The sequence below is a fragment of the Glycine max genome, chromosome 3 (assembly GCF_000004515.6).
Source record: "Glycine max cultivar Williams 82 chromosome 3, Glycine_max_v4.0, whole genome shotgun sequence".
NCBI classification, from domain to species: domain Eukaryota; kingdom Viridiplantae; phylum Streptophyta; class Magnoliopsida; order Fabales; family Fabaceae; genus Glycine; species Glycine max.
The window spans coordinates 46303985-46445662 of NC_016090.4; the positions used below are offsets into that span (position 1 = coordinate 46303985).

The following is a 141678-nucleotide window of genomic DNA, read 5'->3' on the forward strand; positions in this document are numbered from 1 at the left end:
TTTGTTTGGGTTCACAATAAAAGATGGCGGGGAAAATAATTGGATTGTAAACTTTCCAAAGAAAACAAGTAATAATTATCATTTAGTGGATTTGAATTTGAAATCGGGTCGCTGTCAAATTATAAAATACCATCATAAATCGTGTTAAGTGTTGAAATGTATAAAATAAATGATGATGGATGCCACGGATGTCATGTATCACTAAAAAGAAAAAAAGTATACTTACAAATGATAAGGTTAGTCGTTAAATTTACTTTTGTTGTTATAATTTAAGAAGAACAAAAAAGTGTGTACATATTAGATTCATTTATATTTTTTAGATGCATAACTAGAGGTCAATATATTCTTTTTATTGGACTAGGTCAATATATTAAAAGAAAAATAAACAACCATCTATCGATTATGTTTTTTCTATAGAGTCTATCAATTATGTTGAAATTTACAAATAAAATTGACTACACCAGTATAATTTTTTTCAAACGTTATCTTGTTTAGAAAAGAAAAAGAAAATTCATTTTTTATGACCAAATTCAAATTTGTTAATAGATGTGCATAAATAATAATAATAATAATAATAATAATTATTATTATTATTATTATATAGAAAACTGTATGTTTGATTTATGGGAAAAAAGTGTAAGAAGAGAAAAAGAAAGAAGGAAAAGGAATAGAAAATATATAAATGATTTTTTTTTTCAAATATTATATGATAAGAAAAAAATAAAAGATAAGAAAATTAGTGCTGTTCTCTTCTTATTTAGTTGTATAGAAAAAAGAATAAAAAATGTGTTTAAAATTATAAAAACATTTAAAACAAAAAAGATTTAAAAAAATGAGAAAAAAATTGTTTAATTTGTGCATGAAAGAGTACATTTTTTCTGTTTTCCATCTTCTATGTTTGAACAGAATAATTTTTTAATTTGATTCCCACAAAAATATTTTCAGTCTTGTAAATAAAAAGCTAAATGATGAAAAAGATAACGAGCCTCACCTTTTTCGTCATTTGCCTTTTCCTGCTTCGACATTTTGGGAAAAGAAACACCTATAACAACTAATAAGGATCAGCTACTTACGGAACTCCTTCCTTCTTGTAGTTCCGGATTGGTAATAATTTCACTGAAACCACATTTTAATTATGTTGAAATGAGATTTGAGCAGTGTAACTTTTGGTGGTTGATTTTCCAATTTGCAACTGGAAACGTAATAGGAGAGAGAACTTTGCTATGCATAACTCTGCTGATTGCATATAGTTAATCATATGGACGTGCATGTGCAAAGGCAAAGGCAGGCAGCGAGTGAATATTTATTTTTAACCAAACAATTCACGAAAAACGTATATTTTCTTTTTTATTATTATTTTAAATGTCATCCCATACGTTTTTTTTCTTCCCATAAACAATTGGCCAGCCAGCCCTAATAATATCAATAATAATAAGTAATAGAAAGGCAAAACAAATTTTCCCAGCAAAAGAAGACAAGTCTTGGGTAGTTGGGGGTTTGAAAGACGACAATGGAGGGATAAGAATAATCGAAGAAACTAGCCAAAGCCAATGATGCATGTGGTGTTTTCTCGGTCTTCTTTCCTGCCGGTAAAATCAACCACAAATTTATGTTCACGTTTTATGTTTTTTTTTTTTTCGCTTTTACCTTGTATATTAGAATGAATAAATTTTCGTTTGATTTGAATCAAAATCAGTTTGGAATGATGGTCTAACCAATTTAACATGGGCATGGGTGACGGGCCAAATTCAAACTTGACGGCTATTACCAATTTAACTCATTCTAACCTAACCTAGCCCACCGGCCATACTCAAATTTGACGTCTTTTACGCACCCTCTCTTGTCTTGAGTAATTTTGAATGACCAGAAATAATACTAATATTAAATTTTATTGATTTTTATTTTTAAAAGTGTAATTTATATTGGTGGAGATTATCCATTAACAAAGTATTTTTTTTATCCCTTAAACGCTCTTATATATTTGTTAGCTTGGATAAATCAACCATATTTGTTCCTATATAGAGATAATTGTATATATTTACTGAGTTATATCAACATTTTTAAAGAAAATGTAAATTTGTGTGTGCATTAAAGCAAACTTTTATATTATATATTATATTCTGTCCGAGAACTCCACACAAGAGTAATGCCTTGAAAATACGTGAGCAGAAACGACATACCCCTTAGCATTTATGTCACTAGGCTTAATGCTTGGAGGATTGTACTCCATCCAAGAGTGATACATGAGATATATGTCTTAGAAATACCAACATGTGAGCAAGGACAACATATTCTTAAGCATTTGTGTCACTAGGCAACCCAATCGACCTCAAAGAAGGATGTCTCAAAGATATTGATACATGAATAGGACAACCACCTCTTGTTGAAACACACAATCGATATTACATCAAAAGATAGAAGTGACACATAAAACATTATAAAAACATGATGACAAGGTCAAGTACTCCCAAAATCTAACATGTCAGACGTAAGTATAACGGACACACCTTGTATTACGTACAAAGGAGACCAGACTAAGGACACACAAAAGCGTGCACAAAATGGCTAATAGAATCATGTCATGTAGACGACGATGTTGGAGGACATCATGTATAAATAGAAGACGAGGTGCATGATTCTCCTTAGATTTATGGTTAGGTGGAGTTAAAAAAATTCTTAAACGAAAACTCTAAGTTAGGATTCTCCCGTCTTCCTCTCTAGTGTTCTTTATCGTAAACATGTATTCGACAACTTATATGTCCCTTGAGTTTATTTAAAAGGTTAAATGTTGAAATGTTAATTTCACTATAACTAAAGATTTTGGTTAGCCTCGTCACGCATTGAAGAGTTAAAACTGAGAAATTATAAGTTAAAAATATTTAATACTTTTTTCTTTGAATAATTAGAACGATTGAACGAAAATATGTATCAGATTCGGTATGAACTCTAAAACTACTCCTTCAATTACAAAATCATAAAATTACCGGTGCGGGAAGTTATATGTAATTAGATGCAAAAAAAAAAAAAAAAAAACTTCATGATAAAGTTATCATAAATGCTTTGATAATTTCATTACAACTAACTAATGATGGAAATATAACTTCGGATTACGTGCTTATTGAGAATTTATAACTTAGTCAACATCAAATTTAAGTTAGGATGAACTAATTCAGTAAATAAGTTAAGTCAAGACTTTCTCAAATGTTTATTTAGATAAAAAAAAAAGATTTTAGACTAATATTAAAGTCTTTTAAACTGAAAGTCAACTTAAATAATAATAATTATATTATAAATGTTATGAAATTATGTACATATTTATTTTAAAACTTTTAATCTAAATATAACTTTACATCAGTTACTCGGTTTAGAATTTAGTTTTTTTTCTTTCACATATGTAAATTATATAATGAGAAGTGCTAACAATATATTTTTTACCTTGTCAATTTTCCTAACAAACACAATATATTTTGTGAAATTTATTAAAAATTATAAAATTATAGAAAAAAACATTGAATAAGATATGACACCCTTTTTATGATTTTCAAAAAACTTCAACTAGCAAATAAGAGAGAATGTCTTGCTGAATAAGTAATTTCCAAGTATTTTTTAAATATGTTTTTATTTATAAATATTGTTTTTAAAGACACTTATTAATTAGAAAGATTTTATTTATTTGTTGTTGATAAATAAGTCAGAATATAATTTTTCTATACAGTCAATAAGTATTTGAATATTGCTTTCGTTTTGATTAATTTAATTTCTTAATCATCAATTTTAAAACTATAAGACACCAAAAAACATTGCACACCTTAATATAAACTGACAACAAGTAAAATATGAATAGGTGAAGTATAGTCTTAATCACATGTTTAGAGATTTAGTTGAGTTGATTAATTAGTATGCGTATATTGTTATAAAATCTTGTGTACCAAAGTTCGATTTTTATAAATATAAAAAGTCATAATTAAACAAATTCTTAAAAAAAACATCTTAGGCACGATATTTTCATTTTGTTTTTATAAACACAATGCTTTCATATTGCTTTTTATAAATTACTATTTTTTTCTTGACAGATTCTATAAATTACTATACTTCATATCATAATATATAAATTAAACTTGAATTATATAATTCAAAATGTTGTCTTATAACAGATGTGAGGAATAATAATTAATCTAGGTCAACACGTAGACCTTATAAACAGGAACCAATTAATGCATGGTTAAATATATATATATATATATATATAATTTATTATTTATATTACTGTTTAAAAGATTTGATTTATAAAACATTTTAAAATATATAAATTCAGATATATTAATATAATATGAATAAATTGATAAATATATAAACATATATACTAATTTATATTTTGACTGCATTATATTCATTAAATATAATATATTTAATACATTTAATAAATGCAATATGTGTTTTAATACATTAATTTTGTTAATATTTTTATTATTGTTCAGTAGAATAAGTTAATAAAATATATTTTTAATAAATATATTAATATAATATTAATAAATATATAATAATTCTCTCAATAAGTTGACTACATATAAAAAGTCAATTATTTAAGAATCATTTTTTAAAATTAAAAAAAAACGGTCCTCTAATTTTATTCCAAACAAAGTTTCTATATATTTTGGTGTGGGAAAATCTCATGAGTCAGTGGCAACAGTCATACATCATAAGAATATTTATCTGAGTCAATGAAACGAAGAATACTGGTAATATCTTAAGCATGATGATGATAAAAAAAAAAAGGAGTTTTTATTTGTGTTTGAATTTAATTAATGAGGGGGCTTGAACCGGGCGAATCCTGCTTTAAGATGCATTCAGAAAGTTGAAGCTTGAATTAGGAAACAAGTCTTAACAAATGGTAACAATATCTCCTCGATTTCATAGCAGTTTTGTCTTGATGGCTATGAAGCGCACGTTGAAATAACAAGAAGAGAATAAAATTCATTCTGATTATATATTGATCACATAAGCCTTACGTTTGAATTGACATCATCCATCCCCATTTCCTTCTAGATAAGATATTTAGATACATGCTCTCCCCTCCATTAATACCAATTAAATCAAATATCAACTCTTCTTTCTACTTGCTCCCACCTCCGTTTCTCACCCAATCTTTAAACTTTATAAACAATACAAGCACAAAATAGTATATTGAATAAATAATTATTGTTTTATTAAATTATAAAGATACTAGTACCACTCTCTATTTGTATAAATGTTGACCGAAATTGAAGCTCAAGAGCAATTAATAGAGCCTCCTTTGTGCGTGTGTGTATATATATAAGCTCTCTCTTGTTCCTTCATCATCACAAGAAACAACAAGGGATTTCCATGGAAGTCTCAAAAGAAGAAGCTCGAGTGGCACCCGCACCGGCCCTAGTGGCGATGCTGCCATCCCCTGGCATGGGCCACCTAATCCCAATGATCGAGTTCGCAAAGCGAGTGGTGTGCTACCATAACCTGGCGGTGAGCTTCGTGATCCCCACTGACGGCCCACCTTCAAAAGCCCAAAAGGCAGTTCTGGAGGCCCTTCCGGACTCAATTTCCCACACCTTCCTCCCTCCGGTCAATCTCTCCGACTTCCCGCCGGACACCAAAATCGAAACCCTGATCTCCCACACCGTCCTCCGCTCCCTTCCTTCCCTCCGCCAAGCATTCCACTCCCTCTCCGCCACAAACACCCTCTCCGCCGTCGTCGTAGACCTCTTCTCCACCGACGCCTTCGACGTCGCCGCCGAATTCAATGCCTCCCCCTACGTCTTCTATCCCTCCACTGCCACCGTCCTCTCCTTGTTCTTCCACCTCCCCACCCTCGACCAGCAGGTCCAGTGCGAGTTCCGAGACCTCCCAGAACCGGTCAGCATCCCCGGTTGCATTCCTCTTCCCGGCAAGGACCTGTTGGACCCGGTTCAGGACCGCAAAAACGAGGCCTACAAGTGGATCCTACACCACTGCAAGCGATACAAAGAAGCCGAGGGGATAATCGGGAACAGCTTCGAGGAGCTCGAACCGGGAGCCTGGAACGAGCTGCAGAAGGAAGAACAAGGGAGGCCTCCGGTTTACGCGGTGGGACCGCTTGTAAGAATGGAAGCAGGTCAGGCCGACTCGGAGTGCTTGAGGTGGCTGGACGAGCAGCCACGTGGAAGTGTTTTGTTTGTTTCCTTCGGAAGCGGTGGGACACTCTCGAGTGCACAGATCAACGAGCTGGCTCTCGGGTTGGAAAAAAGTGAGCAACGGTTTCTGTGGGTGGTGAAGAGCCCAAACGAAGAAATAGCCAACGCGACGTACTTCAGCGCCGAGAGCCAAGCGGATCCCTTGCAGTTCTTACCGGAAGGGTTCGTGGAGAGAACAAAAGGAAGAGGGTTTTTGGTTCAGTCTTGGGCTCCGCAGCCTCAGGTATTGGGCCATCCATCCACGGGTGGGTTCTTGACCCACTGCGGCTGGAACTCTATTCTGGAGAGCGTGGTGAACGGTGTGCCTTTCATAGCCTGGCCTCTGTTCGCGGAGCAGAGGACCAACGCCTTTATGCTCACGCATGACGTCAAGGTGGCGCTGAGGCCCAACGTTGCAGAGAGTGGCTTGGTGGAGAGACAGGAGATAGCCAGCCTAGTCAAGTGCCTCATGGAAGGTGAACAAGGGAAGAAGCTTCGTTACCGAATCAAGGATATCAAGGAGGCTGCGGCTAAGGCTCTCGCTCAACATGGTTCCTCCACCACCAACATCTCCAATTTGGCTCTCAAGTGGACCCACAAATTCAACTAGTAGCTTCTTCCTTTCAATTATCTGCACTTAACTTATCAAATGTCACTTGGCATACATGACATTAATAAAATAATTGGGTAAGTGTACGTAAATTTCAAATCCACATCCCGACGATGTTCAATGGCTAGACCTCTAACTTGTAGTATATGTTTCAAAATGCCTTTCAACCTTAAATTACTAAGTTCTATGGCTGCCTGGCTAATTAATTAACGTCAATTTCTTCAGTTTGGTAAATGCCTTCAACCAGAAAAGGAGTACGGTATATCCTTTGATCAATCATCAAGGATTAAGCACTAGTTTTTAGAATCTGCTTTATATTTTTTTTTCGTGGTCTAAAATTTATGACATTCTTGTAGAGCTGCTAAATATATAATATGCTTGCTGTCAGTACTCATGTTCTTTTGTCTCTGGCCCCGTCCCATGCGGATGGCATTTTGCTTGGTGAGCCACCCCATATATGGTGCTCTCACCATCTTTATCTCATGTACCTCATATTCCACTATTTTTTGGATTGATACATCCTATTCCCACTTTAATTATACCTGTACGCCTCTTAAAAAAAAATCTTTATTTTCATTTTGGCATTTTTCCTTTTCTTGGGTGTTTGTATTATTCGTTATTAATAAGCAGTCCATTTTCCATTTTCGTTAGTTATATATATATATGCTTCATATTCCTTTAAAAAAGACCGTTTCTTAGCGTTCACCTGTTTTAAAGTTACATAAAATTAATTTTAAGCGTTTCTAATATAATTGAAAATGTATCCAAATTAATTCAACCACAAGTTTTACATTAAACCTTACGCGTGATATGGAAAATTAATTTTTTATATAAAAACAAATTGGTACTTAAATGTTTTTTTAAGAGGTACTTAAATGTTAGAGTAGCATTATCATCTTTATATTTTAGGATAAAAATAAGTTTGCATGTTGTTTGCACCAGCAGTACTATGAAACTTTACTCCTCTTCTTTTTTTGTACGGCCCTTCTTTCTTTTTTTTTTTGTAAAAAGAGAGGAAAAGTGAGAACAAAAGATCTGAGAATCTTAAATGCTAGTATATGCCATTTATATACTGGCCTGAATACTTTTTCTTCCTTAAAATGATTGATGTTTTAGTTTTTTTTTATATATTATATTTTACAATTTTAAGTTTCAGTATTTATTTTTCATCTATAGACTATAGTTCTATGCTCCTGTTTAAAATAATTAGGTTTCATTTTTACAATAAATATTACAATTACAATCTATTTAAAAAGTATTTCAACAATTTACGTTTATATACTATATATATTAAATAAGGATATTTAATTTTAAAGTAATTACATTAATATTAATCTATATACACTTAGCCTTACATATTAATATTCTTAGAACGGGGGAGTATTTGAAAGAATGTAACATAACTGGAATTTTAAATTATGTTACCACATTAATTTTTTTTAAAGGACTGCTATAATAGCTAGTTAAAGATTTATTTTTCTCTAATTACAAGATAACACAAATTGCAAACACTATAAAAATTTCAATCATGGCTCATCCAAACTAAATTATCAATAGTAAAAAAGGTGATACTCAATTATCAATTTATAATGCTCCATCAGTTCAGACCTTACCTACTCTGCCTCCAAGTGAAACTCATGGATTGCGTTCCTTACCTACTAAATGCAATAATTATTAACCCATTATACATATTTATAATAAGCTTTTTGTTGAATTTTAATCTTTAAAATTTAAAGTAAGTCCATTTATTACTCTATCATAGGCCTGTTGTCCTCTTCGATCTGTCCATCAAATCTTATGGAGCTTACTTCCATATGAAAATAATTGATGGACGTAAAAATGATAAATTTGTAACATTTAATATATATTTTTTAACGTAAGATTGTAAATTCGAACTTAACATGTTATTTTGGGTTTGGATAACAAAAATTATAAGCATTTATATGAAAAATAAAATAAAATAATTTACAAGCTAAAGTAAGTTTATGTATACGTTAAATAGTAATAGTTTTCCTCATATTAATTTATTTAAAAGCTTATTTTTAATTTATGTACAAGTCAACTTTAATTTAATTCTTCTTTTTATTTTATTATTCTATATTGGAGAAATTTAATCAAACACACTTAACGAAAGTTAATTTTATAAATCAACTGAGTGATTATTCATACATGATCATATATATATAGCTATAATTTTTTTCAGTCTCATATAAAAATCAAACTATGTTCATGTATTCCTGTCATCATTTATGTCAAATTTTATAAAAATTATAAAATAATAAAATAATAAAATAATAATTAAATTATTCATATTTTGTGTATATTTTAAAACTTTATATTAAGTCAATTTTATCGTGTATATATAAATGAGATATTAATTAATTTTAGATTAATATATAACTTTGTAGACATAATATTAATGAAATTTTAAATTTTCACAATATCAAAAAAATTAATAATGTGATAAGCAATATTACGATTAAAATAAATTTAAATATTATGAGTTTAATTTGGATGTAGTGTCAATGTAATTTTTTTTTAGAGCGTCAATCATGAAAAATCATCATAAATATAATTTTTCAAGTAATTATTGTTAAAATCAATAAATCTATCATAAATAATAATTTAAAATTAGATGATAATGTTAAAATTCTATATCAAATGCATATACTATTTACGCAATTATTTAGTGACCAGTGAAACATTATATATATAACAAGTTTCTGACATAAAGCACCAACATGAACCTAAAAAAATTGATCACGTTATTAAAAAACTTTAAATAAACCTAAAATTTAGTTACCTCTAAACCATGTTTAAGATTTCAATATATGTTGATAAATTGGATAAAATGGTTTTGGAGGGATGGGTTAATTAAGGTGGTTGTGTACGAAATTAAGTTCCCCTTGGTCTGGTAGGGTCGTTAGGGGTTCAGTTCCGTGGGGGTGGAGGAAACTGGACGATTGGCTATTCTGGGTTTATAAATCACAGTCACAGTCACACTCCAAATCTCGTGGCGGGGTCTAGTACAAGAAAAAACATGAGTAATATAAACCTAATTTTTTTTAAAAAAAATTAGAGATGTTTTAATTTTTTATTTTGAAAACATTTTTCAAAACCCACTATCAGGAAACATTTCTTTTGTTTCTCTGTTTTTAAAACAGTGAACAGTTTTTAAGACAAGAAAATAAACAGACTCTCTAAAGATTAAAAAGAAAAAAGCTAAAAAACAATCTAAATGATAGATATCTCGCTTAAATGAGAATTTTATATTGATATCCTACGATTCGATATATATATTTTTAAAATGTCTAGTTACTTTTCTTGTTAAAATTCGCTATATTTCAGTCTCCATTTTAAGTCATATCAAAAGAGGAAAAGTTTCTTAGTTATAATGTGTCATATCTGAGATGGTATAATAAACTCAATCAGTTATTCGTTTTCCAGCAATTATGACTATAATATCATGATTTTGAATTTTTAAGCAACTGCATCCTGACCACGTCAACCACATTTATACCAATTTTTCATGGCATCATATATAGTTTCGAATGTTTATGTAATTGTTACTGCAGCTGCAATCTAGAACCTTATATATGCTATTTTGTTCTAGCTGGAACTCATAGCATGATATGTTTAAAGTTTAGGGTGTGCGTGTTACACGTCTTGCGAAAAGTCAGTACGTACGTTCAAGACTATTCGGCGAAAACATGACTGTTGTTGGTATGAAAATTTGGCCTTGCTCCCCTCAAGAAAGTTGGAATATGCTTTTTTTTGTCTGATAATTTTATGCAACTATATATCTTTTCTTGAGGCTTTGGTTTTTCGTTTTTATGTACAAAAGAAAAAGAAAAGATACATATTCGAGATTCTTCGATGAAGTCAAGCTAGTTAGTAATTCAAAACTAAATAATGAAATAAAGTTAGCTAGTAACTACTAACTAGTAAGTGATAAAATGTCTCTATCTAAGGTAAAAAGAAGAAAGCAACATGGTCACGGTCCAATACTCCAATGCAAGAGATTCTTTCTGCAAATACATTATATTATTTCATTACAGAAACGTACGTACTTTCTCACCACATTTGGGAAAATCGGCCAGCATTCTTAAAAACTTAGGTTTTGAGCGTCCTTTTTCGAATAATATCCTGGTATATGGATGCCACGTATTTTTTTTTTTTCTCTTCAAGACTATGAGGCCATGTAAATTCGGTAACATGTAAATAAAGCTAGGCTTGATAAAGGCAATTCATAGAAATCGTACTAATCCATTCATGCAGAACTAATATTAATCAAATTGAAAGAAAAAAAAAACACAAACACAAGAACCTAAATTTTCACCGTATGTAAAATTATGTTGAACTAACAATAATTACACATTACAAGTGATATTAATTTTTTGATTAAATGAGTAAGAAAATATCTATGATTTTTGACATAGGATAATTTTTTTTTCATTCTTATAATCCCATTACCCTTTGGCACAATAGAATAATAGTTAGTTTTTTTATCTCAGGTTTTTAAGTTTTTTCTTTTTATATGAACCATGTGTTAAACTTATATTAGATTCAATTTCAAAAAACAAAATAAAAACTTAAATATTCAAAATATGTACTTCTCTTCTAATATGATTTATTTCATATTATTACTACTAGTTGTTTCCGCTGTTGTTGGTAGGATGTTATATATGGAAGTTAAATCTTAGTTTATGTAACTTTAATTTTTCTTTTCATTTACTAATGCTAAGGACAAAATTCAAATCACAACCATATCTTCTTTTTTCTTTATTTGTTTATTTATTATTAAGCAACCGTATCTTCTTCTTTATAGGAATCGTATCCAATTACTGTATAACTTTGAACAACTATATAATCTATCGTGGAAGTATCGTTTTCAGCATCAGTTTATGTTTAGCCTAGATTTTGTGCTTGTCGATCTTTGGATAAGGCATATATTATTGGGGGCTGTGGGGCTCCATTTGTGTGGTATACTATTCATCACTTAATTGCACTTTATTTTATGCACTGTTTGTAAGATAGAAGAGAAATAGGGTAAATAAAAATAAGTAAGAAATACTATAAAAATGAAAGATTTTTCGTATTTTTACTTGCTTTGACACAGCTGTCTTGCGCGGGTAATAACTTTTGTTATAGAGGTCGGATTGTATGATTCAGGTGTTGTTGGAAAGATAAGACAGAGCAATACATTTTAGTTTCTCACAAGCTCAGGCCTATTCTGATTATTTTGAGGTAATAAACGAGCTTCAACTTGCTGCTTTTGCACTTTGATTTTTCTAGCTTTTTATTATTTGGGCTTAGCTCTGTTGGGCCCAACTAGAGTTTCTAATAGCTTTTTAGAGAATTTATTTTTACAGCAACTTAAATCATGCACTCCTCATGTTGAATCTTGCACCCCCATTATTCAATGAAAATGCAATAATATTCTTAATGAAATTTTCACTTCTCACCTTCCAACCCTAACACATGTCTTCTCCCTTTCTCAACCCTAACACCCCCCTCAACGACATCTCCCTCGATGACACACCCACCATGACGACACCCCTTTCTCAACGGCACCTCCTCCCTTGACAACACCTCTCCCTCCCACAACAGCTCCTCCTCCCCTATGCCCCCTTATTCTTGCGTTCCATCATTCTCCTTTCTCCTCTTGTGAAGGTAATTGCCTCCTTCTCTTTTTTTTTTTTCTTTTCTATTTGTAAACGGGGATTAAGTTCTGGTGGAGGGATGGTCTTTTAGAATATCAATAAGGGCATGTTTAATTTCACTTCAGATTCTTCAAAATTACCCTAAAACACCGGTTAATTTGATTTTATTTAAAATTTTATATATATGTTTGATTTCAGGGTAAATTTTGATTTGATGAATATTTGGTAATTGATTTTAGGTATTTGGAAGGGTCCAAGAGGGATATCAAATGGACTTCAACGAAGCTGACAGACAAAGGGTTTGCCTACAAATATGCCTTAAAGATGATATTGGATGATTGTATAAGATGCGCAAGAAGGATATATAGGCGACCTCTAGTTTTCATTTTTTATTTTTAAATGGTAGTATTTTTTAATAAAAACTCTGAAAGCATGCATGCGGATCCTCTCAAGTTTGGAAACCAATAACAGTCTGCACACGGTGCAATCCTACAACAATTAAGACTTCAAAATGAATTCCCTAAAAAAAACTTCAAAAGGAAATTAATGTCTGTATGATCATGCCTCTGTTTTAATTATCAAATAATTTATTAAATTAGGTGCTCTCCATGCTTCAATGCTGTGATCTACACAATCTGGATCCTTTCTTTTGCAAATTCGATCACAACCATCCACTGTAGTATTATTTAATGAGATTTATTGTTATTAATAAATTTGTTCCTTCCATTATTTTGAATGTATCTATTATTGACTTTGATAGTGGAGAAATTTTTATTTTTATTTTTGTTTCATTCACTCCATAAACTATGATGTACCTCCACCCAAAACAAAGTACATTGCAAATACCACGCAAAAGAAAGCTTCAAATGCACAAGGAACAAATAGAAGATATGTGTATTGTTTTTTATGTCAAAGAGACTTATATCATTAACACGACTGTGGTATGATGCATCGAGATTCTAATTCACGTGAACCATGGACCCGTGATTGATTGCATATATAAACCTACCATGTCACCTAATACTTTGCACTGTTGTGTCTAATCAAATTGTGAGAGAAAACAGAGAGGGCTAGCAACGAGGTCAGAGCCTATTTGTGTGTACGTTTATATCAATGGTGAAATCATTCAAAGTTCAAGTACAAATGCAATTTTCAGAGGTGACAACACAAAGTCGTTACTCTTGAATCCAACAATGACGTTGCCAAATATAATCACTGCAATACAGCCATCAATTACAGATAATGGTGTTACGCCTATAATTAATACCCTTTGGTCTCGTTGTCCTGTATATCAATTAAATGGTGAAGTTCAATATAGGGCAATTCAAATTATTGACGAAGAAGGTGTCTCATGCATGTTTCATACATTTCTCAATATGAGAAGTGTAATATGTATGGAACTTAAAGTTGTTGTTCATAATTCATTATCACCTACTCAAGTTAATGACCTAAGTTAGGCCAACATGGAGCAGAAGCTGGAGAATACCATGAAATTAGAATGAATAATTTAACATATTTTGTTGTTGTATTGCATTGAAGTTTTTCTCCGTCTTTATTATCTAGTTGTAGTTGTTGCATGCTTTGAAGTTGTTATTTTTAATTTACTTCAGTAATAATAGTCTACATATGCATCATTTCAGAGATGCGGAGCAATGTCAGACCTAACCCTCACATGTACTGACACCCCATTAAAGTGTGGTGTTGCACACTGTTCACTCACATGCGTATGTTTATCCCATTAACATGTTTCTGAACAATCCATGTGACCTTGGCATCCGATACGGAACACTGCGGTCAACAATCATGATTAAACGAACAGTCTGTCATGTATATTAATGTGTGAGGTTGCATATTTGTTCACTCACATGTGTACATTAATTTACTCATATGCACTTAATGTCCTACCTAACTCTCCTACCTAACCGTCGTAACTAACTTTGCTGCCTAACCCTCCTACCTAACCTTCCGATCTAACTATCTTACCTAACCTTCCAATCTAACCCTCCCATCTAACCCTCATAACTAACTCTCTCACCTAACCTTCCAATTTAACTCTCCCATCTAACACTCCAACCTAACTCTCCCATCTAACCCTCGTAACTAACTCTCCCAACTTAACCTTTCAATCTAACTCTCCCACCTAACATTCCAATCGAACTCTGGTACTAAACTTTCTCAGCCTATATATAATATCACCATTTGACAACAACATATCACACACAACAATTTTCTCACAAAACAAAACTCGATTTGTAACTCTCACACCATTTCCACTCATATCTCATAAGCACCACCATGGCTCTACCTAAAGAAATTCCGACCCTAATTTACCACAGTGGTCACATTGTAGACGATCCAGTTCAAGGATTGACGTACCAATGTACAACCCCAATATTTTTTTACGCCAGTCGTTCTATTACGTTTACACAATTCATTCGAAAAATTAACAATCGTCTTTCTACTCGAGCAACTGAACAAGTTGCTCAATTGTTATTTCGTGTCCCTATTTCAATTCATCTCGGTCAGACACGTTTTATTTCAGCTCAACTATTCGACAATGATGATCTTAGAGGCGCGATGGAAACAATTATCCAGAATCCACAATTGAATTCTGCCGAATTCTATGCTGTTACTGAGCTTATTTCCTCAACCACAACCATTGTCTCCACAACCCTCATGTCCATAACTACAACTACCGCCTCCACAACAGTTACCGTACAACAACATAGATCTCAATAATCCAGTATCTTCATACAACAACCTTGAATCACAAGACCCCTTTGATATTTATACTTCATACACACAAATATTATCTGAGAATAATTCATTTTTTCATGGCCAACAAACCTCCTTTGACCAACAAAACCATTCTTCATCCCCCTTTATGCCACCTTCACAGCTACCACAAACGCAAACATTAAACCGAGATGAACATCTCATTGCTAACGAAGATCCCATTATACGATTTCATCATGAAAACATGGATGATTTTACTGAGGATGAGGATCAACAGTTCTTTGATCACATCAATCAACAAAACGATGACCAAAGTGATGACCAAACCGATGACGAGGGTGTTGGCAGACCAACGACACCTCCGTCACCTCTGTTGCAATATCAGCAACTTAGGTGTCCAGTAGACTTGAACTTTGACCACCTACCACACTATATTGATCGACACCATTTTGTTCATCAGCAACACAATGTACAACCACCAGTCGGTGTACTCGAGGTTGGCATGACTTTCGATGACAAAGCACAATGTATTCGAGCAATCAAAGAATACAATATCAGAAATCATTTTGATTGCAGAACAATTTACTCTGACCAAGGAAGGCTAAACTTCGTCTGCAAGTTACATGAAAATGGTTGTACATGGAGCTTGGGCGCATGCAATTCAAAGAGGCATAACAAATGGATTATCAAGAGTATCAGAGGTTATCACACTTGTCTCGTGCCGATGCTCAGACAAGATCATCGCCAACTCGACAAACACGTCATAGCACAGATCATCCAACCAATTGTCAAAACAAACCCAACTGTCTCCATCAAGACGTTGATTGCAGAGATCAAAACGTTCATGAATTATACCCCATCCTAAAAGAAGACATGATTAGCAAAGCAAAAAGCATTGGAGATGATTCATGGAAACTGGGAAGAATCATATGCCAAACTGCCAAAACTTTTTGGAGCTTTGCAATCTTGTGTTCCCGGGACTATGGTCGCTGCTCAAACAGAATCCTTGTATGAGGGGGGAGAAATAGTACCGGACAAAAGATTGTTTAAACGTGTCTTTTGGTCATTTGGTCCATGCATTAATGGTTTTGCATATTGCAAACCCATTGTACAAGTAGATGATATATGGCTTTATGGAAAGTATACTAGCACACTGTTGATAGCTACCGCACAAGATGGAGCTAACCATATCTTCCCGATTGCCTATGCCATTGTAGAAGGGGAGACAACTTCATCTTGGGGGTTTTTTCTAAAGAATTTGAGAAGACATGTTACTTCGCAAATTAACATTTCTCTTATTTCAGATCGGCACCCCTCAATTATAAGTGCCTACAACAACCCAAGTAACTTATGGGTCCAGGACACATCCCATTTCTTTTGCCTGCGCCACATTGCACAAAACTTTCTTCGTGGTAACTCAAACTGCAAACATTTAAAGAAACCACTTATGTTGGCTGGTGAGAATCTATTTTATTTATTCGTTATAATTTTCTTTCAATCAAATTTTATAACATAATACATTGATTAAATATTTACAGGGTACGCATACACGGAGAAGATGCACTGGCGACATCTTGGGGATATTCATGCGAATAAGCCAAGTGCAGCTGAATGGCTTGATCAATTACCCAAACAAAAATGGGTACAATGCTTTGATGTGGGGAAACGTTGGGGACATATGACTACCAATTTGTCGGAGTCTGTTAATTCCATGTTAAAAAACACAAGACATTTGTCGGTATCATCATTGGTTGAGGAGACCTATTTCAAGACCGCACAACTCTTTGCTAATAGAGGTCGACAAACTCAAGCAATGATCAACTCCGGCTCACAGTATTCTGAAGTCGTCTTCGATGCAATCAATAGTGGTCAACAAGAATCTAATACACACATTGTAAATGAATTCGACAGACACAATCAGACTTTTATTATAACAGAGACTCAATCTCCACTTGAAACACCCAGACCACCTGGAAGGTTTAGAGTAATGTTACAATCCCAAAAGTGTGATTGTGGTGAATTTCAGGCTAAACATTTACCGTGTTCTCATGTCATGACTGCCTATAAATCTGTCAATGTTGATCCCATGACCTATGTTCCGATGATATTCACTTTACAACACATTTTGCATATCTACGACAACTCCTTTGGTTTATTGCCACACGAATCAATGTGACAAGAATATGAAGGAGATCAGTGGGGTCCTGATCTAAGGAGAAAGAGAACTGCAAAGGGTCGTCCCGTTTCAACTCGCATTCCTACTGAGATGGACGAAGACGAAAATGAACGAGCAAGTAGAAAAAAATGTGGACTTTGCCGGCAACATGGTCATAGCAGAAATAATTGTCCTAATGTATCCTCATCTTAGTTTTTCCTTAGACAAATGTCATTGTTTAAATATTTTATTGATGACATAGTATAATGTTCTTATATAAATAAATTGTTAAAAGCTTTAGTTTTATCATTTTTAATTAAATCTAATAACATAAACAAACTAATTATATTTAGTAAAATAGTTAAATTAAAAATTTTAAAATTCATATTATTATACAAAATAAATATTTACTAAAATAAATATATTATTATACAAAATTCAGATTTTGAAACATATATTCACCCAAAAAATATCTTAAATAATTTAAATAATATAACAAAAATATTTAAATTAAATTATAAAATAATATTACATAAATTAATTTAATAAATAAATAATTTTAAAATTAATTTAAAATAATTTTATATAATATAATATTTAATTTTAATAATATATAAATTTTTTTATAAAAAAAAAAGAAAGAAGGGAAGTCGGGGGTGCCAGAATCTGACTTCCATGAACGCTACTGAAAGTGGTGTAGTTTGGGAATTAATTCCCAAAGTAGTGTATTTCAAGCAAAAATTGGAGAGAGAAGGTGCAGAATGGTAAAAAAATCTAATGCTTCCTGATTAGGACAAACAAAAAACACATAAATTGTCATCTAAGGTAGTGGTTCTTAGATTTTTTTAAGTGACAAAAATCATACATTTTGATATTTTTTTGACCAATTCATTAAGTAATTAATTTTCATTTTTAACCCATTTGAGTGAAAATGACCCAATGGAACGGTGAGCTCAAGCAATGCAAACAAGGAAACTTAATAGCATTTCATTTGAAGTCCGCAGGGATATAATATATAATAACGAGGGTATTAAAAAGTGTTTTGACACTATTTCTCGGGATAAGGACCTATATGTTAGGCCATAACTAGCCTGCACTTTGAAATCTATTTCAGTTTGAATTTTGAAAGTGAGTGTGGCGTACCGTGTACGTATCTGCAGAAAGTGAATGAATGGTAATGGGGGAAGAAGGGTGCAAGGTATGTGTTACAGGAGGCAGTGGTTACATTGGTTCCTGGCTCATCAAGAAGCTACTGGCCAAGGGCTACACAGTTCATGCAACTCTCAGAGACTTGAGTTACTACTCTATAATTTCTCTCTCTATACATATGCCTGTTAATTTTGTTGTCTTATGAATTTTGATTTTGAATTTGCAATAACAGAGAATGAGTCAAAGGTTGGCCTCTTAAAGAGCCTTCCACAATCAGAAGGAAAACTGGTGCTGTTTGAAGCTGATATTTACAACCCAAATGATTTTGACCTTGCAATTGAAGGCTGCAAGTTTGTGTTTCATGTTGCTACTCCCATGATCCATGAACCTGGCTCCCAGGTTCGCCTCTTAAGTCTTAATTATATCACTCTTTCTCTCTTTAAAACAACGTATAATAGATTTTAATTTTAACATGTGTACCTGAGTCATGTCATAAATATATATATGCATAGCAGTACAAGGATACTAGTGAAGCGGCAGTTGCTGGAACAAAAAGCATTTTCCTGTCTTGTGTGAGAGCAGGGACGGTGAAGCGTCTCATCTACACCGCGTCTGTTGTTTCTGCTTCTCCATTGAAAGAAGATGGGAGCGGTTTCAAAGATGCAATGGATGAAAATTGCTGGACCCCTCTCAATGATTCCTTGGCATATATATACCGTGATGATCCTTTTCTTAAGGTTAGTTCCCAAGTTTCAAAGAATTTGGATTCATAGTTCTCCTTGATCAGATATCAGGGCCGCGTAATTTTTTTTTTTTTTTTTGCGTACTTGAGGACACTACATTACACAGACAATAGTAGTTAGCATCAGAGATAAGCATGTAACATAAACCATGTGCCTGGGGTATAAGCTTTATTAAGGATATACTTCTTAGAGAGATTTTAAAGTAAATTTATCTTTAAAGGTAGGATAGAAGCCACCCCAATTTCCCAACACAGTCATTTCTTAATCTATATTCAAGGGATTCGGTTACTCTAACGTGAGTAATTTCAGTGGTTAATGAGAAAATCAATTATTGACATTATAGATATTAGGTGCACGTGAATAATAATAGATTAGGAATGTTTTAAAATACCATCGATTGATTGAAATTACTTATCTTAGCATTGCTCCTTTACAAGAGCCAAATCCAATTCAGAGATACAAATGTCCAAATGTTGACTTTATTATTGTATTGGTCTTAATCTTATATTTGAAGGGCTATACTTATTCAAAGACACTGTCGGAGAGACATGTGCTGAGCTACGGGAACGAAGAAAATGGTGGAGGAATGGAGGTGGTAACACTCACTTGTGGACTAGTGGGAGGTGACACCCTTCTATCTTCTACACCCGCTAGCGGAGTAGTTTGTATCGCTCAGATCATGCAGAATGAAAGGGCGTACATATCACTCAAGTTCCTAAAGGAATTGTTGGGGAAAATTCCTCTTGTACACGTTGATGATGTCTGTGAAGCTCATATTTTCTGCATGGAAAGCACCTCGATCAGTGGAAGATTCTTGTGTGCAAGTTCATATATTTCATTAGAAGAGATGGCTAATCATTACGCTCTTCATTATCCAGAATTCAATGTGAAACAAGAGTAAGTGGCTGATCTTGGTTATTACTATATTTATTATTACTCACTCTTTTTTCGTTTGTTTGTTTTTGAAAGAATTAACACAAAGGACTAAACGGTAGAATTTTAAATTTTTATGAAAACAAATGTTAAACAAGCACATTTTCCATGGAATAACTTTAAAATCAAAACTGATCATGATTATGTAGTCTTAGAATACACAAATTTAGCTTTCTTCCTTTTAGTTGTTAACGGTTTTCATATGAAAATTACATTTCAGATATGAAGATGGGCTGAAGAAGGATATCAAGTGGGCCTCAACAAAGCTGTGTGACAAAGGCTTTGTATACAAATATGACGCCAAGATGCTATTGGATGATTGTATCAAATGTGCAAGAAGGATGGGTGATATCTAGTCTCCATCTACACCCTTGATTGCTATATCTGCTTGTAATACAATATGCACCAGGCGTCTGCCTCATTTCTTCTTGCTCCCTATCTTACTGTTGTTACTATTGTTTTCGCAATTATGATTAAAAAATAAACTCGGCTTCAAATCAATTAGAAAAGTGAATTGACTGCGACTATGAGAGTTTCCAATAGAAAAAGAAAAAAAAAATAGGAAAATTGAGCAGGGTTGAAAACCTGGATCATAATGGGCTAAGACTCAGTTTGATGGAATTTGACTGTGCTGAACAGATGAATCACTTAAACAACTTGTTTTGACTCTTAATCAGGTGAGAGACATGACACACATTTTGCTAGCTGGTCTCAAGGAGTACCACATTCTTTTATGACAAGTACATAACCAGGGAAATGGATTCCATGCATTCATGCAGTCATGAATTCATACTGTTGATGAAGATCGAATGACTTGATTTTAAATGTAAACCGTTTTATCTTCATCAAACAGTTATGATTGACTCAATGCGTGAATTCTGTGATATTAAGGAAATCTGGATCCTACATACCATTAGGTGGAGAGGTAGAGAGAGGTCATTTTATTGGGTAGAAAATACAAAATCATGGAGATATAAGGTTGACTTGATAGATAAGGGAGAAGAGAGGGGAGAAAGGTTGTAGATTCGAATCCACCCACTAATACAAACTAACAATTAACATTAAGTGATGGGCTAAAAGAAGGCATATGACATGATGCATTGACCATTGATCACAATCAAAATTCTAGATAACAACTATGAGAGGAAAACTCATTCATTTCAGAAATTTCAACCCTGCTTGAACCAATTACAAGAGAAGTAAGAAAACGGTAGACTACAGCTACAAATTATATACGCATTACATCCTAGGTGAAGGTACATTACATACAGGAAAACTCTCCAAACTTGCATGACAGGGATGATTCATTGTCTTGATTTATCAACATGACTTATGATTACCCTTCCATAGTCAGGATCTACGGCTCACCAGTTAATCCAGAACAGACTATGGCTATGCTGTCCTTAGCTCTTACTCTCTCTAACTATCTACGTGGAACTGCAGGGAAGTTCTTATGAAGAGAAAAATTCAGGAATGTTGAAAGGGAAATCCGTGTCAAAATCCCCCTTATCAAGTAAGATATCCAAATCCAGGATTGGGGAGTTGGTGACTGAAGTTAGGGCTGAAACTATCTCAGTGATATCAGATTCTGAGGTTTGTATGTTTCGGCATAATAGTCCAGTGCTGTCCAAGTCGTATGCTGACAAACAGAAAGGGTTTGATTCTGAAGTCGCTGGTGATATGAATACAGGAGAAAAGCTTTCCATGAAATGGTTTTCAATCATGGTGTCGGGTAACATGTTATCCTCATTTTCTGATCCAATTGATGAAGAAGAAAAGGAAAACCATGGGAAGATATCCTCCTTGGTTTCCAATTCCTCTGTTTTGACTTTAAGCTCTGTTTCAAAGGTGAAAATCCCCTCAGGGTTCTGTTGTTGTGTTTTCTCTAGAAGTGGTTGATTCTTTTGGAATTGATTTTCCCCCAAACCTATCTTTATGTTTGATGAGAATGCCTTGTTTAAATGCTTAGCTTGCGTGCATGTATGTCTTCCTCTGTAGGTCACCTCAATTGTTGTTGGGTCTTCATCTGACCTTTGAACTTGTTTTGTTGCTAGACACCCTTGTACATTTCTCTGTGTGCATCTGTAATATCCTCTGCAATGCAAACCACTAGTTGTCAATTTTTCGGTAAAACTAGAAAATAACTTATTTTTATGTTATTAATATAAATATTAGATTGGCAAAGTTATTATGGTCCGAATCCGAATGCCAAATAAAAACCCCTTTTGTTTTATGGCTTGATTTGGAAGTGGGACAAGAAACCTGTATTTTTTTGGGCAAATAGGCACGGTTAAAGAATTAAAATTAAAAAACAATTATTAAAATACATAAAATTGTATTATTTATGTATTTTTTATATTCTTTTATAATTTTTATATTAAATAGTTTGTTAGTTGCAGTGAAGGTTATAGTACAGTTTACTTCCAGAAATAAAAAAAATCAGAAAAATGGATATTAATGATCTATTCTTATCTCATTATGAATTCGATTGCAATTTGCCAAATAGCATGTTACTGCATTTACTTCTGAATTGGAGCACATGAGCTGCCAAACCCACATCCAACATGACACTTTGCAACAAGTTGTTCCGCTTTATAAGAGTGTCAGGTTTCTCCAGTGTACGGATGCATGCATCCCTCTTGCACCACTCGCATAACCTCATTAATATAACACGACACATTTAACAAAAAGCACTAATTTGGATACATTTGAAACTAGCTGACGTGATCCTTTGGATAAGTTTACAGATTGCAAGTCATTTTAAAACACTGGAGGGACTATAACCATTAAAACAAGGAAAGAGAGCATCGTACATGCATATTTAGTTCCCTCATTAAACATCATTAGCTAATTGGCCAGTGGTTGTTCAGTTAGCAGGTACCTAAGGCCTCTGGCACTAACTAAACTATGTTCTCATGCTTCTATGTCATAAAGTTAGAGGGGTGAACCATTCTGTCACATTGAAATCAAATGGCAATTACTATATAAACTTATCCTACAAAAAAAAATGCTAATTAAACTTGTTTAATTTATGACAAGAAAAAGTTAAATGAGAAAAAGAGCTTCAATCTAACCTTGGAAACTTAGCTCCGAGAATATCCTTTTGGCCATATTTTCTCCAGCTATATCCATCATCCAAAGACCCTTCAAGTCCTGTTCTTGAGCAAATCTTCACTTGCTCGGTCCATCTGGGCATGGTCTTTCTGCACCTCACAAATTCAAAAGAGCCCCAGATATTTGAAACCAGAACACAACCTCAACAAGTCACAAAGAAACAAGAACTTGGTAACTTCTGACATTACCTTTTCTTGAAGACAGCTTTGTGCTCAAATTCACGGTCCACGACCTCACTTCTGGGGCTTTCACTATTTGTAAAAGAACAACGGGAATCCATGATGTTGAGACTGGTGGTTTTGGCTTCTCCCACAATAGACCCCCAGTTCAACATGGTGAGTGCTTTCTCATAGGACAAAAGTATTTTCTCAACCAACAATTCATTGGTTTCATGGGATGATGGAGAAGATGAAACCAGATGGTCACTGAGCTGCTTTGTTAGTTCCTTTCCTTGGATTAGTTCATGGATCAGATTAGTGTATTTCCTCTTGGTGCTCTCTTCCATTTTGTGAAAATGAACTAATAACAAGCAACGGCAATGGAATTGCTCTCCTACTTTTAGTTGCAGCTAAGGCCTGTGGTTGCTGAATTGCTCTCAACAAGCCAAAGTGAGCTACTGATATGCCAAATAAGAGGGTGCTTAAGTGAGGAGATATAAGCTACAAATGTGGAAGTGAAGGTGCGTGTGAAATAGACAGATCGAGAGGACTTGCTTGGGGAAGGTGAGAAGAAGAGTGATATATATGTAAGGGTGGGAATTTGAATGGAAAGAAGATAGTTTTGACTAGCCAAACTGAACGAGTTTTCCACAACGTGGGTCCAGAATAGTGGAGAGAATAGTACAGGTTTGACTCTATTTTTTTTTTCTTTTCTCTTTTTATCATATTATTGATAGAAAATATCTATCAGTTTTAATGATGATTTATTTCTATAAAAAAATTTGACTCATTATTAGTAAATTTTTTTTCATACAATCACATTTTTCATCCGTGAAACTTGATCATGAGATTTTATTTAATGAAATTAAATTCAGTATGACTTATACCAAAACTTTTTGTATAAGTTCGAGTCTTTGGAAGTGAGAGTGAGAGTGAGAGTGAAACTGATCTTTTCTTTTCATTTGATGTGCTGACCCTTTCAAACGACTAGTCCAACCCCTTGGGTGGGTCAAGAGAGCCTCACGCGTTGTTTCTTCCTTATGGAACGGACTCAGCAACAACATGGAAAGAAGACCGAAAATTCTTTTGTTGCACCTCATCATTCCCAATCCAATATCTTCTCTGTTGTATCTTCTTTCCTATTTTGAACAGAAATGTTACTTGCGCACAATCTAGTGACATGTTGAGAATGAAAATTATCACACAGACTTAAACCACAGACGAATTTACTCAGTTGTAATTATTCAACTAGCCATAAAGAGATTTCCATTTTTAAGTAATAACAACAACATACTACTTAATTAAGGATTATAGATGGTTAAGTAATTGAATTCACTTGGTGAACAGTTTATCTACGAGGGTTTAGGCTGAAAGCAAGTGACATGTCTGGAGTTGAATAGGACTAAACAACAGAAAGGGACGCAATGTAATGTGCATCACATTGCCTAGGTTGATGTTTATGTGCTACGTGAGTCTCATCCCATCCCTGCCCTCCCCATTAATTGGTCCTGCCTTGGGTAGGTGTCTGTCTTGTAATCTGTTAAATGTTAATTAGCAGCGAAGGAAAAAGGTGCTTTTATGAATTCTTGAATTTACTAAAATAGCTTACCGTGTCCCATTCTAATTTAAATTTTACTTAGACAATTTATATAGAGTTGTTGGATTGAAATTTTAATTTCATAATAATTTTTCATATATTTAAATTTTATTTGAACATTTTAGAATACATCAAAATTTTAACTTATCATTGGAGTTAACAGTTTATTAAATTATTTAGATATTATAATAATTTGAATTATTAAATTAGTGATTTTATAAATATGTGGATAAATTTTAAATAAATCATAATATATTATTTTAATTAATAACTAAGCATAAAAACTATGAAATAAATTATTAAATAATATTTTATGATAAAATATATCTTATCATATATATTTTGTTTTAAAATAACAAATAAGTAGATAAATAAGAAATAATGTATTATATTTATTAAAAAAGTTATTTAAATAATTATCTTTTGTATTTGCCATGAATGATATTTTGATTCCAGCGCTAAACTGTAGTTTATTACATTTTTATAATATGAATATTTTATAAGAAAGGAATTCTACTATACATTTTAAAAAAATAATCATAAGTTAATCATTATATATAAAAAAGTGAATAATTATTTTTAAAATATAATTTTTAACTTTTAAATTAACACTACATTTTCTCTTATTTTATTAATTTTCTCTATTTCTACATAAATCAGTGTATATTATTTTAAAAATAAAATTTTCAAATTTTAAATTAATACTGCATTAAGTTTTATTCTATTATTTTTCTCTATTTCTATTTAATAAGTATACAAAAGATAATATTATATTAATAAATAATTGTTTTAAAAAATAAAAATCTTATTGTTATTATTATTTAAATTTTAAAGTTGTTATTGTTATTATTTATATATATTATTATTACTAATTTATTATTAAAGTCTGAATTTATAAAAATAAAAAATTATATATTAATTAAAATTATATATTAATGTTACATCATATTAAATTATATATGGACGACTATTGTGAAATTAAAGTTTTGATTTAACCTTTCAAAAGTGTTGAAGAAAAAATTATATAATTAAATCAAATCAACGACTACTGTAAAATTAAAATTTTAGTCTAAAGGTTACAAAAAGTTCAAGTAAAATTTACATATTTATTAAGATATATAGATTAGCAGTTGACGTATATTTTTATTGTTGGTTTTTGTTATACAAATTATCAAATTCAAAATTCAATTATAATTGAGAAGTATCATTCAAAACACTTATAATATTATATATAAATTTTATCCTTAATTTATAAAACAGACTACTGACTTTCTTTAAAAAAACTATTTCAAAGTTCTCTGATAATAATTACTAATATATTTCTTATAATTAGGATAAAAAATATGCACTCATATATATAAAGAATGACCAGTTTAGAAATCAAAATGAGTTTTAAAATCAAGAAATAACAAAATGAAAATAAATTTTAAAATAAAAAAATAGACAATTTTATGGTATATCAAGGCCTGTATTCGTAATATAGGACTATTGGTGTTTTGTTATATGGCATTTTTATTACGTTCTCAAATATCCTCTATGCTGTCACGTAAGTGAACTAACTGCACATTTCCTCAAACTAGATTTCTGAAAAACAAAATCCCAATTTAACTGAAGTACGTTTCGATTATACTGAATACACAACATTACGACGTAGGAATAAACATTAACATGGGCCACAAAAGAAGTACACATAACAAGCTATCACAGAAGGTCAAAAAAATAATCCAGACCTTGGCCAATTTCCCAGATCGAGATGCCACATCCCCATGAACGAGCTTCCTCTAACCGCAAAGAAATTGACTTCAAAGATGGATAAAATACCACATGCCTGATATCCTTGTCGTCAGTGTAAAAGAAAAAATGCTCCCCACTATTCTTATCCCACTGCAGTTCAGGCCAGTGCTTCTCCAAAAGTGCCAGGTAATCTCTCCCAATAATAGCTCCACCCCCTGCATCTGCATCTGCATTCTTAACTTTCACTAATATGTAAAATAAATAAACTTTTACAACATAATACCTCATAAAAGCTAAAAAAAAGAAAAGGAATAGTAAGTCCTCTAAATGATCTCAAAGTATCAGAATGGCTCAAAAGGGTGTTCATGTTCCACTCAAGAAATAAAGAATTAATATAAATGATGCCCTAATGGAACATTCCTTTCCCATTCCCCTTCTCCTCCTTGGGCCCCCCTAGTGGAGATCCGTTAGGCACCACTTCAGCAGATCTAGCACCCTGTGCGTATGTGTGTGTGTGTGTGTGTGCCACTGTGAAAATTGAAATTAACTACAAGTTTAGTTCAAAGGATGAAGGAGGAGGGATTGTCCTGGTACCCAACCTCCTTCATTCCCCTCCAACCAAACATGTAAAGGATTACGAAGACAAGAAACAAAGGAATTACCCCTTGAAAGGGAGAAATCATTTCCATAGAAGTTGATACCAAGAAGTATCTTGGGGGCAAGGCTTTGGGCTCTATTGCCAGAGGTACCGAGAAGCAGCTGTAGAACAATTTGAATCCATTTCAAAGGTGCATTAGGACCAGGATTATGAGGATTAGAGAAATCATATGTCATTAACGAGAATCCATCCACAGCTTCACTTAAAGTCTCAAGATCTTTAGGACCAAAATCATGCTCTTGCAACTTCTCAGAAGGTGAACCTATAACATAGACCAACTGCAGCTGCTGCCCACTAATTTTCTCTGAGCTTATAGAATGCAGTGCATCTCCAAGCTGTTTTACAAACTGCAATGCCTGTGCTTGCAAAAGAAGAATGCACCATATCTATTACTAGAGTGGCCAAATACAAAATGAATACATTTGTCTCACAGAAACATGAAGGATGAATTTACAATGTTTTTCCCCATGGCAATGTATACATGCTAATAGAGTTGAGTTATCAAGAACAAAACTGTCACAGATGAAGGTGAAAAAATAGTAATGGTATGCTTCCAAATTGAAGAGAACTTAATTATGTGATCCATGTTTCAAGTGGGAAAGGAACCATCTCAGTCATTACTGAAACAATAACAATTGTGATGTAACCATATAATGACTAACCTTGTGGTTAGATTAATATGTGCTTTTTGTATATGTTTTATTATTTTTCTTATTTTGAACTCTTTCTCTGCTGTACAAGGGGCTGCAATCTGCACCCTATCCTGTCATATCTTGTCATGTACTTGCTTCTTCTTTAATATATATACAATAGTCTCACCTGAGAGAGATTAGTTGAGTTCTCCGAAATAGAGTTCATAGTTTTAACTGTCACCTTTAAACAATCAACAGATTGGAGAAGTCTTTATAGCTTAGTTCATGAATCAAAGGCAGAGTTCCATATTATAACTTCGCTGTATAATAAGTACTGTAAAAGATTCAATAGAACAAATGCTCACCAAATTCCGCATGCTTGGATCATGCAAGATACCATAAGCTGCCCACCTTGACCAAGATTCCAAAACAATACCATCATATCCCATTTCCCTACAGAAGAACATTCACATGAAAAGCAAATCAAAGCACAAAGGGAGTGCTTCATATATGGATCTGATTTATCTGAAGGCTTGCTTCCATGAACAACTTCTGATACTCATGCAGTATATGGGTAATGGGTTTGCTATAGGGAGAGAATCTCACTACCATAAAGCCTTTAGCTGGGTAAAGAAAGCAATAATACCCCCACAAAACCATGTTCTGGTAAAATAAAAAATGGGAAAATTACAAGAAAAAGGAATTATTGGCAAAGACATTCCTGGTTTACGAACAAATCACGCCAATATTCAAGTCAATTAGTGTTTGAACATCATTAACCAATTGAGTGGTCAGTTGACTTCATCCTAAACTAGAAATATCAATATCAAGAATTCCTTTTGCAGAAGGCACCAAGAGACAAATCCGAACATTCATTCTCACAGTCGATGATAATAAAAAACAGTATAGCTAAATTAGAGACCATGAGAAGCTTATAAAAGCAAAAACAAGACCTTTTTAGCATTCAGGAAATAACTCTGTTCTCATACTGCCATTAGCCTAAAACAGGTAATTTGAAAAATAATTAGAGGCTTACTTGCACTCTGTTACTATAAGGTTAATGGCTTTGTTCCTTTGTTTTTCCTTTCCCAACAGCACTGCTGGTGATGCTTCCAGAACAACTCTAGGCAAAATCTAAATGCCATGAAAAAAATGGATGGTTTGATGAGGTCAGTAGTTACACAAAGAAAAGCATAACAATAAACCTAAGACAATTAAACAAGTGTTAGGTTCGACAAGTTAATGATATCATAAAATAGGGTTAGTCACATTTGTAGCTAGTTCAAGGTCCAAATCAGACTACTTGGGAAGAGGGTTAAAGTAAGCGACAACCTTACCCTTTGTTTGCTTGAGAGGAAAGAAAATAAGGGGAGAAAAAAATTTGAAATTTGAATGGGAGTAAAGAAAATTTTGAATTTTTGGTTTTAAAAATAAAATTTTCTCTCTTCAAACAAATAAAAGAAAATGCACTGTTGTCCATATTTTCTCTCCTCTCTATTTTCTTTTCTCTCATCAGCCATTCCACATAACTCACCAGTCGGTAGGAAAGCTTAACATTAAAGGATCCATCTAACTTTTTATACATAGTTTTCACAAACAAATGCCAAAAAAATAGAAATAAATCCTATGTACGTACAAAAAAGTATATTTCTTTTGTATTATATTAATTACATAAAAATGAATTTAAATTATAATTGAATATCACACACACACACATTTCTTTTGTATTATATTAATTACACAAAAATGAATTTGAACTATAATTGAATATCACACCCACACCCACACACACACATATATAGCCCAGAGCTGCATAACATGGGTTCCATTCCATCATAAACTTACAAAGCATTAAGCATTCAACATGTTCCATATTATGTGTACAGGCGGTAGCAGTAGACAGATCGAAATTCAAAGGATTGATTTCTGAGATATCAAAATATAAATAAAGAAGCAAAGCTATAGGCCAAGTGATAATAATGTGCTTATAAAGAAGAAGCAAAGCTATAGGCCAAGTGATAATAATGTGCTTATAAAGAAGAAGCAAAGGAACAAAGCTAAAGGAAAATACACATATAACTAATATCTCATTGTCAGCTGTTGATGACTTGAGGTCACATTCTGTCTGAACTCTGAGCTAACCTTTAAAGGATTAGTTGTGGTCTAATAACTAATTTGGGAGTGATTGAGCACAAGGCACAGAGCAATCCTACTGACCGAGCATTACTCCCATTAGCTAACCCATACATAACTCCTCAATTTAGCTCTACTTTCTAGTTTACAAATCCAAAATTAAGATTGTCATCAAGTAAATAGCTTTCAAAATGAAAATAAGATATTTACAATAACTTTTTGGATAAAAAGGGGCAGTTAATTGGATATGATGAAATGAAAAAAAGTTTAAAAGTAGAGAACTTATTCATTTTACCAAAGCTTCTCCTGCCTTTTTAAGCTCTGAGATCCATCCTCTGTCAGCATTATGTCTCCCCTCTAGAACTAAGCTAGTCTGTTGGCTGCGAATAACAACTGATGAAGCAAACCCATAAAGCGATATAATAAAAACTCACTAAAAAAACAAAACCAAGGACTTATAATCAAGTATTCACTAGAATTTCATTGTAGTGCATAAATTGCAAACATATATGAGGATTAAAATATTCTGCTGACCCTCAAGGAGGCTGCGATGTCAGTTCAAATCAACCCTTAATATTTCATTTCCAAAAGGAAGGCATCTCAGGTCATAATTTGTAGTATAAAGAAGGGTAAATAAAATAACAAGACTTTGGAAACCAAAATTAAAGCTGCGAGAAATTTTTGGATGCTTGCAAATACATTTGAAAGCTCTGATGAACTGACCCAAGGATAGTTTGGACTGAGAGGTCTTAAATATGCCCCCACCCATCTATTTCTTCAAAAGTCATTTAGGACTGAAGTACATACCTCTTTAGATCATACCAAATGGGTGATAAATGTGTGAACTTAGAGTTGAACCTTTTTGCCAATTCATAACCTCGAGAATTCCTGTCATAGTTAACATTTTTTGAACATGCAAAAGGATTGCAGACACAATAGATCAGAAAATTGAATTTTCACTATGAATACAAAGCAATATAACTATGAAAATGATAGGGGTTAGGAAACAAATTGGATAGTACTTAGTAGAGGATATGAAGTGGTTTTTACCAGAAAGAAGACTCATAATACTGTAACAATCAAAACCATAACTTTCAAATTGTGAAATTTCAATAGATTTTAAATCGTTAAGGGTTGGATGAAGCAATTGCTTACTGTACTTCTTTGTTTCTACCAGCTAAAATTAAAGATAGAATAGCAACTTTAAGAATCCTGCAGACTAATGAACTATATCATAGGAATGTGTCTCTATCATCTATGCTAATGTATAAAACTAATACTCCTATATCAACAATCAACAATATTTTAAAAGTCTCAAGGGTTGAGTGAAAATCAATTACTTAACATAATTCTTTGTTTCAACCAGCTAAAATCATAAAGTTGAAATTTTAATAATCATGCCGATTAATGAACTGCATTATAGGAATTAGGAACACATGTCTGTTTCATCTATATGCTAATGTATAAAGCCAAATAGCTAATACACCTGATGATCTCTCAATGTTTTTTTCAAAAAAAAAAAAAACTTACCACCACCACAACTAAACCTATTCTCTCTCAAGTCTGAATTCCCTTTATTTATCCCACTCACCTCCTACTGTTAAAGACCTTTAAAAATGTTTTCTTTACAAATAGAGATATTTGAGCCAATTTATGCAAATTAGGAGTAAATTATTATACAATCAAGTGTTAATATAAAATTTAAATCTTCTGTTCACCTGCAATGCAGGTGCCAGTGCCACCAGTACAGAATTATTCATTTGACAATAATGTACAAAGTAATGCACTTTCATTCATATTACCACACAACCCTAAGCAAAGATCGGATATGGCCAGTTTAAAGTTATTAGCACTTGACACTCGGAATCAAGAGCTCAAAGACTTCTTTTATGTTATCATATTATAATCGAAAAAATAAAAGATCACATTACGTGAAACAAATTTAGCTCCTTATTTAGCATAGAATATTGCATGTCAAGTACCAAATTCATGATTCATCTAAGAAATTGCTAAAATTAATATACAAAAAACATAAATTACCAGGGAGTAATGTAGCCAAGCACAGGATAAGTATAATGGCGCTGAGACGAATTTCCTGATACTTTTGAATTTTCCTAATCCATTATAAATTTACAACATTAGATACTAAAATCAAAACTGGAGATTTGCTTCACCAACAATCACTAAATATTGATTAGAAAAAAAATGAAGAGAATTGGGCGGAACTTACGGCGAGTATATGTTGGCAATTAGCATGAGTTGTGACAAGGCCTTGCGAAGGAGAAGATTGTCTGAAGCGATAACGATAAGTGACGATAGCGATGATGGACGATACGATGAAGAACGCAACGAGTTTTCTGCGACCGGAAGCTGAGTTGAGCCGTCGGGAAGATGATTCGGCTCGGTTTTCCCGACGACCGCCACTCGGGGCTGATCGCTTCTTCGCCATCACGCCCGACTAGGTCTTCTAACACCGCAAACGACAGCGTAGTGCCTCCTATCGTGCGATTTGTGAAAAGAAAAAGAAAAAGATAAATATTCATTTTGGTGACTTTCAAATATGAAAAATTCAAATTTAGTTATAGAATATCATAAAAGAATGTGATAAATGAATCATGTCATTAAATTTATTAGATGATTTTATCATGATAATTTTTAAAATTCAATTTTAGAATAAATTATTTTTAAATTAAGTTACACATGATCAATTTATCATTAAATATTTATTTTAAGTAAAATACTGTCTTGTGCTATATAGTTTGAACTGCATAATCGATTTCAATGAATCCTAATAATGCCTTGTATTAGTAGTTTTTTTCTTTTTTTTTTTTCATTTGGGAGGATGCTAGTAGTTCATTGATGTATTTGGTCATATTCTGAAATCTTATCTTCATCTCGTTATTTTATGATGATGGGATTTTTTTTAGTGGGTGATGAATGATGATGCATGATGGAATAGTTGAAGATTTTAATTCTTATTTCTTGTCCTCCATCATTTAGAAAGAAAAAAGAAAAGAAATACAATGTCCAAATAATTTTAATATTGATGGTAGTGTAGAGAACAAATCATTAGATACAATAGAGTTATAAGATTATCAAATACATTTACAAGGTTAACTTGCACTAAAAGGTAAAGAGAAAAAAGAAAAAAGTTATGTATTTCTTTTTCATTAACAAAAAATTAATAGTTAATAATTAAAAATTAATATTTATTCTGATAAAAAAATCATTAAATAAAGTGAAATATTTAACTTGAAATACACAAGTTACCATGTGAGACAAAAATACAATTATTCTTTGTTTTTAAATAGGATTAAAATGATAATTTTGAAATAATAATATTTTTATTTTATTTTAGGACATAATTTTAACCTTTTTTTTTACTAATTCAAATCATGAAATTTATCTTATTTGAATCACTTACATGAATATGAGACCTAATTAACGTTCGGAAAAAAGATAAACATAAACACAATAAAAAATATATAAAAATGAATTTCACAAATAACCATAAAAGAATATGATATTAATCTCACAACATAAATGACTTCTGAAAATTTAAATCTAATAAAATATCAATCCATCCATTTTATTTAAATTAGGGAGAAGCACTCCGATTCCATGCCTCTTTATATTTTTAAAATGAAACTAAAATAAAAGTGAGAGGATGAGATTAAATAGCAAATAGGAGAACAAAATGAATTATGATATGAAAAAAGTGAGATGAATAGTTACATATAATTTGAAGCTTCATCATCATTATAGTCATCTACCACCCTCATCGAAGGCAAGTATCCAATCAGAATTTTTTTTTTCTATTTCACCACTCAGATTAGTTCCACATATTTTGCAATTGTATATTTGAGTTAATTTTAATACCTTGCAATATTTTCACAATCTAAAAAATTGAAAAAAATTAATAGTTGTTATTACAATTTCAACTTTATAACAAAATTTGTCTAATGTCACACACGTACATTAAGACTTATATATTTCATAAAATTTTAATATTTGTAGTTAAGTAATTTAAGTTATGTTTTAAAGTATTTTTTAATCGTCAAATGTGATGTATAATTTTTTTCCTAAAATTAAATTAAGTTAACTATCTGTAATCATTACACTACATTTTATGTTACATAAATTTCAAATAATACTTAATAAACATAAATTAAAATAACAAATTTAGAATTTTAAAACATAATAACTGGCTATTCCATAAAAAAAAATAATAACCGACTCATGCACACTAGTTTTTTCATAAAAAAATTAAAAAGAATATCAAGAATGCAATTTTAAGTCTTTCAATATATATATATATATATATATATATATATATATATATATATATATATATATATTTACTTTACTTTTAACTGTTTAACTAGTGCTCTTGGATATCTTTTAGCATTTGTCCGTTTAAAAATAGGAAAAGAGATTCCTTCGTTTGGAGATAAAAAAGAATGTAACATTTTTCCCCTTCTCTGTCCGAGATTGATAAATTTTCGAGTCCTATCCTGAAATCTGGATCTATTGTTGTGAGAGTGGAAGCAAAGCATGCATAATGAACCAAAAACTCTTAAGGGAAGACATTTTTTATAAAATTGTATAAAAGGGAGTAGCTGCATGGAAATTGTAATTGAGTTGCAGAAATGATGAAAATAGTGCATCTCATTTTGCATCTGAAAATGTGAGGTACGTCTCCGTTTTTTTTTTATTTTTAAAGGCGTACCTCTCCTTATTATTGACAATATATAATTAATTTGCTACAATTCATTAGTAACAAAAAAGAGAGACAAGACATTCTGAAATTTTAATTCTAAAAAATATCGATCCATCCATTTTATGGGAAGTGAGGCTCTCTCTCTCTCTCTCTCTCGCTAGAGACTATACGAAAATTTTGAAATAACTAGTAAAAAAATTTAAAGTAACATTGTTAATGAATTGAGGTGAAGGAATTGAAAAATATCATATATGTTTAAGTTGAATCGTCACTGTTGTAGAATTCCTGTTGCATGATGCAACAATGCAACACGTATGAAACCGAAAGACAATGGTGTTTGAATGACACGTGAAAAGAATTGGGGGCGAAAGAGGTGGTGAGGGGCGCCGCCACCGGTGTAAAGAAATGTGGCTGCCACTCGCAACCCCTGCTGCATGCAACCGCACATTTGGCCGTCGCACTAACAAATCATACCAGTTCTGTTACGTTTTTCATTTCTTTTTCTTTTTACACGTGCGACCAGGTGGTCATGAACAATAATAATGTGGACCCGATTCCAATTATATGACGAAAATGCCCCCGCCTAAGCTCCTAACAAATGTGGCATTTATGTTTTGAGTAGACTAATCTACTTGCAAATTTAATACATTTTATAATTTTACTTTGACATTTTACCCCTACTTTTTTGTGCTTTACGAGTCCCACCTGCTTTCTAAGTCCACTTCGTGTTATTTTGGATGTGTCATATGTTTAATTTTGGATAGATACTGATGGATGAATAATTTTCCTTTTTTTATTAATAAAAATACTAAATATTTATATTTTTAACATACTAGTATATTTATTTTTTACTTAATACTTATTTTATAAACTATAAATATTTAGAGAATTGATAAGATAATTTTATAAAAAGAAACAATATTGCTCCCGTTTGATTTCCCATCCCTAATGTATGTTTTAGTTCCATGTTAAATCAATCTAAATCTTAGTATTAACTTAATCATGTTTCCCATCCCTCACACGCAAATTACTCTTATTTTTTTTATCATACAAATTACTCGTATTTGATTTCTCATAAGTAACAACTAGAGTATGGAGAAAAAAGGAAAATCAAAAGGGTATTTTCGTCCATGAAAAAAGTTATTTTGTTTGAAGTTTAGGGACCCCACGTGAGCATATTCTCTCATGGTCCTTTCCCTCATTTATTAGCACTTCTCTTCCCCACTTTTCTAAACATATTTCTGTAAAAAACATGCACACAGAGTAGTTATCAGAGACAGAGAGAAAGAAAGGTCCCTGCATCTGATCTGAACACTTAAAAAAATTAGATTATTTTATTCACCGTGTTGGTTCTGAGTCTCTGGTAACCAATTGTTGCACTATAAATATTCTTGCCAATAGTGGTTCTGTTCTGTACATTCATTGCTTACTTGCCTCTCCGGGTAAATACATGCATTTTCATATTCTCTGTTTTTTTTTTTTGTTCTGCTTCTTCTCTGTGCTTGTGAATAATTTTTTGTTCAGCTCCTTGAATTTCCTAACCATGCAACAAGTGTCAAACACTGGAATCAGGTTGCTAAAATTTTCATTTCAGTTATTTACTTCCCACATTCCACGTACTTTTGCTCCTTTGATCTTAAGCTTTCTCATTTTATGGCTATAATTAACAAAGTTCTTCTCCCCCTCTCTTTATAGGTATTATTTTTTTTAGAATTTTGATGGGATTTTGGTTTGATGCATCTCATGCTTGCACACGTACACGAGCACTCTGGTTGTGATTCCTCAATTTCCTTGGCTTTTGGTCGGTGTTGTTTTTCTTTTTATTGTTAAAAAAAACTATTCATGAAACTACTTTTCATTCTTCAGTTTCTCTTTCTTCTTTAAACAAGTGATGGTTTGCAAGATATTTTTTTATTAAAATCATTTTTATATTTGTATACCTTAGTTTTATACACACACTACACTTTCTTTATACATTATTTGAATTGAAGCATTCACAATAAGTAGGTAAGAAGTAAGTCTGGCCTGCACTTTCAATTTTTTTATCTAGTTTAAGTCCGGCAAAAAAAAAGTACTAGCAACGCCACCCCCCCTCTTTTTTGAGGCCTCAGCCTATATATTTAACGAGAAGAATATGTTGGTAATATAATATTACATCGGTAATTCCGAGGTACTTTACCTTGTATGGTGCTTTTATTTTGTTTGGTACTTTGGGTGTGTGGATGGGGTTAATAGTGTTTGGTATACAACTATTTATTATTTAATAGTAGTGTATTTATGTTGGAGGAAGTCTGTGAGAAAAAATAGTAGTGTATTTATGTTGGAGGAAGTCTGTAAGAAAATTTTTTTTGGAAGAAGTCCTTTTCTTTTTCAATTTTCCTTCCTACAATATCGGTTGAAAGCTTGATCTCTTAAATATGCGACAATTCCAAGAAAATCATGTACAACTTTAGATGTAACCCTTACTAAGGAATTTAGTTGGGGTACTGTTTCATTTCATAAAAGAATACTATCACATTATTGTTTTGCAATTGCAAATTAAAGAATAATTTTACTTGTTGAGTAACATCGGTTTACAATTTGTTTTACTCAATTATATATATAACTTTTGACAAACCTAAATTTTCATAATACAGGATGTCTTTTGTTCTCATTTTCAAACTACAATATAACTTGTTTCTCCCTCTTTACGTATCCTTGTTCGCTAACTTTTCTACCCTTATAAACCGATACTGTCTCCATGTGCACATACGACAAATAGAGAGCTAGTAAATGCCTTTATTCAGAATCATAGAATTCAACGAACATTACATGTTTTTCCCTCATATTCATCTGGTCCAATGGTTTGAATCGTCACTATTTTTCCAATAAGCACGGTCTCGAGCTTAACTATGTTTTGGCTTTGGTCGTAGCACATACCACATAACGATGCTTTCGTCTATACCTTAACGTAGGAGTTGCGTTCATTGATAGGTAAACTAATTTCACTACGAGTGTATTGGAAGTTTCAACATCTTTAAGAATGTCCTCGTTGATAACAAGAAAAATGGTTGTTGTCCGTTTTCTTATAATATGTTATGTTAATACGTTGGACTTGTTTGAAAGACCACAACACAACATATCAAGCTTCGATATCTGATTATTCATAATCTACAGAGACCAAGTACAGTGAAGGATCTAGATATCTGACATAAAAATTTACAAGCATGGCTTACACTGCAGTTGCCATGCCTACCTCTCCAGCAGCTACCTCGGCAACTGTAGACATTGCAAAAGAGCATAACGGTCTTCGCCGCTCGCAATCCAGCAAAGAACTACACACACGTGCCGTTATGCGGAGGTCTTATTCTGACAACCACCTATGTTGCTCCATCAATCGCGTACAAGCCACATCAGTGCCACCAAAACTTAAGAGCAATCAACCAATGGGGATTTCACCATTTCAATTTTCAGGCTCCATTCTTCCAAATTCACTGCGCTCCTTCTTGTTTGACCCAGAAACAAGCAATGATCTAGTTGTGGAGGAGAAGGTGGTAAGCATTGAGGAAAACATGGTAGAAAGCAGCAAGGAAGAGATAGTGAATAGAGCCAACTGGGTAGAGAGGCTTATGGAAATCAAGAAACATTGGAGAAACAGACTGCCCAAAGAAAGCATGAATACAGATGCGATATGCAACGACAATACGTATGATGAATGTGAATGTGATGGGGATGGAGATGACAATGTTTGTGTGGTGGGTGAAGATGAAGATGAGCAGGAAGTGACATATGATCGTGACTCATTCTCAAGCTTTCTGGTTCAAGTGCCATGGTCTGATACCAAACTATACTCTCAACTTGCTTTCCTCTGCAACATGGCCTATGTAATACCCCAAATCAAGGTAAGCATTCACCCCCAATGGTAGGATAATTTATCAGATTTCTTGCATATTTAATTAGTAATATAAGAGTTCGAGTGTGTTTTTTTATTTTCCTCTTTCCATGTATGAATGAAAAAAGAATCACAAACAAACAACTTCTGCCAATCACTTTGCAGGCTAAGGACTTGCGAAGATACTACAGCCTTCAATTTATAACATCTTCTTTAGAGAAGAAAGCTGAAGTGGCCAAGTTAAAAGTGCAACTTAATCAGGACTCCACTTGCGTTCCTGTAGATGACTCGGTAGCCTCTCAAGATGTATCAAAGAAAGACAAAGATAATACAAAGAAGCCTCAAATCAAACTAGCTTATGATATTGCTGCCTCAGCAGCCTCTTATGTCCAATTACGAGCTAAGGATCTTTTGCACCGTGCTGCTAAGTCACAAGACACACAACAGACTGAAAATGAAGATTCTAATGAAAGAGAAGACTTGCCGGGGCGAGAAGAGCTAGAAGGCACTTCGCGAGGTTACAAATCAGAGGTTGCAGCTTATGTTGCAGCGTCCACAATGACAGCAGTGGTTGCAGCAGGGGAGAAGGAAAAACAAGAAACAGCAAATGACCTCCAGTCACTTCATTCCTCACCTTGTGAATGGTTTGTTTGTGATGATCCCGGCAATTACACTCGATGCTTTGTAATTCAGGTAATTCCTTAATCACTCCTTGCTATCCTGATTTCTACCACAAGGTTATATATTTTGTTCTATGTTGCAGGGCTCAGACTCCCTGGCATCTTGGCAAGCAAACCTCTTCTTTGAGCCCACTAAATTCGAGGTAAGAACAATTATTATTTCATGGAGACATTCATTGCATTCATTGTGCAGTTGCAATTTTCAAATGTTGATTTTGTAATAAAAACACCAAACCACTTGTGATCCATTATTCTCTTATAGGGCACAGACGTACTTGTTCACAGAGGAATTTATGAGGCCGCAAAAGGAATATACAAGCAATTCATGCCAGAAATAATGGAGCATTTGAAGAGACATGGGGATCGTGCAAAGCTTCAGTTCACTGGGCACTCCCTTGGGGGTAGTCTCTCTCTTCTGGTTCATTTGATGCTATTGACTAACAAGGTTGTGAGTCCCTCCACTCTTGGACCAATAGTGACTTTTGGCTCACCGTTTGTATTCTGTGGAGGGCAACAAATAATCGATGAGCTAGGCCTGGATGAGAGCCAAATCCACTGTGTGATGATGCATAGAGATATTGTTCCCAGGGCCTTCTCCTGCAATTACCCAAACCATGTAGCTCTAGTCCTTAAGCGCTTACACACCTCATTTCGGTCACATCCATGTCTGCTCAAAAATGTAAGTAAGCATCATCTTTCTGGCAAGGCCTCGTGGGACAAAGTCATAAACCCATAATGAGCATACCTAATTTAAATTATGAAATTTAACTTTACTCACCACTGATGAGAGTAAGATATTCATTCATTTTCTTTGGATTCTTTTTTTGTTTTTCAGAAGCTGTTGTACTCACCACTGGGTAAAATATTCATTCTCCAACCCGATGAGAAGACATCTCCTCCGCATCCTTTACTCCCTCGAGGAAGTGCCTTCTATGCCCTGGACAATACTAAATGTCCAAGTGTTCTTCGAACCTTCCTGAATCAACCACACCCTATTGATACACTAAGTGATCCAACGGCATATGGTTCAGAAGGCACAATCCTAAGAGACCACGACTCCAGCAACTACCTCAAAGCCATCAATGGAGTGTTGAGGAAACATTCAAAGATTATCGTCGGCAGAGTGAGGAAGCAAAGGATTAATCAGTTGTGGCCTCTGTTGACATCACCATCTCCACACTCTAGGAGCCATGAACAGAACTCGGAGAGATGCAGCTTGAGGACAAAGGAGATAGTTACAGGGGTTTAATTTAAAGAAAAAGCGTTTCTTTTGAGGTTCCCACAGATCATGATCAAATTAATTAAAATCATGGAATTAATTAGCAAACTACATCATTTTATTCTATGTACATCCCTAAATAACTAGTGTATGTATCCATTACTCCATATTTGAATACCTTGTGCATATACATGTCGATAATTCTTATAGAAAATAGAACAAAATTGTCTACTGATTTTTGCATGAAGCAATCTAGTACTATCTTGTTACTCCCATTGAGAATCGCAAATGTAGTATTTTAATGGAAGAATATATCAGTTTATTTTAAAAAATAATTGCTTTTTTCCTAGCTTATTGATGAAATAAATAATATAAAGAAATTATTATTAATTCTCAGGAAAAATGTTCTTATTGATGACATAAATAATGTAAACAAGTTATTATTAATTCTCATGAAAAATGTTTCAAAGATGCCATCTCCTCTCCGCCTGTTAGTTTGTTTTGGACTGAGATTCAACTGGAGACTAACAGGCGGTGGGTTTCTTATTATTTCTATTTTCAGCATAAATTAACATCATAATCATTTCGTATAAACATTTAAGAGAAGCTGCCAAAACTGTTTAACATCATAATCATTTCGTATAACATCATAATCTCACCAACTAGACGTATAACATTTTTCAAGAAATATCTAGCAGAGGCCCTACACTACAACAAATACTGTAAGAGAATGAGAAGCTGCCAAAATTTGTGGATTCTGAACCAAAGCGAGTATTGTGATTTTATTTGATTGGGTTACAATTGTGTCCAAAATTACCTTGAATGAAACTAATCACCGAGTACTGCATCCTCATCCTAAACACAAAGTTTAAGTCTTGGATGGAAAAATGTAAACAAAGTGGGTAGATCACCTTTGCTCCTCAAATGCTCCACCATTCAGATTAGCTAGCATGATCATAACTCATGGGAATTTGAATTTGTTTGCTACCCGCAATTCCTTGTTTATCCTTTATGGTTTCATCATTGGTCCTTTGAGTTTCATATGGTTGAAGTTCAAGTGTCCCCACTTGTTTTCCTTAAAATATTAAAATATTCGCGTGTCCTTTGGTTTACATTTACAACAGTCTTTTCTGTCTTGGTGAAGGTTGGTTGTCGCGGTCCATACTTGATTATGATTTTTGGAGATTTCTTGACTTAAATATCCAAGTCGTTGGTGGCTATACTCTTGTAACTTTGATTCATTTTTATTTTTATTTATATTATTGTTTAACAAATGATTGACCCTTGCCTTTTACTTGTTACATTCGCACTAATTTAACTTGGGGAGGACGAAAATAAGTTTCTAATTGATGCTGGATTTTGCAGGCCTTAATCTTCTGTTTCTGCAGACCTTACCTGTTCTCACTGAATGCTGAAGTAGCCTAATCATGAATGCAAAGGGACATAAATTTGTGAGGTTCGGTTGCTCAATCCTGGTGTTGCTGCATATTTCCATTGTTTTAATTTTACTACTCTTGTCTTGGTACACACATTGTGAACCGCTTCTGCTTCATCTATTTGAGATTTCATTTGTTCATGCTGCTTCAGTTTTTTTGTTTTTTGTTTTCCTTTCAAAATGGGATCATCCGCCTAAAAAAAGAATGAAATTTAAGTTAATAACTGCATTTTTATAAAACATGACAGATTGGCACCAAATTGTGCTTTTATACTGCAACTATAGTTTTCCAAGTTGGGTAATTACCAATTTTGAATCAATAACAAGATCAATGTCTGCTCTGTGTGGTTCGTGTTCTCTATTTTCTACATGTTCAAACCCTATTCTACCTCTAGCTGCTAGTAATGAGATTTGATCATGGTATCATTTTGATTTTGGAGTAAGTAGTAGCCAAAAAGCACCATTGAGGTGTCCCATTGGAGACTTGATCATAATTCATATGATAATTGTAATTGTTGGAAACTAACATATATCTGATGCATAATTGTTAAGTTTAAAAAATTTCTCTCCATCCAGGTTTGAGGACTGGAAATCAGAGTCATCTTTTAGTCCAGAGCAAGAAAATTCTATTAACAATGGGAATCACAAAAGAAGACCTAGTGTGGGTGCGGTTTTGAAGAGTATAGGAAGAAGGCTGGAGAGTGTGTCAGAGAAGATGAAGAACTTGACAAGAGCTTCAGCTGTCCATCCTGTAAGTGATGGAAAGAAAAAGCTTCCTCCTAGGAAGAAAATTCTTGATCCACAGGGTCCAATCCTTCAGAAATGGAACAAAATCTTTGTAATAACGTGTGTGATGGCAGTCTCTGTGGATCCTCTCTTCTTTTACATTCCGGTGATAAATAATGCTAGAAAACGTGTTGATTTGGATGGAGTATTGCAGATCACTGCCAGTGTTCTTCGCACCTTCTTTGATCTATTCTACATTCTTCGCATAATCTTCCAGTTTAAGACAGGATTCATTGCCCCTTCTTCTCGTGTTTTTGGAAGGGGTGAGCTCATTGATGATCCTATGGCTATAATGAAAAGATACTTAACTTCACACTTCATCATTGATGTTCTATCAATTATTCCACTTCCACAGGTATATCCCTCTTAAAGTCTTTCTTATATGTATTTATTTATTTATTTTCCGATGATAAGAAGCCAAAATGAAGGCATTTTGTATCAATAAACAGTTTTCAAATCTGTTTGATGTGAAAGACATAATAATTTGTTGTGTTTGACATTTAGGTGATTCTTTTAGCCATAAATCGAAACCTGAAAACATCAGATCCATTTGTAGCAAAGGATTTGTTGAAGTATTCAGTATTAATCCAGTATGTGCCAAGGCTTTTGCGGATCTATCCACTATTCAAAGAAGTAACTAGAACTTCTGGCATATTGACCGAGACAGCATGGGCTGGAGCTGCTTCTAATCTTTTTCTCTATATGCTGGCAAGTCATGTAAGTAACTTTATTGCTTATTCAAATCCAATTTATGCATGTTCCTAGGTAGTTATCGTGCTGAGTTTATGATCACCAAATACATGTGGCTTATAAGGTGGTTGGAGCTAACTGGTATATGCTTTCGGTAGAGTCAGAGGTGCGGTGCTGGCGAGAGTTAAAGAATGCTTCACTCTGTCATCGAGAATACATGAGTTGTGGAGACCGCAATCAAAAAAACTTTACACTTCTCAATCTTCTTAATCAGACACTATTGAATCAAACAGTTCTTAATCAAACTTGTTCTTTGGTTGACCCTGATACAATCAAAGACCCAAAAACCTTCAATTTTGGAATATTTTCTGATGCTCTAGATTCACATGTGGTAGAATCAACAACAGATTTTCCTCAGAAGTTCTTCTACTGCTTTTGGTGGGGTTTGCGCAATTTAAGGTTGGCCAATATAACCTTCTGTATCCTTGTTTTCATATATGCAAATGCAACATACTTATTTAATTTCATTTCCAATATTTAAAGTTGGCCAATAATATCTTCTGTATCCTTGCGCAATTTAAGGTTGGCCAATACTTCTATATCCTTATTTAATTTCATTTCCAATATTTCTATGGATTTATTATTAGTGTTTGTAAAGTTAGTGCAATTTATTAGATGGGTGCCCAAAGCATACCAATATTAAAAAATTTGTCATCTTTTGCAGTTCTCTTGGACAAAATCTCAAGACTAGTACTGATGTCTCAGAAATAGCCTTTGCAATCTTCATTGCCATCTTTGGATTGGTCTTATTCTCGTTACTTATTGGAAACATGCAGGTAGTTCATTGCCTGCCAAAAAGAAATAATATAGTTGTTTAGGGACCAAGTTGAAGAATGTTTTTTATTTCAAAAAGCAGTAGCTTTTCAGAAGTTGGGGCATGTCCCAATGAAGCAACATAGATAGAACTTCCTATCCCGAATGTTGATTTAAATGGTCATCCAAAGATTCTCCCATTTATAGATTACTAAATTACAGTTGACCCCTGCGCGATTACATGCCCACCTAAAATTTGAAAAGTTAATTTTATGCAACATTAGTTAGTTAACTATTGTTTTGAATATTGTTACAGAAATATCTGCAATCTACAACTGTTAGAGTGGAGGAGATGAGAGTGAAGAGACAGGACGCGGAACAGTGGATGTCCCACCGTATGCTACCTGAGAACTTGAAGGAAAGAATTAGAAAGTACGAACAGTACCAATGGCAAGAAAATAAGGGTGTTGAGGAGGAGGCATTAATTCGTAACCTTCCTAAAGATCTCCGAAGGGACATAAAGCGTCACCTTTGCTTAGCTTTAGTTAAAAAAGTGAGTGTCACTCATAATCATGTCTCCCCATCTATTGTTTTTTTTTTTTTTTTTTTAATCTAACTGTAGTGTAATTGTGTAATGAACATTTTTATTTTCTTATTTTATTGCTTTAGGTGCCAATGTTTGAGAAAATGGATGAGCAGTTGTTGGATGCAATGTGCGATAGACTGAAGCCAGTCCTTTACACTGAGAAGAGCTACATTGTTCGTGAAGAAGATCCAGTTGATGAGATGCTTTTCATTATGCGTGGAAAGGTTTCTACTATGACAACAAATGGTGGAAGAACTGGTTTCTTCAACTCCATGTTCCTCATGGCTGGTGACTTTTGTGGAGAGGAACTTCTGACATGGGCCTTGGATCCCAACTCCTCCTCAAATCTACCCATTTCAACTAGGACAGTAGAAACTATATCAGAAGTTGAAGCCTTTGCTCTCATGGCCGATGACTTGAAGTTTGTTGCTTCCCAATTTCGACGCCTTCACAGCAAACAGCTCCAACACGCTTTCAGGCAAGGCTTGATAATTTCTATCATGTTAATTTCTTCTTTTTCTTCATTGATTATGCATCATTACAATATTTGGAATCGTGCTAGACAATAGGAAACAAGGTGCAGATATAACTCAAAACCATAAATTTTGTTTAGGTTCTGACTTCTGAGAGTAGTTTGCTTATATAATCCCATCAAATTCATTTAAATATCAGATTATAAAAACTTTAGCAATAACAGCAGTCATAAAAACCATGTGATGACCAACCTTAAAGCACTGCTTATTTTTTTATGTGAGCACATGTGGGATTATGGTAATGATCTTAGAATACAATTCTCTCATTTTTATCTTATTTTTTTTACAAAAAACTTCATAACCTCATCAATCCTGCAATGTGATTTTTATTCCATGCAGGTTCTATTCCTCACAGTGGAAGACATGGGCTGCTACTTTCATACAAGCAGCTTGGCGTCGATACTGGAAAAAGAAGATTGAGAGGTCATTGTGCAAAGCAGAAGCAGACCTACAAGATGCTTTGGCAAATGAGGAAGGGTCTAGTCTAAGCCTTGGTGCAACCATATATGCATCAAGGTTTGCTGTCAATGCACTGCGAAACTTGAGAGAAAATAGCAGACACAATACAATGCAGCAGAGACTACTATCTCTGTTACCTCCAAAGCCAGCTGAGCCAGATTTCACTGCTCAGAAACACTAACTTGCAAATTGGAATAAGGATATGTTATCCATACTCCATAGCTAGTGTGTGCATATTTTGGGTGGGTTGCTTAAGAATTGCTTCAACAACTATTTTGGGAGATGTAATATTGCATTAAAATATAATGAATATTTATAAGGAATATATACAAGATGATTACCGTAAACAATTTAGATTGGAATCTATTAAATTATAATTTATAAACTTAAATTACAACCTTATAGTTAATACTCCAACACTGACAACAGTTTCCTTAAAAAATGTTCTAATCTTGAACTTGTAAATTATGATGGTTCTTTAAGACAAGTGTAGTCTATTTTGTATTCATGCTGATGGAAGAGTAGCTAAAGAACATAAAACCGAGGTTCATTTCCTGTAGAGTAGCCTTATCCTTAAACAAATGGGCGTATTGAGTTTAATTAGATCCACTTTAATTAACAGCTCCCTGTTGCTTTTGTTTAGATAATCAAGGTCACTAGTCAATTTTTATTTAAAACAACTTTATGGCACATTTGGTTCAGTTGCAATTTGCAAAGGAGATTACACATGCATATAAAAGATGTAGTATTTACCCATAAAAAAAAAGATGATGTATATTTATCATCATCTTCCATGTTGTAGCCAAAGTTGCAGTTAGAAGCATAATATAAACTGAATTTGAAAGAGAGCAAAGGACAATATTTAGGAACTTGAGGTATACGTATAGGATCATAATTTCAAATGGTGGGGTTGATGGCCAGTCCTTCCTTGAGGCACTCACATACAGTAGAGTGACAAATGGATGGATTACATCAATCATAATACGTATCCGCAATGGATCAAAATAATCCATTAATTTATTTTGATTCATTTAATAAAAAAGTTCATTCTACCTATCCATTAACACTATTTTTAAGAAAGAATATCTATCTATAAATAAAAAATTTCAAACTTAATTATTTTTAACTTTTTTTTGTGCTACGCCAGAGACAATAGGTTTCCCAATCCATAAGACAATTATTTTTGATTTAAAAATTTAAAACTTAATTGATTTCGGCTAACCTAGACCAAGACTAATTTTTTACTGATATTGGTCGAGATTATTTTTCAGTCAACGTTGACCACATAATCTTTCAATTTATTTTTCTACTTCCTTTGTAACATTTCCTGGTCATGTTTCCAGTGGCAGGAACCCACAACTGAACATTAACATCATAAAGCTTATACTGCATAATTAACCAAAAAAAAAAAAAATATTTATCATCATCTTCCAAGTTGTAGCCAAAGTTGCACTTAGAAGCATAATATAATATATAGGTTAAATTGTAATTTTGACCTCTTTAGTTTCTTAAATCTATAATTTTAATCTTTTAAATTGAATTTTAATTGTAATATTTAATCTTCTTAATCTTATAAATTGGTTGGTACTCTTGATACATTATAAAAAATGATTACGATTAATTAAGTTAATTATAAATTAATCAAAATTATTAATTATTAAAAATTGAATACAAAGAATTATTAATCTTAATTTTTCACAACATTGAATTCCTACCCCTACAAACATCTCTTCTAATTCCACTATCACACACGACCCCTCTAACAATAACACACATTAAGATTAATAGTCTTTTATTAAAGTTTTTTAATGATTTATAATTTTTATTTAATTTATGATTAATTTAATAATGAATTATTAGTTAATAATCTATTAAGCGAACCAAAATCATAAATTTATAAAATTAAAAGACCAAATATTACAATTAAGAATCAAGAAAACTAAAATCATGAATTTATAAAACTTGGGATCCAAAATTACAATTCAGCCTAATATAAACTGAATTTGAAAGATAGGAAAGACCGATCTTTAGGAACTGGAGGTATATGTTTAAGATCATAATTTCCAATGGTGGCCGGTCCTTCCTTGAGGCACTGGCATATACCTATTCGATCTTCGTGGTTCCCAGCCTCACCACTTCAGTTTCTTGATGCCATTGCAACACGCCTCAAAGGGCTGCTTTGAGCTTTCTTGCAGAAAGCTAAGTGCATGTTTGATTTTCCATTGAAAGGCCTCTAAACGGCCTTGAATCTAAAGTTCTAAATTTTTACTTCTCATAAAATATGCAATGAAATGTGTGTCTGTTCAATTAAGGTTAAACCAAACACACAATATCCAGTTATTTATAATTCTTTTATAAAACAAATTTATCCCCAGTTTTTGATAGTTTGGTAAAAAATAAGATAGATGAAAATAAATAAAAAGTGAAAGAAAACAAGTGAAAAATAAAATAAAAACTAAAGTTGTTTGGTTACAAAAAAGATAAAGAGAAATGAATAACAATACATAAGAAATAATACAGTAGATCGCATTATTTTTATCCTCTTTTTTACCTACCAAATAACCCAACTTATAGTATCGAAAAAAATAACCCAACTTAAATCCATCCCGTTTCCTTCTTATATCCCCGTGATTTGTCAAATCTTGTGCCAAATTTGGATATATAGTGATACAACTTTCATTTGCTAATAAACAAAATCCCATCCAGTTTCCCTTGCTTCTAATTTTTCTCTTAGTTGTTGATGTATTGAGGGTAAGATTCATGAGGATTTAAATCCAATTAATTCGACACTCAGTCCAAAATACAAGTTGTTAGACTAATACTTGGGGTGTTGTTGTATTGTGTTGTGTCGCCCTGTATAATTCAACATTTTCGTATTGCAATGTATTTTTGCATAAGTTGACTTGTCTTGACTCCTATCCTCTCTCTTATTTGTCCTTTCTCGTGACGTGAACTCACCATAATAATGCAGGGCCATTTCTCTTGCTAACTCACAAAATTAAGGAAAATGAATGTACATTTTTTTATTAAGTGATCATTTTTAAATGCAAATTTGTTATAATAGAAGTAATAATAACTGATTCTAATGTTCAACAGTGTAAGTGCTCGGCCCTTATTGGATACTGACACACACGACACAATCATTCATTTCATCAAATAGTATATGTGAAGTTGAAGTGTGAACTCCGAAGCCTGCAAATTGCAAAAACGCTCCCTCTCTTTCTTTCTTCTCTCTGAGACATTACTACAACAACTAAACGCCCATCATTCCATCAAATATCTATCTCTTAAAAAAACTCTCCCTCCTAGCCAGGCTACAATACAAGTTATTACATTGCTGCATGTAATGTAGCTTTGCATCTTTAAGATTGTTGTTTCCTTTTCCTTTTGTGAAAAAACTGACTAAACTTTTATTTAACTACCTTTCTACTTCTAGCAACTTGTTCTTTTCCTTGCTTTTTGATAAACTAATAAACACGGAGTCATGTTGATATTTACTTGACTCTGGAGTCTGGATATTGACTTGTGAATTTAAATATTCAAGTCATTGGTGGCTATAATTTTGTTACTTTAATTAATTTTTAGTATTGTTAAGCAAATAATTGATCCTTGCCTTTTCTAGTTACATTCGCGCTACATTAACTTTGGGAGGAGAAAACAAGTTTCTAATTTGATGTTGGATTTTGCAGGCCTGAATGTTCTGTTTCTGCAAAGCTACCTGTTCTCACTGGATGCTGAAGTAGCTTAATCATGAATTCAAACGGACAAAATTTTTTGAGGTCCTGTTGCTCAATCCTGTTGTTGCTGCATATTTCTACTGTTTTAATTTTAGTACTGTTTCTGTTGGTTGTAACACACATTGCTAACCACTTGCGCTTCGTCTATTTGTAATTTCATTCGCTCATTTATTTTCTTTCAAAATGGGCTCCCGGTCATCTGCCTAGAAAAATAATGAAGCTTAACTATTTTAATAGCTGCATGTTTATAAAGTATGACAGACTGACATACTGCAGCTTTATACTGTCTTGCTTAGTCTTCCAAGTTGGGTAATTACCACTACCAGTTTTAAATCAACAATAACATCAGTGTCTGCTCTATGTGGTTTGTGTTCTCTCTTTTGTTCAATTTAAAACACCATTCTACCTCTAGCTGCTAGGAATGATGAGATTTGATCATGTTAATGTGCTATCATTTTGATTTTGGACTATGTAGTAGTCAAAGTCAACAATTGAGATGCCCCTTTGAAGACTTGATCATAATTTATATGATTTTCGTAATCGTTAGAAAGTAACTTATATGATACATCATACATAATCGCAAGTTTAAATTTCTCTCCATCCAGGTTGGAGGACAGGAAGTCAGAGCCATCTTTTAGGATAGAGATAGAAGATTCTATTAACGATGTACATCACGAAAGAAAAGTTACACCAAGTCTGATTGCTGTTTTGAAGAGTATGGGAAGAAGGCTGGAGAAGATGAAGAACTGGAGGAGAGATTCAGATGTCCTTCCTGTAAGTGATGGACAGAGAACTAGGAAGAAAATTCTTGATCCACAGGGTCCATTCCTTTAGAAATGTTACAAAATCTTTGTAATATAGTGCGTGATGGCAGTCACTTTGGACCCGCTCTTCTTTTACATTCCAGTGATTAATGAAGATAAAAAAATGCCTTGATTGGGATGGAGCATTTATGATCACTGTCTGTGTTCTTTGGACTTTCTTTGATCTATTTCACATTCTTCGCATAATCTTTCAGTTTAAGACAGGTTTCGTTGCCCCTTCCTCTCGTGTTTTTGGAAGGGGTGAGCTCACTGATGATCCTGTGGCTATAATGAAAAGATACTTAACTTCACACTTCATCATTGATATTCTATCAATTATTCCACTTTCGCAGGTATATCCCTCTTAAGCTCTTTCTTATTTATTTATTTTGTGTAAGTACCAAGTAGCCAAAATGTATTTTCCAGTTCAATTTGATGTGAAAGACATGATAATTTGATGTTGTTTTTGACACTAGGTGATTGTTTTAGCCATTCCAAACCTAAAAATGTCGGATCCATTACTAGTAAAGGATTTGTTGAAGTATTCAGTATATGCCAAGGCTTTGGCGGATCTATCCACTATACCAAGAAGTAACGAAAACTTCTGGCATATTGACTGAGAAAGCATGGGCTGGAGCTACCTTTAATCTTTTTCTCTTTATGATAGCAAGTCATGTAAGATGATTTTAATTCCAATTTATGCATGTTCCTAGGTAGTTATCATGCTGAGTTTTATGATAAAAAAAATACAAGTGGCTTATCAGGTGATTGGAGCTATCTGGTGCATGCTTTCGATAGAGTCAGAGGTGTGGTGCTGGCGCAGAGAGTTGAAGAATGCTTCACTCTTTCACAGACAAAAACACCTTCAATTTTGGAATATTTTTTGATGCTCTAGATTCAGGTGTGGTCGAATCAACAACGGTTCTTTATCAGAAGTTCTTCTACTGCTTTTGGTGGGGTTTGGGCAGTTTAAGGTTGGCAATCAATCTATTGTTTTTATGTATAAATGCAAATCCAACTTGCTTATTTTATGAACTGAAAACTTCTATATCTTTATCTAATTTCGTTTCCTATACTTCTATCCAATTAAGTAAAAGTTAGTGCAACCAAAATTAAAATTTGTCATCTTTTGCAGTTCTCTTGGACAAAACCTCAACACAAGTACTAATATCATAAAGATGGCCTACCTAAATCGTAGAGGAAAGAGATGAGAGTGAAGAGACATGACATAGAACTTTGGATGTCCCACCGAATGCTACCTGAGTTCCTAAAGGAAAGAATTAGACGGAATGAACAATACAAATGGCAAGAAAATAGGGGTGTCGATGAGGAGACATTAATTCGTAATCTTCCTAGATATCTCAGGAGGGACCTAAAGCGTCATTTTTGCTTAGATTTAGTTAAAAGGGTGGGTAATCCATAATCATGATTTCTCCCCATCTAATTTTTTATTTTCCAACTATAGTGTGTGTAATAAACATTTTTATGTTGTTATTTTATTGCTTTAGGTGCCAATGTTTGAGGAAATGGATCAGCAGTTGTTGGATACAATGTGAGATAGTCTGAAAGACAGTCCTTTATGCTGAGAATAGCTTTATTGTTCGTGAAGGAGATCCAGTTGAGGAGATGCTTTTCATTATGAGTAGAAAAGTTTCTTCTGTGACAACAAATGGTGGAAGAACTGGTTTCTTCAACTCCTTGTTTCTCATGGCTGGTGACTTCTGTGGAGAGGAGATTCTGATTTGGGCCTCGGATCCCAGCTCCTCCTCAAAATTACCCATTTCAACCAGGACTGTACAAACTATATCAGAAGTTGAAGCCTTTGCTCTCATGTCTGAAGACTTGAAGCTTCTTGCTTCTGAATTTCGAAATCATGGCGGCAAACAGCTCCACCACGCTCTCAGGCAAGGTTTGATAGTTTTTATTATGTTAATTTCTTCTTTTTCCTCTTTGATGATGCATCAATCATCATTAGAATTTGTGGAACCGTGCTGGGAATTAGGAAACAAGGTGCAGATATAATTCAAAACCATAAATTTTATTTAGATTCGTACTTTTTCTGAGAGTAGTTTGTTTATGACATCAGATTATAAATTTTGTTTTTCCCTTGCAGGTTCTATTCCGGGCAGTAGAGGGCATGGGCTGCCTGTTTCATACAAGCAGCTTGGAGCCGATACTGGAAAAAGAAGATTGAGAGGTCATTGCATGAAGCCGAAGACAAGCTAAAAGATGCTTTGGTGCAACCATATATGCATCAAGTTTTGCTGACAATGCACTGCGAAACTTGATACAAAATAGCAGACACAACAAAATGCAACAGAGACTACTACTATCTCTGTTACCTCAAAAAGCAAGCTGAGCCAGATTTCACTGCTCAGAATCACTAACTTGCAAATAGGAATAAGGATATGTTATTCATAAATCATACTCCATAGCTGTTGTGTGTGCATATTTTGGGAGGGCCACTACCAAAAATACAAGAGTTTTCCTTAATCATGCGTTACAGGGAACAACTTAGGTCATACTTCTGGAAGACACAACCTAATTGATTATGATCTAATTGAAAAGGGGGGTTTGTATTGAAAAGCAAAACAGAGAATACTAAATGAAATTCAAATGAATAAAAACACCAACAAAGAACCACTGCTACAAGGTTTCAATTTTGGCAAAATCAATTCTTACATGTAGATGGGAGTGAGGGTAGAGAATATTTTACAAATAAAAATTATTTAATTTTAAGAAATTGTTAATAGATAGATTGGATTTGATTTTAGAGCATTTATAATGCATGGTTTTTTTTCCTGGTTTTTCTGCTATTTATTGGCTTGGATAATACTTTTTTATTGATAAAAAATAGTTAAGAACCATGTACTTGTATAAGAAACATCACATCAAATAGGACAATTGTTGTTAAGCTATACATCTTATTTTAAAGACATCTGGCATTAGCAACTGTGTTTTATTATTAGATGAATGAATCATGGACGGATTGGACTTTTTAAGTAAAACTTTAATGGATCGAAATACATTAATGATTTGTTTTTATTCAATTTATTTTAGTTCAACTAAGAATTTATTCGATATATATGTTAGCCAGTCCGACTGCTGCTTTTGTTTAGATGATCATCAAGCTTAGAACGTCAATTTTTTTTAGAACTACGTTACGACACATCACTAAATAAATAAGTAAACTTTAAGAATGAAGAAGCAACAGAATTTTGGAAAAATAAAATGAATAGAAATATAATTTGGTTCAGCTGGGAAGGGAGGTCTGATATTCATATAAAAGATATTTTTATTTATTCATGGCCGATAGTACAACCATGGTAGGCAATTTATTTTTATAATTCCTTTGTTACATTTCCTGGTAACGTTTCCAGTTGCAGTACCCCACCACTGAACATTCACATCATAAAGCTTATACTGCATAATTAACAAAAAAAAAAAAATGAAAAATAGTTACCATGATTTTCATAAGTTATATCCAAAGTTGAAGCATAATAAGAAATTGAATCTGAAAGAGAGGAAAGAAGAAGCTTACTTAGAGCAATCAGTATTCTTGTCAATAGGAGGAAGTGTAGCAGACAGTCCACAATCTTTGGGAACTTGAGGTACACGTTTAGGATCATAATTTCCAATGGTGGCCAGTCCTTCCTTGAGGCACTGGCATATAGCTGTTCGGTTTTGGTGGGTCCCAGCCTCACCACTTAGTTTCTTGATTCCATTGCAACACGCCACCGAGGGCTGCTTTGAGCCTCCTTGCAGGAAGCTAGTGCAAGGTGCTACCTCCTCAATAACTGTGGCGCATGATATTGAAGCCAGAGCTCCAGACCTTGTAATTAGGAGAATGGCAATGGATATGATTGCTGCTCTTGACATTTTCTTTGTTAATGTTTGAATTAACTAGACTGTTTGAATTAAGCTAGCTAGCACCAAATATAGTATATATAGAGATTTGTGCAACTGTTTGTTTGGTTGGTTCTGTCAACTTGCATTACATGCAAACTTGATGACTTTCAACAAAAATGAATTTTACTAGTATAGGCAACTACTCTCTGAGGCAAATGATCATAGGAAGCACTAATTAAGATGCCTTTATTATAAATGTCATTCCAAAGGCGTGATGGATTAACCACGTGTCATCTAAGGGTGACCCGCGACATATTTAATAAACACCAATTTGTCTTCTTACTGGCAAGTGAAAGTATTTGCTCATGAAGATTAAAGTAGTAGGTTTTGTCCACTCCGACAAAATCTTTTCAGTATGCATGACCAAAAAATTAAAAATATTTTTTCCTAAAAGTATAACTTGCTATCATAAAATTAAATAAATTAGAAATCCAGTTTAAGATCCAAAATGAACATATACTTTTCCTAAAAATATAACTTTATTTTGTTATTTTTGTAAGAAATCAAATTCTGCAAATCCATTTCTCTTAGTTAGAATCTCTCTCTTGTGACAACAGTAGTTAAAAATATAATTAAATTTAAAACTAATTCATGTAGTATATTTAAAATCATAATTAAGAATAGAAAATAAGGAATAAAGTAGTATACAATTATTAATCTATATATCATAAACTAATTTTCAAATAATAATAAAACTAATAAAAAAATCATATTATATATATATATATATATATATATATATATATATATATATATAAGCACTAACAATGTAATTTTTTATATTGTTATACCATCACAAACCAATTTATATAATAAAATCATTGGTTTTTATAGTAAATCTTAAAAAATGGCATTTTCACTAATTAGGGGTGATCTTTTTAAAAAAATTATTGAAATGGTTATTTTTTAAAAAATTTACAAGGTATGGATAAGTCGTGTTTTAAAACACAATTTTGGTTTTAATTTTTTTTTAATCGAAGCCTTGTTTTGTATCTCCCCTTTTTTTTTATAACATTTTTTAACTTAAAAGGTGCAGTTGTGCTTACAGTGACAACTTCTATGTTATTTTATTTTTCTCAAATTTTATTTTTACTTATTGTCAACTTTTTTTTAGACTTTGTTAGTTTTATAAATTTTCAAAGTCTTCATTTTCAAGGAAGTAGAGTTGATGGTGTTAGTTTAACGCAATGAATATTTCTTATACTTAAATGAAATTAATTCATCTATTTCATTATATATGTAATTAATATTAGATTTCTTGATTTATCTGATTACATCATGATCAAAAATTGAGTTCTTATATCAAGAGCAATAATGTTAATTTTCTAGTGGAACAAATATTGATAAGCCTTCTAAATGTTTTGGATTGTGAATTAGTGTTTTTGGTCGGCAAGTAATAGACAAAGAAAGACAATGAAAATCCGAGAATTTCTAAAACTAACAAAGTATAAGAAAATGTGATAAAAAGTTTTTTTTTTAAATAAAGGTAGCAAAAAGTAAACTAACATATTTATTTTTTGATTAGTTCATAACGTGGGAACTTTTATATTGACAATATATTACAATTAAACTTTATACTATATATTTATTTACGTATTTATTTTAGCCATAATTTTTTTTATTTAACTATAAATTTTAATATATATATATATATATATCACAACATTTTACTATGATGGAATTAATAAATTGATTGTAAATTAGTGAATTTATTTAGCTGAACGGCCAATTCAATTTTATGTACTACTACAATACGTTGAATTTTCCTCTATATATTGAGGGAATATATGTCTACCCCGCCCTGTTAATAATACGCGCAAAACAAATTGAGGAAATTTAAAATTATTTACATATTAGTTATTACGCACATCGATTCTAGCTCTCGTTCTCTCCAATTTCCTCAAACCCTAATTTCCTCAATCCTGGTTTTGGAATTCGACGATGGAGCAGAAGAGGAGCAGTAGCAAGATGTACAACCTGTTTGTGAAGCACTTGGACGGGAAAACCCTAACCCTCCTATTCCCCTCTCCGATCCTCTACGCGAGTTCCATCAGGGATCGCCTCTTCCAACTCACCGGAATCCCCGCCCACCACCAGCGCCTTGTTACCGGCTGCCGCCACCTCAACGACGACAAATCTGCCATCCAATGCCTCCCGGAGGACGGCAACATGTTCCCCTCCGTGCGCCTCCTCCTGCGCCTCAAGGGCGGCAAGGGAGGCTTCGGCTCGCTTCTCCGTGGCGCCGCCACCAAGGCCGGGCAGAAGAAGACCAACAATTTCGACGCGTGCCGCGACATGAGTGGCCGGAGGCTGAGGCACGTCAACGCGGAGAAGAGGTTGGAGGAGTGGAAGGCCGGAGAACAGGAGAGGAAGCTCGAGAAGGTGGCCGAGGAGTTTCTCAAGAAGCAGATGAAGAAGGGAAAGGGTAAGGGTGAAGGTGAGGGTGGGGCTCAAAAATATGTCGCCAAATATAGGGAGGAATCTGAACGTTGTGTTGCCGAGGTTGCCTTGTCCGTTAAGGAGGCTCTCACTGCCAAGCGCAAGAGCCCTTCACAACCTCACCATGATGCTAAGAAATTGAAGATATGGTAAGTGAACTCACTCACGTGTTGAGTGTTGTTTATTAATTGCTATTGTTATGTGGTTCCCTTTTGATGATTGTTTGTACTTTGTGGGTTAGTGATGTTGGTATTTGGGTATTTGTGTTTTGTAGGATGGGGAAGAGGAAATTGAATGAAAGTGATAGTGATGATTCTGATGAAGAGGTGGAGATCGAGAAATCAGATTTGTTGAATGGTCCGAATGAGTCGGGCTCTAATAAGGCTGAGGGCAGTTTGGGTTCGGTAAATGGGGGCGGAGGCTCTTCTGGTGCTGGCTCGTGTGAAAGTGGGTCTGAAGAAGAGAAGGAAGCTGCTGTAGAAGGAAATGTGGGATCTGTTGCGATGCTGGGTGGTGAAAGTATTCAGGCTGCAGCTGAACCTGTGATAAATGATGAGGCTACTGAAATGCCAAAGGAGTCGGTGGTTGCTGGAATTAATGCTGAAGATAATGGATATCAGGATTGCTATGTAGGCGTGCCTGACAAGTTCGATGGTGCTGTGAATCAGGCCTCAACTGTTATGGGCTCTGAAACTGTCGCCAGTGCTGGTGAATCTAATTATATGGAAATTGATGGATCTCTTGAGCATAAAGCAGCAGTCAATGAAGAAAGCTCACCAAGCACTAGTGTTCCTGTGTTGGAGGAGCCCCTGAATTTTGATGCCTTTAATTCAGCTGCTGAACTTGAGGTATGTTTTCAGTAGCATCCTCTACTTCTGTCTGTCTGTGCGGTACCCTTTGCTATTTTGTAGTTTGTTTCATATGTTGAATTGGATTTAAAAAAGGCAGTGGCTAGGGTGAAGCCCAAATAGTGTGACACACCGGTGACCACTACTTATAACCAGTAGCTGGTGATGACCAGTTACTTTAAAAAATTAGTTTTGCTAGTATAGGACTCTAGTTTAGAGGTAGGGGTTATGTGAAAATAGGGTTTCTCTTTATGTGAATAGGTCAAGTCTGTCCCCAGTGGTATTTTTTTAAAATGCCCATTTTATTTTGTTTCTCTCTTTGATGTGTTGAAACATATGATATGGACCCTGTTGATGAAGCAAGGGGAGACGTTGGGATGGGCGATTAGTATGGGCATATACATTTTGAGTTCATTCATTGAAATAAATCCATACTGGGAGTTTAGAGCTGCAAATTCTGACTTTTAAGGAATTAGTTCAGGGCTCATTGGCAAATTGCAGATTACATCTGTGGCATTTTATGGTTGCACCTTGAAAGGAGAAAGGAACTTATTAGAAATTTAGTTTCTAGTCTGAGAATCAAATTGGATAGCTGGGTTATGATGTGTGGGAATAAGCAAATTCTGGAAGTTTTATCAGGATGCTAAGTAGGAGTTGAAGAAGCTGGATTTATGGTGAATTAACGAGGATCCTTGATGAAACAGAAGAAAAGAAGCAGAAACAAAGGAACTGATAAACTGAATACAATGTTAATGTATTGGGGCTTAGCTAGAACTTTAGTCCTCTCAACAGTTCAAAGAAGGATAGAAAGCCTTTTAAAGAGAACTTTCAAATACTAGTCCATTTTATGTGTTGTAGTTAGTTTAATTGCAAAGCCAACAAAAATTCTATTAATACTGGGTAGGCTGGTTAGTTATAGCGTAGAGAACCCTCTCATACTCATAATCAAAACATTATATGTTGAATTTTCTACTGTCGGATGGTTCAGATTTTTGAATAGTTAAAAGAGCAGATGAAATTTTTCTCTCATTTTCATTTTATTACTATAATAATAATAGGGGGTTATATAGATAAAGCCACCGAGATTTTTTTAAAATAAGTTGATAGATAGATTTTCCGTATTTAAAAGTCAAGCAAAACTAAATGGTTGAATATGAGCAGAAATCACACTATTAGTAAATTACGTGTAATTAAGTCAGTTGTTACCATGGTTGAATTTTTTTGAAGAATTCTAACTAACCATTTAAGGTGGTTTAAGTAATATGATTTATAGTAGTTGCATTGCACGATGGTGATATGGCAATGGTTTTCATTTCTTGTGGATGACTAAATTTTTTGTTTGTGGAAAAATCAGAAAAATATATCAACAGAGTTGTAGTAATGGCCCCTAAAGCCCCCGATCCCCTCCATCTATTAGGCATTAGCATTGGTTATGGACTGTTTATTAGACTCTGAAGATTAATGCCTTTACCATTGCTATGGTCTTGACAGGTTCTTGGCTTGGAAAGGTTGAAGTCTGAACTGCAGTCACGTGGGTTAAAATGTGGAGGTACTTTGAAGGAGCGTGCTGCCAGGCTTTTTCTTTTAAAATCAACTCCCCTGGATGAACTTCCAAAGAAGCTGCTTGCGAAGAAGTAAGGAGAATTTTGAAATGGCAGTTCTTTCTCTGTACAGTATTTCATAACTGTTTGCACCTTTTACATGGGTGTCAGTTCTATCCTCTGATGACTTTGGGAACTGACTGATGCATGCCTTTTCTGTTCGTTTTAGTGTTCATATTGGGCTGTATTTTGATGTAATAAATACCGTTACCAGCCAGCCAAAGGAAGCTGAACACTGTATAACCCAAGAATTGTGCATTATGAACAATTCCAAATTTTCTTTTTGGTATTATATTATGAGATGACGAGTATCATCAATGGCTGGATATTGTTGTTCCTAATTTATCCAATTATTATTATTATTACAATCCATGCAATGTAATAAGTTGAAAAACCGTTTAACATTCAAGCCATCCAAATAGTACTAGCTAAACCTTGAAGTGTGACAAACGGACAATGACAGCAGCTGGATTTGTGTCCCAGATTTGTGGTTGAGTGCTTAATGGATAAACCCACAAGCAATCAAGGGTCACTGGCCATAACTTGAACAGTGGAAGAATGGGAGGGGGAGTTGCGGCAAAGGGGGCATGTGCTGTTCATGCTAAGCCATTCATCTATGCATTCGGCATGGAAGCAATGCGCACATTCAGGAATGCATCTGATTGTGTCTTTGGTTTTATACTCTTGAACAAACATATGTGCACATCGTCATGGGTCTGCACTCGGTCGGCTTTCCTAGTACAAAGTTTCTGATAAGACTCGATTGTAGACTCATCCAAGCCCACCATCGTAGCAATGGAAGGTTGGGGTGATATTGCACTTGGTTCCGACCTCTGCAGCAGCAATTCTGGTTGTATTGCCTCTTCTGTACTTGAGGGACGCGTAGCATGCCATTGCAGCGGCAAAGATGATAGCTGGTCCCACAATGGATAATGTGATGATTCCAAAAACTCGAAGACCATGTTGTGGAGGAGCTGAAACTTCAATAGTACTACTGATAGTGAGTAAATACTAGAGCGGGTTGGCCTTCTATATTTCAATTACATCCCACATTATATTAGTCTTTAAAAAATTTAATGATCAAATCAGTTACCGTTTGTTAAAGATTTTGTTGTAAAATTTAATTCCTTGAATAACACCAATTTAACTGTTCTGTGTGATGCTCTTATTTTGTTAATCAAATATAATATTTTTAAATATTTGAACCACTAATTTAGTAACATTTTTTTGAAGAATTAATGGAATCATAATTTGGGTCTTGAGGAATTTATTTGCTAACTGTTTTTTTAAAAAAAGAATTAATATAATCACCATGTAATTTTGAAGAATCAATGTAACTCGATTCAATGTAATTACGATAGAGAAAAAAAAAATCACGACAGAGAAAACCACTTAACCATTTGTCTTATATTAGACTTTCAATTTGCACGCAAGCAGCCACCGACTTCAGAATGTTTTTCATTAACTTTTGCCAGTGATTAAGTCCCAACAAGCAAACCAAGTTAAAGTCAACAGACGTTAAAATACAAAAAAATCGTTATGACAATGGCTACTGATATCAAAACGTTGACTTTAATTTTTCTAAACAAATTCTAGTCTAGAGCAGGCATACTGCTTACAGTCCAACTAACAATGGCAGCTCCGTTGAGAACACTAACAAGTCTTGTTTCTTTTAGTCCTTTAAAGAGTTTGGAGTATCAAGTTTCTGACTTAAAGTTATTGAGTTAACTTCATGAAGAAAAAAAAAGCAGATAGTATATATTTACCCGTTTGGAAATCAAAGAAACTGCGAACTTGATCACTGTTTATGCTCTCAAATCCGCACAAGGCCTCTTGTGATTCGCAATATCTACAGTTAGGTGCATACCATGTTAATCGAAGATCTCCACTAAGGTCATCTCTGAAAATTTCCTCGTACCGTCCCGGCCTTGCAACTGGAAATGAGAGCTTCCTAATAACATGGCAAGACTCGGGCAATGGATCGAGCAAGTCCACTGAAGGAATAGCTGACACGAAACATGTAGAATTGCTAAGACTTTAGCGTGGGCAAACATGAAGAGGTAGATAATAAAGCACATGCAATTGCTAACCCAACCCTGGAAGAGGTAAAAAATACATTAAAAGAGAAGGACAAAAATTCTTTGTCAGATTCTTTAGATGATTCACATCATGTTGGGAAAACTCGGACTTTCCCGCTTCCTGAAATTAAGATAGGCACTTAGTAATTAAAGGTAGTAATGGGAGCACACGATTATAATTCTCCAATATGGAGATTCTTCCACTATACAAAGTGATAGTAGGGTTACAAGGATGTGTTTACAAAATTGATTCACTCTATGGTGACTCACTCAAGCTTGAGGATAGAGACTTTCCAAGCTATTTATCTTCTCTCTCAAAGAGACTCTTTCTCACTCTAAGAAGTGGATTCACTCTTGTCTTGGGATTGACTTACTCTACGGTGGCTCACTCAAACTTGAGGATAAAGACTTCCCAAGCTATTTATCTTCTCTCTCGGAGAGGCTTACTCAAGCTTGAGGATAGAGACTTCCTAAGCTATTTATCTTCTCTCTCAGAGAGGCTCTCTCATTGGATTTTATTAGGAATGAAGCTCCTACCCTTATTTATACTACTCCACCTCCACAATGAATGGTGGAGATTACTTGTATCCTAAGGTGGAGACTAATTCTCTAGAATGCTCCACACATTCTAGGAGTCTCTACACTCTTCTACTCTCTTCCATACTTTTTCATAAGGTTCCAGAAGGTTTCACACATCTCTAAAATATTTCAGAGGTTTTCACATTCTTCCACAAGTTTCTAGAGAGTTCTACACTACTCTAGAGTTCTCCAGAACGTTCTAGAAAATTCTACACTTTTCCAGAAAGCTCCAGAATTTTCTAGAACCTCTCCAATTAAGGAGGGATCCCAACAAATCTCCCCCTCCCGACTTAATTGGGGGGTAGTAGAAAACCGGCTCCTTGGATACCTTATGTCAATGTGCTTTGGTCATCATGCAAGGATTGTTTCTCTTCTTGCATGGCTCTTCTCCACTCCACCAATTCATAGGTGTTATTCTCATGCAAGGATTTCATCTCTTCTTGCATGACTATTCTCCACTCCACCAATTCATAGGTGTTATTCTCATGCAAGGATTGCATATCTTCTTGCATGGCTCTTCTCCACCACCAATTCATAAGTGTTATTCTCATGCAAGGATTTCATCTCTTCTTGCATGACTATTCTCCACCCCACCAATTCATAGGTGTTATTCTCATGCAAGGATTGCATATCTTCTTGCATGGCTCTTCTCTACCACCAATTCATAAGTGTTATTCTCATGCAAGGATTTCATCTCTTCTTGCATGGCTATTCTCCACTCCACCAATTCATAGGTGTTATTCTCATGCAAGGATTGCATCTCTTCTTGCATGGCTCTTCTCCATTCTTCAATTTTGTAAACACATCCTTGTAACCCTACTATCACTTTGTATAGTGGAAGAATCTCCATATTGGAGAATTATAATCGTGTGCTCCCATTACTACCTTTAATTACTAAGTGCCTATCTTAACTTCACGAAGCGGGAAAGTCCGAGTTTTCCCAACACATCATACTAAAGTTTCGGAGAGGAATGAAACACAGTTTACTGATTCTGAGCAATACAATTTTGAGAGTGCTGAAGGGGTTGAATCTGTGGATGTTGAGGTTCATCAAGCAGTTGATAGTATCATAATGATTGATGCAGTGGAGGATCCTGTGGATTCTCACAAACTAAAGATTGACACTAGTAACTCTGACTGTTTTGAATCCCCAAATCATACTAACGCCATCATGCAAGAAGGTGAAGAGTTAAGGGTCAGTTTATCTCCATCAAGTCAAGGTGATTCCCAGGGCATCCCGTATAAGAAGTTATCTGCATCTGCAGCTCCATTCAATCCGTCGCCAGGCATTGCACGTGCTGCACCATTTGCCATGAATACAACACTTCCTTCGGCTGCTGGTGCTGTTTCACCAATTGGCCCATGGCCAGTAAATATGAATGTTCACCATGGACCTGCTACCATGTTACCTGCAGTTATCCCAATGTGTTCCTCTCCTCACCATACATACCCATCACCTCCACCAACACCAAACATGATGATACAACCGTTGCCATATATGTATCCTCCTTACACTCAGCCTCAATCAATACCAACCAACAATTTTCCAGTTACTAGCAGTGGATTTCATGTCAATCAGTTCTCATGGCAATGTAATATGAACCCAGCTGTATCTAGTTTTGGTCCCAATGCTGTCTGGCCTGGTTGTCATCCAGGGGAATTTCCTCTTCCAGCACCTAGCATCAAACCAATCCCTGATCCCATTTTGGAGCCACAAAAACAGTGTCATGTTTGAAAAAATTCAAGTTCAGCTTTTGTTCTGCCAGAGGACATTAATAATGTCAGTGAAAACAAGAAAGATGTGCAAGCTTTAGAATCAGAGACTAGTGATGATGAAGTGGGTAGAGTTAATGCAGAAAGTGTAAAGGAAAATGGAAATCCTAATTTTCATGGGTTTGAAAATGCTGCGAACAAACCAAATCGTAACATTGGCTTGAATAACATTAGCAGAAATGAAAAGAACATTGATGGTGAGAAAACCTTCAGCATTTTGATTAGGGGAAGAAGAAATCGGAAGCAGACGCTAAGAATGCCAATAAGTTTGCTAACTAGACCCAATAGCTCACAGTCATTTAAGGTTTTATATATAACCGTGTGGTCAGAGGAAGTGATGTACCCAAGTCCATCAGCTTGTCTTCTAGAAGGGATTGTACAGCTACTGCTTAACCCACATTTTTTTTGTTGTTACTAATTAATTGTAGCAGAATTATTTCCAATAAAGGAGAGATACCTCACAATTTCACATTCATAAGGAGATGCAGTATTTCAATGATTTCTAGAACTCAATTACAATTTTCCTGCATGTGGCTGCCTTGCCATTTGGGAAGGTTCTGGTAGATTTTCTACTTCCTATCCTTCTGCAGAAGTTTAACTTTGGAAAGTGAAGATAATGTTGTATACTTTATTTATGTGGCCCTTTACCCCAAACAAGACATGCTCTAAAAAGAGTGCATCATGGAAATCAGATTTGACCTCGACTGAATCATGGAGGTTCTAAAAACTTGCAGATTTTTCTTCTTGGAGATGAAGGTCTGAGGTTTTTCGTCAATTTGAGGTGATTCCACTTACAAAAACTGAAGCTATTTAGTGATTCCGCTGTTCCAGCTAGTCACAGTTTTGTATCATCTAGAATGACTAAGATGCATTATTTGATGATTAGTTGGGACGTGGAAATGTTCTTGTGAATTAAAATCATATTAGAAGTTGTTGCAAACAACAGCTAATAATTATCTTGCTCAGCAGGCAGGATCATTGCTATCAGTTTTGGGGTTTCAGAGGCACCTTGATGGTGAAAAACATTTGTTCGTTATGTAGTTAGGCAATTTTGACATACTGAATTACAGGATTAAAGATCGTTTCTGATTTTCCTTTTGTTACATCATTGTCAATGGTTTTGTTAATTAATTTGGTTCGTTTGTATATACTCTCAATTATTTGCCATGTATTAGTGGTTCTCTTATGTTGTTTGATTTGATATTTTTTTGTTACAAATGGAATAGAACATACTCTATCTTATGACACAGTTTGTGTAGTATTAATGAACATTATCATCGTTTGTATATATTGAGAAATATCCAAATTCCATATTGACTGTCTCACTTTTTGGAGTACAATCAATTGGTTTTAAGATGAAATCTAAGATGATATCAAAACCAGATTCTATTCCTGGGACCTTTCCATGTGTAGTATTAATGAAGATCATTGTATTTTTAATACAATGAGCAAAAGTTTGAACTCTATCTGACGACACAGTTTGTGTGCGCACATGAGCAGATTTCATCAATATACATACACTTATCGTGTACAATTAAAAATATTACTAGTACAGCAAGAAAACATGGTATAATAAAATTAGATTTAATGGAATAACCGAATAAGCTAGCTTCGGCAGCAACATTTTTATTTATTTTTACTTGAAAGGGGAAGAAAACATGCATGTTTTATTTGGGTCTTGCTAAGCGGTTCGTAAGAGTATTAGTTAGCGTTTTTCTTTTTTATTTTACAAATAATAAAGATGATGAATTGCACTTAGTTGGAATTGAGTTTTTTTTATCTGGAACAAGAGGTGTTATTGTTTGGATTATTTTTCTTACTGCATTGTTTAGGATAATATTTCTTCGATATTCCAATGAGTGTATATACATATAGAGAGAAAAAGAAATAGAATAGTTGTCATAGGTGGGTGATCATATGACATATTTTTATAGTGATTAAATTATATTAAAAAGCTAAAATGTTTTATTAGTGTTAGCAATTAATTAAAAATATATATAAATTTGAGATAAATTTAATATTACTAACTAAATTAATTAATTTTCTTAATATTAATGAATTAGTTAACGAAATCCTGTAAAAAGAACCAGAAAGAGTAATAAGATATAATTTTTTTTGACACGAATAAGAAAAGATAGTTAGAAATAAATGAGAAGGGTTAATCGAGTGTTTTACACTAATTTAATGTTTAAAAAATATTACTATATTTTGTTTATATTATAGTGCCATTTTATAGAGCTATTGATTGTCAATTTCTAGACATGCAGATTGTATGATTTTTTTAGATGTACAGCTGGGAATGCAGCAAACTCTGCGTATTGCTGCCAATGCAAACTCGTGTTCTTGGGAAATCGACGTCTTGAAGAAGGGTTTCCTAATTCTAACAAAAGCAATATACCCGTGCGACGGAACTATGTGCTCATTTGATCAAAATATGACCACTCACCAAAATCTGATCCTTAAATTTCATCACATTTCATAGAAGAATAACAAAGTATAGATGTAAATGTAGTAGGCATTACATTTCTGACCATGCAGCTGCAAAAAAACAACCAATGAAGAAAGCAAAAAGGTTCAATCTCAAGTTCAGGTGAGGAAGCCAAACGTTAGGATTGTCCATCTTGCCAAACTTGTAGGTGGCTACATAGCTATGTACATCAAGAAAGCTCCACAACTCAGTTCACATGCAGTAATGTAGGATGAATGAGGTTTAGTCTGAAGTGGCTGAATTGGACAATTAACACAGCTTGTACAAGTGCAAACAAAACTAGGAGCCAACACATTCACCCTGCTTCATCAAAGTGACATACATATACGTATAAGATACAACAACTAATAAGTTGGTTCTTCAGCATAAATCTCATTAAAGAGAAGAATGTATGTACGTACCTTTAGCTAGATTTGTTGGAAAGTTAGCCTCTCCAACTGGGTCCATTTGGAAAGTCTGAGGAAGAGAACGCTTTTCTGACCTTTTCAAATACGCCAACACTTCCAGAACGATAACTGCCACAAGTACAATGCTAAGAAGGAATCCATAGCCTGCCTTCCAATCATTCCCTGCCCCCGCAGCTCGCATCCCCAACACTATATTCAATGCTGCAAAGAAAAGTGCCATTCTTCCAAACCAACCGTGATACAAATTCCAAATGTTTCGATACTTGGAATCCTTGTCTGGCCTCAAGAAAAATGCCAATATCTGAACTCACATAGCTTTAAATGTCAGTTCAAATTGTACTTTAGATGGAAAGCATATATCTCAAAGTCATCAAGCCTAATTTTATCTCAGTTAAAATTTGTATTGCATCCATGGTTGTGTATAACACTTTTTTAACTAATTCGTAGGAATTTTAAAAATTAATTAATTTAACTCGGGTATTATATTTAGTAACAAAGGTAATACTTAACAAAGTGATAGGTAGAAGACTGAACATTTAATATGATACGTGACATGAGTCAGTGGCAGACCTGAAGAATACTTAGGACAAGGACAAAGATGCCTATGCCTCTGTGAGCTGGTATGTGGACATGCATGTTTCTATAGAGTTGTAATCCAAGAAGGACTGTGCCAAGCCCAAATGAAAATCCCACAAATTGAATGACTGAATGGAGATAGAACCATAGGGGATCCTTATACCTGAAGTATCTAGCAATAATTGCCCCCACTGGCAGGATTAGGCCCCACCCAATTATACCCACTATTCCATGGCTCTTTCTAATGTGAATCAACCCATTGGATACTGGGCCAGTAGAACCTGCCACAACAAGTATAATTGTTGAATTTCTTCTCTGGAAAATTTGTTATCATATAGTATATGCTACTCTAGTTACATCAAATCATCATATGGAAAAGGCATTTGAATAATTTTTTGTGAAAATAACGGCTAATTCAAGTTTAGGCACTTCAAATAAAATGTTCTTCACTTTGGTTCAAGTAGTAATTTTGCGATGAAAAAATAAAATGGACCTGTTCAAATGAACTTCAACTATTTTGGAGTAAAATGTGGTTTTGTTAAGGCATTGATTAGCATAGCATAATAATTAATAATAAAGTAAAGTGGCACATCTGGTTTTGCACACCTGAAGAAAAATCAAATATAATTGCCGTTTTGTCAACATGTTTTGATAGATGGTGGTTCAGTGGATGTTTAGTACTGAAAGCCAATAAAATCGGTTGCTTCCCAAATGGAATTGTGGTTTGCAGCTGAAAAGCTATGTAAATTTCAGCTCCATTTGTTGCCACTGCCGCAGGCACAGTATTTAGAGGCAGTTCACCTTTGTCTATAATTACTTCTGATTGCCTCCTACCCCTTAAATAAAACTGCTTGACTTTTGCATGGCCATGTTTGTTAATCCATCCCACCATTGCACTGGAACCAGCCATCATACCATCCCTAGAAAATCCAATTCCCACCCATCCAACAGTGTAGGGAGCAGATAATATGATAGTTGTGGTGTCACCCGTCTTGGTGTACTGCAACAAAAATTAGATGCAAATAAACTATCATGACATTAAAATAATAAGACATCAATAATTTATAGCTGGATAGATGTTACTTTTTAGAATTGGGCAGTTGTCCCACTTCTTATATAAACATCATAAAACAAAAAAATTCTAAAATCATTTTTAACAAATTTAATATATGAGTATGCCTTAAATTATTTAATTTTTTTAATAGGTTCTTAAATTAAAAAAAATGGAGTTGAATATTTAAGTACCTGTAATTAATAAAATCGTTAGAAATTGCTACTTTTTTGAAAGTTCCAAGCCGTCATAAACTAATCTCAGGAACCCAATTACAAAGATTGCTTAAGATTAAAAATTCAATTGCAATTTTTTTTAATTTAGGAACCTAATTATAAATTTCCAAAAAAAATTAAAGGCATTAATTATGTATTAAATCTTTTAAAAAATGAATAAAAATACATGCATTGAAAGTATAAAAGTTTTTTATACTTATACTATAAATTTATCTTAAATAATCAAAAACTATCATATGGTAAATTTGTTTATTGATATTTATAATAATTATATTAAAAGTTATTCTTTAGATGATTTCTGGTTGATTGATGTATTAGACTCTTAAAAAAAATGAGGCCACCTAGAACCAAAGAACAGATCATAGTAAACAAGTTTCAACTTTTAACATTAAGAGAAAAAGAATAAGTACATGAACGTACTTACCCTCAATTCGTATGAATGCCAAACAGGTTTGCATATGGTAGAGGATATATTCTGATAAGGTGGAGGGAGAAAAATCTGATAATTTGTGTTCTTGCAGTCACCTTCTGATACAATACTGTTGCTTCCAGTGTCATCTGCTACTGCCACGATCTTGAAGTTCAGAACAAAATTCAGAAGACACACTCCAACAATAGAAGGCCATATCTGAGTCCAAGATCTTGGCTTTGCCATTCATAGACTGGATCTAAGGCTAGCAACAATAGTATTAGTGGCTACAAAGGTCGAGAGCAAGAAAGGAAATGTGAATAAGAGGGCCTAACAAGACAGTTGAGAGGTGTTAGTCTCTTGGGTTTGAAGGTTGGAATTTGGTTGTTGGCTTGGTGGGTGGGGAATGGGGATAGTGGTTGGTACTGAGAGGTAATCATCACCCCCCGTTGTTCTGAGATTGTGAACACTACATCCAACTGCATCTCTTTCATTGGATTGAAGCTTTTCACTCACATTTCTATGAGCAGTAGTGTAGTAAACATATTCAATGTTCAAAATTTCAGTAACAAAAAAAAGTTTATGGAGCTTATATGCATCTTTGAGTCAGTAAAACATAACTTTTAATTTGTCTAGTAACTAGCTATCTTATCTGGGGAAGATGGGGGCAGGGTTTTGCTGCAGTTAAAAGATAAAACAGAAAAAGGTTAATATTGTTTAGCAAAATAGGATGTAAAGGGAACTAAAAAGGCTGAAAGAAGTTACCAAATAGATCAAAAAGATTTGTTGTGGTGGCCAATAGTGGAGCAACTTGGAACTGGCCAAATTTGATGTAGATAGATAAACCTGTTCTTGACTTTTTGAAAAATTGACTCATTGGTCTTTTCTACAATACTCTCTAATATTATCTCTCAACATTCTTCAATTCTTCTTTCTGGTTTTGGCCTTTATAACAGAAATATACCGTTTGTCAAATGGGTTGCTGAAGACAAAAAATATTGTGCAAGATACTAATTATGTTCCTTTTGTTAAGAGTTACGAGGCAAAGGTTTAAGGCAAACGATGAACAAACAAATATAAATGAAGTTAATTTCATGATGCATTTGCTGTTGATTTAATGAAAGATAAGGGATAAAAAAAAACAAAGAGGTGAAGTGGAGAATAAATCTAATGCATGGAGCCACTGTGCAGTTAAGATCCAAATTCGCATATGGATCTAAATGCTTGTAAATAAGTATCTCGGGAAAACAGTTGGGATATAAATGGATCGTACTAGCATGCAAAACACCTTGAAGGTACTAATTTTAATGTTTAAAAAGTCATGAATTGTTTATGCTAAGTTAAGTTAAAAGATAAGATGCATGTATATTGAAAATTGAATTTTTATCATTGAAGTTTAAACAGCTTAAATATAAAGTAAAAGATTACATTTTACTAAATGAAACTTATTTGAATGCATACATTCAAAGTTGATTATAAATAAAGAAGAAATAGAGAAGATAATTAGTTGACAAACAACATATGAAGAGAAAGTATATGAGAAGAGAGATTGTGAAATAAAATCACTTTGTTGAATGAAAAGTATCTTTACGCAAGAGTTATCATTTCTTATAACCATTGAGTGAGGTACTTGAGTTTGTAAAGTGATATACTATTTGGGAGTGAATTATAATCTTGTAGTCATTTTTGTGATAGGAAAATACTTTTGAGACATAGGTAAGAGATGTCGAATCACATTAAATTTTTGTGCTTATTATTATTTTTCTCATAGTATAATTTTTATTGTATTCTCACAATCCTTTATGAATGTGGATAATTTTTGTTTGTGAGAGGATTGCGTGATCCACCTTAGGAGAAGATTAACATGATACAAAGTGGGATAGTACTTACATTACGGTATATTTAAGAAAAACAATTGAGATCGAAGAGAAGCTAAAAAAACGCTCACACTTCCGACGCCACATTCAGCATTGAAGTTTACGGTGACCAATGGTGATTTATGTCTAAAAAAATAAGATTATTCAAAAACATAATAGACGTACTAAATGGCTTAGTTCCTGTTTCATACTGTAGTTGTGTTAATTTAACTCAATTTTTCCTTTGGTCGTCAACTTTCTGTAGCTTTATGTGCAGGAGCAGTTAATTAACACTATGCACTAACCCTGCACTTCTTAGGCTCAGTTTATTATGAACCATTACCATTTGACACATTTTTATTAAGTCAATTCTTACGTATGGTTAAATAAAGAGGCAAAAGATTGCACTAGGAAAAAAACAGGAGAAGCAATGGTGCAATATACAGACAATCTCATATACTATTCATGCTGAATCACACACCTTATCTGTGTATTTAGATCGGCTTAATTAGTATGCAGTATTTACTGAGAGAGCTTTTGATAAAAAAAAAAAAAAGCAATTTGTTTTCCTAAAAAGTAATCAACACCAAACATGCACATGAATATATGCCCCTCCCCACTCTCCTCATCAAACTTGGCAACCCACTTACTCTTGCTCGATCTTCTGCTACGATTTTCTCTGACCCCAACTCTCTTACCAGTTTCATCATTTGTGCAAAGCATAGTCACTTTCATACCTTTTCTGATGCAATCCTACCCCCCAAGGGCATTGGATAGAAGACTCCAAGAAGATTGGACTAAAGATGCAATAGAAGGCCTTAGGGTTGATGGATTTCTCTATGGTCTTACCCTTATCTTCCTTTGGTTTTGAAGGTGCAGCCCCCAAAATTCTTTGGGCTTGGTCCTTCCTTGGATAAGAGTGAAAGCCATAAGATTTTAAAGAAGACTTTCTTTTAAGTTGTTGTTTCACTCTTATACAAAGTTGGACTAGCTCATCTAGGTCCCTATATGGAAGGAGTTTAACCTTATCGCTCACTTTCATATTAAGCTCACTAAGGAACCTAGCTATACTTGTTCTTTTCTCCTCCCTAAGTCCAGCTCTTAAAAAAAGTAGTTCCATTTGTTGTCTATATTCTTCAACACTCATACTCCCTTGTTTAAGCCTTTGGAACTTGTCCATAAGCTCCCAGTGGCGTCTCCTCTCTCTCTTCCTTTTCCATTTCGCTGCCATTTATCTTCCAAGAAACAAAGGAATCTATTGATGAAGAAGATCCTGGGCCTACAAGCTCCAATGGAGACTACATCATTTTCCTACAGGATGCTTTAGAGATCTCACTACTACTTTCTCATTTTTTTCTTCTTACATAGTCTTCCAACCCTCCAACCCTTGCATGACTTTCATTTTTGCAATCAACTAAGGGGAAATGTATAACTTCTACAATAAGCTTTGCTTTCATCCCTGCTGCTACTTCTGACACAAATTCATTGCTTCCTTGTTGTTGCACTCTCCAAGAGCCAAGTTGTCTTTTATAATTGTTACACTGTGATAAAAGCAACAACTTAGATTAGTTAGTTATTTTCTGTTTATGTCAACATCCAATTCTTAATGAGGCATTTCAAATTGAAGTCCTCCTTGGGTATGTGTGAGTTTCATTTCAAAATTCAAATGCATCTTCATACTCTTTATATTTGATTCTTAAATTGAAAATCACAAAGAAGAAACAATAGCAGATTTGAAAGGAAAATTTGTGACTATTTCATATAAGCATCACACTGTTTATGCCAACACGGTTGATGTTTGACTTCTTATGGAACTTTAGATTCACCCATCTAGCCACCACAACGTTTTTTTAAACATTTATATTCATTCTTTCATTTAGTTTCTACTCATAGGAATTTTTAAATGCGTTTAAATAAAATTTAGACTTTTTAGTCATACTCAAATCGTAATTCTATGCTGGTTAGATAGGAGCACCATGTTGTTTTATTGTCATTACCGACAATAGATATCTCCTTAATAATGGTACAGATTTTAGAAAACAAATGCAAATGATATTAGTATTTGATAAATATGTTTTAAATTTATCAAAATTTGAAAAAAGAAAATTGAGAAAAACGTTATATAATAAGATTTTTTAATGAAGTATATTGGGGATGTAGCTCATATGGTAGAGCGCTCGCTTTGCATGCGAGAGGCACGGGGTTCGATTCCCCGCATCTCCACTTTTTTTCACGGCTTCTTTCCCGCATTTAATAATAAATAATTATAATCATAAAATTGAACATGTTCAATAGAAGGGATAAAATAGTAGTGTTAATGAAAAAGGCAAAAGACGTGAATGTTTTTGTTTTTGTACTACGCAGAGGGAAGCCTCTCCTTGTTGCAATAAAAGGAATATGCCTAACTTGTCCATTAAATCAGTACAGCGCGATGGTTCTTAGTATATCTCAGAAACCCCAAACTCATGGATTCTCTCTCCGACCATTCAATAGTTGCACACCCCTCCCTCGAGCAAGAGTAGTAGTTGTTCAAAAGGTGAGTGTTTTGCAGCCCCAACGAAACAACGGAGGTGTAAATAAATGTTAAGCTTTCTTATCATCATTCGATTTTCCCCAGCTGTGATGCAGCGAGGACAAAATACCCATCCCAACAGTTACCTAGTGGATGCAAATGTATATATGTTCACATCAGATACATTATCCCTGAATGTACCTTTATTTTCTGTGCATGCATGTGGAACCTTTAATTTTAAGTGCTGAAAGAAATTACTTGTTGAGTTGGAAATATATGGTTTTCTTTTGTCTTGGACTCTTGGTGGCTGTTAATTTCAAGTTTTTAGAGGATGTTGTTAGCCAAAAGCTAAGCTTAGATCTCCAGAAACTAGCTAGGTTTTGTTGTGCCACCAAAAATAGCTGTTTCTCCATTAATAAGTTGTTGCTCTTCCCAAGTTCTACTCAACTTATTTTTACTTTTGAAGTATGTTATTATAATGCTGCTTATTATTTTTACTTGAACTGGAAAGAAGCAGAAATTATGGTGTCATGTTGATGTTTATGTCCAAAGGTCCACTAGTGCTCCTAAGTCATCAGTTAGATATGAATATCATTTTGTTAGCTTGCAAGTAATCATATATGCATCTTTTACCATCATTTGCATTCCAAGTTTGTTCTATGACAATCAAATATTGATTTTTTTAAAGCACTCCTTGTTGAGGTTTACCAAAAATGTCAAAGATTATAGAAATTATCACTTGTACACTTTTGAGCCAGCACACTCCAATGGCTTTTTATTGCTATGGTTCCTTAGGTTATCAGGAGGTCTACCTTAAATGTAAAAAATCTCCAGTTTTTGTGTAGTAATTTGAATGTGTTTTCCTTATACTTTGAAGAAAATCTTTGACCTGAAAATTGTGTGGCTCGACACAGGTAATTTGATTGTGGCTGACCTGTTTCAAGGACATCCAATTAGTGAAAGGAAGCTGAAGGAACTTCTAGGTCACACTCCTTCTCAAGTCTTTGCTGGTGCTCTGCTGGGCTTTTTAGTAGCTTGTTTCAGTTGTCAAGCTTACATGGTGGGAGCTTAGGTGTTTGATTCCAATGCCAGTTTTGGTCAAACTGTATTGCTATCATTGTTTGCCCTGATGTTGCCTTCTGGTATATGACATGGCCTGCTTAATCAGTACGCTGTATCTAAGGACAAATAGTCAACCTTAGTAGAATGTAAATGAATTTGTTTCACTTCAGTGTCTTACACTAGAAATCTGACCATTTAAATTGCCAATGCAATAAAATCTCTTCAGACCTCGCCTGAAATACTCCCCTCCATCCTTGAATGTTTACCTTCCTACTTTACTACATATAACCGGGTTACAAGTCTTAGAAGTAAAAATTGGTCAAGTCAAAAGCAGGACGTTTATAACCTAGGCAACTACATGCATTCTGGAGCCATGCATATTTATTAAGTAAGTCATGGCAATAAATTTTTAAGAACTTATTTAGTTATTTAGGTCAGTTAAAAAATCTTTTTTAACTCTAATAGGTTTATTTAGTAAATAATAATAATATGTGAGCCTATAAATAATATTATTATATTAAATTTTTACACTAATATTATAAGATTATATATTTGTTGGTTTATTTTAAAAGCAAATATTTGCCTTATTAGAATTTTTTTTTTACATATTTAAAGTCTTGTCATAAAATATTTTTTTTTATCTTGTTACACTTTAAAATTAATTTCTTATATTTTAACTTTCACCTATAATATACTGTCGGCGATGATATACAGGAACTATGTTTATTCCCAATGTTCCTATACACAAGGCATCATCCCATCCATTGCCATTTGCCAGGTAATTGATGATGAAATAACACAACACAAGCATGAACACTAAAGTGACAGACAGAAAAATGCTTGTCTTCGTCAATTTTTTTAATACTGAAATCGAAATTAGGTACCGAATAATTTAATTCAAAATACGTACAAATACATAGTGAAGTAAGCTTCAAATAAAATACTACCTCCCTTTCCTATTTGTAAGTCCCAATTTTAAAATAAAATTTATTATTTTTATAAGATTCAATTTATAATATTTATTGTATTAATTATTTTTATATTATAAATAATTTTCTTTTTTAAAAAAATAAAATGTATCAACATAGAAAATAGAGAAGAATTGATGATAAGGAATTTTTTTATAAAATATAAATTTAAAATAAATTTATTATCATCAATTATTAGTATTATTGTTTTAAAATTATCATTGTTCTCTTTATTAACAGATTTATTTTTTATTAATGTTTGGAAAAAGAATAATAAAATAAGAATATATATGAAAAAAATATATATTTAAAAATTAGAAAAAAATCTTACAAAAACAAATAAGCAAATTTTGGAAAAGAACTTTATAATCTTAATGAGAAGAAGAGTAACAAGTTGTTTCTTTTAAAGTTTCAACCCTATCCTATGGTCAAGTGGCAAAAAAATGTGGCTGAGAATATGTGCGTAAGGTACGTTCTTCGAAGTCATATCCACGTCAGGTTACCCTATCAACGCGTCCATTGTTGATTGGTTATGCCATGTCACTATAAAGTTACGAAGAAACCTTTCTTCCATTTTCTTCTTCTCAACGTAAAAGGACAAAAATGACCTTAAATTAAGCCCACCACTACTTTGAGTATATACATACGTCTGTATTATACTATACACGCGCTTATACGATGTTTTATCTCTCTTTCTGTCAGAGTCCGAAGCAGCAACGCTTTTCTGAATAACAATTGAGTTGGTTTGGTACATTCATAATCGGCCCTTCAATTCAATAACCAGTTGCATCTGTACGTTTTTCGCTTCCTTTTGCTGCTTGTTGCTGAAAAATCTGCGATCTCCGGCGTCGTTTTGGTCAGCTTCCGGGGGGTAAGAATCTGCCCTCTTTGTATCTCTCTGTTTTGAGCTTTTCGCCGTTGGTTCAGATTGAGACCCATTTGTGATTTGATCCGTTTTTAGAAAACTCACGGTTCTGAGATGAGGAAATGGAATTAGTAGTGTCTTGGAGTTTTAATCTTTTTTCTTTAAAAGATCGTAGCTTCTTGTTCAGGTTTGTTGTTAGAGCCCGTTTGGTGACCTGGGCAAGAAGGTGTAATCTAATCATTACCCAGGTAGCCTAGTTGTACAAAAAATGGCAGTGTTTTTGTGACATTTTGTAGGTTTTTAGAGGTTTCATTCTTCGTTTCAAGTTTGATTTGTTTTGCATTCATTCTCTTTTCGATATCAATAGCGAAAATGTCATCAGCTGGTGTCTCTACACTTACTGTGGTTCCCACTGAGCCATTGTTGTCACCAAAGGCATTCCCTTTTCCAATTCCATCACACTTGTCTTTGGAAGATAAATCCATTTTCATATACCTCTCCTTTTCGGGCTCATTGACTCCCATCCGTGTTATGGAGTGGGATACCATTGAATCTGTCAAATTCAAAATCCAAAGGTGTGAAAGCCTTCCATTTTTAACAAACAAGCAGAAGTTGGTTTATGCTGGCCGAGAGCTTGCGCGAAGTGATACGCCGCTCAAGGACTATGGAGTAACGGATGGAAATGTTTTGCATTTGGTAATCAAACTGTCAGATCTTCAGGTCATCAATGTGAAAACTTCTTGTGGGAAGGAGTTCACGTTTCAGGTCGAACGAGGCAGGGATGTCGGGTACATAAAGCAGCGGATCGCCAGAAGGGAGAAACAGTTTGATGATCCTGAGGAGCAGGAGCTTGTGTGCAATGGGGAAAGGCTTGAGGACCAGAGGCTTATTGATGATATCTGTTGCAAACATAATGATGCAGCAGTCCATCTGTTTGTGAGAAAAAAGCATGTTAAAGTTCAGAGGAGACCCCTTGAGTTGTCCATTGTAGCAAAAGATTTGATTGATAAGAAAAAAAATGATGTCAATGGAAATACTAATCGGAGAAGTTATGATGTTGGTAAAGAAGATACTATTAGGAAGTCTGATGTCATTCAAAGAGCTGTGCCGAGAAAGCCTCCTGGTAGAGATTTTATTTTGGAGCCAGTTATTATTAACCATAAAATTGAATTAGCTCCAGCTATTCGGAATATGGTGAACTCTACATATGAGGGACTTGGCAGTGGAAAATGTCCAATCAGATCTGCAGAGGGTACAGGAGGAGCTTACTTTATGCTTGATTCAGCAGAGCAAAAGTATGTGTCTGTTTTTAAGCCTATTGATGAAGAACCAATGGCTGTGAATAACCCTCGAGGTCTTCCTTTGTCATTAGATGGTGAAGGCTTAAAAAAGGGTACAAGAGTTGGTCAAGGAGCATTCAGGGAAGTAGCAGCCTATGTTCTAGACCATCCATTGAGTGGGTGCCAGCGCCACTCATTATTTGGTGATGGGAAGGGCTTTGCTGGTGTTCCCCCAACATTGATGGTTAAGTGCTTGCATAAAGCATTCAACTATCCCCGAGAATTGACTCCTAAGATTGGCTCCTTGCAAATGTTCACAGAAAATAGTGGAAGTTGTGAAGATATGGGCCCGGGGGCTTTCCCAGTAAAGGAGGTACATAAAATTACTGTTTTGGACATAAGACTGGCAAATGCAGATAGGCATGCTGGGAATATTTTGATCAGCAAAGAGGAGGACAACAACCAGTCTGTTCTGATTCCAATTGATCATGGATACTGCTTGCCCACAAGTGTAAGCACCTTATTTATGCCCTCTTGGTTGTGTTATAATGCATGTGGTTATGCTTCTACATTCTATATTTTCCCTTTCTTTGTCACTCTACCTTCTATATTTCTATCATTATGACATATTTGTCATTCCAACAGTTTGAAGATTGCACCTTTGAATGGCTTTACTGGCCTCAAGCTCGCCAGCCATACTCCTCAGAAACTATTGACTACATAAAGTCACTGGATGCTGAAGAAGACATTGCCCTTTTGAAGTTTCATGGATGGGATCTGCCAGTTGAATGTGCCCGCACTCTTAGGATCTCAACCATGCTTTTGAAGAAAGGGGTAGAGAGAGGATTGACCCCTTTTGCCATTGGAAGCCTGATGTGCAGGGAATCCTTGAACAAGGAATCTGTGATAGAAGAAGTAGTACAAGCAGCACTGGATTCTGTTCTTCCTGGCACAAGTGAAGCTACATTGCTGGATTCTGTTTCCCAAATCCTGGACTTGCACCTCGATGAGATTGTCAGATCTCATTTATAATAGCATTGAATTCTGCAATGGTAGCTGGTATATACATGTCAGTGTGTACATATGTTCACGTACATATGTATAGCTCAAATAATTGGATTTTTAGTTCTTGACAAAGGAAGTCTATTTCTTTGGTTGGAATGTCAAACCATTCTTAACTCCCTAGGTTTTACTTTTTGGCAGTTTCCTTCCGTTAACAAATTCTTTCAAGTCTGCTGTTGATATCTTTATTAAATTTGAATTCTAGGGATAGTAGACATCTCTATTTGAATTGTAGTTTAACATTCTTGGCCTGTAGTGAGTGTTGTCTGTTTCAACTAAGGCTGTGCTTGTTTAGGAGTGTGAAAATGGAAATGTGAAAAATTAAGGAGGTGTTTGGTTTGGTTGTTTTCTGTTTTCATTTTCACTGAAAACAGAAAACGGTGATGAAAATGTGTTTGGTTGGATTTCTGAAAACATTTTCAGTGGAAATGAAAATAGGAAACAACCAGAAAATGAAAACAATAAATTTTCGTTTTCAGTGTTTTCAGTTGAGAACAGTAACCTCATTTCGGATAAAATGAAATTATGGTGACAATAAATGTAATTTTAAGCAAATCTAAAAATACAAAAAGACAAGAAGTCAATATATCATAAATTTTCAGTATTTTTATTTCATGAAAACAGAAAATAAGAAGTCAAACCAAACATATTTTCAGAATTCTAATCTTTTGAAAATGAAAACAGTTTTCAGAAAATGAAAACAGGAAATGAAAACAGAAAATGAAAATGCAAACCAAACACACCCTAAGTGATTTTCACAGCGTGTGGATAAAGTAAAAATTAAATGCGTTATTTCCTATCCTATCCATTCATATGTGTGTGCGGACATCGCTTATAAAAAGTCTTGATTAGTTAATAACTTTCACAAAAGGAAAAATTTATTAATCCAACCATGGGATTGAAAGTTTTCACGAAATATGTCAAATTTACCAAATTTTATATATTGTAAAAAATAAAAATATCTAGTTATATAAACTTGTAATTATATTCTTATAAATGTTTAAAGTTCTTAACATTTGATATGCATTATAATCATAGTATATCACAATTTAACAATTAAATTAGTTAATTCTACATTTTACAAAAGTTTAATAGGTAGTGAGTATCTAATACATAGTATCAACGAATCCTCTTTCATTTTTAACTCTTATTTTAATTTAGGCGTGGCTTTCGCCTTCTCTTCTATGCCATACTAATCGGCAATCGCACTCTCTAAATCCCAGAGGTTCTTTAGGCATTTATGAACGCAGCGCAGGAATTAGACTTGCACAAAAGTTTAAAGAGATTTCTTGAATTATGATTGCCAGTAGGTCATGCAATTGACGCTATCATATTGCTAATTGCTTTAGCTGGTAATACAATAATGCTGTTTTTCAATGTAATGGCGAAAGTCACCAAGGAGTCTAGAGATTTATACTCCAAATATGCCAATAAATATTATTTTTTGCAAATATTGTAGCCTTTTGTACCTAAAGATAATTTTAACCTTCGTAAAAAAAAATAGTTATGCAAGTTAAAACCCTTTTTTCGCACTATCTAAAATATTTTGACCTAAACTATTTTTTTAATTCAAAAGGTACAAACTTGCTATCTCCGAGTTGTTCACCATTGACTCTGATCCATTTGGGACTTGATCCGGTTCAGAAACTGTTCGGAATGAAAAGAGAAGTATAAGTCCAAAGCATGTTGAAAAGTAACAACCCCCTTAAATATTTTTGAGAATCTCAAGTGATTTAGCATATGATACACGTAGGAGACCAAATATCTGACAGTATCTTGGTTAGAACTCAGTTTTTTTATTTTGTTTGGAAGTTGAAATATCCCCATAACCATTCACCAGTCAAAGATTAACACTTCTCAAATTATCTACAGCAAGAAATAGCAATCAAGAGAATATGCAATCAACCTAGCTACACAGGTTGGGTATGCACACTCCACCTTCAGGGTTTTGCTGTTCTTTCCATATCCTTCCTGTTACTCGTAGCTTCAACTCTTTCCTGTCTCCACCCGAGAAGAAAAGCGCCATGTTGCGGTAAATGATGAGACCATCATGGCTGTCTCTTACCTTCTTATGGCTATCTCTAATGCTTCTTGGACTCCCCTCAAAAGTTAGTTTACGTCCATTTCCTCCCACCTCCAAGCTGTAGCTGTAGTTCCGCGCCTCTCTTTCATCACCCATGAATCGGAGGAATGCCATGTAAACTGGAGCCATGCCCAGCTGGAAGGCCTCAAAATGGAGGCAAAAATACTGACCAAAACAGTGGAAAACCTAACATAAACAAAAATGAGTTAACCATAACAATTTGGATGGGATTTGAAGTCCAAAATGTAGGTGTGTGCTTGTGCATGAAATGAAGGAATATCCTGCAAATGCATAGCAATGAATGTCATATCAACTATCAAGTGCATCCCATGCACAGCACTACACCCTAAAGAAGGACGTGTATAATTGTTATAGATACCGTTAGCATCCATGTAGCATTTTCTACTTCCATGGGATTGGACTTGACATAGCGATGGTTAAAAGTGCATCCAGAATGCATATCAACCCTGTGGTCGTCCCTTAAATGAGCGACAAGGCATGGAATATCCCCAACCACCGAGCAGTCTGACCCGGCATAAGGGCAGTTGTATGGTCTGAAGTTACAAATAGCCTCATGTTTAAGTTTGCTGTAATAGGGAAATATCTCTGGACACCCAAGAGAAATGTATCTGCAAGGCAGTTCAAGTGATTCTGCTATCTTCTCTAATGCCAAACACCTTATATCACCGAGTTCCTGCCGGCAAGTTGGGCATCGATTGTGTACCCTTGTCTTGCAAGTTGAGCAAAGTGTGTGACCGTTGTGGCACTGCATAAAAAAATTGGTTTTAAGAACAAGTCACTGTTTTGTTAGCATCATTATTCAACTATATCTAGTAACCTGTACAAGGACAAGGACAGAATGTTTCAATATAGTGATAATAATATAATCAAAATGCACAATAAGTTATGCACAATACACCAGTTATATTCCTCACATTATAATGACAAGATGAATAAATGCTCCACCACTTGGCTGAAATAAACTGAGCGCACAACAAAACTAAAGATAACACCAGATTTGATTGATCACATTTTTGCAAATATGTAAGCTACATGCAGGGACAGATCTAGAGGGGGAGGAGCAGGAGCTCGAGCCCCCCCTCTCTTGGAACTTTTCATCTATATACATATATATTTTTAAGTTAATTAGTATAAAATTATATAAAATCAATTTTGTAAGTTATTATTATAATAATGGATAATGGTTAATGTTAACTACTATAAAATTGTGTAAAATTAGTTGTGTTTGATGTTTTATTGCAATGATTAAAGTGATAATTAGTGTAAAATTGTGTAAAACTAATTGTGTATTTGTTGTTATTATAATAACAATTAAGGTTATCATCATTTAATATAAAAATTAGTTTCAATTTATATGTAAAAAATAGTCATTTTTAAAAATTATTATTTATTAAAAGTTAGACATTTAAACAATTATAAAGGAAGAAAAAAAAAATTTCAGCCCCCTCTTTATAAGGTTTCTGAATCCGTCCAGGCTACACGTCATAAGACTTGTGATGAATGAAGGGAATTCATAGTGTTAGTACTGAATTAACTAACACTTGATCTCACAGAAAAAACAGAAAGTAACACCTGATCCTTTTATTTTTCCATTCCAGTTACTTTTCATTATAAATTAATTAAATAATAACTGCATATTTGGATATGTGCTGTAATATCTCAAACAACATTGGGTGATACCTGTTCTGCGCATAAAATTAAGTCTAGATGTTATTTGCTAAAATTAGGATGCGTTTAGGTAAACAATTTAATTATGCACTTTTTAGATAGTGCTAATGTACAATTTGTTTCTATAATTGAGCAGAAAATAGGATTAAATGAATTACATATAACTTCTAAGCTGTTTTCATAAGCTATCCTGAAGAACTAGAGAAAATAGTCTGAAAACAGCTTATGGAGAATGGAGATATCATAAGTTATTTTCACAAGTTCTCCCAATTCCCAAAAACTTGTACAAGTATTTTTATCATAAAATATGTCCAAAAGACTGTAAATAAACTCTTCCAAATGCACCTTGAATCTAACCTCAATCCCAAAAGCTTGCTCAAGGTGAGAAGATTGCCCAAGTCTTGCCAAGGTTAGAAATGGAATAAGAATAACTCAATCTCAAAAGCTAACTCACTTTCCAAGGAGGATCACCCTAAGTCTTGCTAATGTGGGATCTTAACAAATTCCATACTAAATTTTACTACAAACTTTAAAGATAAAAATTTCCAAGCATAAAGTTGAAAACTTGAACTAATAACTGCATATTCAGATGTGTTGTAATATCTCAAACAAACATTTGAGGGATAGAAACTTGTGCTCATGCATAAAAATAATGTACAAGCATAATTCACTAAAATGAAGCTTTCCTCAACACCATATCAGAAATGGACAGTCTGACTCAATCTCAAAAGCTTGCTTGCTCAAGATGAGAGGATTGCCTAAGTCTTGCCCAAGTGGGATCATAATACACCCCTCTCTTCATACCCAAAACTGAACATTTGGAGCATGCAAGATTGGACATTTATCTATCCAATGTTCAACATCAAGGCTAGAGGTTCTAATATCGTATTAGAAACGAACTACACTTAACTCAATTTCAAAGGCTAATTCATTTTCAAGGGAGGATTGCCCTAAGTATTGGCAAGTAGGATCTTAACAAATTTCTTGCTAAATTTTAGTGCAAACTTACTTTTGGGATAAAAATTTCCAAGCATAAATCATTTCACTTCAAACTCACTTTTAACCAAAACAGTTTTACATAATTAAAGTAATCTAAAGTCAAGTTCATAAGCATACCCACTAGGGTCGGCCTAGTGGTGCGGCTTGGAGTAGAATGCATGAGGTCAAACCTCGGTGCGACCATTGTACACACAAAAAATTAAAAAATATATTTTAAAAAAAATGAAGTTTGTAAACATTCACCTAAACACACAATAAGTAAGAATGCAAGTCCTCACAGCATAGGAGTTACTTATCAATTCAAGCCACAGACTTCAAAGATATGCCAAAGAGTAAAAGAAAGATTTAATATTTTCCTAGCTTCTTGCATGAGATGCATCTAATTCTCCTTTAAGCTACCATGGTAAAACCCCAGAGGAAAAGCTTAAGTCTCACAAGGATTTAACTACTTATGACAACTTCTGTAATGAATGCAGTGTTGTCAATAGCGGATCACGGAAAATCACAAAAAGCTGAAAATCCGCTATAGAATATGGCAGATAGTGTCGCAGGCAAATAGCGGAAGCCGCAAAGCGGTTGAAATATATATATATATATATAACAATTAAATATGTATAAAAAAGCATGCTATAGGCAAATAAAAATAAGCATTCTCCTCTGCCCCTTCCCCAATATAATCAAAAAAAGCTAAAAACATTGGGCCTACTAGAATGGTCCGGAAATGCTAAGAGATTCTAGAATGGTCCGGAAAACTGAAAAGTAGCATGAAGTAGAAGTGAAAATGCTTAGAGGTTCTAGAATGATCCTGAAAACTGAAAAGTTGCATGAAGTAGAAGTCAAAATGCTACTGTTGGGCCTATTAGAAGAAAGCCCAAGTCCATAAGTAAAAAGTAAAATGAAGAGAGTAAAAACATAAAATTTGACTCTGTTTTAAAAACCAATAGAATAAAATTTTAAAAACCCACATGACTACTGCAAGTGAGTTTTAACAAAGCCAAAAACCTTCCGCAAGCCCAAAACTACTCTGAAGTGTCGTGAAGACATGACCTGAATCCACATTCCGCACCAGACCCAGTTTCATTTCTTTCAGAATGCTGAACCAAAGAACCCTAAACACCATCGACGCAATTTCTCTTCAGATTCAACCTTGACGGAAACCGACGACGCAATATGATTCCGCGACGCGTAAGGCGCCCACGATTGCGATTTTCGCAGAGTCCGCAACATGACATTGTCGTGATTGCGTTTTCGCTAAAACCTGCTACGCGATAGCCACTATTTGACAACACTAAATGAATGCTTAGAATTTGTAACTTCAACTATATGACTATACATCCTAATTAAGTCAGGTTTCAAGTCCTATTAGCAGCATCCAACAACTTTAATCATGGACATATCAATCATTCATAAACTCATCAGAATAATCTCTACTTATTTCAGGATTTGTAGCAAACCCAATTATGATCTACCATGTGCTTCATATCAATGGTAGAGAAAAGATGGATAGCCAATCTCCCAAATTCCAATTTTAATATACAAACAGGAAGGGGAAGACTGCATAGACATCTGACTAACAATACAATGAAATTTTTAAGACAATTACTGTGATGAGCAATGCTAACAACACACTATTTAACATATTAAAATTGGTTATCCCGTAAATAGGTCACTTTTAAAAGCAAGCATTGAATTTTTTTAAGAATAGACCTATATCCAATAATAAAAAATGTGTTGCTAGCATTTCCCTTATTACAATATGCATAGAAGAAACTATGACACATCCCAACTGAAAAAGATTCTCTGGTTCCTCAAAGTTGGAACAGACATAATAAACATGCCGTAAGTGAAAATTTCACATTCAAATTATTTAGAAACAATAACTCCTTATAGCAATCCCCAGTAAGCCACAAACCCTGTATGCCTTGCCTGTTTTTACTTTTCTTCAAGCCTTTCAAACATCCTTATCTGCTCAATTAACTAAGTTCTCTTGATTGATCCACAGACATTGACTTAAGTCCCCCTTACTCATAGGAAAAAGAAGTTATATAGCCTAAAACTGATGCATTTAAGTTTCTTTTCCTATTTTCAAATCCCAATCTATACAGTTACCCTAGTGAAATTTTCCACCAAAACATAACGATTATGCCCTTTTTATAGCCATATATATGTTCACGCTATACCTCCTGTAAGTCTAAAAAATCACAACAATGACTTGAGAGTGAAATTTAGTAGGGCTTGATGAAAATGAAGAAAAGAAGATTTTACTCAGATTTTGGCCCCCTCCATCCATCACCAATCCTAAAATCACCGTAAGCAACAAGACAATACAGATACAGAACCTCGGAAAAAGGATTTGTCAGAACCAATCCTTGATCAAAGTAACCAATTCCAGCAAAACATAAGATCTACACAGTTCTTTTTTATGGGGGGGGGGGGGGGGGGGGGGGGGGGAATTAAAACATAATTCTCAACAACAATTGCACATGCCCTTTGTCTAAGACTTGAATGTTATCACAAAAAAAAAAAAAAATCCAAACCCTCCATACCAGACATGCCCATTAAAAAAAAAAAAAAATCCTCTTTTTATAGGAGCAAATCAAAAAGAGGAAAGCAAACACGGGCACAAACAAATCGCATAGACACGAGTTAAAAGGAAAGAGACAAATCAAGCAATTTTTTGGAAGCAAACCCAAAAGGCAAAAAAATGGATCAGATAAGAGAAAGAGGTACCTGATGGATAGGAGGGTACATAGAGTTGGTGCAAACGGGGCATTCAAGAAGGTCATGGACACTGGTAGTGGTGGGGCCACTGTTATGAAGCTTGGAGATTGAAGAAAACTGATGATGGGGATGCTCATCCTCTTCCATCATAGTCATCGATGACACAGTGCTGCTCTCAATGCTACTCGATTCCATTCTCTCTCACTCTTAATTTGTGGCCACTCGAATCATATGTATGTGACTTGTGACGCTTCAGCTTCAGCCTCAGCAGATGGGTGGCTATGTTGTGTGTGTGTGTGTTTTAAGACAAGAGAAGAGAAGAAAAGGGGCAGAAGAAGAAGAAAGAAGATTGTTGCTTGCAAAAATTGATGTTTTTCTTCGTTTCCTTTGCTTGGTCTTCTTCCAAGACAACAGAGGAGTGATTCGAGATATTGGTGTCCGAATCCTGATGACCCTTTGATTAAAATCAAACGGCTTTCAGGATTCTCCAACGAAAACCAGGAAGAGAGAAGAAGAAGACAATAAAGAGATCGGGATGGAATTGGAGGAGATAACGTAGATGTTGGAGAATGAAGAGAGAGAAAATGTAGATCAAGTACTCATTTATTATTTAAGGGGCAGGTAAATGAGTAACTTTTTCTACCACAATGAAATGCCATTGTGAAGGTTAATTAATTTAATAAGGGATTTTCTTCTCTTTTCTTTTTTTTTAGGTAACTTTGACCGAAAATTAGAGATTTGTTTCTTCAAATGTAAAAAATTATTTAAAAGACAGATTTCTTAAATGAAGTATTTATTACTGTAATATTTCTCTTATTTAATTAGAAATATTTTAATTTAAAAATAATTAATATAATAAATTAAATCTTATAAAAATAATAAATTTGATTTTCAAGTCTTATAAATAAAAATAAAAATAATATAAAAAAATAAGGAAAATAAAATAAAATAATTTTTGCTAAATTTTAATTATTTTTAAGTCAATTCATAAAAGTTCTTTTATATTACTTCGTGTAAAAGTTTACTTAACTTATACTTAAGTTAATTTTAGTTTACTCATGAGATGTAGTGAATAGTCATTTTTACTCTTTTAAATATATGACTTAGTTTGATTTCTTTATAAATAAAATGATATGTAAGAGAAAAGAAATTATCTCTTAACTAATATTTTACAGAATTAATCTAATGTCTTTTGATCATAAAAATATCTTGTTTTCAGAAGAAGAAAAAATAAAATTTATAAAAAGTGAAATTTTGTATTTTACTTTCTTATCATTTAAGTGTTCTTTAAATAAATTTATCCAAAAATATCTTAAATTAAAACTCTTATTACATGCTTAAAAAATATAATTATTTATCAATTATATAACACTATACATTCAAAATAGCTGTTTTTTTTTTTTAAAGTTCTTTAGAATTGTGGCATGTGGAGGGAGGATGCGGTGGTCTCATGGGCTGCAGCATTGAAGGGAGCGCAAATTGATTTGAATGATTGCTTTGCTTTTAGGGGGTCTACACCTTCAGTTCAGCTTTGTGTAGAATGGATGGATATTCATATATCATATCATAGGTGATAGGTCCACTATGCCACTATCAATTATTTTCGCGTGGATGCCAGGCTTATCCGCAGTTTGAAAAACATTTTAGTTTCTTAGTTGGGTGTTCAAAGTGTTGCTTCTCTTTTTATATTATTGATTTGTGGACTTAATTGTCGTTAGTCATACGATTGCGTAATTTGAGGATACTCTTAAAACACGTATACCTTATAGATGTTCTACTAACTATTTAGAAGAAAATTTTTCCCACTTGCCGGAAAAATGTTTAGTTCTATAGTTCTATAATTCTATTTCGAGGCTTACACAGTTACACTTGTTGATAAGATGATAATTTAATTATTATTAGGTCCTTCTGATCGTGACTTTTTTTCCCTTTGTTTTTTGGTAACCGTCGTCATAATTGCTTCACTTATACTTTTATCGTGCATATCGTGTCTTATTTGTAAATCTTTTACTGTTAAGGCGTGCATCATAGGACAAGTGGAAAGTAGTTAAATAACGTATTTATAAATAATTTTAACATTTACAAACTTAGAGAAATAAATAAATAACGTACAAGAAAGTTCTAAGCGCATCGTAATCTTTCACGTGCCCTTGCACTCATCCTACCATGCATATAATTAAAATTAATGAGATGAGTAACAATGTGCTAGATTTTTTCCTTCAATTGTGGTTCTCAAATCTTGATTTTATCTACTGGCATGAAGAAAACAGAAGAAAGCCATAATAACAATTTGGCTTTAGGAAAGTGAAGCATAATTATGAAGTTTGCTGGGTTAAATATGATGGTAAAAAGAAAACAATTTCCAAGGAAAGATTAGAGCGAATAATGTGACTTGCAACAAAAAATCTAATGTACGCTCTCCTTTTGCTAACCCTAAACCACTGTGCAATACTAAGTTGAAATAGGAATCATGGTGTGTGAATCAGTGTACTAATAATCTATTATAAAATTAAAATAGTACGAAGATACTAATTAATTAGTACGTGTTGATTTCATGTTAAGTTAAAACTATGGATTATAAGTTTATAATTGATTTTAATTATATTTTAACATCTTTGGTTTTATCTTAGAAAAAATTTAAATTAATTATGAATTCAAAATTGCTTTTAAACTAAAAGAATTTTTTGTAATTTTTATGATTAAAAGTTTTGCATCTTATAATAAAAACATTTAAATATAAATTATACTATTTTAAAATTAATTTTAATTAAAATCAATTTTAGGAACGCTCTTTCAAACACACGCACGCACTTCCTTGCATATATGTATCGGTAATAGTTTCCTAAATTTTATGAGAGCTGATTCCCGTCGTGTGCTCATCATCCCAACCTAGGAAGGTTTGCAATAAAATATTGGCATCAGAAATGACTCCAATTCGTCGCTGCTTCAAGGTAAATTCACCATGCCTAAATATTATAGTAAAAGGTTTTTTTTTTTTGTCGAATTTTAGTCCAAGTGGTAATGTACTTACAAAAGTTTCCCTCGCGAACCACAAATGATTACCATACAACAGAAAATTAGGCAGAAAAAGTTCAAACGTTCAGTTTGGTGCCAAAAAAATGGGGCAAAAGGAATATTTCTTTTTCTAGTTCTTAGTGACTCTGCTCCACCTTCCTACGCCCTTTATTTTGAAATCATAAAAACTAAATACAAATCCACTTACTGATGAAAGCAACGTCTGAAGTTAAATCTAGGTGGTGATGGAGTAAGCTCATGATATTCTATATTAAGATTTAAGAGGGATTGTGCTTTTCTTAGTTATAGTATCTTCTTGTTGGGGGAAGAAATAATTCGCTTAGTCGTCATGAAGGTCCACCACCACCACCAGCAACAACTCAGGCCACTTAACTGACAAGTTAACTGCCCTTCTTTAATGGCAACGGAAACCATTTATGACACCTTCAGGCTGCTAAAACATCGCACGAGTTTCCAACCATTTCTGACAACTTCCTGGGTTCCATCCAGTGTGTATCACTACCACAACTTCATTTACTCAGCGATAGAAATCCAATGTCAATGTGTGCATTTAGGTGATTTTGACATTTAGTAACAAATATTAATGAATTGAAGACTTGTTACAAAGCACTTAAGGTTAACAAATCCAAGTGAAATTGTAATCTGGCATCATTGCCGAACTTGTAATCCTCTGGCACCTACAATATGCTAAATATTTTACAAAAAATGTTGGAAATAAATTTAAAAATAATAAACTGGCCAAACAGCTGCTTCCCTTCATCCTTTGCAGCCAAATTGGTCCTTATGAGTCTGCCTACAAAGAAAAAACTATGCAGAAAAATAAATGAATAGATGAGTAATTTGTTTTGTTTTACTCAATGCAACTAATCAACCTTATGAGTCTGACTCACAGGCAAGGTTTTACCCAAAATACAGTTGATTCTGAAGTATGGTTCAGAGTTCAGAGAAATCAAACAAGCTCAACAAAGATTATACCCAGTTCACCATTGATTTGGGAAGGCTTCTCTATATTTGGCATCTTCACATGACACATGCTGCCTATCTGCAGTAACCCTTGCCCGTGAACTTAAAAGTTTCTGAGCTATTCTATCTTTTGATGTTACTTTCTTTCGCAGCATGGAAGCGAGACTTTGCTTCTTGTCTCTGGCAGACAGTTTATCTTCATTAGTTGCCTCCCCATCTTCTCCAAGCATGGCTGATCTTGATGTAGAAGCCAAAGCAGCATCCCGTAAAACAGCTTCATTGTGTTCCCGAACTTTAGCTAGTTTTGCACGTTTCAGTGACTGTTCATCAATTTCCCTCTTCCTTGCCACCTCTTGATCTCTTTCACGAACATTTTTCACCGCTTGTTTTGCTAACTGCTCTACTAAATCAGTCCTTAAATCAATATTCATGCCATCTGAAGAATTCTCATTGAGTGGCCTCCCTTCATCATCTCGAGGAATGATAGATCCATGAAATGGACAAACTTTCAGATCTCTTCTCTGACATAATCCTCCTTTCCTCAAAGGAGCCAAGCATGGTTGGATCTCAATTTCCTTTTCTTCATAAGGCATTGCATGAACATTCAATTCGGCAATTTTATCTGCTGGAATAACTGCATCGTTGTCCACCCTACCCCAGTGACTTTCAAGCTCCAAACCCCGCTGATTAGCCATAAAAACCGTGTTTGAACCCCAGTTATCCAAGTAAGAACTCCATCGTACCACAGGAGCTTCGGCTTTAAGTTTACTCCTTGGAGTGTTTGACTCAACTTCACGTCCTCGATGAAGCAGGCTGTCTGTACCAGAGTCATCAGACTCTTTATTGTGCAAACCAAGACTATAATTATTCATTTTATGGGAAGTTGATGCCACGCCAAGATGTTTTTTTTTATTGTTGGATGCACTAGATGAGATTTCCATAGATACAACATTACCCTCCTCCCAAAAATCTTCCTCGTCATGTTTTGATGAGTTTAAAAGAGAACAACCAGCCTTTTCACATGTATTTTTAACTGATTTCAGACGATTTCGGATATCAATGAACTCTTTCAAAAAGGAATCTCTGAATCTATTGTCGGCTACTTCAACTCTTACTAGAACAGAAATCCACTCTTGGATGGAAACCAAATGCTTTGTGACCAGAAGTTTGTACAGCTCCCTCAATGTTTCAAAAACTACCTTGTTATCATTGTCCTCATAAACTTTCTCCCCTTCTTTCAATGCTTCAAGACGAAGTTGCTGCAGTTCCAAAGAACGGAAGTCACCAAGTTCTTCATCATCTAAGATATCATCCGACACAGACTCCTGTTTTGCATGCAAAATCTCCAAACACTCATCAATCTCGTCCATCGTAGAAAGAATCCCTCCCTTTATTGAAGATGAATTCTCCTTCAAAGATTCATACTTGTTCAATAAAATCTCTTTTGACCTCCTCTCCCTTTCCCTTCTCTCTTGCTGAACCCTCTCCACATTAGCTTGTATGTTAGGAAATTGGAGCCTGAGAGTATTCTTCAGGTAATCATAACCCAATCTGAGCTGTCTATAATGTACCCCAAACGTCACATTCCACTTCTCCAAAAATTCAATGGCCTTCGATCGCAAAACAGAAGCAACAGCTGGTGGAGCAGGAAGCGGCAAATTTCGCCTGAACCCAACACTCAAACTCAGTAACTGATCCAAGTTCTCAACAACAAGGGTCCTAAAAAGCTTTGAACGCATGAAGAGCTCGTCAATTATTAGAAGCGCAAGGTACCTAACCTGCAACACATATCTGTCAAGGTCAACCTGAGGACTTTGAGCTGGAGATGTCAGTTGTAATCTGAAAGTTAAAATAGGGGTAGAGCTAATGGGCGAGGCTTTTCATTTTTCAACATACCAAAAAAATGAATGGGATTTCATCATCTTATCACGATTATAGCATCAACCATAATAGGAAGAATAAAACTAAGTATTCAATTTTCGCTTTTTCCTTTGTCATTTGAATCAAGCTATTGATTCAAAATGAAATTTATTGATGGCAGAATTCAATTGACCCTAATTGGAAACCAGCAGAGAAGAAAGTGAAACCCTAATAACGATAATTGGAAAGGGAAGAGTACCTGAGAGTGGTCACGCTTCATGAGATCCATAAGGGTTTGGGTGGCGAGGCGGAGCTCCGAATCGGAATAGCGAACCACCGTCTTGATAGCCTTGAGGAGGCGGGGATCGACCTCCGGCGCGGTGGAGTTGGTGGCCTTCTCGATCAAAGATACCACCTTTGTTACCTTTCCATGCGCTCCTTCTTCCGTACCCATCAAGTCCCAAATCTTAAATTCACTGTTCCGTTCCGTCTATATCTGATTTTGAAAAACCCTAATTTATATACGTCGCGATTTTCCCCCTTTTCAGGGATTTGCTTGCGCTCTACGTCGTCAAGGTCTCCACGGTTCTATTTGATGAAACGGGCTGTCGTTTTCGAAGTGTTCACTATTTTTTTCTTTACCAATTGGATAGCGTAAAGTTTAGGTGAGTTGTGTTATTGGGCTCACAGGTAACATGACAGATCTCAAAAAGATTAAAGAGTATCTGAGAATAGTATTTTTTTTTAATATGAATTTATTTATTGAAATCTTGGTAAATATTACTTAAAATTTTTTATACTTTTAATTAATTAGAAATTATTTGAAATATTATTTTTAAAATAATTATTATAAAAATTATTAAATTTATTATATATAATATATGTAATTAGGTAATCTTGTAAATTTGTCTACATTGTCAATATAATATAATATACATAATTTTAATATTATGTATAGTAAATGAATATAATTCATTTGATATGTATGTTAACTTAAATTTTAAATACAGAAAATAAAATAAAAATCTAATATTAATAATTTAAAATAGTATGTATTTTATAAATAATAATGAGTTTATTTTTATAAATGAAAAAAATTATGCTATTATAAAAGTGAATAATTTTATCAACCATAATAATCTATAAATGAAGAAGAGTAAAAAAAAAAAATTATACCGTGAATGCATACTAATCAAGTTAATAGAATAAGACTTGATCATGTTTTTTGTTTTTTTACTATAATTTATTTAAAATTTTGGTTTCTTAATGATTTTTATATTCAAATTTATTCTTTTAATTATATAATTATTATAATCAGATTTCTTAATCTTTTAATTTATTTAATCAAGTCTCTTTATCAATTTTGTTCAATTTAAAACTCTTAAGTTCTAAAAAAAAAAATCAAATTCTCATAAACAAAAGTCATTAAACACTTTAATCCATCTTCTGGTAGTATTGATCCTACCAGCTCACACACGACACATAATAAAAGACATCCTCAATTAGCCACCCATCGACCCCATTTAACTAATAAGTGATATATACTTAAGTCAAACTTGATGACGGCTAAAAAAAAGTCAAACTTGGTGAATTAGGCTATAAACCCTCATTGGACCTCCTTAGCTTATTTTCACCCGTCAGTGTCTCATTTAACCCAATATCTAAATCAATCAATATTTTGAAGGTGACAGATGTAGGTGGAGGATTAAATTCGCTCCAAAGATATAATGATGATAAATAAAGTTAATGTAATAAAAAAAATATGATATATATATATATATATGTGAATAAATATTTTTTTATCCTTCTAAAGAATGTAAACATTATAATTTTTTTATTCAGCCTCTCATTTAAAAAAAAAAATACAATCAAATTCTCATAAAATATTGTATCCATTTGCAATAAAAAAATCTCATCAAATTATCTTTTAGAGACCTCACCGAAATTAATAAGTTAAAACATCTTGTGAAACAATCATAATTTTTTTTTCATAAACTCTCTTAAACACTTATAGCACATATAAGTTCAAATAAACTATTTATAATATATTCTAAATGGGCCTTTTACTAGTCGTAGCGATTCACTTTTTTTAATTTACTTATTCTAAATTAGAGTGGTTTACTTCGTAACGAAAGTTAAACATTAACATTAAAATTCATTTTTGTTTGTACAAAAAAAAATATTAGCTCAGGAACAAAAGATAGGATTTAGATGCGTTGGACCCATTATTCTTCCCATACAATGCATAGTTTTCTACAATCGATCTGAGAAGTTTTGCCTATACCCCCTGCATAATTGAAATCTGTGTTCTATTTATTATTCACATGTAGCTTCGCTGGGCATGAATAGAATGAGTATTCTTTCAACATTGTATACAAACTTTGAATAGTGGCCACGATTTGTGTACGGTCAGTCATATATATAAGGTTTCATACATTCGTGAATTTTCAATTGAAATTGCTACCCCAAGTTCGAGGCCTGGGCCACGGTGGACCTCGTTTTATTTGGTCTTTGATGGATAAGGAAAAATGTTTGTAGAAGGTTTTGCCGATAAATATAATAAAATAATTTATTATTTTACGAAGTAAATAACCATGTTGTTCTTGAACTGTTGTGTTTACAATTATACCATCAGATACATCCCATGAGAGAGAGTGTGTAGACAAGAATATGGTGATTTTGCAGGAGAGTGTAGCATAGTACTATGTGTTTGGTGGTGTGTTTCTTTTGGTGTTTGTTATCCACCACAAGCCTCAAATATGTTGTCTTTATCTTGACGCAACTCAAAATGGTTTAATTCTTTTGCGGCACCCATTAACCACGAGGTTGGTTATTGTGTTTGTTTTGAAGTATTGTAATGGTAGCATATATTGTTGCGGTTTGGCCGAAATTTTGTTGAAGCCTTGTGTAATTGGATACAGCAGCTTCCAGGTTGCTGGCAAAGAAGACGATCAAGGAAGTAATTGGGCCAGTTGTGTGGTAGTGTAATTGGGTTTTTATGTCTGAAGTAGCCATTTTTGGTTTTTGAGCAAAGAAGTATTTGTTACGTGTGGGTCGTAATGTAGTTGTTATTTTTCACAATTATTGTAGTGGAGTAGTATAATTATTAGGAAAAAAATTAAACGTTACAGTTGTAATGAAGAAGTTTAATAATTATAATGAAGAAGTTACCATTGGTATTGTAATGTTTTGTGGCTTTGTCTGCTCAAACAAAAAAAAAAATTAGTTAGTTTTTTGAGTTGGTGGCTTTGTAATTTTAGTGTGGTTTTGTAATTTGTTTATCTTGTTTTAAATAACAATAATGAGGAATTTATAAGCTCTGATTGGTTAAGCATTGTGAATAAAATCTAGGGATGAGAAAAAAATTTGCACCCACATATAATACCTGTTATGGGAAGTAAATAGATAGTTTAAATGGATATCCGTGGATAACATGTAGTAAGTATTTTTTTACCCATTCGTTAACGAGACAAGTATGGATATCATAGTATTCGTACCGCGGGTACCTATTACCCGTCAAATTAAATAATTAGCCTCATGTGTATTATTATTTAGTTTAGTTGTTATAGTTGTTGGGATGCATTTTACTAGTAAAAATTTGATCTAAATCTAATTATTCAAAATCACATCACATATAATATTATTGTTATTTTTTTATGCAAAACAATTTTTTTAAATTATAGACGTAATGTTTACATAAAAAATCACTTAATTACACATTTTATTTTTAATTATTCTTGTAAAAAATAGTATAATTTTATTTGTAAATATTATAGTGAATAAAGAATTTATTTGGTAGCTTCTTTTAAAAGAATTACCTTTGTAAATAATATTTTTTAATTTAAATATTCATGGGTATTCATGGGTACTACAGGTTTAAAAATAACTCGTGGGTAATTTTTAAACGGGTACCTATCGGGTAATGGGATAGGTACGAGCGCAGATTTTCTCTAGTGGTGCGAGTAGCTGGTAGCTACTACTTGTGCCCGTCCCGACCCATTGCCAATGGCTAGTAGGTCCTTTATTAGAAGATTTTAGTTAGCAACCAAGTAACTTTCAGGTAGGGGTGTTCACGGGCACAGGTCACTCGCAAATTTGAATTAACCCAAATCGATCCGAACAGTTTGGGTAGGGTCATTTATATATTTAGGTCAAAACTAAATCGAACCAATCAAAAGCGTTCATGTATGGGTTTAGATTTATAAATCCAATCAAAACCGAACTGAATCAATCAAAACTGATCAAAATTTTTAGAGTTGTTTAGTTTGACTTTAAATACTATTAATATTGGAATTGCAAGTGTTAAACCACTATTACACTACATAGAAACAGAATATATGTTGTACATCGGGGTCTCATGACAATCTTTAACCCTCATCAATGATGGAGCTCATGCCAAAATAGGTCTTAACAAAAGAAAACTTTTCTTAATAAATTGACTAGCAAATGAGCTCTCAAGTTTCCGCACACTTGTTTGTAAAGTCACAGAGCAGAGTTTAAGTCAAAATCTGCTTCAGGTTCCTTAAAGCGAAAATAAGAAAGACGCCCGTGAAATTGTTCTACAAACTCTGACAATCCTATCTTTGAGCTGACAAATTTTTCCAAGGTGATCATGAAATCCTTCACACCATGAGGTAGTCCTTATGCCTACAAAAAAGTTGCCTCTGATTATAGAAGTGGCTCACATAAACTTCATGTTATTCATATCTTTTATCCACCTATTGTCTTGAAGTCCAAACTCTTTTACCGTTGAAGCCCACAACTATTCAAATTTTTCGCATCAAAATCACCTAACATGCATCTCTTAAAGGCTTTCATGAATTCAGGAATATGCACATTAGAATTGGCATTACGAATTAGGAGCCATGTGCATAGCTTATGATTTGCACTAGGAAAACTACCTCAATTGCATTTTTCATAGCCAAATCCCCATCAGTTATTATGAACACTAGTGCCTTCCCTTTCATTGTATCGATAAATTGCTCCAACAACCACACATACGTTTGCTCAGTTTCATCACAAACAAACATATCCACCAGGAATTTTAAAGCTCTAGTAGCATTTGAAAACTTTTGTCTTCTTTGTCTAGCTAGATGGTTGTGAAGGTCTTTGGTTCAAAAACCAACCGTGTCATATCCACCAGAAATGTTGGCTAAAGAACCAAATATTTGAGGAGTCATTATGTCAGTTTTTCTTAGATTCTTAATTTTCAATACATCACCTGGTGTCATCTTCTTGTGGGATGGTACAAGAGAACAATAATCTTTTTCTAACAACTCATGTTTGTGGTCATTAGTGAACTCCTTAACTCCCCGCCTACCATGATTCTTCTTGACATGAACAAATTTAGCCAAACACTTGCATCTTATATCATTTCTTGGCTCATGCTTCCTAGTTTTTGCAGTCAACCTCCTATCCTTATGAACACCTTGTCTAGAACACACAAATGTCTGCTATGTTTTTTCACCCTTAGAATTTCTCACAACTTTGCTCCTCCTTACACCAAAATCCATTAATCCTTGCATACCAATAATAGAACAAGTACACTGCTTCAAGATCACCGAATAAATACCTGTTGACTTCATCCATAGTAATACATCTCATATTATGCTTACAATTTCCACCAAACCATTTATAATAATTGGAATAGGTTCACCACTTTCTTCGCAAAAATTGCCTTCTAAGTTGTCAACCAACAAGGTATCATCTTTAGATTCAGATTTAGAACAACCACAATCATCATCCTCTTCACCACAATCTTCAATCTCTTCAAATTCATCTCGTGTCTCATTCAATTCCTTTATACATGAAAATACGTTACTAACCAAGGCATCATTACTAAACCATATTAATTCACAAACATTTCAAATTTAATACTTACAACTGAAACCCCTTTCATTTATTCCATTTTCATCATTTGCATCTACCTCTTCATCAATATGTTCCATTCCTAAAACCATAATTCCCACTATTTATATCAAGCCCAACACAAATCACACTCAATCAATTGTAAACTACTAACAAGATGCAGAGGTATAAAAGTACACCATATAACAAACGAAATATTCCCTAATTTCGGAGACCTAGAGTATTATTACAATAAACAGAAAACTGAATAGTATATAAAAAATATGAGAACAAAAACAGGGAACATTATATTGGATCACAACACAACGAATAACGCATCACAGAGCAAAAAAATTGACACAAAGCATACCTCTGATGTATCGGTGATGGGGATAGCACAACAACCTTTCAAAAACGAGGTGCTAAAAGAGCATTCTTTGAATAATGAGTGACAAACAACTTGTGTCACAATCAAATGTTTTATCACGCCGAACAAACCTTCAACGAGGACAAGACATTTTCAATTCTACTTCTCTGATATGTAATTTTTCAACAACTACAACCTTCACCCGCAGACCCAAAAAAGAGACACAAAGGTAAAACACTTAGACGGGGATATATTTATCTTTATGAAATATTAAAAATATAAAGGTCATCATAACATAATTTATTTTAAAAAATAATTTAATCAAAATTTATATATACCTATACTACAGGACATATTTACTGTTCCCCCAAAGTAAAAAAAAAAAAAAAAAAACTGGACCACCGTAACATTGGCCCAAGTTCGATGGGTTAAAAGCAGACCCGCTGGTCTATTTAGAAAGATTTAAATATGTGAATTTCAAAAAAAAAAAAAATGTGTCGATTCCTTTTTTGTTCACATTAGTGTTGGGAAATATTGTAAGACCAAGCGTGGTTTTGGTCCAACTTTTTACTAGCATGCTCCCACACAATTTTACTATGATGTTCTTACGGAAAATTATTATATTAGATTAATGATTTGACATGGAAGAAGTTTTTTTTTTTTATAAAAAAAATATACAAGGATGGAAACAAGGTTTAAACTTAGAACCTGAAGTAACTATTTATTGTTCTTCTTAATCATGAAAAAATATCCGATCTTAAAAAAATTAACAATAAAAAGCCTTTACATTTTACGTAAAATAATTTAATTCTAAATTTCAATTAATCTTGAAACCTAAAAATTAACTACAAAAAGCATTTAAAATTTAAAATAAATCAACTGAAGTATAGGATTTTTAAAAAAATAACAATGTTATACATCTAGAGTATGACTTACTCCACATGAAAAACAAAAAATGTACGATAATAAAACTTATCCAAACTCGATTAAAAAAAACTAAAACAAAGTTGTGCATAAAAAATACGACTTGTCTCATTTTTTTAAAAAAAAATTGTAAAAATCTTCATTACAAAATAAGAATTTCATTTTTTTTAGATAATTTCTAGTGGGACTTCAGTTTTAAAAGTCTGAACCTCACGTGTCATTTATTTGATGTAAATAACTAGTGTAGTATTTTTGAACTTGTTTGGTAAATTCCGAACCAAATTCCACTCTATATATGGACGTCAATAACGCATTTTGCTTGTACGTTTAATATAACCTCCTTTCTCAAATTGCATAGGCCGGATTGTTAATTTGTTATCCCTCAAAAAAGATTCTTACCCACAAAGTAGATCTACAATGGTAGGCTGGTGCAATTTCTGCAGGTTCCCTCCGCTTCCACATTCATCATTGTGAGTGTGATAGTGCCATCTCCACTTTATAATCTCTCTTTAACAGCTAGACTTCATATCAATGTGGAAAAGAAAAGAACCAACTGCTTTTGTCTTTCCAAAGTTACCACTTAACTCATAACATTTGACAATTTTCTCCATTTGTCCCGTACCTATTAATTTTTAAGCATGAGCTGGTTGATGCTTTGCACATTTTGACCTATATATGTAGTGGCATGTGCAATATAGGCATTTCGGAACTATGGCACCAGAACATGCATGTGTCTTGGCTGCTTCAACCAAGGTATATATGAATCATCATAGTTGATAGGGACTAAAGATAAGTGTTACTTACCCATTATAAGACACACAACACTCTCCAGGTGTAAGGCTGGAAAAGTGACTCGTCACAATTTTAGGGGCGTTATAATCAACATGGTCGACCTCCGACCATTGACTATAAGTTAATTATGAGGCACCGAATGAAAACGGTTCAGTGCTTGAAGGCCTATAACGGTCGCCTGCCAACTAGAATGCTACAATTTTCATTGTTATTTATACTCTATAATAGAAGAAGATAACTTGAAGGATATAAACAATTAAAAAGATCAAGCGTGTATAGGTAAAGGTAAAATGAAAGTAATTTAAGATAATTGAGAAAGACTTATTAACTAGTTGTCTAAAATGGATTCTCACTCTCTATTTTTTTTAATTGAGATATTAAAATTTAGCTGAGAAAATTACTTTTAAGTTATGAATAAAATAAATTTATTTTTAAACTATAAAATAAAATATATCTTATAAGTCTCACATTTTTAATAAACATTTTGTGACAAAATTAATAGACATCAACTATCAAATTTAAACTTAAGATTTTTTTTGTTGTGAACTAAAATATCTTTCGGCCTAAGATTTATTTAAGAAATTAATATCTTTTAATAAAAAAAATTCATAAATATGTTCCAAGTTTGATCTATCAACTATGTCAATGATGGTGTATGAACTTGATATTTTTGTTATATAATCTAATTTGAAGCTTAAAATTAATAAAATCGAAATAATTCATCAATAGCCAAGCCCTAATCACAAGCATGTCATGGGCGTACGGAAGCCCAAAATGAGAAAATGACAGTCATTCCGTACGTGTTTGTCTTTCGACGATTTCTTCCTGTAGTAGTACACACATCATTTCATTCATTTTCGAGATTCTATATATCTATCAAATTTGTCAGTCTAGTCTATCGATAATTGAGATCATAATTTTTAATAGAAGATCTGAATAATCGTATACAGGTTCAATGAATAAAAATTAGATGCGATTTATCTTTCATGCAAACAGAAAGAAAGAACGTTCAATAAGATTAGTCGCAATTAGCGCAGCACAGATAGGAGTGAAGAATATATAAAAGCGGTGGGTATGATCCACAAGAGAAAAGGCACGCACGCACATGTGAAATGGCAAAAATATCTTACCATTGACTGATGAGTTTCAGTTATTTCTTGAAAACGTGAAAAATAGAAGACAAGAATATCACGAGTATGTACTGATCTAGTACAGTAATAGTACTACCAAGCGATTGAAAGATTAAATTCGTCGAATAACCCCTTGTATTGTATTGGATTGGATTGGGAAATAAAATACACAACAAGCGACAAACAGAAACATTCTCCTTTTGTTGAATCCTAGTTTTCTCCTTCAGATCTAGATTGAGATCTCCCCCTCCTTCTCTAATCTAACCTTGTTTTTTAATATTAAAAAACAAAAGAAGAAAGAGATGGCAACAATAATTGATATTCATAATTAGAGAACAGCAGGGAAAGAGTTGCTCCCATTTCCTAAGAAAACTCAAACGCAACCTCTCGGTGCAAACCCGACCCGCGAACCCGTCAGATCATACGAGATCCGGAAACCTTGTTGCTGGATGTTACCAATTATGGACAAACCACTCATAGTTCCGGCAAACGCGAAGCAGAAGCTCCCACTGTTGTCCACCGGAATCAAGTAATTCGTCGCCGGCAAGGACACGTCAGCACCTCGGAAATGCAACACCACCGTAGGTACCTTCACCTCCGTGAGCCCGGACAGATCGAAACACGTGTCGAAGAGCGAGAACTCCGGCGCGCGCTTCAGATGCGAGGCCCCGATGCGGAACGCGTCCCGGAGGGCAATGTAGGCAGGTCGGGTGAGGCGGGTCACTGAGGTGCCGGAGTCGATGATGACGCCGCCGTTTCCCGCGGCGTCAAGGCGGAAGAGCGAGGCGGAGAGGCCGCGCACCGGCGCTCCGCCGACACTGATCCCGAGGAGCTCGAGGTAGTAGAAAGTGTCAAGCTTAGGGTTTTTGATGAGAGGAGTGAAGTGCGCGGTTCGGGAAACAGCGGAATCTCCGAAGATGACAGAGGAGGGTTTGGCCGAAGCGGAACGGTCGACGAGGCAGTAGGAGAATTTGTGGTTGAAACGGCGTCCGGTCTGGACCGGAAACGATAACCTCCCACGGCCCAGGCCCAAAAGGCCAGCAGCGCCTGTGAAAAGTCCTTCATTGTCGTGGCCACAGCCAAGCGCGACGCGCGTGACTCTGTTTCTTCGAAACGTGAGCGTTTCGGTGGAGAAATCGCCGAATGTGAAGGAGCCGTCGCCGTAGGAAACCTGGTATTGGCAAACCTTGTTTTTGTTGCTGCAACCGGGGGAGTCTAAGCGGCGGCAGAGAGGGGCCCCACAGGGGATTCCGGCGTAGGTTCGGGACTTGGTGGGGTCAAAGACGTGGTCGGTTTGGGTGTAACATTTGCGGCAAGGGGCGCATTGGAGCCAAACGACGTCGCTTCCGGTGTCTAAAACCATGTAGACGTATCTGGCGGGTGTGCCAACTCCTATGCGCGTGAAGTACTCGCCGCTGCCTTGTGCTAGGCCCGAAATGATGGAGCTGCTGAAACTGGAGCCGGCGGATCTGCGCGCATGGATTTGGTTGAGGAGGGCTTCGACTCTCTTGGCGTCGCGTTGGAGCCTGAGGTGGAAGAGCTGCTCTGGGGTTTTGTTGGAGGAGAGGGCGTCTATGTGGTGGAGGTGGAGGTGAAGTGAGAGCGAGAGAGTTTCTTGGGGTTCTGAGAGGGTTTCTGAGAGGATGTGTGGCTCAGGGAGGGTGTGGAGGGGCAAGGTTTCGGTTTGGATTTGGAATGCGCCGGAGACACAGAGGCTGATGGCCAGGGTTAGGAAGAGAACCCAATTCCCTTCTTCCATTCTTGATTGTTGCCACCAGTCTCACTCAGAGAATAAATAAGCAAAGTTCATTATGACGTTGCCTAGGGTAGCCTAACACCCTCTTCCTCTTCTGTTATTAAACACTCCACACTCATTTACTGTCAACAATTTACATACTTTACTTACCACTGGGACTTCTGTTTTTCCTAACAATAAATGAAATTATGAATTTTGCCTCCAACTAAATCAATATGTTAATTTCTTTTATATTCAACATAAAACAAATTGTGATTTTTTTATATTAGATAGACAGACAAATTGATTCGTTACATTTGTTTTTTAATGTTAAAAAATATATGGTTTTGGGTATTTATTTGGATAACAGGTCACAAAATCATAAAAAAATATATGTTGGAATTGTATATAAAAAAATATTTCAAATTATTTAAGTAATTATTAAATATTTTTATATATTTTTAACCTTTTATCATTATTCACTAAAAAAAAAATCATATATGCTTAATATAAATACATTTATCGAATGATAAATTGATAAATAAAAATTTATTCAAATAAAAATTTATAAAAATAATTAAATTACAAATTAGTTAACAAGTGAAAGTATTCTAACTAAAATAAATGTTGTAGTAAATTCAGAATAAACTATACAAGCGAGATGTTAACTTATTCGAAGTCAGCTGTTAATTTATCTGAACTCTTTAATACTTTGGAAATTAGTCGATGTTGCAACATAATTGAGGTATATGGCACGGTGAATGGACGGAGTATCAAGTATCTACAAAAGGCATTCTAAGCTCGAATCAATAATAGTCCTACCAAAATGACAGAATATATCAAATGCATTCATAATATTATGATATTGCTGGTATGTTTATAATAATTATGACAAACTCAATTTTCAGTTCAACGCCCATAGTCTTTTTTCTTTCTGTCTTTTTTTTAAAAAAAAAAAATGCCCTTAGTCTTCTTAAAAACTTATATTAGTGTATTAATTATTAGGATAATTTTATTCTGCCCCAAGTTACAAGACACTATAAATTTTCATATCTTAAGCTCTATATACAAAGATGTTAACTACGGTTCTGACTGTAAGCCACTTTGGGCTGATAAAATCCAACACACGAATTAGGCCGTATGACGGATCCTGATAATAATAATAAAAAAAACAAATTTCAATATTATTTTCCAATAAAATCAAGTTGAAACTTTAAATTTGATCTGTATAAAATATAAATCAAGATTAAATAATGTTTTCCTACATGCTAAATCTAAAGTTAAAATACTCATTTACATTGCACACGTCAATAATCACTTTAATCGTCTGTAGTGGACGACATAACTTTATTAGTAAAGTTTTCTTTTTAATTGGATTAGTGAGGCTTGACATATAGATATAGTGGGTTTGGATTAATTACTAAATTGCCCCTTGTCAGAATGCTTATTAGTTGTTACTACGGGAATTGGAAGCATAATTGTTCTTACTTTTTGTCAAAATGGTTTGTTTGGTGATAGTTGGGTTTTTAATGAAGCATTGTTAATGAGAGTGTGAAAGTTGTCACATCAACAAATATGACTTGGTAAGTAAATAATTCAGCTGGCAGGCAAGAACAACGCGTAGTAATCGGGTGTGCGCCACAATAGCTTTCAATGGGATACTCTCCATGTCCCTACAAGCTCATCATGCTCCAATGTGAATGTTCATAACGTTGACCTATTGATATATGGCCGGTGATTAAATGCACAAAATGCTACCAATCATTCTCGCAATGGCACATGGAATGTAACTTATAATAGTGATATCCAAATGATCTTTGTGAACGATATTAGAAAAAAAAGCATTAAGAAAAACTTTGCTTCCAAGTATATCTTACTATTTTATGCCTCGTTATCATATATTAATGGTTTTCAAACTGAATGTGTCTTCCTTGTTTTATATAAAGATAGACACATAAGCAAAACCCCATATTCATTGTGCAAATTCTCTGTCCCTTCCTCGTGCAGACCCCTGTTGATTTCATGTTTCTTCTCATAATCTAAACGATGAGAAGAGCTTAGGCTTGATAAAGAAACTTAAACACAATGCATCTGATGAGGACATTTGATCGGATGTTGAGGGATTTGGTCTTATTTATGTTAGTTTGGATTGTTGATGATGGGTGATAACTCCATGCATGTGAGAAAATGACTTGAAAGGTTCATTCAACTGCAGCACAAAATGAATCTCAATGACACTCATAACGCATTAGTATATACTAGTACGCTATCTCATTTAAAGGCTCAATTCATGCTAGCAGTTGCGCATAACTAGCTCTTTAGGATTGAATTAGGAACCTTCTTAATATTGGTCCAAAATATTAAGTAAAGAATATATTAAAGGCATTTAATTTTTTGTCATCTCAAAACCAAACCCATACCCTCTTTCATTTAATATTTTCATCGAATTCTTTAGGTACCAATGCTCCTTAGCATTTGATTTCAACATTTCAGAACATGGTCCATCCATGATTCACCCACCTACCGCAATTCACCATCCGTGAAACTCAAACCTAAAACGTTTTATCACTCTAGGAGTGAATACTGGAAATACCGAATATTTATCCATACCATGAATCCTAAAATTAATTTTTTCATGCTTGAGGATTCTCGTGACTTCTGTGTCCCCTTTCTCACCGATCCTTATGAAGCATTTTGTGCACATATATTAATTCTTTAATTTTGTATAGAAAAAAAAAACAGAAATCATGTGAGATATCAGCATAACATGTAGTATTAATTTTAGACGTTAAAATAATAGAACTTTTATGTATTTCGATCCTTTATTGTATTTCATGTTAATTCCTGCTGCAGTCATGCGTGAAGATATACTGATATACTCAGAAATTATTGTTTCTTTTCTTTAGACGTGATATAGGAATAGGGAGATAGAGGAAAAAATGAATATTAATTAGTTGTTTGAAAAAATAATGAATACAGAGACATAAATAAGTTATGTTCGGCAATATATTTAAGTTATTTTTTAACTTTTTTTATTAGATAAAAAATTCATTTAATTGTTAAATAAATAAACTTTTTTTAGTAATTTTTCAATAGGTTTTAGTATTTTTTTAAAAGTTACTTGAAGTAACATATTTAAAAGCATTAACTTATAACTTTTTATATTTTTTTATTTATATATTTAATATATTTATCAAATTTTATAGTTACTATTTTTAAATAAATTATGATTTTATTATTTTCAATAATTTTATACTTTTTAATTATTTTAATAATTAATTTTTATTAAATACTTATAATTTAATGAATTAATTTTTTAATTTTTAATTATTTTTGTCGAACAAGTATGCTGTCTTTATGTCTGTTAAATCATTTCATTAAAAAAAAACAAGTACATTTGTTTTTTTTTTTTTTTGTTTTTTCATTTAACTATTGCAAATACAAATTGTTTTCATTTCTTGTGATATGTCCAAGTGAAAATTGGATGATGGGTTTCAACACAAGTCGGCCCAACTTGAAATAAACGTACGCAACATGTGAATAAGGTGCATTCAGACTAAGTCATTTTAATTAATTTTTAATTATTTTTATTAATTGAAAATTTTATTGGATTGTTTTGTAAATAAATTTTTAAGGTAATTTTTAATATTTTTTTAGTAATTTTTAGTGTTTTTTAAACATTACTTGAAATAATATTTTTTAAAATATCTATTTCTAATTTTTTATAGTTTATTTATTTTTTATCCTTAAAATATTTATTCAATTTTTTTTATTATCCCTTTTTAATATGTTATTTTACATTTTTGAACTATTTCAATAACTAATTTTACTTAACACTTATAATTTAATAAGTTAATTTTTTACTACCAACTAATTTTTCAACTTCCAGTTTTACTAAACATAGCATTAGGATTATATTATAAACAAAGATAAAAATAAAGAGTAGAGCCATGAGATTGAAGTGAAGATGAAATTTCAAAAGTTAGAATGATTTGGAGGTGAAGAAGTTTAATTAAGGGCATTTTTTAGGGATTGAGAAGTTAGGTACATGGAGTTGAGAGCTAGATGTATAACATATACAACACTAATGAATGTATATGTGTTTGCATACATGTTTGTTCAAGTTATACATGTATCAATATTTCTTCTATTCTCTTTTATATCTCACTTTAAGGTTATTCTTGCATGTCTATTTAAAATTCATTTGTTTAAGCACATAGACACAATACACAAAAGATAAATTAAAATAAAAATTAGTTTTTATTACTTTATTTATTCATTATTGTATAATTCATTCTTAACACAATATATAATTGGTTTATCAACTAGGTAATATAGTTAGCAAAACCATTAAAACAAATCATATATTATGTTGCACTAACATCTAAACAAAATCTTATTTCATATAATTTTGTAACACTATTTTTGAATTTCACTGACAAAAAATTTCAAATCATGATGAATGATTCCATGTAATGCTTTGTTGATGGGGTCTTTATCATAACTTGTCGTTCATCCTCCACCTTTGATGGCTTAGATGAAGTCATATTCTCTTGCCCCTTATTCAAATTTGTGGGTTCAACTATTTTATTCATTTAGATTCTTCATGATGATTCCCCTTTGTAGGCTCTTTCCTTCAACATTAATGTAAATCATATCGTAGACCTTCATTGACTCTTTCAATTTATTATCATATGATTGCACAATATTACCTCTACCTCTTAACTCATTTGGGGCATCACTCCCATTAAGAACGTGGTATTTTTTTTTTCTCAATATGAAAGCAATTCATATTATAAACAAAACGATGGTCCATGCAATCTGTTACCAATTTTGTCACTAATACATTTCCTTTCTTTCTCAATTTAACGCTCATGTCTTTATTTTGTAACTGTTTTCTCGTGAAAATTCAAGAACCAAAATTTGTTTCCTTTTTATCATTTGAATTTAAAGAATTATCCATAAAATCAAGTGGTTAGATATGTTGGAGTATAAGTGTGAGGTAAAATCTCAATAGAAGTGAAAAAGTTAAGCACCATATAAGTGAGAGGAAGACTCATAAACTTAAGCCTTAAGATTTTGGGTTAAAGTGTAATGTCAAATTCTCTTATGTGGTTGCTTATGGTATCAGAGCCCGGTTCGACTTGGTGACCGATTGCAATGCAACCTTGGTCACCTCGTTAATACTTATAAAAGAGAGAGGATTCTATCTTTGCACAACAAGATTGTGATTTACTATCATCCATGGATGGACATGCTTATGCTTTGAGAAAAAAACCATCACATGATAATTCTTTGACATATCAATGATTTGTATTGTTATAGCTTTAGCCCATTTTTTCATAAATTTATTTTTTAGGATCTCAAAGCTTACCCTTCCCTATGCCAAGCACTACTCCATTCATTAAATTCTTTATCCCTAATACTATTATTTAATGGCATGGGTTGAACACCTCTTCCTTTTCTTCATAAATTTTGTTTTCAAACATCTCGTCATTTGAAATATCCTCCCTTCAAAGAAAACATAATCATCCTCGTTTGGAACATCCAACAACACCTCCTTATAAGAATTACTCTCTCCTTTTCATTTGGATTTTCTTTTTACTGCAATCCAACAAATCCTTTACCTCATGGGAAGCCTTACAAGAAACCTTAATAGAGGACTCCATATGAAAGCAACACAAATAATAATGATCACCTTTGAAAACTTAACTCTTATTTTTAAACTAAATTTTATAGAGATTATTTGGTATATAAAGATAAATGAAATAGAAACAATAATTATACATTTGAAGGGTGTATTTTATGAATCAGCAAAATCATTAAAAGAAAATAAATAATTTTCAATTTAGTTTAATTTTTAATTATTACTAGATTACGTCGATTTGTAAATATAATAATAATAATAATTCATCCAGGTCTTTGTAAATGTATCATGAAACCCTACAAATAAAAAAAATTTATCGTAAGATGAAATTGAATAGATTTTAAGAAAATGGACACGGTAAAATGTAAGGTTTCATGGTCTAGTGGTTAGGACGTTGCTCTGAATCCAGTAACTCGAGTTCAAATGTTGGTGGGAACCCTATTTTTATATAATGTTTCAGTTTCAGACAAAGTCACACAACACATGCCACGGGATATTGAGCCTCAACAAAAGTACAAAACCATGTTCTCGAATAAAAGGTGTTTCCCCCCTCATTCTGTGCAACGTGGCATACACATATACATTGGGGTTTTTCATTGTTTTTTTTTGCAATGGAAGCGGAAACTCGACGGAAAGTGGAGGAGATGGTGTTGGATATTCTGAAGAAATCCAATATTAAAGAAGCCACTGAGTTCACCATCCGAGTCGCTGCCTCCGAGCGTCTCGGCATCGACCTCTCCGACACCGCCAGTAAGCACTTCGTGAGATCCGTCGTCGAGTCTTTTCTTCTCTCCGTCGCGGCCAATGAAAAGTCCAAAGACGCAGAGAAGAAGAAGGAGAACGAAGATATTGCCGCCAAAAACGACGACGTAGCGAAGAAGGAAGATGTCGTTGTGGCCAACGAAGAAGAGTCCCGAGAGACAGAGGTGCTGCCCAAACTGAAGAGGGATGATCCCGAACGCGTTATTTGCCACGTAATCTCTCCTTCCTATTCAATTCTCAACGGAGTAAAAGCCCTAGAACATACATGTCTTGTTTCATTAGTTTTGGAATTTTGGAATTGAAAGCTGGACCCTAAATAACATGTTTTGTTTCATTAGGTTTAATATTCACTTAATTGATCAAGAGAATGACTCCAATGTGTGAACTGCATTTGCTGATGTATTTTTATGTTTTCAAATGTTGCATTTCACTTTGACTGAGTAGATATTGCTTGCTTGATCTAGCTGTCCAACAGGAGGAACGTGGCGGTGAAAGATTTCAAAGGGACAACCCTGGTCTCAATTAGGGAGTTCTATATGAAAGATGGAAAACCACTTCCTGGTTCGAAAGGTAATTACATGATTGCTTTGCTATTACGAATTCGCTGCTTCCTGCTTTTTTTACTGTAAATGTTGCTGGAATTTGCTCACATGAACTATGCCCCCTGACATTATTAGACATAGTTGATATCTTATTTTTCTTCTACTTATTTGAGTGCATGAATTCCCTTAACACTCATTGATGAGTATTTTTTTAGGGATTATATATATATATGACCTAGAATGTCTTTAGTTGAGTTACATTTTTAATTATGTGTTTGAATGCCCAGTGGTCTATGATAAGGTTGTTTCATTATAGCGTGATGATCTCTGTCATTGTGTCTTGCTAGCTTCGGGGAGATACTAGTGTGGCTATTGTTGAGGAAAATATGACAGAAAATCAATTACAGTGAGTTTGGTAGCATAGAAACAGTTGGGGGGTGGTGGATGGGGGTGGGGAGGAGCAGGGAAGGCTGACAAATAGCTTGGAGATTGGAAATTCGGGTCATTTGGCAGCGTTGAAATGAGGAGGAAGAGAAGTAAAAAGGTGTGGCACACCTTTTTATTTCTCCACAAAAGTGCGCAGAAATGAACAGTAGTATGCATTTATTGCCCAAAATAATTGATTATCATTAGTGCCAAATATCGCTTTTTCGTATGTAACCAATTTTGGATATCCGACAATTGATTATTTTTAAATCAATAATCAATTAAGCCTTGCACACTTCTTCAGTCGATTAAGCACTGCACACACAAATACTTCAATTGATTTTCCTGTCAAGCACAATCGATTGCAAGAGTTTGCAAATCAGTTGTTTTAATTTAACAATTTTTTTATTCTTTTTCTTATTTCTTTCTTCCCTATTTCTTAAGGACCAAACACCCCTATTTCTCACCTATTTCCATTCACTATTTCTTTCATCCTATTTCCATGGTAGTGATTGCCATGATTCTGCAGGTCTATTATGGCTGGGCGAGTACTTTCACATGCAGAATTTGAAATTTCTGAACTCGGTAGAAGCGCTGCGCAAGTGGAATTGCGCGTTTCTGTTTGGCGGGTCAGTTTTCCTCCTCCTTTTGGGCTTCTAAAAGCCTAAGATAAAACCAAAGCCCCAAAACCAACTCTTCTATAACTAAATCCCAAATTGTGAAAACACACCCTATCTATTTATTCTCAACTTCGCGCAAACACTCCCTTAAACTCTGCTGCCCAAACCACCACAACCAGAGCCCTCCTCTGCTGTGTCAGATTTCTTCTCCCCCACGTGTGAGGTCAACTCTTGTTCCTTTGCAGGTGTGTTTGTGCAGTTCTCTCCCTATTTTCTGTGAGCCACTGCTCTGTTTCAGGCAATCCGTGGTTTTGGCATTATGACCTGCTTGTTTCTGTGATTGAAATTTGTAGATGGCAAACCCAACCCCTTCTGCTACTCCCTCATTTGGTGTTCATGTCTTGTGGTTTGTACTAGGAGTAGAAACTAAGCACTAGGACAGTATTTTAAGTTTTTTTGTTTCATTATAATGCCCCTTTTCATTTAGTGAATCCTTGTTTTTATCAAATTCAAAATGTTGCGGAGACGGGATTTGAACCCATGACCTCAAGAATTTGACCAGATTTTAGGTGTGGATTTTGTTTATCATTTATGAATTCTATATGGAGTTTTAGTGATTGACTTTCTTATGCTTATGGATCTGTTGTGATTGATCCATGATAAGTCTAACGGCGAGTTTTACGTTGGCTGCCAAGGGCCTAACACAACCATCTTCCTTAACCCTCCTCCTCATTATATATGCTTATGGATCTATGATTATGAATTTATGCTTAATTAAGTATTTGATGTGTATTATAATGTTTTTTTTTCCTCTCATATATACTATGTTAAATGCATATATAAGAATTTATAAACATATTAATTTTATAAATCTTGTAGAATACGCTGGGTTATGATTCCACGATTTACAATTTTGTGACTCCTTCTTGAGTCTGAATGGAATCTCAAGTTTGACTACCATGCCTATTTATATTCAGCATATTTCTCTCCTATTTCTTTCCTTCCTACCAAACACACTCTTAAGGTGATTTCGACATGTGTAAAAAAGGTCACTAGACGCAAGGCGAGGAGGGTAAATCACATTTTTTTAGCCTTGTGAAAAGTGGTAGAGGGATGCCAAGAATTACATTAAAAGAAATTATTTTGAAGGATCTCATGATCAATTATATCCTTGAGAATTTTGTTTTTAATCAAGTCCAACGATATCACGTGATTCATGTAACTAAACTCATCTAATGGGAAAAAGCTATTGTTGTTGTGTCGGGCTAGCTGCTACATGAATAAAATAGTATTGGAGTTGAGGTCCCTGAATTTGTCTCCATATATATGTGGCTCTGTTTTGCTGAGAACTTGATTATTCTGAATTTTGAAACTAAACATGTCCCTTTCCTGTACTACTTATTTTAGGGATAAGTTTATCTTCGGAACAATGGTCGACCTTCAAGAAGAGTGTTCCTGCCATAGAGGAAGCTATCAAAAAGATGGAAGAAAGGATAGGGTGAGTATTCAATGTTGACACATGAGCTATTATGTAATAACATGAAAATTTATGGCTTCCAAATGATATTGATCACCAAATTGTCAAAATGTGGTGGTGAAGAAATTGCTGAGTGCATATGTGCAGAATGCTTATTTTTGGTTCTATTCTCCTGGTGTGTTGATTGTTTACTAACTGCGAATTATATGATATTCTTTGTTGTAGTTTAGTTGGAGAAATTTCTGTATTCTTCTGAATATTTGCTGACTTTTTTGGCTGAAAAGAAAACATGTTGCTAGGTATTTGATTATGCATATAAGTGCATGGTAAAAATTGCTTTTGAACAGCAGTGAAAACATTTATTCATAGACTATTCTAACCTAGAACATGTAATCAACACTATGTAGATCGGAGCCTAATGGTAAGCAAAATGGAGATGTGTCAAATTCAGTTGTTGATGTTGCTTATCTTGAGCCTAATAGTAAGCAAAAGGGAGATGCATCAAATTCAGTTGTTGATGTTGCTACTCTTGAGCCTCATGGTAAGCAAAATGGAGATGCATCAAATTCAGTTGTTGATGTTGCTCCTCTTGAGCCTCATGGTAAGCAAAATGGAGATGCATCAAACTCAGTTGTTGATGTTGCTCCTCTTGAGCCTGTCGTCCCTATTGAGGTCATCCGTTTTGATGGGAAGAATTTCCAATTCTGGGCTCCGCAGATGGAATTACTCTTGAAACAATTAAAGATTGACTATGTGCTTGATGAACCATGCCCGAACCCTACACTAGGCAAAAGTGCCAAGGCTGAAGACATTGCTGCAACCAAGGCTGCAGAAAGGAGATGGCTGAACGATGATTTGACATGTCAACGCAATATCTTGAGCCATTTATCTGATCCTCTGTACAACCTCTATGCAAACAGAAAAATGAGTGCTAAGGATTTATGGGAAGAGTTAAAACTGGTTTATCTGTATGAGGAATTCGGAACCAAAAGATCTCAAGTGAAAAAGTATCTTGAATTTCAGATGGTTGAGGAGAAAGCAGTTATTGAGCAAATCCGAGAATTAAATGGCATTGCAGATTCTATTGCTGCTGCTGGAATTTTTATTGATGACAACTTTCATGTTAGTGCCATCATTTCAAAGCTTCCGCCATCCTGGAAGGACTTCTGCATCAAGTTAATGCGTGAGGAGTATCTACCTTACCGGAAGTTAATGGAACGTATACAGATAGAGGAAGAATATCGCTATGGAGTAAAACGAGTGGTCGAATATTCTTACAGTATGGGAGGATATCACCAGGCCTATAAAGGTGGACATAGGAGAGCTGACTATAAGCCGGCACTCGGAATGTGTAGGAATAGGCCAGAAATTATTGCGAGGAGCGTACCCTGTACTGTATGTGGCAAGAGGGGGCATCTTTCTAAACATTGCTGGAGAAGAAATGACAGACAAACTAATGAGAGGAAATCAGAAGAGGATGTGCGTATACCTACAGAAGTTGATACTCAGGGTGCTACCCAGTAGTTGCTTGTACAAACATGCTTTTGTATTTTGAACCAGGGTATACAAAACCTGTTTATTTTTTGGGCAGGCAAGGTAGGCCTTTTTTAGGGGGTACAGGGTTTGATATATGTGTCACATAAGTGTCTCTTTTTTTTTGGTGAGTATATAAGTGTCCTAATTATAGTAGTTGTTAATAACTTTTTTTTTATACACATTTAGTGGCGATATCGTTCATGATTTTAATTGGCTATTTCAAGCTAATGGCTAATTGCCCGCATCGGTAATGTCCAAAATTAATTTTGAATCACCTTTAACTGTAGCAAATTGTTTTTGTACGATAGCATGTTTTTTTTTTATAAAAAGGCTAAATATTTCATTAAGACAACTAGAGTTTTGCCTCAAGCAGTGACCACGCCAAACCACCAAACCAAATACGATAGCATGTGTTTGATTGTGAAAATTGCGGTGGGCAAAATATCATTTGATTTTGGGTATGAAATTTATAAATTACTATCTCTTTTTGTGTAGTTTTCTTTTGTCAACCAAACAAAATTTGTTTTTCTCAATTTACTTTTAAAATATCATGTTCAAACAAAATTTCTCAAAATCTACCAAAAATAAATTCTTAAATCAATTATATCAAAATCAGTATTTTTAAATCAATTTTATCAAAATCTAAAATAAACACCTTTATAAACTTGCAACGGATGTAAATGGCGCCACAAAGCAGCTGTTCATAGGCTATGCATATCAACACTGGCATAGTTCGTAGCAGTGACTCAACTGAGCTTGCACCAATGAGTAAAATATCTGGAATGATGATACGAATATTGGAACTTGGAAGTGAAAATTTCAAAAAAATACTTAACGGAACATATTCAGGACTTTTACTGAAAGTTGATGGTTTAAGTGAAACAAAGTTTGTGTGTGGGTGGAAGTGAAGTAGTTGTACTTTAATTTTCAGAGACCATTTTGCTGTGAAACTGAAAGCCACGCATGTTGCATCTCTATTAATCATAGAACGAGTTGGAATTGGAGGATAAGACTGAAGATCACAAGAATTTGGATGTGCTCATGTGACAAATGTTCATTTCAAGAAAGTGACAGTCCCCAGCAAGTTGCATCATTCAAATGGAGAAGCTAACTATCCATGGTTTCTCCTGATTGAAATTAAGAATCAGACATATCAACAGACCCAGACAGTAAGCAAGCATAGGCTGCATAGCTCCTTCTTTAAGTTACATCAAGAAGTTCACTATGCCATGTCTATTTATGCACAACTATCTACTTTCTTTGGGGCATATCCCTCGTGAACTTATAGACTGCAAAATTAACAGCTAATGCACACAATTGGATGTGGTTAGTTGTTGCCATGTCTTGCAAAGTAACTTTCCATAATAACTTTTCAGGCTTGCCTAGTGAAGTTTCCTTTTTCTATAATCCAATAATTGCTGCTCTCTGTTTATCTGCAGCAAGTTAAGAGGTTACCCAATTCAGCTTCCTCACCGCCTCTTCAGTTTCAATATAGTTTGGAGGTACATCAGATTCTCCCGAAAGTAGAGGAAACTTCACTTCTACATCTTTCCTACAGCCAGAGTGTTGTGAGAAATTTCATTTATAATATGGCCAAAAAATATATATCAAATTAGTCCTCCGATTACAGTAGTATATTTAGATGAAAGCAAGAGAAAGAAAAGAGTGCTCTAACCTATAAAAGAAATAAATAGTCACAACACAAGTTGTCAATTGAGGAGGAAAAGGAAGTCTTAAATAAAGTAGTTCTAACTGCTACTATTCGCTTGGGGATTATTCAACTGCTCATCTTTTTCTCACATTTCATGGGCATGGAAGGTGAATTGTCAAACATTTATGACATTGGCTGCAGTGATTGGGTGAGAGTCGGTTAATGTTTTGGTAGTGAAGAGTTGATGACAAAACAATTTTTCAGTTTCGATTTCTTTGGGATACATCTATAATTATTGAATTTGTAATTTTAACTTTTTTGAGGGGTGGATGTATAATTTTGAAAATTGAAAGCTACCTCTAATAACCAGTAAAGTCAACTTCCCCATTGCTAGGGAAGTATTAGACTTGCCAATGCTAGAAAGACCCTCAGAATATACTCTTTCCCCAATTAACATGTACATGTTGCGAAATTTCCCCATATTGGAAAGTTGCAAAAATCGTTAGCCCTACTCAAGTATTTTCTCTACATTGCCTACTATTTTACTATAGCTTTAAGGATGCATAGGAAAAGATAGGCAATTTTAGAGCCATTCTCTGAGCATCAAAGTCGTATCACAAATGTATTTCTCAATCATTTCTTAAAAAAAAAAAAATGGAGTATACTCCTTGGATATGGGTGCGAAACTGATACTTGTGCCAATTTTGGAATATCTGAGGTCTTCATGGATTAGCATGCCTCCCAATCATACCTTATTTTAGATTAAATTGTTATTTTTTTAATGTATTGATTTTCGAAACAACAAGCATAACATCTATGTACAAATGAACTTTTTTTCTAAAAATTTCCCACCAAAACGTATATACTTACGAACAAATTGATCCCTAACAAATATTACCAACTGACAAACTAGTCCACAAAAATGTATATTCTCATAATGCATCGTGTTCTCACCGTTCTCCCATCATGTTCTCACCGTTCTCCCGCTACGTTCTTGCCGCATCTCTTTAGGCTGCCTTCTTGCAAGCTGCCACCAAATGGAAGCGCAACTGGCGCTGGGAAGGATGTGTGTCACGTTCACATTCTAGGTCTTGGGTGGCGGGGATGGTTACGTTCGGGTCACGTGGCAAACCTCTGTGTTCTCGCAAGTGGCCACAAGAGGAAGTGCAACCGACGTTGAGAATGGTGTGCATTGCGAAAACAAGGAGAGAGGAATGTGGTATGGTATGGTGGATGGAGTTGGCTTTGAGAAAAGGAAATGTCCACCAAAGGACTTTTTGTGGTGTTCTACACTCTTTAATTTTAATGACAATTTAGTCTTTACATGTTATACACTTGCTTTATTGTGTAGACCAATTTGAGCCATGTAGGCTATGGCTGTTAACGGAGACAAAATGATTTTAACGTTTGAACCAAATTATCATGACATTTAACATTTGTGGACTAAATAAGTAATTTTGATAGTACAAGGATGAAATTGTTAGTGAGTATAAAATACAAAGACTAAATTGATCATTTATCAAAAAAAAAAAATCCTCTTTGGTTTCATCGAAGAACTACTACTAAAATATGGAAAGTTTTTAATCCGATTGAGTAACATATTTGAGATCATGCACAATTTCTTTTTTCTTTCAAATTACAACCCAGTTTCTTGCGATCCTTCTCCGTACCGAATCTATTTTGAAGCTCATACTTATCAGAAAAAAATTGGAAGAAAATGTGCAGATTAATTAGGGGTATTTGTCATCGAACTCAGAAAAACTAGATAAGTATGGATATAATGGCACTAGTTTTCAAATCTAAAGTATTTGATATGCATTAAAAAAAATTAAAAAATATTTTTTATCTTTTGTTTTTAACCTAAAACTATCTTAATTAGGGAAAACTAGTGTAAAGTTGGTTTTAGAAATATGCTACTTTATCTGTTTACAATTACAAGGTGAATAAATAAATAAACAATCACTGGATGTTAAGGAGCAGCTTGAAATCTTAAACAAATGTTTGGAAATATTTAAAGTAAATGATTAAATAGTTTTAATTTTTTAAAATTATTTTTTCTATATTTTCAGTTCGATTAAGATTCATCATAAACAATTTTTTTAATATCTACGTACATGTCAGTATAGAATACAGACATAACTTTTGACATGGCAAGTAAAAGTCACATATAGTTGATGAAGAGGTGCTCGGCAATTTTGACAATGATATTTTTCCTACACAACAACGCACTTTCTTCCATAGATGCATTAGAATTGAGAGAGTGAGAGATAATAACATAAGGAAATTAGTAAATGAATTGGTGGGTTGGGTTAGGTACAACTCTGATGCTACACCTTGTGCTGAGCGATAGGTCTATGAATAATGAAAAATGAGAAACACAAGCGAGCTGAGTTTATTTCTCGTTTAACTCATGATATAATTGGGTATGAAGTGTTGTGGATAATTTGAACTCTAATAATTTTGATTTTTAAGTCTCTCTACTAGTGGTAGGCTTGCATTAACCATTAAATTTGTACCAACTACACAACCAAAATGGATGTGACAAGCAAATATGTGGTTTTTCTTCATTACCCTATCAGGTCAATCATATGCCCATTTCCTTCCTCATATGGAATTGAGCAGTTCTTAGTTGATATTTTCTCCTTAGATGGATCCCACATATTGCTTTGGGCCTTAATGTCGATATGCATATGCACCATCACACGCAAAAAAAAATAAAAGGACATATTTTGATAAGTCTTGCTTGACCAGTGACCACTACCACACATGTCATGTTTGGTATTTGCGATTTATTAGACAAAACGAACCCCACATCCCATCCTCAGAATTAATCCTTTACCACCCCCAAAGAGAAAGGACAAGGATGCTTTAAACATTAGAGATTAGGATTTTCATCCAGACAATCCAAAGTGGAATAAAGGGTATGCAGGTGCGACTTATGGGCATCGGCAGTTAAAGACCCCAAAGAACCAAGTTCAGTGCCAGTGCCTTTTGGACCCTGGTTTTGGTCACATTTTCAGTTCCTAGGAGCAGTTGTATTTTTTATACAAAAGATTGATAATATGAAAAGTTTTAATTATAATAATCATTGAGGAACTTCTTGCATGCGAAAATTCAAATTGAATGACATACTTCACTCCACAACTGCGCGCGCATATATATATAATATTTTTATTGAGAGATGAAAGCATTCAATAATTATTGTCCAATCAAAATAGATGATTTAGATTAAAATATTTTTTCTAAAAATTTATTAAAATCTCACATACACCGACAAATTTCTAAAGATTTAAACAAAAATTAAATCGTCTAATAGAGATTAATTAATAAAAAATCAGAAGAAAAAAAACTAATGAAAATTAAGTTTAATGTAAGAGGTTAATCTTTCGTAATATAATGAATTAATATTCAAAAAATTGTTCACATTTGGTGTCTAAGTTTTTAATCATGCCCCAAAGAAAAGCATTTCCAAAGAAACACGTGCACCACATGATTGTTGTCATTGCAGAACTCATTAGTCGAAAGGACCTAAGCACAATAGCACGTGAATGTTTTCCACAATTTCAAATTTCAAAATAGGACATCACGCGTATAATGCAATGCAGGACCACTCAAGTCTCAACACATAGCTAGTATTCTTATTTTTGCAGAACTGCAATTGTGTTTTTGTTTATTTTATTTCCTGCCTGGCACCTGGGAACATATTTAATGAAATAAACAGGACAAGTTTAGCTTCCCTATATTTTTCTTCTAAACAACAGCCTTTTTAGCCTAATGTTCTTTTCTGCATGAATTAGAGATACCTCAATTTCTCATTGAAAGGAGGTAAAATAACAACGGAACGGTCAAGAATTTAAGAGCAGTACCAATAACTTTCTTTAAAGCGGAGGGGAAGGAAACATAATAACAGAAAGAAATTAAGGGTGTACTTGTACCAGAAAATGCAATCCACTAACAGATGTGTCCATTTTCCTATTTCTACACTAGTAAAACAAGTAATGAAAACTCACCTTTCTCTTTGAGTATACTTGCAAGGATGGGGGGACACCTCACTACTTAACATATATATATAAAAAAAAAAACAGATTTACAATTCTGCAAGGAAGAGCACAACTATATCATAAGAATTTCAAACAACAAAAGCAGCAAAAATTAAGAATTCTTTCCTCTTATGCACAGAACAAGACATGAAAAAACAAGAACTTGAAAGACATGGGCATCAAGACATAAACTGAACCATGACAACTAGATCGGTTAAACTAATTAAAATGATTGACATTGCAGGAACAATTTTCTGCTGTGTTTACACTATAGACAAACATAAATTGGCTGCCTACATCGTTAATGGGAACCTATTATTCTACTATTCTAGTTCCCAATGCTTTTCTTTTAAGATCCTCCAGGGTGTAACAAAAAATTTCTGAGGAAGCTTTTAGAAATTGGTATTCCTCTATGTATGACATCCCTATGCACTATGCTACCTGCAACTTTCTCCTTACCATCCAACTGATGACAATGGCTGCAATGAGTTGGATTCCGTTGGAGAAAAAACAGCAATCAACTTGTCCTTTGTGAGCTGTTCAGATCCTTGGGACTTAATTACAAATGTGTGAAAAATAGCATCATTTGCAGAAGCAAGTTTAGACTCTACAACACTGATCTGTGTTTGGTTGAATGTTTGGATTACTTTTGAAAGAGGATGATTGTCAAGAGGGCAGCTCACCCTTACAATGACCTCATCATCCTGAACAGCTTGAATATCCACATCAGCAGGAGCTTCTTTCTCCTGATTTGAAATGCTTTCAAATCTCTCTCTTTCGGCTTCCATGATCTTGACTTTAGCCTGGAGCTCATTGATATAAGCAATGGTGTCTCCCAACAATGAGGCCTTGTCCATCTTGGAGATGTTGGGCACCACAGATCTCAACGCATAGAAGCGCTGGTTGAGCTTCTCGCGCCTTTGCCTCTCGGCCTCCACATGATTGAGGGGCTCTTCCCTTCCATTGGCGGGCTTCCTTCCCCGCTTCCTGGGCTTCCTTTCATCGGCAACACTTGGTTGCTCCTCCTTGCAAGAGGCCTCCACATCAGAAGGCCTGCTAGTGCCTCCGCTAAAGTCAATTTGCATTTGCACCTGTCTTTGAGGTTCATAGCTATTGCTCAGCCTCAAATCCTGTCTCACACCATTAGCCAGCTCCGCCACCACCCTAGGAGCAGGCTGCCTCAAACCCGAATTCACTGGCCAACAACTTGAAACATGAAGGCCATTGCTCCGCACATTCGGAAAACTAACGTTGTTGTTGTTCCAAGGCCTATTATCCTCCATTTTTCTAACAGCAAGTTTCTCTCTAAAATGTGTCTGATTGCGAATTGTGTTCACCAAAACCTTGGGAATCGGCGTGGAGAACACAGATTTAACAGCCTGCAAGAGTTCAAAACTCTCGGGTAACATTCTGACAGAACCCAACTCCACGACTCCCAAATCAGTAGGTACCAAAACAATAGTCTGAATTCCCGCAGAGTTAGCCAAGGAAGAACGCACGCAGTGATCAGACACAGAGACAGATTTGAGCCAGAAATGGTTCCCGGAGGCGAAGCACTTACCTGGGGCACCATGGCCGCGAGGGAATGAGAAGTACATGGAAGCCAGAAAGAACATCTCGGTGTCGGTGACGTGGTCGAGGCCAAAAGCGTAATTGTCATCATCCTCGCCCCCGAACGTGGTGTGCAGCTTCTGCAGCACCAGCTTCCGCATCCTCTGCTGCATCTCCTCCTCGTCCACGCGCAGTGTTCGTCTTCTCACAGTCACAGCACCCTCTTCTTCTTCCTCGTTGGGTTCCCTGCAGCACCCGTCTCCCCAACCCAGAACCCAGTCACCGGATTTGGACTGCGAGAGCTGCCAGAAAATGGCGTAGTTCCAACTGAAATTGGACACGTGGGGACGCTCCACCAGATCCGACAGCTTCTTCTGAAGTCCCTCGTCGCTCCCAACCGCCATTAAAACACTCTCATTCGGCACGGAGTTCGTCATTAGGAACTCCAAAGCTCGACCACCCAGAACAGCCCCAAGCATGGCCTTGTCCTCATCGTCCCACACCACGCGCCCTAACCCCGCGTCAACCTTCATCTCCTCAACAGAAATAAAATACATCTATTTTTTCAAGCCCAAATGCAACTTTCTCAGATCTTCAAGAGAGAGAGAGAGAGAGAGAGAGAGAGATTGAATATGACGAGGCTAATTAAGGTGGGAAGGGGGAACAAGAAAGGAAAACTGCAAATGAGAATGAAAACAAGGGTGAATTCTAGCGTGCCTAAGTAACCTTCCTGCACCGGATGATACTTTATCTGAATCCCCTGACTCCTGAGAATTTTAGTTGAACTGCAGCTACAACAGGTGAGATTCAACCACGGTCGCGCACTAACCACCATATGTATTTTTATTTTTCATTAATAAAAATAGAAACAGATATGCTAATCTTTTCAAAAAATATTAAATTTTTTAATCCATTAACAATTAATTAGATTCTTTAGCACTAGAAAATATGAATCAATCAATAACTCAAATCATAATTCTTATGTTAAAATGAAGTGCTCACTTAATAATTTTAAAAAATGAAAATCTTATATTTATAAACAATTAATTAGAATTTTTATAATCTTCTAATATATGTTTTTATTTATCCTAGAAAAAATGTAAAAACATATAAATAAATTTGCTAACAAATTCCATAAATATTACGAAATTTTAAAAAGTCAAGTAAATATTTTATTGAGTCAATCGTGTAAATATTAATTTAATCACAACTTATAATTGCTTGGTTAGATATAGGTGGAAAAAAAAAGCAAATGCATTAAGAGTGCTCAAAGAAAAAGAAACAAAAAAAAGAAGGAAAACGCATCATCAGAACATAACTAAATGATATCATCTTCTCTAAGCAGGCCATATATGGTTATAGCAGCACAACAAGTTTGATTAGGACAGAGATTACTAATAACTCAATAGCCAAAAATAACCGTTGGATTACGAATAACTCAATTCGACAATATTGATAACTTTGGCACCTACGAAACTCGGTTTTACCTATGCTACAATTCACTGAAAACAAAGGGGTTTTGCGGACGCTCAACCAAATACAGGTGAATAGTTAATTAAAGAATGCTGGTGACATTTTTTTTAATTGATTATAATTTATTAAAAATCATCAATTTTAATAAATTTTATTCTCATTTAATATAAATTAGAAGAAAAAATATTTCTTAAGAGACAAAATCTATCAAAATAAATAAATTTAATTAGAGAATATTTGAATGAGAATGTTAAATAAAATATTTTTAGTATTCCTTATAGTTACTTTTATATTTGACGAGAGATTTCCAATGCTGTAAACACGTACTAAGAATTTCTCCCAAAAAAAAACTCGTTCTAAGAAATTAAAACAAAAATAAACATATTTTAACTAGCATACTTGGCGCACTCGCTACTCATTAACCCTACGTACATCAATAAAAAACATTTTTTAAGAAGCAGTATTCACATGTGATTTTGGCTTTGATTGCATGAGCACGAGTAACGTGCCTCTTGTTCTTCTTCTTGTTCTTTTTCAAATAAAAAGGTTCTCCCACGCGTTGGTAGCGCGTGAAAAGAATCGACGAGTCACGCAAATTGTGCGGCTCCCATCAATAGTAATACTCAATACTCACCCTCCATGAAAACGAACACGTTTCCGAACATCACACGCGTTTCACGTGCCCTATTTGGGCTCTCCGTTCCCCACGTGTCTTCATCTAACTCATCCTCCAGCTGATAATAAGGGAGGTGTGGCCCACTGTGAAAAGCACCTGAAGAAAATATTTTATGCTAATATGTTTAGAATAATGTTTAAGAAATTAAAAGAAGAAACTATTTAACGAGAACGTACAAATACAAAAAGACAGGGAATTGTATTTTTGTGTATCCTAATAGATTTTTTTTAAAAAAATTCTTAAATAATGCCGTGAGACCCTGATTAGCATTTGACATATTTTTTATTACCATAATGGGGTAACGTGTTTGCCGTGCCTTGCATCATCCAATGGGCGGGTGCTCCCAGAAATTAAGATGTTTGCATTGGACGGAAGAGGTCATCGTGTTGCATAATAACTTGTTTATCCAAATCTGTCTTATTTCATTAAAGGAGTCTGACTCACTTTATTAAGTAGTACTTGTCATTTATTGTAAATTTCTAATATTTCTGTTTAATCCTTAGGGATAATTTTTTTTTTTTATTGAGAATGTTTAGAAACCCAAATATGCATTATGTGGGCTTAACTTGGTGCATCTATTAAATTATGGGTTAATTGAATTGGACTATGACCGTTGATTCTTGTCTTGATTGGGATATTATGTGTTGTGGCCAACTTGGGATACAATAGTAATATCCTTTTTCTCTTTTTTTGTTAGTGGTTACCACCAATTACCATAAGTCAGATGGTTGTTGCTTCCTGCTCCTTTCAGATGTTTTCTGTAACTTTTTTGACTTCCGGAATGATTAATTAAGAATATAAAATTATATTCTAAAATGCATTCTTTTTTTGTTTCAGAACAACCAATTCATCCTGGGCCTGGTACATACATAGCCACCAGTTAGTAACCATGACATGGGTCAAACCATGAGATGGGCTTAAAATTCATCCCGTCCATTGGGACCTGGTAAATACATGCTTCAATTAGCAGTCTTTCTAGCAAGTTTTTGTTTTCTTTTTGTAACAAGTCTTCTTGCAAGTTGCCAATCATGTTTGCAAACAGAAAACTACACGAAATACAAAATCACTTTGCAAGGCCTTTCTATATTATAATTTTTTAAGTTGTATTAGGATGTCAGTTTTATAAAAAAAATATTAATTAGAGAATGAACTATTTTATACATCACGCACTGCAAATATTTGGCAAACTTGAAGCAATAGGCACTGATGAAGATAGCGTGAAGACTTCCCTGGATGGATGGTATGAAGTGAAAGCTAATTGTGACACTTGTGTTTGACTGGGACAAAGTATTGTATTTGGCATAGAAAGCCTTTCTTTTGTTTTGTTTTGTTTAGTAGGTCGACAGCTCTTCTTCCTCGTCTTGCTTCTGGCAAAGCTCATCAGTCCTTACGCTAGATGATAGCCCAATGGGCTACTGTTCCACTCTCAGTCTAATATATGACCATCCTTATCTTTTTCTTTTTTTTCCTTCCAAGAAGCTTCCAGCACTATATCAGCTGTAACTTATTTAAGAAGGACTCATCATCAACTATTATTTAGATAGAATATGACCGATATGATCAATGATGTTGCGGCCCAAATGCAGAAGGAGGAAGTCTAGCATTGGCCTAAGAGGAGTATTAAGTCAAACTGTGAGACTGAATATGTCTATTACTGATATAGGCAGAGCAGAATATTCTAGAGGACAATTGGCTTAGCTATTGCCTATATATGGTTGTAATTCCTTTCATCCAGGGATGTTGAATATTGTCTGATTCCTCTCGTTATTCATTCTTCTTTGGAGGTTTTTCTGTCTTCTAATACAGAGAATTTATCACACATCACTGACCACATAGGATTTTCTTGTTTACGTTATCTTTGATCAATTGATCCTTACAGACTCCAAATCTTTCATATTTTGTGATTGTCCGAAGTCCCAAATGCTCCTTATGTGGGTTTAACTTGGTGTGGCTATTAATCAAGGGGTAATTAAACTATGATAGTTTCTTAACGTTACTAACTCCTTCTTTCTTTTTTTTACGATGGTTAGAGTCGTCAGAGTATATTTTGAACAAGGCCTATTTTAGGTTGGCATACTTTGGGGATATTGGGCCTTGTAAATGCGCGGCCCCAAGTTAGCGTTATTATTCCTACATCCAATAAATTTCTATTACACCAAACATATTTTAAAATATTCTAGCTTTACCCTTTTTCTTTTTTTTTCTTCTTTGTTCCTTCCTTTTTTTTTTCGTATAGTCTATGAATTGACAATTCGTATGATCAATCCGTATGAACCCATACCCATACGGATTGACAATCCATATTTTAAAAATTCTAACTTTACTTTTTCTTTTTTTCTTCTTGGATCCCTCTTTTTTCTTTTCTTTATATAGTCCATGAAATGACAATTCGTAAGGCCAATCCACATGAATCCATATGGATTGACAATCCATATCATGTTAAAGTCACTATATAAAATTAATTTGAATGGGAAAGTATTGTTTATTTAAAGTTATTGTTTCTATGTTTGGTATTTTTTTATTGAGAAATCATTCATAATTTTTGCATTATGTATTGTTTGAGTAATTTTTTCTGATTAATAGAAAGATAAACTTTGGAAATGATAACATAATTTGATTAATATAATATCCCCTTGAACTTTTGACATTGTATTAATATTTAATAACGTGGTCCTTTGTGGTTTTATGTATATCGATCGATCTCCAACATTTCTTTCTTGAACAACCAGAAAAATTTATAGGGTTTCCATTAAGCAGCTGTTTAATAGTGTACCTGTAAAAGAATAATCAGGTCATCTTTTTCCTTGCTAACTCCTTCTCCAGGGTCTTTTGTTTCTGGTAATCGGTGCTCTTCAATGAAGGAAAAAGGGGGTAGGGATACTTGTCAAAAGTGCTCTGACCTTCGAGTCTTTGGGCAAGAATAAAAAATAAGTATTTAAGATAATGCGAACAAAGTCTTACTTTAATATTCCCATAATTATTTATACATATTTTAATGGTCTATGGACCTTGGTACATCCTTATCATTTTTAGTTAACTCTCTAGTAATTGTCATTAATGTTTCTATTACTAGTCCTAATGATTTTTAGTTAAATAACCCTAATGTTTTTTACTTATGGTAATCATGCTTTTATGGTTATCATTCTTCATCTTTGGGTATTCGTGTTCTCAATTAGGTCAAGTATCGATTTCTATGTTGAATATCTAGTTAATGATCAAAGTAGTTTTCAGGTATATTTGGATATTCAACTAGGTTAAGTATTGACCATCATACTAAGTATTATGCTTTAAGTGTGTTTTATATTTGACCAGTTGACATGCACACATATTTTGACATATTAACTGGTCGAATATAAAATAATCAATAATAAATATTCAGATATTTAATTATGTTAAATGCCTAAAAACTTGTGTGTTTTTCAAATATTTTCCTAATTCATAATGAGATATTCGACCTGGTCAAGTATCTAAATATTCTCTAGGGATGACTTGTATTTTTGTATGTTAAAGACGGAAGGATATATATGAGTATTCGGTTAGTCCAAATAGCCGGAAGGTGTACAGATAGTAAAAAGGATTTGATGTGTTGAGTACAGCTGTTTACATTTCAATCATAGAAATCTATTTGCATGCATGCTGTTGCTGCAATGTGCTTGGCCAAACAATTTCAGCACCCCATTAAATAACGAAGACTATTTTACGCATTGATTATAGTTGTACGATGTTGGTTGTTTTGCATTATTATCTCAATCGTACCTGCTGTAAACATTAAGTCCAGGTTATCAATAATTCATACGAATTGATCTTTCTCATCTTTAAAGACCTTCCAATTAGGAGTCACAAGGACCATTACACAGAAACATTTAGGCCTCAAACGTCCATTTAGCACCGTCTCATCACTTGCATGTTTTTTATACAGTTTCTGCGGTCGATCGTTATCTTTACTAATCAGGCATTCCCTTGCATCAATCCTCCTGCTGCAGTTGGACTTGAAGACGTTAAAAGAAAATTTGTATTTGCAAGATAGGAAAAATTGTTAGATCATAATTAAGATAATTAATGTGATAGAAAGAAATAAAAATTAAGTCAGTGTTATATATAACTACGATAGCTTTGGTCGTGGATAATTTATGAGAGGGACTATTTTCTAACTCGGTTAATAATTTAAATTAAGGGGTGGAAATCATATGCATTATTAGTACTACTTAAGCGGTGGAGAATAAATAAACCGGGTAGTGCTCACTCTATCAAGAAACTTTCCCTGCATGCATGGCTGCGCGGTATATATGGCTGTGTAATAAATTACTCTTATAAATAAACTTTAATAAATTGCCCGTATATATTTTGAGTCAAGGTGGATTAGGTTATTATTGTTTATAAGAGATGACTTTAGGATTGATAAACTAAATCATTGTTGACAATATGTATAGATTAATTAATGGACCACGAACTTGTTTTCAACTCATTTTAAAATTAAATACTTGAATAATGTAAGAATGATGTAGACTGATTAAATAAGATAATGAATTAGTGATGAGCCAGTTTTAAAATAATGTTAAGTAAAATATAAACATAAGCATATATAGAGTTTTTTGAGAGAACAAATAACAAATCACTTGGGGGAAAAAACCAATATAATTTGAGACATAGGATGGCATCTTTGCTAAAGAAATATGTCATACACTAATGGTGAAAAAAAACGCATTAGGAGGACAAGAATAAAATTTTGACTATCTTAGAGAGATGAAATTCCCATAAATATATCTCTCGAAAACATTAAAAAAGAGACAAAATATTTTCAAAAGATAAAGTACTTATACAATGACAAATTAGAAAATATTAATTGTTCCCGAAGAGAGTTGAAACCTAAACTAATTTCTAAAAACAGGAAAGATTAGACTAACAGAAAAGAAAGAGTAAACTATGGCAAGTGAATAACTATACATGAAAGGTATTAAGTTATTTTCTTTTCAACTAAAAACAGGGGAAGCACGGTCGGGTGGATTTTAATTAAGCTGCATAACACGGAATAGAAGATTTGTGTTTTGACTGCTATATCCCAGGAAATTGCTTTTTTGTGTGTGCTTATTGTTCAAGGTTCGAGTGAAAAATTACGCCATATATGCAGGTCGATCAGCTGAATATAACATAAAATAAATTAGAATTTGTCAATAAATAATTTAAAAATTTCTTTATAAACGTTTTTTCTGTTGTTTGTGTGTAACTTTTCAATAATTAAAAAATATTACAAATTTAATTTAATTTATAGAAATAATTAAATAAACATATAAATATACAAAAAAAAATTGTAAAATTAGAAACATGGTGACATAACATGTCAACCCACATTCCCTCCGCCTCTGACTGAATTGATTGGGCTTAGCCGTGTATGCGTTTCTGGAGTTCAATATAAAGCAAGGAGAAAATTCATGAAAACTATATATAAAGTACTTAAATCTTTGTCACGGGACCAAAATCTAAGCACGAATTCTGATTTTCACACAGAACAAAAAAAGAAGAATATAGTAAAAAAATTATTTGGCACAATGAGTACAAAAATGTGTATAGAAAAAAAAGTTGCTAATTTACGAAATAATTCTTATTAATTAAATTTGTCTTAATTAAACCTCTATTTATTTTCAATTTAGAAAATTAATTATCATACCCTTTATTAAAAAAACGCCCATTTTAATATAATTATTTTTTTTGCTGAAGGGGTTTTAATATAATTATTTAATAAATATATATTTCAATCACATTCAATAATTCAAAATCAATTAAAATTATTTCTTCCAATTTGTAAATCAAATAACTTTGAGTTAAACCCTAAACCAGTCAAATTTGTGACTTAAACAACTTTAATAACCTTAAATTAATGTATTTTTACTGCTAGATAATTACTAATTGCACCTAGAAAATATTTGATAGTCTGTTTCTAATTATAAAAAAAAAAACTTTTCCACGACCAAAATTGTAATTCTAATGCTATCTGTGGCAAACTATAATATATATATATATATATATATATATATATATATATATATATATATAATGATTAAGCGTAAGTACTACGTACGGTATGGTATGTGCCTATGTGGGTTTCAAATATATATGATACGATTATTAAAATGGAAATGCTAATATATAGAAAAGTGATAAGACGGTTCATGGGATGCGTAATGTTAAAATTGTGTTCATTTTGAGTTGTGGAGCTATTAAGCTGAAAAGTTAATTGGCCAATTAAATGTCATTTGGCAAGAACAGTGACACATTGGCTTTGTGTGTGTTCATAGCTTCATATCATTATCATGAAACCCAGTGACACATTGGCTTTGTGTATGTTGTTAACTTGATATCATTATCAATCAAACCATCCTCCCACCCACCAAAACCAACAGGCCAAACACTAGTCACCCAATTCTTGTGCAACACGTACTACCCCATGTGAATTGTGAACGTTTTCTTTGCCATCAGGGGCACATTCGTCATTTTACTCCAAACATTATCTATCGTATCCATCCACACACAATTTTATACGCTCTTCTTTCTGCCGTGCCTCTCACGATCTTTCCATGGTTTGGATCCAATTTGTTAATTTGAATTTCACATTTCGTTATCAATTATATGTAGAAGCAGCTTGTTAAAATGTCCAAATCATATGTTTTTTTACTATTTATTTGTCATTAGCAATGGTAATTCGCTGGTTGCTTCAACTATATTTCCATACTACAAAGTTTGACTGGTAGGAACTTGGAACTAGCAACTTGAAATTTTCACATCACGATGGATGATTGTGTTGTATAATTTGAAACTTAAGTCCAGTGTTTTGATTAAGTTAAATTGATCGATGGAGCTTATATAATTTTGGAAACTGTCATATTGTTATATATCGTGCTCAATGTTGTCGCGTTAATTTCAATGTTCTAGTGTGTGTGTGTCTTCGTCAAACCTGTCAGCCGCGAGTCATGAATGAAAGAAGAAAAAGAAAAATCGATCAACGTATTTTGACCACGATCGTAGATATTTTTATTGTTCTCTTTATAAAAAGGAACGTGTATACTTGTCGATTTAAAAAAATTAAAAGTTACCCATTAGGATAGCTAATCAGGTTTGGGTAATTTGTATGAAATCGATCTTAAATTTTAGTTTTAATACTATTATTGTATATATAAAAAGTTAATTTTTAAGTACTTAATTTAACACCATGAGTGTAATATTCTTCAAGAAAGTAATTTTTTTCCTCAAATATTTAACTTATTATGTATATAAATTTCAATCTCGAAATTACTAAGGTGAAACTATCACACTGCAGTTAAGTTGAAAACACTTTTGTAAAAATTGTATGAATAACACAGGTCATACTCTAAATACTAGTACTAGTAGTAGTAGTAGAAATGATTAGTGGTTGAAAAAAGTTTGAAGGCAAAGTCCAAGAGCAAGAGCTACCCCGCGCGTTGTCATGTATGAAACATGCCATTCATAATTAATTGCATGCTGGGCCTTTTACGTAGAAAGAGTTATGAATCCCCAAGGGCAGTTACGTAATCTCCTTCTCCGTCGCCCTTTAACGTCTGATGAAACAACCTTATAAATGTCGCACACACTCAGAGTCCCAAAACGCATGCCACTCTATACACTGTGAATGGACCATCAACCTCCACCGTGCCCCGCCGCCGCCTCCGCAACGGACAACCCTCGTGGCGGAACGCGCCACCCCATGTACCGCGGCGTCCGCAAGCGCCGGTGGGGCAAATGGGTCTCCGAAATCCGGGAGCCACGGAAGAAGAACCGCATATGGTTGGGGTCGTTTCCGGTGCCGGAGATGGCGGCACGAGCATACGACGTCGCAGCCTACTGCCTCAAAGGCCGGAAGGCGCAGCTCAACTTTCCCGACGACGTCGACTCCCTGCCGCTTCCGTCGTCCCGCACGGCAAGAGACATTCAGACCGCCGCGGCCCAGGCGGCGCGTATGATGAAAGCTTCCGGCAATGATGAGAAAAGCGGCATTGCCTCCGACGACGGCGATAGCGGTTGCGATGATTTTTGGGGCGAGATTGAGTTGCCAGAGCTGATGGACGGCGAGTGCTGCTGGGGTTGTCCGGCCGGCGCTTCCTCCTGGACTTCCTCCGGCGATCTCGCCGAGTGGCCGGAGGAGGAGCTTTCGCCGCAGCAACCGTCGTTTATGGCATGTCTATAATCTACTGTATCTCTGTATTAATGCTGCATGTTCAGTTGTCGTTGGTATGTTTCTTGTATTATATATCCTATTCCTAATGTTATATCCTATGTGCCAACTGTTCCTGTTGTCATAAATAATATTAATAGTTATTATCAGTAGTCATATTTTCATCGAAACATATCTTTAATTAAATAGTACTAGTACTTCCCCTATCATACAACTTTGGGTTTTTCTTTGATAAGTTATAGCAAAAAGTTACTACTAGCTTGCGCTTTTTGAATTAGTTGGGATTCAATATCAAAGCCCTAAGGGGAAAGAAAAACTCGACCCGCATTAACTAATCATGTGAATATATAAACTAGTATGTCTTAAAGCGTGTTGGTTTTTCCTTTTTTTGAAGTTCTTTAATTTCCAATTTTTCCGTATAGCAGAATGTCTTCAACACAAGTAAATGATTTATGACAGAGATGGATTGGTTAAAGCTCCACCAAAATTGAAAATGTACTCAAAGAACATGTTAATAAATCATAACGTACCCCCTACATTGCTCAGTTCTTCGTACAACAGGTTGTATGCTATGCGCTTAGGCTCTTTTATTTTTAGGCTCATCTTCATTCTAGATCCTTAGGCTCTTTTATTTTAAGTTAACTACTTTTGATACTATTAATTGATTATAACTTTAATTATTTATTAAAGTACTGTAATGTACTTTTATATATATATATATATATATATATGATTGTTTTCAACAAAATTAATTAAAAAATTAATTGAAAACTGAAAATCAAAAAATTAACTTATTAAATTATATATGTTCGAAAAATTTAACTATTGAAGTAAGTGAAAAATAAAAAATTTCAACAAAATAATAAAATTATGATTTATTTAAAAAAATAAAAAACTAAATAAATATATTAAAAATAAAAGTGAAAGAAAATTTAAAAAGCTAAAAGTTGATGATTTAAAAAATATTACTTTAAGTTGGATTTTAAAAACATTAGAAACTACTTTAAAAAATTATTTATCAAACGGACAAACAAATTTTCTAATTAGTAAAAAAAATCAAAATTAGCTGAAATGTTTTATCATATATTATGTTCACACACATGTTTACACATTATTTTTTTAAAAAAAAAATGTTCATTGTATCTCTTTATTACAATGCCCGTAATTATTTTTGTAAGTATAAGTTTCTCTTTATACAAAATGCATGCTTAACTAATATCTGAAGTTGGTGCTTTATAGGTTTGAAATTATTCATTGATCATAAAACATTTATATTAAATTATAATGGTGTGTATTAAAAATAAAAACTTGTTTCGAGAACTAGTATCTTATTAGAGAATAGGTTTGATTTGAATTATTTTTTCTAAATCTTCTATTACGGTGTTAAGGATACAAGTGATCACAAATAAAAATTACTACTGCATGTGTAGTGAAATTATATGCAATTCTCATAAATGTCGGATGTGGGATATAATTGTACTAACTTATTTTGTGAAAATAATTATTTTTAAAGTTCTTGAGATACTACATTAGTAATTATATCAAGAATATTCATTTGTTACTTATATCAAAGGTTTGCGATTTCAAGCTAACTCATGACTTTTTTACAGTTTTTATATCAATCTGAACTTTAAAATAAATTTAGGAGTATGTTAAATTTTATATATCTTCAAATTGTATTTACATTAATCAAGTTAAGAAAACCAAAAAATATCCTTAACATTTATCTTTGAAGTTTGAAGCATCGATCTCCATAACTTTATTCGTCTTGCAGTCGCAGAAGAGATGCATTTAGGATTTAACTTTCAGCGGAATGCAAAATCTGCAGGATAAGTAATGAGAACCACGACAAATACTCTGGAACAATTGGAAACATATGATCCGGGCCTTTTTCATTTCTTGTTGTTGTTGTCGAAGCAAGCACGTATGACAAAACAATCTTTATGTACGTTCAAGATTATTCCATAAGTATCCAGAGGGTGTGTGTGTGTCTGTATATCCAATTATACATGTAACCATATCTCCTTTTTCTTTAGTCCATCAGAGTTACATTTTTTTATCATACTAATTATCTTATTTCACAGTTTCTTTTTCTTTCTCTGTATATACATGTAAAAAAAATATTATACAAATACGGGTGGTTATAATAAAAGCTATCCCATCTCCCGTAAATAGAGTGCAACTTAATGAACTTAATCGATTCAACAAATTGTTAGAACTCAGAAAACATTATTTTCTTAGAAATCTTTTAAAGCAGTAGTGTATTCAATCTTAGGCGATACAGTATTTTAAAGTTAAAGGTAATTGAATGACACAAGCTTTCCCTAATTGATAGCAAGATATAGCCCAGCTAGCTACGTTCAATGTTTCTATTAGTCTGCATTGATATGGATTTTTCTTTTATTTCAAAAAGAAAAACTAGTGCTTTTTTCTTCACATAGTTTATAGAAGTTATCATTTTTCTCTCACACGTATTGGAGACTTGCAGTTAATCTCCTCAATTTTATTTTTTTATGTAACATAAACCTATACGACAAGGTCCAACAGCCATCAAATACTTCTCATGAAATGGTTAGCATATATAGGATTTTTTTTGGTAAACTTGTTGTATCCTTTAACCAAGAGCCAAAGAAACTAATCATTCATAGGAGTTTTTAAGTTCCAGTTGACCTTTAAGTCGAGCACGTCATTTTGCTAGATATTATCCAATAGTTAAACCTGATAATTATAAGACTTTATATATATTCTTCTTTGGTGGCATACTGGCATGACGTTGTCTAAGAATCACTCATCAACAACAATAGGTTTTCGTCATTTTTACTTTCGTATTTGTTTTGGAAAAAAGAAAAAAAAAAGACAAGAAATTGACCTTTTACTTGCTGTTTCCATGTTTATTTGTCTTTAACTTAAATAATGGTAGTGGATAAATATGACACTCAATCAGGACGTTTCGGATTTTAGAAGTTAGAACAATGAGGTGAACGTGGGTGATTGATTTTTTTGGCACTTTAATCGATCAATCAGTATTCAGTAATGCAATTTCTGTGTTCATAAGTTAACGGAAAGGAAAGTATAGTATAATTGGCAGAAAATAAAAACCTTGCCCAATGTGCAGAATAAAGATGAAATCAATGAAATGCCCGGACACTTACAACTGAAATAATAGATTTTTGTCCACTAACCGTAGGCTGTATCATAGGGTGAGAATCCTTTCGCTTTCTTAATTTCTTTCCTTTCTCAATAAATACGTGATCTGATGAAATTATTTGAAGTTATGTCTTTTCATACTCCCTTATTTGATGTGAAATGAGCAGGAAATTGAAAAAGGAAAAAAAAAGAAACATGATAAATGATAATCACTATAGGTGATTTTTAGCACATTTTACTTAATACTTAAAAAAATGTAACATTTAAAAAATATAGTTAAATATAAATAAATATTATCAATATATTTTTATGATATTTTTAAAATATTATCAAAAGTTTTTAATAATATTTTTAGTAAGTGTTAAGAAAAAAATATTTATTAAAGGTGATATATGTAGTAGGAAATGTAATAAAAACAGAAAAGAGATGTATACAAAGAAGAAAAAAATGTAAGAAAAAATAAATATTTAGAAATTAAAACCATTTTATATATCCAGGGCATGGAAAGAATTTCATTTATTAGTGTTTTCTCTTTTAATTAATATATGCAAATACTACACTTTCTTCTCATGATAGATGCAACTATTACACTCCTATATCCTTTTATGTTAAAATATGCATTCTTATTTCTTATGCATATTCAAGTATATTTCGCATTACACCATTTTTTTTTATTTTCTGTTAAAGTTATGTTATCTTGCGTTAAAAAATATTATTACTAAATCATTTACTCAAATTAAAAATGTTAAATAACTTCCAACATAATTGACTATTAATTAGTGAATATAATATTGTATTTCAAGAAAACATAGTAACTTTATTAGTAATAAACTAATAAGTGTAGTTAATTAAGTCATCTACCCTATGTTCTCAATAAATTTAACAATTTTTTTAATCAACATTTTTAAAAATCAATAATTAATTTTATATATGAATAATTGACAATGAATTAAATAATTTTTAATATATATTTAACTCTTAAATATATATATATATATATATATATATATATATATATATATATATATATATATATATATATATAGTTTTAAGTTGTTCCTACTTCAAAGTAACTATTTTTTTTAAAATAAAACATAATGGTGCAAAATATTTATTGGCGACAACTAATTTCTCTCGCTAATCACTTTTAATGAATTTTTTTTCTTAATCTCATTTTTTTCTTTAGAAGACTCGAATTTAAAATTTTATTTAATAAAATTGAGTCTAATTTTACTCAAACCAATGAATTATTTGTATATTTGGTAATATCTTTTAAAAACAAGTGTAAATAATTGGATTGGATTAATATTAGGTAAAAAAGTGTTTTCATTAAAAGTATTATTACTTTACTTTCAATATGAGTTTTATTACATCATTAACGTAATTTTAATAAAATGTTGTTTTTTTAACATTTTAACATTGCACTGCTAGAACACTAGAATGTGTTTGGGTAAGTTTATTCAAAAAAATAAAACTTTTAAGATAAGAAAATAAATTAAAACAAGTTTTTTTAAAGATAAAATTAACATATGCACAAGTTAATTTATAAAAAAGCTCTCATATTTTAGCTTGTGTTTGAACTTTGGCAAAGAGTGAAAGGTAAAAAGTAGAGAAAAATAATATAGATCTCAGGAAGGTTTCATATCTTATACATTTTGTTTTAATTTAATTATTTTTTTTATTCTCTCGATCAAATTCATATGAATTAGTTCATATATGAGTTAATTTTAACTTAATAATTTTTTTTAGGTAAAAATTTATTTAAAGAAGCTTATCCAAAGTGACCAAGTCAAATTCGTTTTACAACATGTTGGTGTTTAATTAGTTTTTGGTCGTGTAGAGAAACAAATGTAATAAACTTAAAACTATATATATATATACCAAAAATAATGTGATAGATTGGGAGCGAAGGACAGGACGCAAGAACAGCAAATAGATGGAGACAAGACAAGCTGAGAGTACTAGCACGAAGGAACCCTTAGGATGCTCATTTTAGCACCACAAAATTCTAAAGCAGAGTCAAACTTCCCAGGTCTATAATATCTGGAAATGTAAGTATGTAATCAAGGTCCAAGGGATTCATATCATTCTTTTTAAATGGGGCACGTGATTGGGTCACTACCCTATGGACGTTGTTTTGATAGCCGATGGTTCCTTATATACGTCATCATTCACTCATCGTGACCTATTTTTTTTTTTTTAAATGGTGTGTTTTTTCTTCCTGAAAACAACTATGCAAATTGGATCGACAATAAGTTTCAATTTGTAGAAGCTATCATCCCCCGGATTAAAAACAAATCTAGTGATTATTTTTGTAATATATTTAAAATTTTCTTAATACTCTTTTTTATTATTTAATAAAATGAATTAAAATTAATTTATATTTATTATATTTGACAAAACTAATTGAAAAGTTAATTAGAAACTGATAATTACTAAATAAATTAAGAGTGTCCAATAGAATTAACTAATCAAATAACTGAAAAGTATAAAATAATAAAAATAGACATATTTATATTCTCTTATTTTATGTTACATTTTTATGTTAAATATTCTACTATTAATCTTATATTATTTTTTAAAGTATTTTTAATCAATTTTAAAATAATATAAGAAAATATGCTTAAATAGACATTATATTTTTTATATTAATTAGTGTAATAATTAAAACAAATTATTTAATATTAAATTATTCAAAAAGTAATACACAAATATAGTGTTTAAATAATAAATTAAATATTATAAGTGATACGATTAATGCTTAAAATAAATATTGTAACATAAAAAATATAAAATATAATAAAAAATAAACATATCTCCTAAATTAATAAAATAAATAGCATGATTAATAAATTAAGAATATAATATAAAAATATTTAAAACATAATATAAAAAATAAAATAAACTAGAATAAACTCATGATATCTTATTCCATATTAAATAACAAATCCTGATTTATTTAAAAAGGATAAACAAAAAATTTAATAAATATATTAAGAATAAAAAAAGAAAATCTAAAAAATTAAAAATTAAAAACTAATATTTTAAAAAATGTTATTTGATGTAACTATTAAAAAAAACTTACTTATCAAACGTCAAATGAGTTACTAATAAAAAAATTAAAATTTAATTGAAATATCTTCTCAAATATAGTCATTAATATTTTTTTACTCAATCTATATTAACATTAATTTATATCCTTTTTGGTAAAGAGTAGAAAAATATGATAGTTGAAAAAAAACCTAAAAGTAAAAAATAAAAAATGTTTGGTCAGAGATAAATAGAATAAATATGAGAAAAAAACATAGAGAGTTAAGTAAAAACAAGTGAAACATAATACAATAAATCTCATCAATTTCAAAATTCTTTCTCTTTAGACTCTCACCTACCAAAATATCAGCACTTATTTTCATATTAAATTTGAACTAACCAAAATAACATTTCGTGGTTTATTTTGGATCATTTTTTCAACCTTTTGGATTTATTTAATATAATTTTAAGATAATTTTTAATGTGACAATTAATAAAATTAATTGATACATTAATTGCAAAATTTGATAACCCCTTAAGTTTCGACAAGTTTTTTGAAAATGACATTTACCAAAGGTCGTTGTTGTTTTTTTGATGCAGATTGAAAGTAAAACAGCAAGCGAAAAAGGTGAAATAACTAAGGCCTTAGGAAAAAGACTCCCAAAGCATCAGCTAGTAGCTTAGGCTTAACACTATCAGGGCAATGGTCTAGGATCACCAAATTGTTCCTTCCATGAGCACTAAAGGTGTTGTTTAAGCTATGGAAACAATTATTTTATATATGAATAGGAAACAATTATATATATATATATATATATATATATATATATATATATTAAAAATGCATTATTTTTAGTTTAATTCATCTTCAACAATAAGGATGATCTGGTAGTGGGAGAATGGTCGGGTGTGCTCGTTCCTTTCTGGATCAATCATCTGCTGACAAAAATAAAATAAAATCTGCTTCCTCTACAGTAAAGAAAGTAACTTAATTTTATGGTGCCGGTAAAAAATGCATGAAAACATAGATCTATGAGAGAGAGGCTACAGATAAGTTTTACTGCAGAGGATCCGGATGCCATTTCTTTTGAGAAGCAAATCAAGTGGTAAATTTATTTGCTAAATATAGGATTCTCAGTGTAGCTCTTAATTGTATTGCTATTTCTATGTTTGCGGATGTTATGTTCCATTATTTTGATGTTTTCTGTTGTGGGTTTTAGCTTGTAAATTTTATTTATTAAGAAAAAACAGTGTTAACTTCTAATCACGCTTGCGTGCTTCTTCTTCTTTTTTTTTTAATGAAAAATAGTACCTTCTCCCCACAAGAGACAAGCTTTATACATAGGTGACAAGGCATAGCCTATGCCCGTAAATATACTTTTGTGTGTCCCAAAATTAGAACGTAGCAATATATGTACATAAATATCTTTTTTAAAAGTTATTATTTGTTAAAAATAATGAGATTAAGTTACGAATATTTTATAAAAATATACTATTGAGTTTTTTAAAAAATTAAAATATCAGATAAGTTCCAATAACAATTGACTATTATTTGCTGAATATTGTGTTTCAAACAAAAACATACATAGAAACTTTATTAGTAATAATTACAGTTAAATTCCTCAAAATATATTTTTTTGTCATAATCTTTCGGTTTCGGTTCCGGTTCCTAATATGTAAGGAATTTTGATTAATTGAAAGTTTGATGAAGAGATAAATAAAATTTGATCAAAAATTATTTTTACCAAGGATCAAACACAAGTAATAGTGTATCTTTTCAACCTCAACTTAACACATTAATCACTTATATTTAATCACTTGGTTTATTTATTTGTTTTAAGTCTTGTACAAAAATTATTTATCTTCAATTCTTATATTTAAAAATAATGTAATTTTAATCTCTCAACCATCATCTCTAGATTAAAAATAAATATTTTATATTATTAAAAATCTCTAAAGTAGTTTTTCCCTTAAATGTAAAACTCTCTTGACCAACCTTGTCACCCTAATTAAAAACTTCATGCTACGCTTATATACAGCTTTTTGATATGACGTTTATCTTAAAAAATACTAAATAAAGTGAAAAAATAAAAACATCTTAATAAAAATTAAACTTATGATGATTTATTTATAAATAAGATAATTATAAGTAACACACTTACTTTATTTAGTTAATTACATTTACATCATATCATTAGTTAAGAATTATTAATTTTTGTTCAAATCATCAAAATTTAGAAATTATAAAATATTTAATATATACATATTTTTAATTTTATTTTATATCATTTTATATGTTTTTATTTTGAATAATTTATATATTTTTATTTTTATTTTACCAATTTATAACTAAATTTCATAAATTAATATGTAAATTATTTATATTTTTAAAATTGATTTTAATATATATATATATATATATTATTGTTATTCTAATTATTTATGTAAAATTATTCATATATAATATAATAAAACATAAAAGAATCAAAATTATTTATTTTAAAAAATAGGAAAATTAAATATCTTCATTTAAAAATAAAAAATTAAAATTATGAATTTAAAATTATAGAAAACCAAAATTACCTTTTCTTTTCTATTAATACCAGATTACCAGTTATTAATTAAGCTTAGCTATCGAAAACTCTGCATCGGGTTATTACAGGAATCGTGGGCTAGTATTTAATTTTTACAATCCGAACTTAAGAAAGAAAATATAAGAAAATGAGAATTTTTTGATGCTCCTCGAACGGTCCCCATCCAAGAGTGAGGACAAAACAGAGTACGGGCAGAACCAAAAAATAAAACAAGAAAAAACTGACCATTTCTCCTTTCACGTAAAGAAACGGGAAGGTTCCTACTTCATAGTGCTTTTTAAAGGATATTGTTAATAATTAGATTAAAATATATGGTGAAAAATGTTTTTAATTTACCTTATGATGATTTTTTATTACTATACTATAGGTAAAAAATATTTAATAGCTTCTCTTGATTGCATTTTTTTTATATCAATAAGATTAAAATTTGAGATTTTTCTTAAAAGATCTACACCCAATTGCTTCACCAAAGTAATGTTGGTTTTCATGATGATTTTTGATATATCATTAACGTAAATTTAGTGAAATAAATAATTTTTAATATTATCAAAGCATTTTACCTTTTAGTTTAGTTTTGTACAGAAAAGAAAAATGTAATAGACTTGTTGTCTGAGTTTTGACCTGTCAGTTAGTATCAACTTGGGACCGAACGATAGGACGCAAGAACATCATTGACAAGACAGGCACTGCTAAATACTACTACTAGTTTTGTTTGAATTGCTATTACGAACGGACCCTATCGTTGCTCATTTCATCACCACAAAATTCTTAATCAAAGTCAAAACCATGCACGTGATTATTGGTATCATTATATCATTATTTTTAATTGGGTTCAAACAATGCACGTGATTGAGTCACTACCTTATAGAGTATAGACCTTGTTTTGAAGGGCGATGGCCCCATCCTGACTTTAAAAAATGTTTTGGGTACTAGTTAAAAAATGTTTTGGGTACTAGTTAAAAAATGTTTTTTTTTAATTAAGACATAAGTTATTATTATTTGTGTGATTAATGTTAATAAGCTTATATGCTATATACATTACATAATTGAGATGTAATTGATAAATAGAGGTTTCAAACAGATTAGTCATTCCTTCTTTTTTTTTTTATCACAATGCTTTCTCAACCTTTTTAATCATTTACCACATTTGATTTTTTTTAGGATGAATCACATTTCATTAGTAATAGCATAACAAATTATAAGAAAACTTTGGATAAATTATTTTTTTCCCAAAAATATTTTAAGAAAGTAATTTGTTTTTTTTATAAAACAGTGTTTAACTCAGTTTTTTCTTAAAAGGAGAAAATAAGATTTTTTTGGGATAAACAAACTCTTAATATAAAACCATTAAATATATATTTATACGTTACTTATGCAATTAATATAATACTATTCATCTTGAAAAAAAGCATTCATTCTGATTTTTTCACGGCATAATTCTAAACCCTAGTGAAACTTCCGGGGAGGAAGCTAGTATGTGGAGTACAACTAAGGAGTAAAAGGATGCACCATGCGCGTGATTGTTTGTCCCTCTAGCCGATAGATAGCCGTTACTTTGTAGGGTAATGGTCCCTTATGTACATCATGACTCACTCATCGTGACTTCATGACTTCCGTGGGTATTCATTAGCAAATTAAAATCGT

The 141678-nt window shown here is 33.4% G+C and overlaps 17 protein-coding genes, 1 long non-coding RNA gene, 1 other non-coding gene and 1 pseudogene across 27 annotated transcripts; 11 read left to right on the forward strand and 9 right to left on the reverse strand.

The window, feature by feature from the left end:
- Window positions 1-5084: 5084 nt before the first annotated feature.
- On the forward strand, window positions 5085-7188 carry UGT1 (glucosyltransferase). Its single transcript, NM_001248124.2, has one exon. The coding sequence runs from the start codon at window positions 5365-5367 to the stop codon at window positions 6793-6795; it is 1431 nt and encodes a 476-aa protein (NP_001235053.1). The 5' UTR covers window positions 5085-5364; the 3' UTR covers window positions 6796-7188.
- An 8553-nt stretch (window positions 7189-15741) lies between these two features.
- LOC106798121 (uncharacterized) lies at window positions 15742-17592 on the forward strand. Its single transcript, XM_014774049.2, has 2 exons — window positions 15742-16651; window positions 16733-17592. Exons 1-2 carry the CDS (start codon window positions 16096-16098, stop codon window positions 17368-17370), a joined length of 1194 nt encoding a protein of 397 aa, XP_014629535.1. The 5' UTR covers window positions 15742-16095; the 3' UTR covers window positions 17371-17592.
- Window positions 17593-18393: 801 nt separating this feature from the next.
- LOC100778475 (putative anthocyanidin reductase) lies at window positions 18394-22307 on the forward strand. 4 transcript variants are annotated; one of them, XM_006577280.4, is made up of 6 exons: window positions 18394-18644; window positions 18731-18897; window positions 19011-19235; window positions 19756-20138; window positions 20395-20564; window positions 21618-22307. In XM_006577280.4, the coding sequence occupies exons 1-5, from the start codon at window positions 18521-18523 to the stop codon at window positions 20528-20530; spliced, it is 1035 nt and encodes a 344-aa protein (XP_006577343.1). In that variant the 5' UTR covers window positions 18394-18520; the 3' UTR covers window positions 20531-20564; window positions 21618-22307. The 4 variants fall into 4 exon arrangements, with proteins under 4 accessions (XP_006577343.1, XP_006577342.1, XP_003521803.1 ...); XM_041014247.1 differs by having other exon boundaries at window positions 18396-18644; window positions 19014-19235; XM_006577279.4 differs by lacking the exon at window positions 21618-22307 and having other exon boundaries at window positions 20395-20675.
- Window positions 21214-24099, reverse strand: WRKY43 (WRKY transcription factor 43). The gene is made up of 3 exons (XM_003521756.5): window positions 23477-24099; window positions 23249-23377; window positions 21214-22268 (listed from the first exon to the last, which is right to left on the reverse strand). Exons 1-3 carry the CDS (start codon window positions 23791-23793, stop codon window positions 21626-21628), a joined length of 1089 nt encoding a protein of 362 aa, XP_003521804.1. The 5' UTR covers window positions 23794-24099; the 3' UTR covers window positions 21214-21625.
- A 2525-nt stretch (window positions 24100-26624) lies between these two features.
- On the reverse strand, window positions 26625-33073 carry LOC100779538 (chitinase domain-containing protein 1). Of its 3 annotated transcripts, none has more exons than XM_003521757.5 (8): window positions 32431-33073; window positions 32241-32314; window positions 31008-31088; window positions 30496-30580; window positions 29104-29201; window positions 28433-28520; window positions 27440-27791; window positions 26625-27004 (listed from the first exon to the last, which is right to left on the reverse strand). In XM_003521757.5, the coding sequence occupies exons 1-8, from the start codon at window positions 32647-32649 to the stop codon at window positions 26745-26747; spliced, it is 1257 nt and encodes a 418-aa protein (XP_003521805.1). In that variant the 5' UTR covers window positions 32650-33073; the 3' UTR covers window positions 26625-26744. The 3 variants fall into 3 exon arrangements, with proteins under 3 accessions (XP_003521805.1, XP_006577345.1, XP_006577344.1); XM_006577282.4 differs by having other exon boundaries at window positions 26625-26992; window positions 32431-32731; XM_006577281.4 differs by having other exon boundaries at window positions 26625-26998; window positions 32431-32731.
- Window positions 33074-36152: 3079 nt separating this feature from the next.
- On the forward strand, window positions 36153-40933 carry LOC100780077 (phospholipase A1 PLIP1, chloroplastic). Its single transcript, XM_014774052.3, has 6 exons — window positions 36153-36362; window positions 38077-38801; window positions 38957-39484; window positions 39555-39614; window positions 39734-40150; window positions 40307-40933. The coding sequence occupies exons 2-6, from the start codon at window positions 38127-38129 to the stop codon at window positions 40718-40720; spliced, it is 2094 nt and encodes a 697-aa protein (XP_014629538.1). The 5' UTR covers window positions 36153-36362; window positions 38077-38126; the 3' UTR covers window positions 40721-40933.
- A 503-nt stretch (window positions 40934-41436) lies between these two features.
- Window positions 41437-46339, forward strand: LOC100816236 (cyclic nucleotide-gated ion channel 1). Of its 3 annotated transcripts, XM_026127973.2 has the most exons (8): window positions 41437-42146; window positions 42702-43266; window positions 43416-43628; window positions 43726-44060; window positions 44326-44437; window positions 44731-44967; window positions 45084-45478; window positions 45873-46339. In XM_026127973.2, the coding sequence occupies exons 1-8, from the start codon at window positions 42118-42120 to the stop codon at window positions 46171-46173; spliced, it is 2187 nt and encodes a 728-aa protein (XP_025983758.1). In that variant the 5' UTR covers window positions 41437-42117; the 3' UTR covers window positions 46174-46339. The 3 variants fall into 3 exon arrangements, with proteins under 3 accessions (XP_025983758.1, XP_025983759.1, XP_025983760.1); XM_026127974.2 differs by lacking the exons at window positions 41437-42146; window positions 42702-43266 and having other exon boundaries at window positions 43486-43628; window positions 43760-44060; XM_026127975.2 differs by lacking the exons at window positions 41437-42146; window positions 42702-43266 and having other exon boundaries at window positions 43494-43628; window positions 43766-44060.
- Window positions 46340-49181: 2842 nt separating this feature from the next.
- On the forward strand, window positions 49182-53203 carry LOC100816756 (cyclic nucleotide-gated ion channel 1-like; annotated as a pseudogene).
- A 604-nt stretch (window positions 53204-53807) lies between these two features.
- Window positions 53808-54490, reverse strand: LOC100780607 (probable non-specific lipid-transfer protein 1). The gene is made up of 2 exons (XM_003521758.5): window positions 54074-54490; window positions 53808-53955 (listed from the first exon to the last, which is right to left on the reverse strand). Exons 1-2 carry the CDS (start codon window positions 54409-54411, stop codon window positions 53937-53939), a joined length of 357 nt encoding a protein of 118 aa, XP_003521806.1. The 5' UTR covers window positions 54412-54490; the 3' UTR covers window positions 53808-53936.
- Window positions 54491-56246: 1756 nt separating this feature from the next.
- LOC100781694 (replication stress response regulator SDE2) lies at window positions 56247-59621 on the forward strand. The gene is made up of 3 exons (XM_006577283.4): window positions 56247-57029; window positions 57155-57728; window positions 59220-59621. Exons 1-3 carry the CDS (start codon window positions 56383-56385, stop codon window positions 59364-59366), a joined length of 1368 nt encoding a protein of 455 aa, XP_006577346.1. The 5' UTR covers window positions 56247-56382; the 3' UTR covers window positions 59367-59621.
- Window positions 59622-66212: 6591 nt separating this feature from the next.
- LOC100782231 (cytochrome b561 and DOMON domain-containing protein At3g61750) lies at window positions 66213-69261 on the reverse strand. The gene is made up of 5 exons (XM_003521761.5): window positions 68942-69261; window positions 67837-68230; window positions 67225-67511; window positions 66649-66955; window positions 66213-66547 (listed from the first exon to the last, which is right to left on the reverse strand). The coding sequence occupies exons 1-5, from the start codon at window positions 69170-69172 to the stop codon at window positions 66543-66545; spliced, it is 1224 nt and encodes a 407-aa protein (XP_003521809.1). The 5' UTR covers window positions 69173-69261; the 3' UTR covers window positions 66213-66542.
- A 3671-nt stretch (window positions 69262-72932) lies between these two features.
- TRNAA-UGC (transfer RNA alanine (anticodon UGC)) lies at window positions 72933-73005 on the forward strand. The gene has a single exon. It is a non-coding gene; the product is annotated as a tRNA-Ala (tRNA).
- Window positions 73006-75983: 2978 nt separating this feature from the next.
- On the forward strand, window positions 75984-78945 carry LOC100817301 (phosphatidylinositol 4-kinase gamma 4). The gene is made up of 2 exons (XM_003520823.5): window positions 75984-77980; window positions 78115-78945. The coding sequence occupies exons 1-2, from the start codon at window positions 76562-76564 to the stop codon at window positions 78499-78501; spliced, it is 1806 nt and encodes a 601-aa protein (XP_003520871.1). The 5' UTR covers window positions 75984-76561; the 3' UTR covers window positions 78502-78945.
- Window positions 78946-79842: 897 nt separating this feature from the next.
- On the reverse strand, window positions 79843-86632 carry LOC100782764 (E3 ubiquitin-protein ligase SINAT3). 2 transcript variants are annotated; one of them, XM_006577284.4, is made up of 4 exons: window positions 86033-86611; window positions 80994-81380; window positions 80470-80800; window positions 79843-80178 (listed from the first exon to the last, which is right to left on the reverse strand). In XM_006577284.4, exons 1-4 carry the CDS (start codon window positions 86216-86218, stop codon window positions 80096-80098), a joined length of 987 nt encoding a protein of 328 aa, XP_006577347.1. In that variant the 5' UTR covers window positions 86219-86611; the 3' UTR covers window positions 79843-80095. The 2 variants fall into 2 exon arrangements, with proteins under 2 accessions (XP_006577347.1, XP_003521810.1); XM_003521762.5 differs by lacking the exon at window positions 79843-80178 and having other exon boundaries at window positions 80308-80800; window positions 86033-86632.
- Window positions 86633-89689: 3057 nt separating this feature from the next.
- Window positions 89690-92568, reverse strand: LOC100817832 (UV-stimulated scaffold protein A homolog). The gene is made up of 2 exons (XM_003520824.5): window positions 92142-92568; window positions 89690-91800 (listed from the first exon to the last, which is right to left on the reverse strand). The coding sequence occupies exons 1-2, from the start codon at window positions 92334-92336 to the stop codon at window positions 90040-90042; spliced, it is 1956 nt and encodes a 651-aa protein (XP_003520872.1). The 5' UTR covers window positions 92337-92568; the 3' UTR covers window positions 89690-90039.
- A 3616-nt stretch (window positions 92569-96184) lies between these two features.
- LOC102662514 (uncharacterized) lies at window positions 96185-98665 on the reverse strand. The gene is made up of 3 exons (XR_413711.3): window positions 98100-98665; window positions 97764-97832; window positions 96185-97680 (listed from the first exon to the last, which is right to left on the reverse strand). It is a non-coding gene; the product is annotated as an uncharacterized lncRNA (long non-coding RNA).
- A 2394-nt stretch (window positions 98666-101059) lies between these two features.
- LOC100818365 (aspartyl protease family protein 2) lies at window positions 101060-102841 on the reverse strand. The gene has a single exon (XM_003520825.5). It carries the CDS (start codon window positions 102699-102701, stop codon window positions 101316-101318), a length of 1386 nt encoding a protein of 461 aa, XP_003520873.1. The 5' UTR covers window positions 102702-102841; the 3' UTR covers window positions 101060-101315.
- A 5957-nt stretch (window positions 102842-108798) lies between these two features.
- LOC100818901 (uncharacterized) lies at window positions 108799-113897 on the forward strand. The gene is made up of 4 exons (XM_003520826.5): window positions 108799-109298; window positions 109551-109656; window positions 112082-112172; window positions 112559-113897. Exons 1-4 carry the CDS (start codon window positions 108936-108938, stop codon window positions 113673-113675), a joined length of 1677 nt encoding a protein of 558 aa, XP_003520874.1. The 5' UTR covers window positions 108799-108935; the 3' UTR covers window positions 113676-113897.
- A 5593-nt stretch (window positions 113898-119490) lies between these two features.
- Window positions 119491-122909, reverse strand: LOC100819439 (transcription factor MTB1). The gene has a single exon (XM_003520827.5). It carries the CDS (start codon window positions 121484-121486, stop codon window positions 119834-119836), a length of 1653 nt encoding a protein of 550 aa, XP_003520875.1. The 5' UTR covers window positions 121487-122909; the 3' UTR covers window positions 119491-119833.
- A 7773-nt stretch (window positions 122910-130682) lies between these two features.
- On the forward strand, window positions 130683-133155 carry LOC100819971 (ethylene-responsive transcription factor ERF023). The gene is made up of 2 exons (XM_003520828.5): window positions 130683-131319; window positions 133038-133155. The coding sequence occupies exon 1, from the start codon at window positions 130721-130723 to the stop codon at window positions 131273-131275; it is 555 nt and encodes a 184-aa protein (XP_003520876.1). The 5' UTR covers window positions 130683-130720; the 3' UTR covers window positions 131276-131319; window positions 133038-133155.
- The last annotated feature ends 8523 nt before the right edge of the window (window positions 133156-141678 follow it).

Excerpts from the sequence above, each read along its gene's own strand:
- UGT1 (NM_001248124.2), top strand. The coding sequence starts at position 5,365 with ATGGAAGTCTCAAAAGAAGAAGCTCGAGTGGCACCCGCACCGGCCCTA.
- LOC106798121 (XM_014774049.2), top strand. The coding sequence starts at position 16,096 with ATGATTCATGGAAACTGGGAAGAATCATATGCCAAACTGCCAAAACTT. Across the intron at positions 16,652-16,732 it reads GAAACCACTTATGTTGGCTG|GGTACGCATACACGGAGAAG; the intron begins GTGAGAATCTAT and ends AAATATTTACAG.
- LOC100778475 (XM_006577280.4), top strand. The coding sequence starts at position 18,521 with ATGGTAATGGGGGAAGAAGGGTGCAAGGTATGTGTTACAGGAGGCAGT. Across the intron at positions 19,236-19,755 it reads GTGATGATCCTTTTCTTAAG|GGCTATACTTATTCAAAGAC; the intron begins GTTAGTTCCCAA and ends TTATATTTGAAG. Across the intron at positions 20,139-20,394 it reads GAATTCAATGTGAAACAAGA|ATATGAAGATGGGCTGAAGA; the intron begins GTAAGTGGCTGA and ends ATTACATTTCAG.
- WRKY43 (XM_003521756.5), bottom strand. The coding sequence starts at position 23,793 with ATGGAAGAGAGCACCAAGAGGAAATACACTAATCTGATCCATGAACTA. Across the intron at positions 23,378-23,476 it reads AAAGCTGTCTTCAAGAAAAG|AAAGACCATGCCCAGATGGA; the intron begins GTAATGTCAGAA and ends TGTGAGGTGCAG. Across the intron at positions 22,269-23,248 it reads CTCGGAGCTAAGTTTCCAAG|AGGATATTACAGATGCACAC; the intron begins GTTAGATTGAAG and ends TTTGCATTGCAG.
- LOC100779538 (XM_003521757.5), bottom strand. The coding sequence starts at position 32,649 with ATGGCGAAGAAGCGATCAGCCCCGAGTGGCGGTCGTCGGGAAAACCGA. Across the intron at positions 31,089-32,240 it reads CTTGGCTACATTACTCCCTG|GAATTCTCGAGGTTATGAAT; the intron begins GTAATTTATGTT and ends TAACTATGACAG. Across the intron at positions 27,792-28,432 it reads ATCCAAGCATGCGGAATTTG|GCATTGCAGTTTGTAAAACA; the intron begins GTGAGCATTTGT and ends TTGCAAGCACAG.
- LOC100780077 (XM_014774052.3), top strand. The coding sequence starts at position 38,127 with ATGGCTTACACTGCAGTTGCCATGCCTACCTCTCCAGCAGCTACCTCG. Across the intron at positions 39,485-39,554 it reads CTCGATGCTTTGTAATTCAG|GGCTCAGACTCCCTGGCATC; the intron begins GTAATTCCTTAA and ends TCTATGTTGCAG. Across the intron at positions 40,151-40,306 it reads ATCCATGTCTGCTCAAAAAT|AAGCTGTTGTACTCACCACT; the intron begins GTAAGTAAGCAT and ends TTTGTTTTTCAG.
- LOC100816236 (XM_026127973.2), top strand. The coding sequence starts at position 42,118 with ATGAATGCAAAGGGACATAAATTTGTGAG. Across the intron at positions 42,147-42,701 it reads AAGGGACATAAATTTGTGAG|GTTTGAGGACTGGAAATCAG; the intron begins GTTCGGTTGCTC and ends CTCTCCATCCAG. Across the intron at positions 43,267-43,415 it reads CAATTATTCCACTTCCACAG|GTGATTCTTTTAGCCATAAA; the intron begins GTATATCCCTCT and ends TTTGACATTTAG.
- LOC100780607 (XM_003521758.5), bottom strand. The coding sequence starts at position 54,411 with ATGTCAAGAGCAGCAATCATATCCATTGCCATTCTCCTAATTACAAGG.
- LOC100781694 (XM_006577283.4), top strand. The coding sequence starts at position 56,383 with ATGGAGCAGAAGAGGAGCAGTAGCAAGATGTACAACCTGTTTGTGAAG. Across the intron at positions 57,030-57,154 it reads GCTAAGAAATTGAAGATATG|GATGGGGAAGAGGAAATTGA; the intron begins GTAAGTGAACTC and ends TGTGTTTTGTAG. Across the intron at positions 57,729-59,219 it reads ATTCAGCTGCTGAACTTGAG|GTTCTTGGCTTGGAAAGGTT; the intron begins GTATGTTTTCAG and ends TGGTCTTGACAG.
- LOC100782231 (XM_003521761.5), bottom strand. The coding sequence starts at position 69,172 with ATGGCAAAGCCAAGATCTTGGACTCAGATATGGCCTTCTATTGTTGGA. Across the intron at positions 67,512-67,836 it reads TATATTTGATTTTTCTTCAG|GTTCTACTGGCCCAGTATCC; the intron begins GTGTGCAAAACC and ends TTGTTGTGGCAG. Across the intron at positions 66,956-67,224 it reads TTGTCCTAAGTATTCTTCAG|ATATTGGCATTTTTCTTGAG; the intron begins GTCTGCCACTGA and ends ATGTGAGTTCAG.
- LOC100817301 (XM_003520823.5), top strand. The coding sequence starts at position 76,562 with ATGTCATCAGCTGGTGTCTCTACACTTACTGTGGTTCCCACTGAGCCA. Across the intron at positions 77,981-78,114 it reads GATACTGCTTGCCCACAAGT|TTTGAAGATTGCACCTTTGA; the intron begins GTAAGCACCTTA and ends TCATTCCAACAG.
- LOC100782764 (XM_006577284.4), bottom strand. The coding sequence starts at position 86,218 with ATGGAATCGAGTAGCATTGAGAGCAGCACTGTGTCATCGATGACTATG. Across the intron at positions 81,381-86,032 it reads TGTACCCTCCTATCCATCAG|TGCCACAACGGTCACACACT; the intron begins GTACCTCTTTCT and ends TTTTTTATGCAG. Across the intron at positions 80,179-80,469 it reads AGAACAGCAAAACCCTGAAG|TTTCTGAACCGGATCAAGTC; the intron begins GTGGAGTGTGCA and ends CATTCCGAACAG.
- LOC100817832 (XM_003520824.5), bottom strand. The coding sequence starts at position 92,336 with ATGGGTACGGAAGAAGGAGCGCATGGAAAGGTAACAAAGGTGGTATCT. Across the intron at positions 91,801-92,141 it reads TGAAGCGTGACCACTCTCAG|GTTAGGTACCTTGCGCTTCT; the intron begins GTACTCTTCCCT and ends TATGTGTTGCAG.
- LOC100818365 (XM_003520825.5), bottom strand. The coding sequence starts at position 102,701 with ATGGAAGAAGGGAATTGGGTTCTCTTCCTAACCCTGGCCATCAGCCTC.
- LOC100818901 (XM_003520826.5), top strand. The coding sequence starts at position 108,936 with ATGGAAGCGGAAACTCGACGGAAAGTGGAGGAGATGGTGTTGGATATT. Across the intron at positions 109,657-112,081 it reads ACCACTTCCTGGTTCGAAAG|GGATAAGTTTATCTTCGGAA; the intron begins GTAATTACATGA and ends TACTTATTTTAG. Across the intron at positions 112,173-112,558 it reads AAGATGGAAGAAAGGATAGG|ATCGGAGCCTAATGGTAAGC; the intron begins GTGAGTATTCAA and ends AACACTATGTAG.
- LOC100819439 (XM_003520827.5), bottom strand. The coding sequence starts at position 121,486 with ATGTATTTTATTTCTGTTGAGGAGATGAAGGTTGACGCGGGGTTAGGG.
- LOC100819971 (XM_003520828.5), top strand. The coding sequence starts at position 130,721 with ATGGACCATCAACCTCCACCGTGCCCCGCCGCCGCCTCCGCAACGGAC.